Source organism: Haemorhous mexicanus, chromosome 2 (assembly GCF_027477595.1).
Source record: "Haemorhous mexicanus isolate bHaeMex1 chromosome 2, bHaeMex1.pri, whole genome shotgun sequence".
Classification (NCBI taxonomy): domain Eukaryota; kingdom Metazoa; phylum Chordata; class Aves; order Passeriformes; family Fringillidae; genus Haemorhous; species Haemorhous mexicanus.
In genome coordinates, this window is record NC_082342.1 from 32,244,583 (window position 1) to 32,369,714 (window position 125,132).

At 45.2% G+C, this 125,132-nt stretch overlaps 7 protein-coding genes across 12 annotated transcripts; 5 read left to right on the forward strand and 2 right to left on the reverse strand.

Annotated features, from left to right (window-relative positions):
* The first annotated feature begins 1,334 nt into the window (after positions 1–1,334).
* LOC132323252 (epidermal differentiation-specific protein-like) lies at positions 1,335–37,056 on the forward strand. 2 transcript variants are annotated; one of them, XM_059838254.1, is made up of 2 exons: positions 1,335–1,397; positions 36,288–37,056. In XM_059838254.1, exon 2 carries the CDS (start codon positions 36,341–36,343, stop codon positions 36,869–36,871), a length of 531 nt encoding a protein of 176 aa, XP_059694237.1. In that variant the 5' UTR covers positions 1,335–1,397; positions 36,288–36,340; the 3' UTR covers positions 36,872–37,056. The 2 variants fall into 2 exon arrangements, with proteins under 2 accessions (XP_059694237.1, XP_059694236.1); XM_059838253.1 differs by lacking the exon at positions 1,335–1,397 and adding an exon at positions 35,664–35,817.
* LOC132324255 (epidermal differentiation-specific protein-like) lies at positions 2,811–3,573 on the forward strand. The gene has a single exon (XM_059840347.1). It carries the CDS (start codon positions 2,854–2,856, stop codon positions 3,382–3,384), a length of 531 nt encoding a protein of 176 aa, XP_059696330.1. The 5' UTR covers positions 2,811–2,853; the 3' UTR covers positions 3,385–3,573.
* Positions 11,135–12,829, reverse strand: LOC132324256 (epidermal differentiation-specific protein-like). The gene is made up of 2 exons (XM_059840348.1): positions 12,718–12,829; positions 11,135–12,191 (listed from the first exon to the last, which is right to left on the reverse strand). The coding sequence occupies exon 2, from the start codon at positions 12,136–12,138 to the stop codon at positions 11,608–11,610; it is 531 nt and encodes a 176-aa protein (XP_059696331.1). The 5' UTR covers positions 12,139–12,191; positions 12,718–12,829; the 3' UTR covers positions 11,135–11,607.
* LOC132323251 (epidermal differentiation-specific protein-like) lies at positions 26,676–28,323 on the forward strand. Its single transcript, XM_059838252.1, has 2 exons — positions 26,676–26,853; positions 27,301–28,323. The coding sequence occupies exon 2, from the start codon at positions 27,351–27,353 to the stop codon at positions 27,879–27,881; it is 531 nt and encodes a 176-aa protein (XP_059694235.1). The 5' UTR covers positions 26,676–26,853; positions 27,301–27,350; the 3' UTR covers positions 27,882–28,323.
* Positions 37,057–54,150: 17,094 nt separating the features above from the next.
* Positions 54,151–55,195, forward strand: LOC132324195 (olfactory receptor 10AC1-like). The gene is given in 2 exon segments (XM_059840293.1): positions 54,151–55,094; positions 55,096–55,195. Coding segments are annotated over 2 exon segments (1,044 nt in total).
* A 10,238-nt stretch (positions 55,196–65,433) lies between these two features.
* EPHA1 (EPH receptor A1) lies at positions 65,434–100,009 on the forward strand. 2 transcript variants are annotated; one of them, XM_059838255.1, is made up of 18 exons: positions 65,434–65,822; positions 68,925–68,992; positions 80,680–80,955; positions 82,613–83,003; positions 87,671–87,826; positions 88,737–89,069; positions 90,265–90,389; positions 90,492–90,651; positions 93,121–93,217; positions 94,004–94,068; positions 94,345–94,467; positions 94,571–94,756; positions 95,194–95,255; positions 95,682–95,891; positions 96,474–96,623; positions 97,278–97,471; positions 97,789–97,944; positions 98,804–100,009. In XM_059838255.1, the coding sequence occupies exons 1-18, from the start codon at positions 65,756–65,758 to the stop codon at positions 98,880–98,882; spliced, it is 2,898 nt and encodes a 965-aa protein (XP_059694238.1). In that variant the 5' UTR covers positions 65,434–65,755; the 3' UTR covers positions 98,883–100,009. The 2 variants fall into 2 exon arrangements, with proteins under 2 accessions (XP_059694238.1, XP_059694239.1); XM_059838256.1 differs by having other exon boundaries at positions 94,013–94,068.
* Positions 100,010–103,300: 3,291 nt separating this feature from the next.
* ZYX (zyxin) lies at positions 103,301–115,697 on the reverse strand. Of its 4 annotated transcripts, none has more exons than XM_059838260.1 (10): positions 115,542–115,697; positions 112,028–112,288; positions 108,139–108,338; positions 107,119–107,211; positions 106,311–106,817; positions 105,862–106,003; positions 105,608–105,777; positions 105,274–105,452; positions 104,886–105,006; positions 103,301–104,493 (listed from the first exon to the last, which is right to left on the reverse strand). In XM_059838260.1, the coding sequence occupies exons 2-10, from the start codon at positions 112,275–112,277 to the stop codon at positions 104,383–104,385; spliced, it is 1,773 nt and encodes a 590-aa protein (XP_059694243.1). In that variant the 5' UTR covers positions 112,278–112,288; positions 115,542–115,697; the 3' UTR covers positions 103,301–104,382. The 4 variants fall into 4 exon arrangements, with proteins under 4 accessions (XP_059694243.1, XP_059694240.1, XP_059694242.1 ...); XM_059838257.1 differs by lacking the exon at positions 115,542–115,697 and adding an exon at positions 113,076–113,109; XM_059838259.1 differs by lacking the exon at positions 115,542–115,697 and adding an exon at positions 112,749–112,854.
* Between the last annotated feature and the right edge of the window lie 9,435 nt (positions 115,698–125,132).

Sequence of the window (125,132 nt, forward strand, 5' to 3'; positions counted from 1 at the left end):
AGATGGGAATGTTTAGTTCATGGTTAATTATGTCATTACACATTGTTTTTTGTTTCAGAAACACAAATAATAATTTAATGAGCAAAACTTATTAGCAAGCTAAGAAGATTGAATGTTGTTCAATGGCAGTGTAAATCCATCCTATTCTAGGCTGTTTTAGTCCCTCTTTCAAGCATTCCTCACATTGCTGTGCTCGTTCTTCCTCCATTCTCTTTACCAGACAGTGGACACAATGGTTCAGGAGTGGAATGGGGTATCCCTCTTTCCAGCACTGAACTGTAGGCTGAGGTCACTGCAACACAAAAAAACATGTCCTAAAGGTGGGATTTGCCTGTTCAGAAAAGGGACTTCTCATCTAGCTGTTGCTATGAAGTGAGGGCCTGTTTATCTTCAAACCCCCAAAATTTCAATTTACGAATTTCAATTGCTCTGCTTCCAACCTCTGCAGAGCAGCAAAACAATGGACCACATGGAAAAACCCCCAAAGCCTCAAGTATTTTTATGCTGGCTTAGTTTTGTGATCTGGCACACCATGGGCTCAGCCAAGCACCAGTGAAAGAGGTACAGCATGAGGATTTGGCTGGATCTGGTGTACAGGCTGCTTGTTTTGCAGGGATGAACTATCTCTCTTCCCAGCTCCCCATCTTCTCCAGTTACTTCCTACCTGACAGAGCAGGGGTGCCTCAAGTGAACTCATGAGGATCCTACTGCTTTCTCCAGCAGCAGAACAGCTTTCTGACATGCTAGCCAATGAACCTGTCTGAAAATATATTTACAGGGTGACCCTGAAAAGAGAAAAAAAGTTAAAAAATATTGCCACTGCAGCTGTTCCAGAGCCTCCTGGCCCTGCTTTAGCAGCTCTGCCTCACTGCAGCTGCTCAAATGGCTACATGGGCGAGAAAGAAGAAGAGAATTTAATAAAAACTTAATTAAATGCCCCCTCTGTCAAGTGGACATGTCCCAACATAACCCTTTGGAAAATTAACATTGATTATTATATTTGCTTCACAGGTAAAGAAAAATTTGCAATAGGCAGAAAAACTCTACAGCCTGTGTGTCACAAAGTACTTTGATACATTTTTATTACAGTGATTCATCTGCTTCTGGAGGAGGGCAAACAAGAACCAAAGTTCTAAGGTTTTATCAAGGGCTTATGCTTCAAGAGACTTTTGAACCCAAAGCAATAACACGACTGGTTGTAGAAAGATCAAAATTTAAATAAAATCGTTAATGATTTTTGTGCACTTATTGACCATTTCTCAGTACTGTTGACTGAGGTGTTTCACAAGACTTCTGAGCCAGCTATAAATGGAGGCTGGTGAGATGCCCTTCCCAACCACAGCCCTGCCCTGGAGGAATTGCCCTCAGCTCTCCCCAGCCCTGCAGCTGACAGCAAGGTAAGAGGCACCCTTTGCACAGCAGAGCTGGAAGGGTTTCTTGGGCAGCTGCTGTGCAATGCAGAGACTGAGCCCATCTCCCAGGGCATGGGGGGATGGATGGCTGCTGCAGGAGAGACACACCTGACCAAGGGAGAGGGTGGAGGGGCCAGTGATACACCATTGTCAGGGGTGAATGTGAGAGTACTCTACAAATTTGACTTGGTCATGGGATCTTTATGTTGCACCAGCGAAATTAAATGGGTTGTTATTCATGCTTTTTCTACAGGTAGAAAGTAACTACAGTAGTGCCTAATCAGTCTGTGAGTCTGAGCTCACATTCTCTCAGCTTCCATATATGCTTTTATAACAGTGGAAAAATACATGTTTTTATTTGCATGAAGGGTTTTTTTCCAAAAAAAGTGAGGTTTGAGTGATTCAGGTTTTTAAATTACAATGTACATATCTTGCGTGCTACTGCATGTTACCATATTACTATAGCTTTTAATCTTACTGGGGATATCTGTCTTTTCCTGTCCCTTCTCAGAATCAGCTAGAGGAATGGCTTTTTTAGTCCCATTTATTTGCCCTGAAATGTAAATCTTTGCTTCAGTAACTGTTACATGATTTAGAGAGGGAGCTGTTATCAATACTGACTGCTCATTACTATTCCTGCAGCTGTTACTAATAAACACTGTGGCTTTTTAACTAAACTCAGACGACTGTGGGGAATTAGAAATGTGCATTGGTAGTAGTGCTAGGAAAAGACATTTAAAACCTGAAATTTAATCTGATTTAAAGAGCTGATGCTTACAAATTGATTGCTTCTCATTGTATGTCAAGAGAAACAATCTCTTGATTTCAGTTAAATTCCATATAAAAAGAAAAATAAGGTGTTTCAGTGAATTTAAAGTTCATATCCACCCTTAAAATATAGGTTTCCCCCTGTGGTTTTGTGTAAAAAATTCACTTTCTTTCAGAAATTAATTGCATGTCTCACTACTTTTATATTGCATTCTATGTGGCTCATGAAGCCTACTCCAAATAATGAGTGCCAGTTTCTAAAATATTTCTCAACTGCAGCATCAATCATCAACAGAAAGATTTATCATGAGTTGTATGTTTTATTTTGTTATTATTTAGGGTACACCAGTAAGATGTTAAACAAAATGCTCAGGTGTCCCTCACATGTAGACATATTAAATGAAACTGGACTGTTGTGGTGTACAAATCTCATTTTACTTTTTTCCTCCAAATTGAAATTTCTGTGTCATGCCCTCACTCTTTTACAGCTGCTGCTATTTTTATCTTCTGCTAAAATTGTTTTTCATTTCCTTTTTACCTTTTGTCCCCTCTGGTTTCCAGCATTTCATGTCTGGTGTGTAAAGGCCTTACAAGCATTGCTTGTTTTCTGTTTTCATTTTTTGTAGGTTGCCATCCAACAGCAGCAAATCCAAACCTCAGAGGCCCTGCTGAGATGGGAAAAATCATCGTTTATGAGCATATCAACTTCCAGGGTATGTCCAAAGAATTCCACACCAACATTGCCAACCTAAAAGATGCAGATTGGAATGATTGTATCTCCTCAGTGAAAGTAATTGGCCATCCTTGGGTGGCTTATCAGCATGCAGACTATAAGGGACACTTGCTGGTACTTGAGGAGGGAGATCATGACTTTGTTGGCAAAAAGATGAATGACAGGATCAGCTCTCTGCAGGTGATCACTGAAAATCTGCACAACCCCCAGATCACCCTCTATGAGCACGCTGATTATCAAGGGAAGAGCAGAATAATAAGAGAAGCAACCAATCTGGCCAGGGGACACGACAATGACACCACATCTTCCCACAAAGTCCAGAGAGGTGTCTGGCTGCTGTGTGAGCACAGCGATGGAGGTGGAAAACAATACCTTGCCAGAGAGCACGAGCACCTTCCAAATTACAAGGCAATCAAGTTCAATGACAAGCTTTCCTTCCTGCGTCCCCTGCGCCCTGGCTGTGGCTGTTAGAATGCAGATCCTGCAGGGCTGAGGAAAGATGCAGCGCCGGCAAGAAATCTGAGACCTTGTTCTCCGCCTCTGCTTGCGTCACTTTTACCCCAGTGTCACAGAATGTGAGAGCTCTCCTGCTCCACAAATGGCTCTGCCATTGTCTGTAATCCATTTTGTGTTGCTGCCAATAAAGAATCTTTTGCAATCTGCAGTGGGGTTGCTTTTATGCAGTGTTTAGTGTACATAAACATTTCTCTTTCATGGAGAGATGTTTCTGTGTAACCAGAGAATGTTTTGTGTAGTCACTTGCAAATATTTTTTCATGGATCTGTTCTGCAGAATTTTATCTCCTTCCAGTTTCACTGTCCAGAAACATTGCAACCAGACTAAAGAGCTTGGTAAGCATTTTAATTATTGCTGTGATTAAATTATTGCTGGGCCAACTTTCACCTGTACCCTGTATTTAACTACCCCATGTATCTCAAGGCATTGGTCATAGAATCCTAGAATCCTATGAAGTCTGAGGTTGGGAGGTGCCTTAAAGATCATTCCAACCCTCCTGCCATGGGCAATGACACCTTCCACTACCTCAGGTTTCTCAAAGTACCATCCAGCCTTGCCTTGAATACTTCCAGGGACAGGGAATCCACAACCTCTCTAAAGAGCCTGTTTCAGTGCCTCATCATCTTCATAGTAAAGAACTTTTTCATAACATCTAATCTGAGTCTCTGCTCTTTTAATTCAAAACCATTCCATCCTCATCCTATTTCTACTTGCCCACCTAAAAAGCTGCTCCTGCTCTTTCTTATAAAGCCCCCTTCAAGAGCTGGAAGGCTGCAATGAGATCTCCCTGGAGCTTTCTCTTCTCTGGGATGAACAACCCCAGGTTTCTCAACCTGTCTTAGTAGGAGAGGTGCTCCCAGCCCACGACCATCTCCCAGTCTGTGCTCCCATGTCTGGGATTGCCCTGACCCAGGTGCAGCACCTTGCACTTGGGCTTGTTGAACTTCATGAGGTGAGTATGGAATCACCTCTCAAGTTTGTCTAGGTCCCTCTGGATGGGATCCCATCCTTTTGCTGTGTCAGCTGCACCCCTCTGTGCAGATGACAGCTCTGTGTCATCTGCAAACTTGCTGAGGGTGTCATTGATAAAGATCTTAAAAAGCACTGGTCCCAGAACAGAGCCCTGATGAACACCAGGTCTGCTTCTGGACATTGAGCCACCGACCACAACTCTCTGGCTGTGTGACTATTTCCCAAAAAGTCCACCCTTCAAACCCGTGTATCTCAGTTTGGAGATAAGGATGCCACGTGGGAACATGTCAAAGATCTTAAGGAAGTTGAGGTATGTGAGTGATGTTTGCTGGGTTCCCCTTGTTGATGTCTGCAATCCCTCCATCACAGATGGCCATCACGTTGGTCAGGCATAATCTGCCCTTAGTAAAGCCATGCTGGTTGTCTTGGATCACCTTCTTGTCTTGCATGTGCCTTAGAATTGCTTCCATGGGGATCTGCTCCATGATCTTCACAGGTGTAGAGGTGAGGCTCGCTGGTCTGTACTTCCTCAGACCTTCCTTTCTCCCCTCTTTAAATAAAGGAGTGATATTTCCCTTCTTCCATTCACCAAGGATTTCACCTGAAGGCCATGACTTTTCAAATATGATGGAGGGTGGCTTGGCAACAACACCAGCCAGTTCCCTCAGGACCCTGGCATGCATGCCATCCATTCCCATAGACTTGTGTCTATTCAGCCTCATCAAGTGATCTCAAACCTGCTCTTCACTTACAGTGGGAGTGACTTCTCTCCCCCAGTCACTACCTGCAGCTTCAGCAGCTTCAGAGACATGGGAAACCTGACTTCCAGTGAAGACTGAGGCAAGGAACAACTGAGTACCTCAGCCTTCTCCGCATCCATTGCCACCAGCTCTTCCTTCTTGTTTATCGGTGGGGAGTTGGCATCACACTCCACTTGGCCTTGATTTTCTGCCCAGTGTTCCTGCAGAAGCCCTGGTGTGTCAGTCCACACAGGCAGGCAACTGGGACAAGGACAAGCTTGTGGCTGGAACACAAAGAGTAAAGCTATTTCCATTTCCATGGGCTTGTGAGCACCCGAACTCTACAGGCCAGCTACTCTGGTGCTTGAGGAGGGAGAGCACAGCGTTGTTGGTGAAAGATGAAGGACAGGATCAGCTCTGTGCAGCTGAGTGCTGAAAATCTGCACAATCTGCGCATGAAGCCCCGAACATGCTGTGCTATCAGCTGCTGGGCTTTGTCCCACTTTGAAATAAACACTGCAGGCTGTGCTGAGGTGTCAGCCACTGGTGCTCCTCTGCTTGGCTCAGGTGGGCAGATGTAATGGGGATGGCCTAAATCCATGTGTTTTGGGGCACTTCTTACTGCTTTGCATCCAGTTTCAGGTTTCCTTGCTCTGTTCACCAAAGTGGGATTTCCAAATTCAATTCCAAGAGCATCTGGCATTCTTTCTACTCTAGAATATGTGTTTTATAGTGTCAAGTCAACTGGAAAATGTCACCTTCAGCCCAAAAGAGTTTGTGGAAGAAATTATTTTGGAAGTCTTACTGAAGTGGTTTGGTCATGTCTGGGAGAGCCCTTTCAGAATCTCAGCATGCTAATGATGTTACATAGGCACTGTTAATAGGAGAGGGATTATTTTGGATGTGTCTAGTTATATTTCCTAGGAAATACACTTAATGATATTTCCACTTTGAAAACCACCATTTCTTAGAGAGGAAAGAAGGTATTCTCTTATTTTCTTGGCTTATGTAACTGAGAAGTTCCTACCAGCCAGGAGGTCTCTGAGGCAGATATCTCTGATCCCTCTGTTTCTTTTGGGCAAAGAAAATATTACATTGCCTCCCAAAGCCGCTGTTACTCTGATTTTAATCAGTTGACATTCCTGTCTGGCTCTGTCTCTCCCGGCCACCAGAGAGGGGGTTTTCTTCACTTTGGGGGTTGTGAGGAGGTGGGCTAGCTGCCCTTGGGGTGCAGTGCAGTGCAGACCAGCTGGCAAGCTCTGTGCTGCTCAGTTAGCAGTACCCTTGGAATCACATTCTCTGGTCATCCTCACCCCTCACCCTCATGGCAGATTTTAGGAGGCCTCTCAGGAGGAGGCATCAGCAACTGTGGCATTCCCCACTCTACTTCTCACAGGATGTTTATCCCTATAAAAGCACACTGTGCAATACTTTTGCCCAGTAAAGACTAAAGCATGGTCACCTCTGTCTGCCAACCCAGGAATAAACTGTACCTGGAAGTCTCAAACCCTGCTAAATTATACATGGTATTAAAAAGAGTAAAACAACAGCTGCTTGCAAAATCAACAGTCAGCAAAAATCTTTTACAGAGGGGATTATTAATCCGCAATGCAAATGCACATTTGAAGAGAATGCAGCATGAGATGTCTAAACAAAAAAGCTTAGACACTATGGCTGTGACAGAGAGGTGATACATATACAGACTCAACTTTTCTTGGCTTGATCAGAAACAGGTTCAGGCATGTTTGGGTAAACATGGGATATAAAACGTGGGCTTAAAGTCAGGTCTTGTATGGCCAGTAAAAGGTGTTGTTACACATTAACCTCTTCTGTTATTTCTCGATGATGCTGTGCTTGTTTCTGTGTTTCAGGGCTCTGGCACAGCTCCTTTGGGTCAGATTTGTGAATGAGCCGCTGTGACTCTCCACCTGCAGGGCAGCTCCATTGCCCAAGCAGCCTCCATCAGAGCAGGGCAGGGAAGCCAGCAGACAGCATGTCCTGCTGCACATCCCTTAACCTATGGGTTTTGGCTTTGATGATTTAACATTCTCTTGGAGAAACTGAAGCTCTTATCCAAGTACAGAATTCTCAAAATTGCTGTTTGCAAGCTAGCAAGTTTTTCCTGTGGCTTTCTTCCCTACTCATTTCATCTGCTGCTGGAATTTCCACACCATGAATTTAAAGCATCTTTTAATGTATCCAACACTGAAAAGCCATTGTGGGAAGCAGGGCTGAAGCAACTTATTTTTTTCCCCATATGTATCTTCAAACACATCTTCCCTTTACCCAACAACAGAGCTATCCCACTTTAAATCAGTTCCCAATGCTTCCTTTAAATTTTCCTCGGTTTTCTTTGTCAGAGTATTCCTCCCCCTTAGGCTGCTGTGTTTTCCTGGCAGTGCCCTATTGACTCTGTGTTAATCAGAGCAATACTACAGCAAAGCTCAAATGAGATTCTCCATCCCTGTAAATCAAATCTCAAAAAATGCAAAGCGTGCTGCTGACAAAAGCAGTAACGAGAGACTTTCCTTCAGAGATCTGTAGAGGTCATCAGGAAAATAAATGTGACAGAGTGGAATGTGCCCAGCTGGTTGTTCCCATAAGAAATTCCCTTCCCTGGAGCAAACTTGTTTCTGTCATTTACACGGTCCCAAAGCCCAGTCCACCTAGAAAGCCAACTGTATCCTGGGCTGCACAAAGTGCAGTTTGCAGGATAAGGGAGATGATTCTTCCCTTCTAATCTGCTGTGCTGAGATTCTACCTGGAGTATGGCATGCAACCCTGGGGTATCCTGAACAAGAGAGACACAGACCTGTTACAGCAGATCCAGAGGTGGGCCATGAAAATGGGTCAGAGGGCTGAAAAACCTCATCTGTTTGGGAAATACCTCCCTCTTCTCCTCCCTCTTTCTTCTGAACTTCTCAGGAAAAACACACAAATACCTCCCTCCCACAACACACTTACATCCTGCTCGTAATATCTTCTGCATTTCTGACTCATTTACAGTAAGAATCACATCTAGGATACATCCCAGGTAGTACCCACAATTTTATTCCTGGTCCTGCCTTCTTTAAGAATTCCTGAACATTGTCTATCAGGGAAAAAAAAATCTTTCTGCCAAAGAATCTCCAAGTATTGTGAAAGGATCAGAGAAAAGAGCAGCTGCAAATTTCCCTGCTTTCCCCAAACAGAAAAGTTACCATATTTCTGTGTGCACGCAGCAGCTTTATTACTCATTTAACTGCACAGAATAATTGATTGTTTGAAGCACTTGAGATCCAACAGGACTGCCCCATTTCTTGACTTTCCTTGTCCTGCCTCATCAGCGATTGACTCCTGAGCAGACTTTCACTGTAGGTTTGCCAGCTAGGAGAGCAGTTTGCTGCCAAACCAAGAGAAGCACGAGAAGATGGCAAATTGATTCTTTCAGGAGGTGCATTTGCAGGAGTGATCTGGTGTTTCCTTGATGTATCTCACAGGCTTCTCTCAACACTGAGGTTGCTCGGCCATCGTTGCTCTCCTCATGATTTCAGCCAGGTGCCCTCTGGCACTCACAGAGTTGGCTCACTTGGCTCACACATCTGAACTCTTTGGAGCATGGTCAGAGGAAGAGAAAAGCATCCTGGTCACCTAACTCCAACTTTCATGCAGACTCTGAGAAAAGGAGTTTCCTGTTTTGTTCTTTTCAATCCAATAGACTCCTTTTTTAGACTCCTTTTGAAGAGGAGCTGTTCTAGTCAATACTTCTGTACAGGTTTTACCCTACCTCAGGCATGACACTATTGAGCATATGCAACCACTGGGAAGTTCATTCCAGTCCTGTCAGAATGGCTTCTCTCTCTCTCTCTCCTTTCTCTTGCTGGATGCGAAGTTGAAGGGCAGTTGCATCCTGCACAGCATGAGAACTGGAGGAGCAGGCTAAGGGAAGAGTTTATTCCCATTTCCCCTGAACAGAGGGCACAGCTTCAATACTGGATCTGTTTCAGATGCCCTATTAAAAGGTCAATGAGAACAGACTGGTGGAGCCCCGTGCAGGCCCCTGGATGGCACAGGAGCATCCCATGACCCAGGAGAGTCTGAGGGCCCTGCTCCTGTTCAGCCTGGAGAAGGCAAGGCTCACTGGTATCAGAGGGGCTCAGCAAAGGACAGCTGGAAAGAGTCTTAGATGGCAGCAGGGAAACTCAGACTGAAAATAAGGAACAGAAAACTCATGCCAAGGATTGTTCAGCACTGGCAGAAAGGCCAGAGACCCTGGGGAATCTTCATTCTTGCAGGTTTTCAAAAATCTCTCCAAGACAGCCATGAGTAACCTGTTATCCTTTGGTGGTGTCGCTGCTGTGAAGAAGGCCTTGGACTAGGGAAGTCCCTTGCAGAATAAATCTTTCTGTCAGTAATTCTAAGGAAGATTTAAAAACCTTTGTCACTTTCTGCCTGATTTCATCCATTGTTCAATTTCTTTGAAAAAAATGTCATCATCAATTCATGTCTACAATAACTTGGGGATTACTTGTTGGATATTTATAAATTCCATTTCCCCAATGTCAGACTTCCCTCCCAATTCAGCAGCAGCTCTTACCTGCTCTCTTGTCAAATGTAATTCCCTCCACTGAAGGCTCAAAATCCTTCTCCACCTTTACTTCATTCACCTATTACTGAAAAAATTTTAAAAATCCTTTGAAATAAATTAAAAAAAAAAAAAACCAAAACCAAAACAACCACAAAAACCCCTTTGCAAAAGCAGATGTAAAAGTTCCTGAAACCACCCCATCCATATCCCTCCTTGAACATTTCCTTTGCTGTTCTGTAGGATTGCACTCCTCTCTGGGGCAGGGCTAGCTGGGCCTATGACATTCCAAGCAGAGGGTATGGAACAATTTAGGCTGGAAGGAATCTCAGGGATTTTCTTTTTCAAGCTGCTGCTCATGGCAGGATGGAGAATGGGAAGATAGCATCCCATGCTGGTTATGGAGAATGGGAAGATAGCATCCCATGCTGGTTATGGAGAATGGGAAGATATCATCCCATGCTGGTTATGAAGCCGGGGCAGAGACAGCAGTGTGGGACAGGAAGGTTTGTTCCTGTGCTGCTGTGGAAATATTTCCTGCAGGGGGCTGAGGGAGCAGGAAGTGTTGGGAAAGTGGCCAAGGCTGTGTTGGTGAGTGAGCTTAGGAGGAGAGAGGCTGCAGGAGGCACAGGGAGCTGGGAGAGGCAGTGAGTCTCAGCACAGGTAACACAGCTTCAGCTGGGCATGGCAGCCACAGACAGACAGACAGAACTGTCCTCAGGGGCCATGCACAGGGACCATGGCAAGCTTCAGCACTGGCCCCAGTGCACCTCATGAGGTTCAGAGAGGCCAAGTGCAGCTCCTGCCTGTGACCAGTGCAGGGAAATCAGGGCACACAGCAGGATAGCTCAGAGGGAGATGAACCCTGCAGTGCAGAGCTGCCATGGGACAGCTGCCACAGCACACAGCTCAGGGCGTGCTGCTGTCATTAGGCACTGGGGCAGGAGGGCTGAGACTGCACTTCCAGCTGAACTTGCACATGGCAAAACAGAACATGGAACACCTTGTCATTCCTCTTTCCTTTTCAGGATATTACAGGTATAAAGAACAAGGCAGGTTTTACCGTTAGGATTAAAGAATTCAAATTAGTGAAAACATTCTGTTTAGTGTGGGATTAAGGGCAGTAGAAGTCTATATCGCCACTACAATCACTGCCTTGAGATAGAACCAAGCGTGTAATAGCTAGGTACAACCTGCAGGTGAGTGTTTGGCCAGGGTCAGCAATGATCTACATGCTCACCAGGACTTCTTGAATCAAGCCCCATTGTTAATGACCAGTTAAACCAGAAGGAGATAAAATTCTCCCGGAGACATCCAAGAAAAATGTTTGGAAGTGATTGTGGGGACCATTCTCTGGACACACAGAGACATCTCACCATGAAAGAGCAATATTTATCTATTTTAAAGATGCATGAAAGAGACCCACTGCTGATTGCAAAAGATTCTTTAATGGCACCAACACAAAATGGATTACAGACAATGGCAGAGGCCACAGGACCACAAGGGCATTGCAATGCAAATCACAAAGGAAGTGATGCTGGTTCTGCAATAACATTTTTGCATCACCTAGTAACAGAAACAACACTCAATGCTTCTACATTCCATAGCCCAGGAATCTGGAATGCCACCTGAGGGTACAACAGATTTCACACCTCTGGCATGCCTCCTCTAGCTTGGACACTCTTTCATATGCTCAAGCGTGATGATTCTTGCATTTGTGGGGCGGGACAGGCACGCAAGTCAGGATAGAGAAGTACAGATCTGCAGAGCAGCACAGCAGAGAGCTCACATTCGGTGGTCCTGTGACACTGGGGGGAAAGGCAGCACAAGCAGAGGTGGAGATCAAGGTGTCAAATTTCTTGCCGGGGCTGCATCTTTTCTCAGTGCTGCAGGATCTGCATTCTAACAGCCACAGCCAGGGCGCAGGGGACGCAGGAAGGAAAGCTTGTCATTGAAATCGATGGCCTTGTAATTTGGAAGGTGTTCGTGCTCTCGGGCAAGGTATTGAAATCCACCTCCATCGCTGTGCTCACACAGCAGCCAGACACCTCTCTGGACCTTGTGGGAAGACATGATGTCATTGTCGTGTCCTGCAGCCAGGTTGGTTGCTTCTCTTATTATTCTGCTCTTCCCTTGATAATCAATGTGTTCGTAGAGAGTGATCTGGGGGTTGTGCAGATTTTCAGTGATCACCTGCAGAGAGCTGATCCTGTCATTCATCTCTTTACCAACGGAGCTATGTTCTCCCTCCTCAAGTACCAGAAATCGGCCTCTGTAGTTATCATGCTCATAAGCCACCCAAGGCTGGCCAATTACTTTCACTGAGGAGATAACATCATTCCAATCTGCATCTTTTAGATTGGAAATGTTAGTGGTGAATTCTCTGGACATACCCTGGAAGTTGGCATGCTCATAAACGATGATTTTGCCCATCTCAGTAGGACTTCTGGGGTGCAGATTTCTTGCTATAGGAGCTGGATGACAGCCTGCACAAAAGGAAGACAGAAAACAAGCAGAGCTTGTTACAAGACTTTACACTCCAGACACAAAATTATGGGAAGTGTGGTGGGGAAAAAGAAAAGTAGAAAGTTTTTAGCAGAGGATAAACATAGCAGCAGCTGGAAAGGAGTGGGGGCATGACAGAAATTACAGTTTTGAGGGAAAATATAAAACAAGACCTGTGCCACAAACTACTCAGTTCAAATTAGTTGTATGTTTTGGTTTAGGTGCATACCCGAGATTAAGTTGTAAATATCTCACATTCACCCCTGACAATGGTGTATCACTGGCCCCCTCCACCCTCTCCCGTGGTCAGGTTTGTCTCTCCTGCAGCAGCCATCCATCCCCTCATGCCCTGGGAGTTGGCTCAGTCTCTGCACACGCACACAGCAGACCCCCAGGGCTGTGCTGCAGCTCTCAGCCCAGCACTAAAGCCTCCTTCCCTTGCCCTGCACTGCACAGCAGCTGCCCAAGAAACCCTTCCAGCTCTGCTGTGCAAAGGGTGCCTCTTACCTTGCTGTCAGCTGCAGGGCTGGGGAGAGCTGAGGGCAATTCCTCCAGAGCAGGGATGTGGTTTGGGAAGGGTGTCTCACCTGCCTCCATTTATAGCTGGCTCAGAAGTGAAAATGTGAATCACCCAATTCCAAGGAACTGGGAATGGTTGATGTCATGCTCAGGGATCAAAAAATCATTAATATTCCATCTTGGTTTTAATGCCCTACAGCAAGACATCTCATTGCTCTGGTTCAAAAGTTCATTGACCTGATAACCTCAGAACGTGGCTTCATGTTTGTCCCCCTTCAGAAGCCACCTGAACCACAGCAATTGGAACACATCAATTGGAGCAACCCCAGCTCCTTTGGCTGCTCCTCCTCAGACCTGTGCTCCAGGTCCTTCAACAGCTCATTTCCCTTCTCTGGGCTCACTCCAGCCCCTCCATGTCTTTCTTGCAGTGAGGGGCTCAGAACTGGACACAGCACTCAAGGTCTGGCCCCACCAGTGCTGAGTACAGCGGGACAATCACTGCCCTGCTCCTGCTGGCCACACCATTGCTGATCCAGGCCAGAATGCCACTGGCCTTCCTGGCCACCTGGGCACAGCTGGCTCATGTTCAGCTGCTGCCTACCATGTGTGGGGCTTTTGTGACCCCAGGGCAGCACTCAGCCCTCGAACCTGCTGAACTTCATTCACACCCTCGGGCTCAGCCCATTGATCCCTCTGCAGAGCCTCCTTACGCTCCAGCACACAACACTCACACCCAAGCTGGTGTTGCCTACAGACTGACTAAGGGGGGAGATCCAAGGGTGGGGCACCCACATCTTCCCTAGAGAACCTTTTCCAGTGCCTCACCACCCTCAGAGTGAAGGATTCCTTTGTAATGTTCAGCTTAAACCTACGCTCTTTCAGCCTTAAAGGCCAGAGTAAAAAGTCTCTCTCTCTGCCTTTCTTATAAGCCCCTTTATATTTTGAAAAGCTGCAAGAAGCTCTCCCAGAAGCCTTGTCTTCCCTAGGCTGAACAACTCCAAGTATCTCTGACTTTCTTTGTGGGAGGTTCTCCAGCCCTCTGACCATTTTCATGGCCCACCTCTGGATCTGCTGACAAAACCCTTCATGTGTGTGTGCTTAACAATTCCATGCCTCCATCTACTCCCTGCATTTTCCACTTCTGTGTTGGGATTTGCAGGCACATGGAGGACAGGGGGGTGATTGGAGACAGCCAGCACAGCTTCAGCAAATTTTTCCCCTCCTGATCTGTGGGATCTGATCAGTCTGGGGATGAGTGCTCTGGGAGCAGCCCTGCTGAGAAGGAGCTGGGGACAGTGCTGGATGAAAAAGTGGACATGAGCCAGCACTTTGAGCTTGCAGCATGGAAAGCTTCCAGCCTTCCAACCCTATCCTGGGTGGCCAAAGGATGTGCTCAGCAGGTCAGGGGAGGGGGCTCTTCCCCTGTAATCCCCTACGGCGAGATCCCACCTGGAGCACTGCCTGCAGCTCTGCAGATTGTTACTGGGCCTTTGAAACCTAGAGAGAGGAGATTTCAACTGGACACTTGGAAGAGTATTTTTGTGGTGAGGGGTGTGAGGCACTGGCACAGATTGCCCAGAGAAGCCGTGGATGCTCCATCAGAGGCCAGGCTGGATGAGGTTTTGAGCAACCTGGTCTAGTGGAAAATCTCCCTGCTCGTGGCGGGAGGTTGCAACTAGATGGTGTTTAGGAGCTCTCCCGGCCAAAATCATTCTGTGATTTTGTGATTCTAGGATGTGCAAATTCAGCAACACAGTCAACCTTGCCGTGGTTTCAGGTCCCAGTCTCTCAGTTTCATGTTCCTCATTTTGCATCTCTAGTACCTCTTTTTACAGCAACACTTTTAAATTTTGAATATCAGCACAATGAGTCAATATGGCTCCAAGTCCCAGCAGAGTGCTGTGCTTTGCAAGGCTGGCTGAGGGGGAAATCTGCCCTATCCTACTGTGTAGGGCTGTGTAGACTGAATCTCTGCTAAAGCTTTAGCATGTTTTCAGCTAAGGCTGGGTGGTTTATGGCTGTGGCATGAAAGGGTAGAAGAACAATGCCTTTCTGGCTGCTTCTCAGGCATGCAGAGGATAACGTCTGAATGTCGTGAAGCACAATGTCAAAACAACACACATATGGAAAGAATTCGAGATTCTGGAGTGGATTCCTACAATGGAAAAAAATAAGAACATATCTGTTGATTTATTTTTTGTCTCTGACACTATGACATGAAGATTGTAGCAGTCTCTTAGGGTGTAAAATATAAGAGAACTTTTTTCTTTTCTTGATTGTAGAAACTGCCCTGAAATTGGTGCTTTGGGCTTACTTCTCCTTCTCATAAGCAGAAGATAAAGAAGGCCAAAGAAGTGTGTTATGATTAATCTGGCAAAACCCAGGGAAAGGGATTTATTTTTCTTTAGGGATATTGGAGCCTGGCTATCTTTGACTTTAAAGAAATTTACTGTACTTATAAAAGACTATACCTACTCCTGCTGCACTATCTAAGAAAGCGTAGAAAACATTTAGAGAAAGAAGGAGGAAGAGAGGCAGGGACGTGGAGATTTCTGTCACTATTTATTCTCTATAATTATTCCTTTTATTTTTACTTATCACATGAAAACATAATCACTTCCATTCCAATTTTTATAAACTCCTACAAATACCTGTTTGATTGGGTTGTTATGCGTTGCTCCAGCTGTCTACTGTTCACTGCCTTATTTCTTTCACATGATTTGTTTCCTTTCCATGGTAGTTGTAAATGTTACTCCTCTGTCAAGATGAGCAAGATCCTGGTGAAATCTTGGTGAAATCTCCTGGTATGAGCAAAAGATTTACTTGGAAACCTGGGAAAAGTAAAGAAAGCTTTTGGGGAGCCAGCTCATTCCCCATATCTGAAGGCATGAAACACATGGCTTAGGGAACCCTGTTGTTATGAAAGGAAGGAAAGAGAACTCCAGAATGGAAGAGAAATAAGGTAACATCCAGTGCTTAATTCCAAACACCTGTGACTGTCTAACAGTCCATTCTCTGGAGAGGCAGTTCCTCAGCCACCTGCTGTGCCCTTCCTCTGTTGCAGTAACACCCCATCAGCTGAGGACAAAGGTGTCTGTCTGTCTGTCTGTGGCTGCCATGCCCAGCTGAAGCTGTGTTACCTGTGCTGAGACTCACTGCCTCTCCCAGCTCCCTGTGCCTCCTGCAGCCTCTCTCCTCCTAAGCTCACTCACCAACACAGCCTTGGCCACTTTCCCAACACTTCCTGCTCCCTCAGCCCCCTGCAGGAAATATTTCCACAGCAGCACAGGAACAAACCTTCCTGTCCCACACTGTCTCTGCCCTGGCTTCATAACCAGCATGGGATGATATCTTCCCATTCTCCATAACCAGCATGGGATGCTATCTTCCCATTCTCCATAACCAGCATGGGATGCTATCTTCCCATTCTCCATAACCAGCATGGGATGCTATCTTCCCATTCTCCATAACCAGCATGGGATGCTATCTTCCCATTCTCCATCCTGCCATGAGCAGCAGCTTGAAAAAGAAAATCCCTGAGATTCCTTCCAGCCTAAATTGTTCCATACCCTCTGCTTGGAATGTCATAGGCCCAGCTAGCCCTGCCCCAGAGAGGAGTGCAATCCTACAGAACAGCAAAGGAAATGTTCAAGGAGGGATATGGATGGGGTGGTTTCAGGAACTTTTACATCTGCTTTTGCAAAGGGGTTTTTGTGGTTGTTTTTGTTTTGGTTTTTTTTATTTAAAAGGATTTTTTAAATTTTTTCAGTAATAGGTGAATGAAGTAAAGGTGGAGAAGGATTTTGAGCCTTCAGTGGAGGGAATTACATTTGACAAGAGAGCAGGTAAGAGCTGCTGCTGAATTGGGAGGGAAGTCTGACATTGGGGAAATGGAATTTATAAATATCCAACAAGTAATCCCCAAGTTATTGTAGACATGAATTGATGATGACATTTTTTTCAAGGAAATTGAACAATGGATGAAATCAGGCAGAAAGTGACAAAGGTTTTTAAATCTTCCTTAGAATTACTGACAGAAAGATTTATTCTGCAAGGGACTTCCCTAGTCCAAGGCCTTCTTCACAGCAGCGACACCACCAAAGGATAACAGGTTACTCATGGCTGTCTTGTAGAGATTTTTGCAAACCTGCAAGAATGAAGATTCCCCAGGGTCTCTGGCCTTTCTGCCAGTGCTGAACAATCCTTGGCATGAGTTTTCTGTTCCTTATTTTCAGTCTGAGTTTCCCTGCTGCCATCTAAGACTCTTTCCAGCTGTCCTTTGCTGAGCCCCTCTGATACCAGTGAGCCTTGCCTTCTCCAGGCTGAACAGGAGCAGGGCCCTCAGACTCTCCTGGGTCATGGGATGCTCCTGTGCCATCCAGGGGCCTGCATGGGGCTCCACCAGTCTGTTCTCATTGACCTTTTAATAGGGCATCTGAAACAGATCCAGTATTGAAGCTGTGCCCTCTGTTCAGGGGAAATGGGAATAAACTCTTCCCTTAGCCTGCTCCTCCAGTTCTCATGCTGTGCAGGATGCAACTTCCCTTCAACTTCTTATCCACCAAGAGAAAGGAGAGAGAGAGTGCGAGAGGGCACCTGGCTGAAATCATGAGGAGAGCAACGATGGCCGAGCAACCTCAGTGTTGAGAGAAGCCTGTGAGATACATCAAGGAAACACCAGATCACTCCTGCAAATGCACCTCTTGAAAGAACCAATTTGCCATCTTCTCATGCTTCTCTTGGTTTGGCAGCAAACTGCTCTCCTAGCTGGCAAACCTACAGTGAAAGTCTGCTCAGGAGTCAATCGCTGATGAGGCAGGACAAGGAAAGTCAAGAAATGGGGCAGTCCTGTTGGATCTCAAGTGCTTCAAACAATCAATTATTCTGTGCAGTTAAATGAGTAATAAAGCTGCTGAGTGCACACAGAAATATGGAAACTTTTCTGTTTGGGGAAAGCGGGGAAGTTTGCAGCTGCTCTTTTCTCTGATCCTTTCACAATACTTGGAGATTCTTTGGCAGAAAGATTTTCTTTCCCTGACAGAAAAATTTTTGGGAATTCTTAAAGAAGACATGGACCGGGAATGAAATTGTGGGTAGCACCTGTGATATGTCCTAGATGTGATTCTTACTGTAAATGAGTCAGAAATGCAGAAGACATTGTGAGCAGGATGTAAGTGTGTTGTGGGAGGGAGGTGCCTGTGTGTTTTTCCTGAGAATCTGTGGAGAAAGAGGGAGGGAAAGTGGGTGGTATTTCCAGAACAGACTAGCCAATAAATTTGTTATGAGCATGCACATCTGCAGTGTGAGATAACCAGCTGAGACCCTGCTGTGCCTGGTTCGGGTTCAGATACACGAGTGTGAAGAAGATGTTCAGCTTGTGTCATTGCAGGGCTGGCAATGTACATTTGGCATCAAGTATGTGCTTCCAGAGGGGAAGGTTTTCCTGGAGAGTGTGGTATGCAATCAGTTCCTACCCTAGCCTCCTCTTCTCATAAACCCTGGGAACACCTAATATCATGCAACTAAGGAGGTCGTTCAGAGCAAGTGGCACACTCCACATTTGCCTCTGACCAATTGCATGACAATTTTCCATGCAGCCATCTGCCTTTGCTGTTTCTCCATAATCTCTAAATTGAGAAGATTTAAAAAAAAGGTCTGACGATTGTGTTTTAGTTTTTCTAGTTTTAACTGCAGATGGTGCTCCCTCTCCAAGGAAAAATTACTGCAAAGAGCAATCCAGAAAGTTTTCACCCAGGCCAGCAGCGTTCTACAAATTGCCATGCCTTCAGTGCAGCCCTGCACCCTAAGTTCACTTTACTGAAGAAGTCCCCAAATTTAGAAAACCTCCTGAGTGTCCAGCTGTTCATTAACCAAGCCCCCACGGCTGCAGTGTGCTGTCAGATGCAAGTGCTTTACAAAGTGCTGGGCTTCACACTCCGAATTCCATCAAAGTCTTTGCTTTCCACAGCTGTGGTTTGCACTTAGGTTTGTTAGCAGACCACTTCCAAAGGCAAGCTTGCATATTCCAAAGCTGGGATCCTCATGCTGTTATATCAATTCACCCCACAGTGCTTTATAATTTTTTTGGATCAGGAAATGGCAACGATGATCAAATGCGTCTGACACCAGCCTCCTGTTCCTCCAGAGGCTCCAGGGCTCAGATGCTCACACAAGAGGGGACCTACAGACAGTGGTCCTGCAAGACTACACCTCATCCTTAACAAAGAGCCCCTATATCTCCTCAGCCTGGTGAAAATACCTGTAAAAACAGCTTCTATGAACAACTTTTGAAAAATCACCCCTTAATAGCAAAGTTCTCCCAGCTATTTCTCTCAGTAACTTTGTGTACTGTATGTAACTACAGGCATGCGGTCTGACCATACATAAAATACAAAATTTAACTGAATAATCGTATTTTTGATATTAAGAAATTAGGACACACCAAGGATTTATCACACATGGGGTGTAGCATGAAGGTTTGTAAAATGGTATTTCTTTAGGCAGCAGGTAGGTGCCACAAAAATCACATGTGATCCAATTTAAATAGTGTTTCTGTTTCTGTATGCTTAGACTGCCTCTGAGACAAATGTGAGCTCATCTGGAATCTGTTTTGATGGCACTACATGGGTGCCCTGCATGACCCTGAATAGAGGGAAAGTGTTTCAAAGACCAAAAAAGAGATTAGGGTTTATTTTGAAGCTCTGCCTTTTATATTTGTGACATCCACTGAGGGACTATTTGTGGATTCAGTAAATGGTCAGTAGAAGTTCAGTTATGGTTTCTGCATGTTTTCAAAAGGAGATGCAGGGAAAACATTGCTCTGGAGTATCTGAGCTCTGCTAAGATATGATGAAGGGTTTTATTATGGTTCCCTGTGACCTTTATAATTCTCATCTCACTTCACCCATGCAGGCTCAGGATGAAGGAAGATGTACCCAACTGTGGCATCCAGAAATTATCTGTATAGTACAGATAAGATCAATCAAGGTCAAGATGGAACTTCTTTATTGTCTTAATACACGAGCAGTTTGCTTTGGGGAAATTTTGTATTATTAGGCAGACAATATAATACGATAAACTTCAAAGGCAACAAAAATGTTAATCTATGTGATATATAGTTCAGTTTAAATCTTGCCATGGTGAATGGTAAGACCAAAAATGAAAGCAAAGTTGTGAAAATTCTCCCATGTGCCTATCACCTGTTTGTAGATATCTCATGGATAGAATGAGAACTGATTTATTGTGACAAGAAACCGTGAAACAGCAAAGATTGGACGAGGCTGTGAAAGCAGTTGCAAAGAAAACACATCAAGAGGTCATCCTTGAGTTGTTTAGTGATGGATGAAAACTGACTGTGCTATTGAGCCATTCAGCACATTTTTAAGTGTTTCAGAAAAAAAAAAAAAATCCCAAAACAATAAAGTCTGTTTCCACTTGCTTCAGATTACCTGGTTTGTCCCAACTACAGGCTCCCTTCTTACTCAACTATATTACACCAAAGACTTTTCAAGCTATGGTACATAAAGAGAGCTGGGTTTTGGCCATCTACTGGCTCCACTTTAGCTGGAGAAACAGATCTGTGGGGATTAGGCATGTGAAACCATTGCATTTCACATAGGCATGCTAGCAGGACTGAATGTTTTTCAAGCTCTGTCCCCTGCCTTCCATGCTCCCAGAAAAAGCAGACCATTTGCTTTGGAGGGAAGATAGTTTTCTGAGCATTTAATTTAATCTTAATAAGGATGTGCTTTGCATTTCTTCCCTATTGTTGCTGTAGTTTGACCTTGACAGCAACACCTGCCTGTAAATCAAGAGAACAATTGATGTGCTGTTACACGTGGCATCACACGTCAGAGAATGAGATTGGAAATATTAAAAACAAAATAATGTGGGGGAGAGAAGGGTTTTTCAGGGGAAATCAGTGGACAGGTGTGTGTGGAGAAGGATTCAGTTACTAGGAGAGGCTGGGGGAATAAACCAGCCAAAGACTTTGCTCATCCTCCACCCATCCCTAAGTCACTGGATCAGTTCTGCTGGGATGTTCACAGCAGATACCAACATTTCTGAGACCCCACTGCCAAGTTCACAACAGGCAGTGCACCCTGCTGTGGAGGGTGTGAATACTGCCACATATAAGAGATAAAATATATGATATCTGAAATACATAATAGATTATTTATATATGATACATTGTATGTACTCCATAATGCATGGTATGCAATATAAAATATAAAACATACAATATATATATCAGGTCATGTCATATAATATATCATATCATAATAATAACATATAATATATCATATCAACTTGGTCCTCTGCAATCTCTCTTCAGCACTGGGATATCTAGGAAATCTGAGTTCCTTTATGGTAGGCAGAAAAATTTGGTGGGAATTTTGCTCCTCTCAAAACCAGCTCCTCTGTCTCAAGATCCCTCTAGTTAACCAGTGTTTGTCCAAACGTAATATAGAAAGTGGAGTTTAATTCCAAATTCACAAAACTGTCTCTTGTTAATGATAGGATCAACTTGTGTTGTCAAATTTGATCTTGTTGCCAAAATATACTGGGGGTTCAGTAATCACGTGTCAGTTCACCTGCTCAGCTGGGAACAAATATTGTCTGAGTAACCACTTACACAAAAAAAAAAACAAAAAACCAACCTGCTTCAAACAACCGTGTTCAGAAGAGGCTTTCTGAAAATACAATTTGTTCAGCAAGTGAGTCAAAAAAAAGTGGCACAAATACCTCAAAATGAATTTTTCAGCTTAACAAGAAGGAAATAATCTAAGTACTGAAATGCAATTTTAAATTATAGGGAACAATAACAGGTGACCAGGCATTTCAGTGCTGTGTTCTGACCATGCCTTAGTCATTAAATGGTGTGTGAAGTCTTCATTATGCCTGCAGGCAGAAACTTGGCATTAAAACCAGCTGGGTGACAAGGGAGCCCTGCTTTGGATACATCTTGTCTTTTAGCAGCCCACTGTTAGCATCCTACACATGAATTACAGAACACAAGAAGCAGGTTTGCCTGCTTGTCATCTGGTTTCCAAGTAGACAAGATCTGACCTTGAGCCTAATTTGTACATTTGGCAGTGAGCTAAACCAGCCTGGTCTTGTTCTGTGGTTGGTTCTGCCTGTGGAATAGTAATTCCTCTCGTCACCTTTCTGAGGACAGGTTATCTGCAGGGTGCTTTACAGGCTTTACAGGGCAGACACGTTCAAGACTTATCTTGCTAAGGCACCAACGGAGGCACTCTCCTGACTCACCCGAGGCAGCCCTGCAGCCCAGAGAGCCCACACAACTTGGGAATCCGGCATCAGCGGTGCCAATGGGATGGCTTCCACATGGCAGTGCAGCATGGCACAGAAAACTGCTCTGGAGCCTAAATGGGTGTGAGGTGCCAGCGTGAGGCTGCACCTGAGTGAACGGATCCTGCTGTGAATCAGCTGCTCCGAGCACACCGACTGCTCCCGATGGACACACACACACCGCTCCGGGACCCAGGCTCACCCCTCTCCTTGGGGCACGGCTACAGACACTGCAGCTCCTGCTGGCCCTTGTCCGATGTGAAAAACGCCAATCACTTGTTTTTAAAATTCTAAAAGTTTAATAGTAATAAAATGGTTATAAAAATAGCAATATAATTAGAGTAATAATAATTTGGACAATTTGGATTAGGACAATATGAGACAACAGAAACAAAGAGTTATGGATGTACAGGTACCTTTTTCTGGGCAACATAAGCCTGAAAAAGGACACACTTTAACAGAGGATTAACCCTTAAAAACAATGACCTGTTGCATATTCATAGACCTCATACATGATGCATAAATTCTATTTAAATACAGGATTCTGTCTGGTCAGTGTCAGCTTCTTCCTCTTGGTCAGTGTCAGCTTCTTCCTCTTCATCCTGACAGCATCGTTAAGCCTGAGCGAGGCGGAAAGAAGTTAATTTCTTCTGATAAGAGAGCAATAAATTCTTTTTCTCTGAAGGATTTAGGTGTCCTGTGGCTGCTATCTTGCTGTGAGTCCTTTCTTAAAAAAAAAAAGTATCTTACATAGCATAGTTTACATTTCAACATTTTGTTATAACCTAAAACTATATTTAACACCTAGTTAAGAAAATTAATACAGCATAACTTTCTAACACAACACATATGATATTCATGTTAATATTTGCAAAAAGCCAATCATAAAATACATATTTTTCACATCAGATGAACACAGGAATGTGCACAGAGGTTGTGTGGACGCTCTTTGGGTGGGCAGGGGAACAGGGTGACTGATGTGTCAACTCTTGGCTGGACTGAGGCAACAGAGTGCACCTAAAGCTTGTCACAGTCCTCCTAACCCCATTTGGGTGTAGACCCAAGTCACAGAGGGTTTTGTTTGTACAGTGTTGTCACTTTTCAACAATTGGATTTTTCAAATGCTAGTCTTAATAAAGCTTATTTTTCATTAGCATTAGTGTCAAAATTTTGAAAGTTCTGCACTTCTGCTGTGTAAGAAAGGGAACCTTTATCCTTAAAGAAGGTGTAGAGAGAAGACAGCTGGAAAAAAAACCTCTTTCTGAATTTCATGGATGAAGTATCTTTCTCCTGGGGTCTTACTACTGATAATTCTGTCAGTTGAGAAACTCTCTAATGACCCTGATAACTATGGATGAGTGTCAGGTTTGTCAAAATAAAAGGCAATACTCTTCCACCAGGCTACTGCATTCCCACCTGGATCTTCATGTTTGTTACTCCAGTATCTCCCCAGCTGCTAAAATAGTTCAGACACTTTAGTTATTCAGTCTGTAGCATAAAAAGGATAGATCACCCGTGGGCTGAAACAACAGAGCGCTGACACTATTTCTTGCAGATTCTCTCCCTCTCTTGGCATACAGGATCATTACCCTTTTGGGACTGCTCTTTTCCAGCTCCATAGATATCACTTTTTTGGTTGCTTTTTTCACCAGGACACTTCTCCTCATGCCTCTAAGATGGAGACTTGCAGTCCCCATATATTTATCACTGAGACACATATGCTGCAGGAGGTGAGGGGGTGCTTTTTTAATAAATTTGCCTGTGACGCCCCTTGACAACAGAGCTGCCATCCAAAAGGGTCTTGAAGCCAGGTGGAATGGGCTGGCAAGGACTCTTATGAAACTGGAAGTGGACAAAGTCCTGCATCTGGGATAGAAGAACCCCTTGCAATGACACATGCTGGGCACTGACTGTGTGGGGAGCAGCTCTGCTGAAATAGACCTGCTGGCTTTTGTAGGCACAAGCTGAACATGATCAAATCTGCCCTGGCAGCAGAAATGACCAACAGCATCCTGGGCTGCACTTAGAGGAGCCTAAATCGGCAGATTAAGGGTCTCAATCCTTCTTTGGCAGCATTTAGAACACTGCATCCAGTTCTGGGTGATGTAGCACAGGAAGGTGTTGGTAAACTGGGAGAGTTCAATGGGGGGCCATGGAGAAGGTCAAGGGACTGCAGCACTTCCCTGGGAGGAGAAGCAGGGGAATAAGGCTTGTTCAGCTGGGAAAAAAATGTTTTTTAGTGTGACCTGATATCAGCTTTCCAATACTTATGAGCAAGTTACTGAGAAGATGAAGCTAAACTTTTCAGAGTGCATATTGTGGGAGGATGAAAATGTGAGAGACATTAATGAAATCAGGAGAGTATTCAACTGACATAGTGAGAAACATTTTCATGATGATGTCAGAAAATTTTAAATCACACCACCCAGAGAAGCTGGATAGTCTGCATACTCAGAGGTTTTCAAGACCTGACTGGACAAAGTCACCAGCGAACAAAATTCACCTCACAGCTGTCCCTGTGTTAAGCAGATGATTGGACCCAATGACAACCAAAGGTCACTTTGAAATTCAGTTACCCACCAATCCTACAATCCTCCTGGCTCCCTGGATCATTCAAGCTCATCACATAAGGACCAAGACAGGCAAATCCCAGTATTTCCTTAGCCATATTGCTCTTGAGGAATCCTGCTGGAAATAAAGATGTTCCATGTCCCTTGTCCAACCCATTCAGCCTTGTCAGACCAATGCTGTCCTGATGGGGATTTCTGTGCACTGACATTGACCCAGTGGGTCTAGTGAGCTCCTCTGCATTGTCCTTGCACTCAGCAATTAATGTGTCCCTGCAATTGGTCTCTCCTCAGTTTAGTGTTTGGGGCTTTCTTGGTAAATCTGGGTCTTTTTGGAGGGAAATTTTTCCCGATGTGGCTCTTCTGCTTTCAAGGGAGTACAAGTAGAATGAGATCCAAGCACAAGTGCAAGAAAAAAGAGAACTGAGAGAGCATCTGCAGATCTGTAGGATTTCAACACACAAGATGCTCTTCTGAGAAAGCCCATGATAGTTCCTACAAACAGCTGATCAGGATTGAAAGTAAAAGGAAAGAACACTAGAGTCACACCAGGGTGTTTGGGTTTTTTTGTGGAAAAGCCCCAGTTCCAGGGTTTCTGTCTGGCCAAGTCACTTTTGTAGTTCTATGTGTAGGGATAGCTCAGGATGAGCAGAGTTCAGCCCCAGGAGCTCCTCCTGCTCAGCTGCTGGAGCCCAGGCTGCAGAAGTATTATCTGAAGCATTTACTTCAAACTGAATTGGGAAAATGTTTGGGGTCATATTTAGCATAATAATATAGAAAGAAACTCATCTCTAATCTGATTCAAGTGTTTATCTTAAAAATGGACAGTATAAAGCACCATTTAAAATATTCGGTATTTTGTACAAAAATAAGCATCTGCAAAGATCTCTGGTGGTCTTTTGCCATGCCTCTGCTTTAGAATTCTGACTTTGAAGCTGGTTTTACACCATATTAGTGGGGCCCTATTGACCTCCAGTTTCTGGATTCTCCACTGTGATCTTCTGCCTGGTTTTGAGATAACAATATTGGGGCTTTTGTTTATCATCTATAATAGTACCATGCTCATCTATTACTATATTTATGTATAGTAATATATACATATATATTCATATATACATGAATACATATGGCACAGAATCAGAGAATGGTTTGGGTTGGAAGGGACCCTAAAGAAGCCTTTGAGGGATGAGGCATCCACACCTTCGGAGGGCTGAGCCATCAGTGAGCCATCAGTGTTCCCAGGTGGCCAGGAAGGCCAATGGCAGCTGGCCTGTATCAGCAATGGTGTGTCCAGCAGGAGCAGGGCAAGGCTGGTGAAGGGTCTGGAGCACAGGTCTGATGATAAATAGCTGAGGGAACTGGGGGTGTTTATCCTGGGGAAAAGGAGGCTCAGGACAGATATGTTTACTTTTGACAGTACCTGAGAGGAGCTTGTGGCAAGGTGGGGGTTTTTCTCTTCTCCAGGCAGTTAGTGGTGGGACAAGGTGAAATGGTCTTCAGTTATGCATGGGGAGGTTCAGGCTGGATATTAGGAAACATTTCTTCATTGAAAGATTGTTAAGGTTTGGAATGGGCAGCCTCGGGAAGTGGTAGAGTCACCATCCCAGAAAATATTCAAAACACAAGTAGAAATGGTCCTTTGCAATATGGTTTAGTGGGCATGGTGGCATTTGGTTCAAGGCTGGATTTGATGATCTTGGTGGCATTTTTTAGCATCAATGATACTGTGATTGTAAGGGGAAGAGGGAAAAGGAAAAGAAAAATATTATGTGAATGTCACCACTGTCGCTTGGAAATCTTCCATCAAAGCTCTTAGTAAGACTAAGGTTGTGTATTCAATATTCTTCCCAGAAAAGCAAAATGTAACCTCCAACAGGTGGAAACATTCTACAGAATATGTGTCACAAAATACTTTGATACACTTTTATTACTGTGATTCCATTTTCTTCTGGAGGAGAAGGACAAACAGGAAGTTAACTTCCCAAGTTTCATCAAGTCACTCTCACTTCATGCGACTTTTGAGCAAGACAAGAAGATGTCTGATCATAGGAACATCTAATACAGGACAGGATAGTTAATGATTTTTGGTGTCTGGGGGCATGGTACCACTTCCCAGTTCTGTGCAATTGGCTGTTTCACAAGACTTCTGAGCCAGCTATAAATGGAGGCTGGTGAGATGCCCTTCCCAACCACAGCCCTGCCCTGGAGGAATTGCCCTCAGCTCTGCCCTGCAGCTGACAGCAAGGTAAGAGGCACCCTTTGCACAGCAGAGCTGGAGGGGTTTCTTGGGCAGCTGCTGTGCAATGCAGAGACTGAGCCCATCTCCCAGGGCATGGGGGGATGGATGGCTGCTGCAGGAGAGACACACCTGACCAAGGGAGAGGGTGGAGGGGGCCAGTGATACACCGTTGTCAGGGGTGAATGTGACAGTATTTTACAGCTTAATCTTGGACGTATATCTAACCCAGCACATAACTATTTAAAGGGGGAAGTCATGGGCACATATTTCATTTTACTTTTTCCCTCCTAATACAAACTGCACTTTACTATGTAAAGCCTTCACTCTTTTCCAGCTCTTGTTGCATTTATTCATTGTTCAAAATGTTGTATATTTTATTTCCCCATGCTCTCTATCATTTTGTATAAAGTCTTCTTACAAGCATTACTTGTTTTCTCTCTTCCTTTTGTGCAGGCTGTCATCCAAGGCCGCCTGCAAGAACTTTCATCCTCAGAAGTCTTGAGATGGGAAAAATCATAATTTATGAGCATGCCAACTTCAGGGGTGTGTCCAGAGAAATCACTTCTGACATTTCCAATCTGGGACATTTGGACTTTAATGATATTATCTCCTCAGTGAAAGTAATTGGCCAGCCTTGGGTGGCCTATGAGCACATAAATTATACAGGCAGGCTAATGGTACTTGAGGAGGGGGAACATGACTATGTTGGTAGAAGCATGAATGATACGATCAGCTCTCTGCAGATGATCACTGAAGATCTGCATGATCCCCAGATCACTCTCTATGAGCATCCCAACTATCACGGGAGGAGCAGAGTAATAACACAGGCAACAAACCTGGCTGCAGGATTCGACAATGACATCATGTCTTCCCACAAAGTCCAGAGAGGTGCCTGGCTGCTGTGTGAGCACAGTGATGGAAGTGGAATCCAATACATTGCACGAGAAAAAGATAACCTTCCACATTACTCAGCCATCTACCTCAATGACAGGCTTTCCTTCCTGCGTCCCCTTCGCCCTGGCCGCTCTTATTAGAATGCAAATCCTCTAAAGCTGAGGAAGATGCAGCACCAGCAAGAAATTTGAGATCTAGATTTCTCTTTCTGCTTGTGTAGCCTTTTTTCCCTGGGAGCTCTCTGTTGTGCTGCACTGCAGATCTGTACTTCTTTATCCTGCCTTGCATGCTTCTCCAGCCCCATAAATGAAAGTATTACCACGCTTGATCATATGAAATATTGTCCAAGCTAAGAAACATGCCAGGGATGTGTAACCTGATACACCCTCAGCTGGCATTCCAGAGTCCTGGGCTAAGGAATGCTGAAACATTGCATGTTGTCTCTGTTGCTAAGTGAAACTGAAAATGCAAGTGTCGGGCCAGCGTCACTTTTGTTTTTATCTGCTTTACAAATGTACCACGGCTTCTGCCATTGTCTGTAATCCATTTTACATTGGTGCCATTAAAGTATCTTTGCAATTAGTATTGCGTGTTTTTAATGCATCTTTACAATAAATAGGTATTGCTCTTTCATGGTGAGATGTCTCTGTGTGTCCAGAGAATGGTTCATAGCATCACTGCATATTTTTCCTGGACATCCCCTGGAGCACTGTCTCCTTCCAGTTTCACTGGTCAATAACAGTGGATTTGGGCTTGACTCAACCAGTGCTAAAATCTTGGTGAGCATGTTGATTAGTGCTGTGATCCTGGCCAAACTCTCCCATGCACTGTACATAAATAGCACACTTTTGATGATATTGTGTACAATCAATCATACTGATGGATCATGCTGGTGATACAGTCTTCCACTGCCCAAATCACATAATCAAACAGTAAGTTCTCGTAACTTTGAATTGATTGTTTGATCTCAGTGGAAACAACTGACTTGTGCTTTTAAACCTGGAGTAGCTGATAAGGGAGGAGGGATGACAAGGTGTTCCATGTTCTGTTTTGCCATGTGCAAGTTCACCTGGAAGTGCAGAGTCTCAGCCCTCCTGCCCCAGTGCCTAATGACAGCAGCACGCCCTGAGCTGTGTGCTGTGGCAGCTGTCCCATGGCAGCTCTGCACTGCAGGGTTCATCTCCCTCTGTGCCATCCTGCTGTGTGCCCTGATTTCCCTGCACTGGTCACAGACAAGAGCTGCACTTGGCCTCTCTGAACCTCATGAGGTGCACTGGGGCCAGTGCTGAAGCTTGCCAAGGTCCCTGTGCATGGCCCCTTCCCTCAGCTCTATCAAACACCCCCCTCAGCTTGGAGCCATCTGCAAACCTGCCCAGGGTGCACTCCATCCCACTGCCTGTGCCACGGATGAACACAGGGAGCACTCCTGGTGCCAGCAGGGACCCTCGAGGGACCCCATTTGTTACTGGTTTCCATTGATCCTGACAAGGCCCTTCATGTGTGTGTGCCTAACAATTCCATAGCTCCATCTCCCTGCATTTTCCACTTCTGTGTTGGGATTTGCAGGCACATGGAAGACAGGGGGGTGACTGGAGACAGCCAGCACAGCTTCAGCAAATTTTTCCCCTCCTGATCTGTGGGATCTGATCAGTCTGGGGATGAGTGCTCTGAGAGCAGCCCTGCTGAGAAGGAGCTGGGGACAGTGCTGGATGAAAAAGTGGACATGAGCCAGCACTTTGAGCTTGCAGCCTGGAAAGCTTCCAGCCTTCCAATCCTATCCTGGGTGGCCAAAGGATGTGCTCAGCAGGTCAGGGGAGGGGGCTCTTCCCCTGTAATCCCCTACGGCAAGATCCCACCTGGAGCACTGCCTGCAGCTCTGCAGATTGTTACTGGTCCTTTGAACCCTAGAGAGAGGAGATTTCAACTGGACACTTGGAAGAGTATTTTTGTGGTGAGGGGTGTGAGGCACTGGCACAGATTGCCCAGAGAAGCCGTGGATGCTCCATCAGAGGCCAGGCTGGATGAGGTTTTGAGCAACCTGGTCTAGTGGAAAATCTCCCTGCTCGTGGCGGGAGGTTGCAACTAGATGGTGTTTAGGAGCTCTCCCAGCCAAAATCATTCTGTGATTTTGTGATTCTAGGATGTGCAAATTCAGCAACACAGTCAACCTTGCCGTGGTTTCAGGTCCCAGTCTCTCAGTTTCATGTTCCTCATTTTGCATCTCTAGTACCTCTTTTTACAGCAACACTTTTAAATTTTGAATATCAGCACAATGAGTCAATATGGCTCCAAGTCCCAGCAGAGTGCTGTGCTTTGCAAGGCTGGCTGAGGGGGAAATCTGCCCTATCCTACTGTGTAGGGCTGTGTAGACAGAAGTCTCTGCTAAAGCTTTAGCATGTTTTCAGCTAAGGCTGGGTGGTTTATGGCTGTGGCATGAAAGGGTAGAAGAACAATGCCTTTCTGGCTGCTTCTCAGGCATGCAGTGTATAATGGCTGAATGTTGTGAAGGACTGTGGAAAGAATTATAGAAGAAAGAATATATAGAAAGAATTCGAGATTCTGGAGTGGATTCATACAATGGAAAAAAATAAATATGTAAGAACATCCTTGTTGATGTTCTTTCCATGTTGTTGACACTGTGACCTGAGGATTCTTGCAATGTCCCATTTTAAGGTGTAACGTATGTGCACTCAGGTAATCTTTTGTCTTTTCTCTGTAGTAGAAGCATTTGTAATGATTGAGGGCCTGTGAAGAATCGGGAGGGAAGCCTGATGTTGGGAAATGGTATTTATAAAGGTACAAGAAATAATCTAAGTTATTGTACACATGACTTGATGATGACATTTTTTCATTCAAATTGAACAAAGGATATAATGAGGCAGAGAATGACAAAGGCTTTTAAATTTCCTTAGAATTACTGGCAGAAAATTTAATGTAGAAGGGACCTCCCTAATCCAAGGCCTTGTTTACAGCAGAGCTACCTTCAAACATGATCAAGTTGCTACTGGCCATCTTCAAGTGATTTCTGAACAGCTGCAAGGGTGGAGATTTCCCATGGTCTCTGGCTCTTCTGTCAGTCCTGAAAACCCCTTAAGGTCATATTTTTTTCCTTACTTTCCATCAGAGCTTCCTTGTTCACAGAAAGGACTCTTTCCCAGGTGTCCTTTTGCGTGTACCTCCCTTAGCCTTTTCTCTTCCATGGCTGAGAAACATTTTCTCAATGAGACCAGCCAATTTTAAATCACACCACTAGATATCACAGAATCACACAATCACTAGGTTGGAGGAGAACTTTAAGATCATCGAGTCCAACCCATGCCTGATCACCTCAACTAAACCATGGCACCGAGGGCCACATCCAGTCTGTTTTTAAACACACCCAGGGATGGTGACTCCACCACCTCCCTGGCAGACCATTCCAGTACTTTATCACTCTTTCCATAAAAAACTTTTTCCTAACACCCAACCTAAATTTCCCTTGGTGCAGCTTAAGACTGTGTTCTCTTGTTCAGCCAGTTGCTGTCTGGAAGAAAAAAACAACCCCCACCTGGCTACAACCACCTTTCAGGAAGTTGTAGACTGATAAGGTCACCTCTGAGTCTCCTTTTCTCCAAGCTAAACAACCCCAGCTCCCTCAGTCATTCCTCACAGGGCTTGTGTTCCAATGTTGTGTAGTCTGCATACTCAGAGGTTTTCAAGACCTGACTGGATAAAGCCACCAGCAAACATAATTCACCTCACAGATGTCCCTGTGTTAAGCTGTTAAGGTGTCCCCTGACTGGACCCAATGACAACCAAAGGTCACTTTGAAATTCAGTTACCCACCAGTACTATAATCCTCCTGGCTCCCTGGATCATTCAAGAGCATCACATAAGGACCAAGACAGGCAAATCCCAGTATTTCCTCAGCCATATTGCTCTTGAGGAATCCTGCTGGAAATAAAGATGTTCCATGTCCCTCGTCCAACCCATTCAGCCTTGTCAGACCAATGCTGTCCTGATGGGGATTTCTGTGCACTGACATTGACCCAGTGGGTCTAGTGAGCTCCTCTGCATTGTCCTTGCACTCAGCAATTAATGTGTCCCTGCAATTGGTCTCTCCTCAGTTTAGTGTTTGGGGCTTTCTTGGTAAATCTGGGTCTTTTTGGAGGGAAATTTTTCCCGATGTGGCTCTCCTGCTTTCAAGGGAGTACAAGTAGAATGAGATCCAAGCACAAGTGCAAAAAAAAGAGAACTGAGAGAGCATCTGCAGATCTGTAGGATTTCAACACACAAGATGCTCTTCTGAGAAAGCCCATGATAGTTCCTACAAACAGCTGATCAGGATTGAAAGTAAAAGGAAAGAACACTAGAGTCACACCAGGGTGTTTGGGGTTTTTTTGTGGAAAAGCCCCAGTTCCAGGGTTTCTGTCTGGCCAAGTCACTTTTGTAGTTCTATGTGTAGGGATAGCTCAGGATGAGCAGAGTTCAGCCCCAGGAGCTCCTCCTGCCCAGCTGCTGGAGCCCAGGCTGCAGGCTCTCTGTCGAGGGCTGCTTTTCCCAGTGCCACTGCCCAGGCTGCAGGGGCAGCCTGTGCTGGGTTGGCTGTGTGACCCAGGGACAAGCACCTGGGCATGGAAAGGACACAACCACGGCCACGGCACCGGCTGGCACACACCGGGGGCTGCCCTCAGCCACCCCACAGCTGACACCACCAGCACTCCCACTGAATGGAATGGAAGACAGACAGCCCTGTCTCCTTCCTCCTCTGCAGACCACCCACATGGAAGCCCTCTAGTGAAGACCTGCACACCCTCATTCTCCACAGCCACAAGCACCTGCACAGGTGCTCCCAATGGGACTGAGCGCCCTCAGCCCGTCCAGTCTCACACCTGGCTCTGGGCTCTCTGGGCAGAACACACTTTGGTGTCTCCCACTCCCTGGCCAGTGCAGCTTGGTGCTTGCAGCCAGCCCACACATAGCACACACTGTTCTCATTGGTGTTCTGGCAGTCGTGGGTGCCTTGAATCCCAGCACAAGTCTCCTGCCAGTCTGAAATCCCTGTATATATCCATGCCCTGCTTACTCCAGCTCAAACTTTGCTGGCAAATCACACCATTATGACTTCTCTTGAACCAAAAAATGTTTTTATTTGATAAAGTTAATGAAACAGAGGCTGTCATGTTCCACATACCCTTACAAGCTTGTCTTCCCACACTTTAAATATCACAAGTGGTGGAAGCCTGTGGAGTAAGCTGTGTCTCAGCAGGACAGAAGGAGACACCTGTAGAGCTGGTAATTGAAGGAGAAGAGACACCAGGGCTCAACAGAGCAATCTATTGAGGTTCAGGCCAGTGCAGGATGCCTCCTCAATCTGCTCTTGCAGACCCCATGCCCTGCAGCAGCCTCTCTGTCCTATGTCACTGCCTCTGTTGTAGCTGAGGTGCTAAGGCAAGTCCAGCCACAGCTTCCCTGCCAAAGCACCACACGCTGCTCTGTGCCATGCAGCGCTCAATGCTTGGGGAAGACACTCTTAGACCCAACATGACCACCCAGTGACCCAGGTCTCAGAGTACTCTCTAACCTTTCCCTAGCTTCTGTTTGTGATAGTGGTTGGGCTGCTGCAGACAGTTTCCTTTGAGCAGACACCATTGTGTCTTTCAACAAAAATGCACACAGAAATTAAGAAACAATGCAAACAGAAATTAAGAACCAATCAAGGAAACAGAGAATCCATCTTTACATCCCATTACTTTTGCACTAAAATTCATTTTATGCTAATGTAGATTTTCATGAGAATTTAAAGTGACAACATAAAATATTTTGTGAAAACACAAACCAGAAATATTTTAAACAACTGACAAAGGAACAAGGGTTCAGAGCTGACTCTGGGACATGTTCTAGTGATGACTTTTTAATGCTGTCCAGAATGCCTGTGAGTTAATTCCAAAACCAGCAGGGAGGAAGCACAACCTCCAGTAGCATGATCCTGTAAAGTAAGTTCCTACTGATAAGTGACCAAAGGCAGTTATTTGAAAATGCAGAAATAGAGCTGATTCTGCAATTTATTTTTAGTTGAATTCAATTCAGTAACTTATTAGATGGTGATTCTGCTGCTTGGAAGTTGGTCAGGAACCCCAGAGCAGAACAAGTCAGATCAAAGCACCTTGAAAGACCAGTGACCAGAGACAGATGGGCTGAGTCCTGGGGACACACGCTGAAGAATTCCCAGCAGAGGAATTTATGGGATGCTGTTTTCTGCAAAGCAGAGCTCCAGTAGGAGTCACTGAGAGCATAGTGTGGCATCTGGGAGAACCAATAACTTGATGTAGGAAATAATTTGTACCTGTCTGGAGAAGAAAATAAAGGAGGATGGGGAAATGAGGAGAAACAATATTGGTGGTCCATGGACAGCAGTGGAAGAAATTGATAGAGGAAAAACATTAAAAAGAAGTATTATCTGAAGCATTTACTTCAGTCTGAATTGGAAGAATGTTTTGGGTCATATTTAGCATAGTAAGATTGCTGGTTGACATGTTTGTGAAAGAAACACCATGTCTAAGCAGATTCAAGTGTTTAATTTCAAAACTGAAAGTATAAAGCACTATTTAAAATAAAACAGTATTGAGTGCCAAATAAAAGTCTGCAAATATCTATGTTACTTTTGCCATGATTCTGCTTCAAATTTTTGATTTTGAAGCTGGTTTTACACCATGGCAGAAGGTCTCTATTTACATCCTGTTTCTGGGTTCTACAGTGGGACCTTCTTTCAGCTTTTGAGATGACAATATTGATAGTTTTGATTATCATCTACAATAGTACCATGCCCATCTATTACTATGCATAAATATATACAAGAATACATATGTCACAGAATCAGAGAATGGTTTGGGTTGGAAGGGACCCTAAAGAACCCTTTGAGGGATGGGGCATCCATACCTTCAGAGGGCTGAACATGAGCCATCAGTGTTCCCAGGTGGCCAGGAAGGCCCATGGCAGCTGGCCTGTATCAGCAATGGTGTGTCCAGCAGGAGCTGGGCAGGGATTGTTCCTCTGTATTCAGCACTGCTGAGGCCACACCTTGAGTGCTGTCTCATTTTGGGGCCCTCACTGCAAGAAAGACATGGAGGGGCTGGAGTGAGTCCAGAGAAGGGCAGCAAGGCTGGTGAAGGGTCTGGAGCACAGGTCTGATGGGGAGGTGCTGGGGGAACTGAGGATGTTTATCCTGGGGAAAAGGAGGCTCAGGGCAGATATGTTTACTTTTGACAGTACCTGAGAGGATCTTGTGGCAAGGTGGGGGTTTGGCCCTTGTCCCAGGCAAGCGAGGAACAAGGGGAGATGGTCTTCAGTTGTGCATGGAGAGGTTCAGGCTGGATATTAGGAAACATTTCTTCATTGAAAGATTGTTAAAGTTTGGAATGGGCTGCCCAGGGAAGGGGTGGAGTCATCATCGTTGGAAGTGTTCAAAACACAAGCAGAAATGGTCCTTTGCAATATAGTTTAGTAGGCATGGTGGCATTCAGTCAAAGGGTGGATCTGGGAGGCCTTTTCCAACATATAATAATACTGTGATCATAAGGACAAAAGACAACCGAAAGAAGAAAAAAAAATACATAAATGTCCTCTCTGCTACCTGGATATCTCCCAAAAATACCTCTTAGTAAGACTAAGGTTGTGTATTCAATATTCTTCCCAGAAAAGAAAAATCTAACCTCCAACAGGCAGAAACATTCTATAGCACATGTGTCACAAAATACATTCACACACTTTTATTACTGTGATTCCATTTTCATCTGGAGGAGAAGGACAAACAAGAATTGAACTTCCCCCGTTTCATCAAGTCACTCATGCTTCAATGGATTTTTGTACAAGAGGAAGAAGATGTCTGGTTGTAGGACAATAGAAAGCAAAATATAATGGATAATGAGTTTTGATCCCAGGGGGTAATATTGGACGCTTTCAGTTCCGTTGTCTGGGGTGCTTTGTGAGACTTCTGTGCAAGTATAAATCCAGGGAGGTGAGAGACCCTGCACAAACTGCAGCCCTGCCCTGGAGGAATTACCCTCAGCTCTCCCCAGCCCTGCAGCTGACAGCAAGGTAAGAGGCACCCTTTGCACAGCAGAGCTGGAAGGGTTTCTTGGGCAGCTGCTGTGCAGTGCAGGGCAAGGGAAAGAGGCTTTAGGGCTGGGCTGAGAGCTGCAGCACAGCCCTGGGGGTCTGCTGAGTGCGTGTGCAGAGACTGAGCCCATCTCCCAGGGCATGGGGGGATGGATGGCTGCTGCAGGAGAGACAAACCTGACCAAGGGAGAGGGTGGAGGGGGCCAGTGATACACAATTGTCAGGGGTGAATGTGACAGTATTTTACAGCTTAATCTTGGGTATGCACCTAAACCAACACACACATGTCATGACCTTACTCTTTTCCAGTTACTTCTATGTTTATTCGTTGTTCAAAATGTTTTATCTTTCCTTTTCCCCTTTTTCCCTTCTGAGTGTCCATAATTTTGTTTCAAGGTCCAAAAGGCTTCTTACAAGCATTGCTTGTTTTCTGTCCTCCTTTTGTGCAGGCTGTCATCCAGCTCCTAGAGGAAGAAATTAAAACTCTAGAATTCCGACTGAGATGGGAAAAATCATCCTTTATGAGCATGCCAATTTCCAGGGTCTGTCCAAAGAATTCACCTCTGATATTGCCAATTTAAGAGATGCAGATTGGAATGATCTTGCCTCCTCAGCAAAAGTAATTGGCCAGCCTTGGGTGCTTTATGAGCATTCAAACTACGGAGGCCAATTTCTGGTACTTGAGGAGGGAGACCATAGATTTTTTAGTTCAAAGATGAATAATAAGGTCAGTTCTCTGCAGATGATCACTGATGATCTGAGCAACCCAGAGATCACTCTCTATGAGCATACCAACTATCAAGGGAAGAGCAGGGTAGTACGAGAAGCAACCAACCTGGCTGCAGGACACGACAATGACATCATGTCTTCCCACAAAGTCCAGAGAGGTGCCTGGCTGCTGTGTGAGAACAGCGATGGAAGTGGAATTCAATACATTGCTCGAGAACGTGAAAACCTTCCAAATTACAAGGCAATCAATTTCAATGACAAGCTTTCCTTCCTGCGTCCCCTTCGTGCTGGCCGCTCTTATTAGAATGCAAATCTTCTAAAGCTGAGGAAAGACGCAGTCCCAGCAAGAAATTTGAGACCTAGATCTCTGCCTCTGCTTTTGTCACATTCTTTGTGATTTGTTTTAAAATGCCCCTGTGATACCATGGCTTCTGCTATTTTCTCTAATCCATTTTGTGTTGGTGACATTAAAGAAATTCTTGCAAGCAACAGTGCGTCTGTTTTATGTACTGTTTAGTGTAGATAAATATTGCCCTTTCATGATATCTCTGTGTATCCAGGGAACGTTTTGTGCGGTTATTTTGAGTCTTTTTCATGGAGATCTCCTGTAAGATTTTATCTCCTTCCAGTTTCACTGTTCAGTAACAGTGGGTTCAGGCTTAACTCAACCAGTGCTAAAGTCTTGGTGAGCATAGTGATAATTGCTGTGATCCTGGCAAAACCCTCACCTGCAGCCTGTACCTAAATATCACATATTTGATTGTGTCTTAAGACATTGATCACACTGATGATATAGCCTTTTACTGCCCACATTACATAATCAAACAGACTGTTCTCATAAATTTGAATTGACTGAATTCTTGGTCCCAGTGGTAAAACTTGTATGATTTTTTTAAACAGCTGCCTCACTTTCAATGAAGTGATTAAGTATTTAATTTTTTCTTGGTTTTCTTTGTCATAGTATTCCTCCCCCTTATGCTGCTGCGTTTTCTTGGCAGTGCCTTATTTGACCTTTGAATTCAACAGAGCAATACTATGGCAAAACTTAAATGAGAATCTCTACCCTGGTAAATCAAATCTCAAAAACTGCAAAGCATATTGCTGACAAAAGCAGTAATGAGAGAACTTCTTTCAGAGATCTGTAGAGGTCATCAGGAAAATAAATGTGACACAGTGAAATGTGCCCAGCTGCATCAGATTATTCCTATAAGGAATTCCCCTCCTTGAAGCAAACAGTTCACCTAGGTAAACACCATCAGCCCCAGAGCTCAGCACAGATTCATCACGGGTCCCCCAGGCCCCTGGCCTGTTTATGCTCTCTATGCTCCAGAGACAAGTGCACTCAGACTATACCTGGTGCTGTGAGACACCTTCCCAGTGCCGTGTCACCTCTGGGGATGTCATGGTTTGACACTGGCCAAACACCAGGCACACATGAAAGCCACTCCCTCAACCTCCCCTGTTACAGCTGGACAGAGGAGAGGAAAATTTAACAAAGGGCTCATTGGCTGAGATAAGGACCAGGAGGAAACACTCCAGGGGCAAAACAGGCTCAACTTAGAGGTACAAGGTGAGTTTATTACTAAAAGCATCAGAGCAGGATAATGAGAAGTAAAATAAGGCTTCAAAACCACGTTTTTCCCTCCAGTCCCTCCATCCCGCTGACAGTGCAGGGAGACAAGGGGGTGGGGGTTCTGGTCAGTTTGTCACCCAAGGTTTTCTTCCCCTGTGCAGGGAGACAGGTTGTTTCCCTGTGGGACCGTGAGGTCCCTCTCACAGGAGAAAATTCTCTGTGAACTTCTCCAGTATGGTTCCAATCTCACGAGCAGCAGCCCTCCCAAAACTGCTGTGGTGTGGGTCACTCTTCCTTGGGGTGCAGTCCTCCAAGGACAGGCTGCTCCAGCCTGGAAGCAGGGGCCCTTCCCCTCCACCAAGCCACCCACTGGATCACAGCCTCAGCCTCCTCCAGGCATCCACCTGCTCCAGCATGGACACCTCCCCCACGGGCTGCGGGTGGATCACTGCATTCCCCTGGATCCCCATGGACTGCAGGGGCACAGCTGCTTCACCATGGTCTCACTATGGCCTGCAGAGGAATCTCAGCTCCAGCACCTGGAACACCTCCTCCCCTCCTTCTCCACTGATGTTGGTGTATCCATGTTGTTTCCCTCACATGTTCTCACCTGCTCCTCTTCTCCACCTGGAATGAAAACTGTGCCCCGCCTTTGTTTTGGTTTCTTCTTAAATTCATTATCACAAAGGTGTTACCATCATCTCTCATTGGCCCAGCTTTGGCCAGCAGCATGTCCATGTTCAGAGCCATCAGGGATTGGCTCTGCTGGACATGGTGGAAACTTCCAGCAGCTTCTCACAGAAGCCACCTCCATGGCTGTCTCACTACCAAAAACCAGGCCATGCCAAACCAACACAGGGGAATAAAGCAGCTTATTGATCTAGGGCAGTTCCCAGTCAGTGACACCCAGGCTCAAGGAGAACACAGCTTGAGGTGTCCTTAGCAGCAGCACAAGACCGAATGAGCGGTTGTTCATGTGCACTTCCAGACCTCACAAATCTGACAGAGTGACAAACAAGGCAGCAAAACCCAGTGAAATGTCTTTGAAAAGGCTGGGAACAAACTCTCTATCAGTATCAGTCAAACCAGAGCCTGCCAGCCAGGCTTTTCCCCACAGGAAATCACAGCAAATGTATATCAGAGGAAAATCTCTAGCATGTTTAAGAGATGACCAGTGACAGCAAGTCAGGGGTCTACTTGTCACTTTATGCTCCCCCTCTTCCTGTGCTCACTCAGGAACCAAGGCAGGAGATACTAATAGAGTTAGTGACCACCAAGAGTACACAGCAGGCAATGAGAATCCTGCTGGGAATCCTGTACTCAGCACGTCTTCTCTTGGAAATGCCCATGACACGTCAGACAGACTCAGAGCCCTGCAAACATCTCCAACACCATCTTTCAAGAGGTGCGAGTGACAGGAACACACTGGAAAATCTCTGTTGGCTGGGGAGAAGTGCTGATTGTTGAATATGGGAAATAAAACTGCTGCCTTAGGAGATCAAGATGACTAAGGAAGACAAAGGCAAGGGTACCTTGGCTAAATAAGCATGTAACTAATAGAATCATACTCACAGAATAGCTTGGGTTGGATGGCACCTTTAAGGATCCTCTAGTCCATAGGGAGGAATACCTTTCACTAAATCATGTTGCTCAGTGCCCCACCCAACATTGTCTTCAATACTTCCAAGGAAAGGGCATCCACAGCTTCTCTTGGGAACATATTCCAGTGTGTCACCTCCTCACAGTAAAGAATTTCTTACTAATATCTAATCTAAACCTGCCCTCTTTCAGTCTAAAGCCATTACACCTTGTGCCATCATTGCATGTCTTCTTTTTAAAAAGTCCTTCTTCAACTCTTTTGTAGTGCCCTGGAAAGTGCTGTAATGTCTCCCCAAAGCTGCTCCAGGCTGAACAGCCCCAGCTGTCTTGGCTTATTTTCATGGTGGAGGTGCTCCAACCCTCTGACCATCTTCATGGCCTTCTTTGGACCTTCTCCAACAGGTCCATGTGCTTCTTATGCTGGGGGTCCCAGAGCTGGATGCAGCACTCCACTCCATCTGGGGTTTCACCAGAGTGGAATAGAGGGGCAGAATCTCCCTTGCCCTGCTGGCCATGCTGCTTGTCATGCAGCCCAGGACACATTTGGCTTTCTGGGCTGAGTCCTCACTGCCAACTCACATTGAGCTTCTTGTCAGCCAAACCCCCAAGTCCTTCCCTGCATGGCTGCTCTCAGTCCATTTTTTGCCCAGCCTGTAGTTGTGCTTGGGATTGTCCCAGCTCACAGTCTGATGTTGCACTTGGCCTTGTTGAACTTCGTGAGGTTCATATAGGGTCACCACTCCAGCCTGGCAAGACTCCTCTGGATGGCATCCCTTCCCTCCAGCACCTTGACAGCTCTGCAGATCTGGTGTTATCAGCAAACTGACTGAGGGTGCACTCAATTCCACTGTCCAACAAAGATGTTAAACAGTCCAGTCCCAATGCCAGCCCCTGAAGAACGCTGCTCATCACTGGTCTCTGTTTGGACATTGAGTCATTGATCCCAACTCTTTGAGTGTGACCATCTAGCCAGATTCTTATCCATCCACCATGGATGGATAAGGAGGATGGATGGATGGATGGATGGATGGATGGATGGATGGATGGATGGATGGATGGATGGATGGATGGATGGATGGAGCAGCCCATCCACCAAATTCATGTCTCTCCAGTTTAGAGATAAGGATGTCATGCTGTACAGCTTCAAATGCTTTCCATAAGCAAAGTAGATAATGCCAAACACTCTTCCCCTATCCACTAATGCTGCAACCCTGTTGTAGACATATTTTTTGTTGATGCAGACATATTTTTGTTTATATAGACATATTTATTTATAAACATAGCATTTTCATTTTACTCTGGGAATAGCTTACCATAAAAGGGATATCTTTAAGGCAAACAATCTACAGCTAGTACAAGGCATGCTCACCTTTATTTAACACTGAAAGTTCCTTACCTCACAAATTTTCCCAGCCCCTGTTTCATGCTGGTCTAATAATCCATAATACACTTTCCATAGCTTGTTGAAATTAATGCATTGTATTTTCAGCAGGCAGTCTTGTGGTATGGCAGGTGAGCCTTTCCAAACCCTTGAAATCCCATTTTTTTAAATGAGAAAAGTAGGAAAGCAGCTGTCCTTGCAGAGCCTGGGGAGTTGCAGGGTGGGGCACACCAGATGGGATCCAGGTAGGAACCCCCTACCCTCGGTACCCACTGGTACAGCCATTTGGCTGGAGATAGTTCTGCTTCTCTAGTGCTGCTTGCTTTAATGTCTCCTGATGTTACCTGGAACTCCCATCCAGATTTTTTGTACTCATCAGTTCTTCTTCATCCAGTCATGTCTGGATCCCTTTGAAAACTTGCTTAGGTCAAGCCTGAAAATGGCAGGGAGCTCAGCAGAGTCTGAACATTTGGGGGTTGGAGCTGGATGATTTTTAAGATCCCTTTCAACTCAAACCATTCTGTGATTCTATTAGCCACGGCGGGGAAAAAGGTCCTTCGGGGTTGCTTGAGCTCTGCTGCCATCCTCTGGAGAGGGACAGGGTGCAGCTCTAGTGAGCTGACCCTAAATGGGCTTCTTCTTTATGGTTGGGTGCGTTTGCTGCTAGTACAAAACTTGGCCATAATTTGGGCCATGAGGAGGGAAAGGGACACTGCAGTATGGTGGCTCTGACTGGAAAGATGTGGGCAACAAATCTGGGACCAGTGTGCCTGAGGAGCTGGTTGCCAACATGCAACAGCCTTGTGCCTTTGGCCCTGGGGCAGCAGTGCCAGCAGCAAGAGGGTTTTAGAGAAAGAGGAAAGACTTTAAAACTAGAAACTCCTTTTACTCATAATCCTTGCAAGACAAGTTAAAATGCAAACCAAGCGCATCAAGAATATAGTTACATGCATGGCTGATGTAATTAATCTTTAGCTGAATTATTACTTGCAGAATACAGTGGCCATTATGAGATGGTTGTGGTCACTATAGCCTGAATATCTGCTTCCTTGAAAAAGAAATAATAGCAATCACTAACATCATGGTTTTAGTGTTTTTTGGTTTTTTTTATTGTGCTCCTGGATAGCCTAAAAAGAATAGAAAGGAGAGGGAATGGTAAGGTCTTTATCAGTTGGATTTTTTTTATCCATCCTTGCAGTATTTAAAGAAAATTGCTATACTTGCCTGGAATTTAATCAGAACACTTGATTGCACTGTCATTACAATTAACAAGTTGTCAGGGACTGAGACTAAGCAAAGATGACATGGTCTGAACTTCAATCTACCATTGGACAGGGCTCTCACCTGACAGTGAATGAATATGACAGGAATATTAAGGACTGGTGATGGAAATAGCTCCCAGTCAAACTGGGAAGGGAAGCACGTTAAGATACCCTCTGTGTGAGAAGCCAGACCTGTAAGCACAAGTAAGTGTTCCTGTATTATTTATCAGTTGTTCACGGATATCCATGTCATCGAGTGGGTGGTACATTGTTCAGAAATTCTGCTTCAAGTGGGACTATCCTCAACCCCACATCAGGTCACTGTGACTTTATCTGGTCAAGTGCTGAAAATATTGATGAAGTCACCATCTCACACCTGGTCTGATGCTGCATTGACTCCTACTGAAAAAGTTCCTCTCAATGCCATGTCCAAACCTCCCAAATCACAGCTTGTGTCAGGACAGTTATAAAGATGGATGAAGATGTGCAAACACCAAAAGGGTGAGATTGTTGAGAGGCACTGAGTATTTACTGAGATTATGGTGGGCACAGTTGGTAGAAGCCTGTGTGTAAACACTGACTTTGTGTCAGTGGATTGTCCACATCCCAGTAATGCATTATTTTAGTTAAGGACTTCCTACAGTAATAATGACAAAGTAGCATTTTGGCTCCCCCTAAGAGAGGTACAAAGTGTAAAAAAGATATCTACTTCAGCAGCTCAGGGAGACAGGAGTCCCCTGAGTTTTTTCATGTTCCTTAACTGATGTAACCGTGCTCTAAACACAAGGGGATGAGATCAGGAAAGTTAAGGCACAGCTGGAACTTAATTTAAAAAGAATAATAATAAAGTACATTTCATAAGTCCATTGACCAGGAAAGAAAGATAAAACAAAATGTCATATCCCACTCCCCCACCCCAATAAATAAGACAGGAGAAATTGTGACAGCTGATATGGAGAAGGCTGAGGCACTCAGCAATTTTTTTTTTTTGCCTCAGTTCCCTCTTCCCACATCTCCAAAGCCTCTGAAACTCAAAACAGGTACTGGGGGAATGAAGTCTCTCCCATCATCAGAAGAGATCAGGGTAACGACCAGCTGAGGAACCTGAAAGTGGCATGGCTGAGAAGGAGTTGGGAATACTGGTGGATGAAAGACTGGTCATGAGTTGACAATGGGCACTTGTAGCCCAGAAAGACAACTGTGTCCTGGGCTGCATCCAAAGCAGTGTGGCCAGCAGGTCATGGAGGTGACTCTACCCCTCCACTTGGCTCAAGAGACACTCCACATGGAGTTCTATGTCCAGCTCTGGAGTCCAGCACAGGAAAAATACAGACCTGTTGCAATAAGTCCAGAGGAAGGTCACAAAAATGGTTAGAGGTTTGGAACACTTCTGCTATGAAGAAAATCTGAGGGACTTGTGATGGTTCTGCCTGGAGGAGCGAAGATTCTGGAGCAATCTGATTGGGACCTTTCAATATATAAAAAGGGTTTATAAGAAGGAAAGAGACATTTTTACCATGACCTGTAGTGTCAGACAAGGGACAGTGACTTTATACAGAAAGAGAATACATTTAGATGGGATTTATGAAGACATAAGATATCTTTTACAATGCAGGTAGTGAAGCATGGGACCATGTTGCCCAGAAAAGTTGTGGATGCCTCATCCCTGGAAGTGCTCATCCCATGTTGGACGGAGCTTTGAGCAACCTGCTCTAGTGGAAGATGTCTCAGCCTATGGCAGAGGGTTGGAACTAGCCTCCCCCCCAGCCTCAGCCACCCTCAGCCATCCCACAGCTGACACCACCAGCACTCCCATAAAACAAGGAGAGACAGCCAAGTTCTTCATCTGAATGCAATGTAATTACAGCACTGCAGGGACATCAAGGACAGTGTATGTGTATTCAGCTGTGGTGGCTGAGATACTTACCAGCTCTATTGCCATCCTCAGCTTGTCTTTAAGTTTTACTGGGGAGAAAAAGCTGGTGTTCACAGTTTTAAGTAAAATATTCTTTCAAAACCATTCCTAGACTGAAGTGAATCTCAAAAACCTTCAGTATAACAGAGGAGACTGTTACTGGGTAGAGATGTAAATGTTGGCCTAGTGTTGTCAGTACATCAAACATCACAGACACAGTTGACCACAGGGAAATATTTCTGGTTTTGTCTTATTAACTGAATTTTCACACTTTTGTTTTCTTCCTCAGTGTAGCGGAAAGTGCTTTTAGCCCATTTATCTGCCTGGATATCATCACACCGTCCAGACTATTGACCTTCCACTGCAACAGGGTTGTTAAAGTTCATGTTTTTACACAATTTTTCTCCTCTAAAAAAATACTCCATGAGACACGTAGCTGGCTTGGTCTGCTCCCACTTTTGACTAGGGCCTAATGTTATGGGACTATGAAAAATCTTTATTACCAGTGACTTCACTCTTTTCAGGGTGGCCTTGTGCCCTTATTACTTTCCTGACACATGCAACTAATTGAGAAGCAGAGCTATATTTTCCATCTTGCATTCCACCTGCCATACAAGCATTTCCACTGCTCCACAGTCCTCAATTTTTGTGCACAAAGTGGATATTATTAAGTCTAATATGAATGCCTGGAAAGAAAAATCTGTAGGAGGGTTGTTGTCTGGGAAAGCAACTGTGCTTCTGGGAATAGTCATAGAGCTTCCAAAATAAGATTGGTGGTTTCTCCAAGCCATAGTAGTGGTTTGAGAAAATATGGGTATTTTTTCTCCATCTTGGGTAAAAGCTGGGTAAAGCCTTAGTTTGGAGCATCTTGAAAAAATGTTTACTTCTCAGACACAACAATATACATTACTTAATTCCATTTAAGTTGTTCTTCTGATTTCAGTGTCCAGGGGTAGTGCTGAGAAACACATATCAAGATTCCTATCTCAGCAACCTAACTTATGCAACATTAATATTGTTCCAAATTATGGGCAGCAAAAGGCTCCTCTTTGTCATCAAAGCCTAGGACAAATAAAATCAGTTTTTAAGAACATGCAAATATTGAACAGTTTCATTGGATATTTCCAGCTGGCATTTAAAACATTGATGAATTTTTAAATCTGCAGCACATTTGAACTGTCTGCTCTGGTACTCTGAAGATGTAACCTCTGTGAAGCTACTGTAGTATTATGCTGCGCTAAGAGGCTGTTTCCAACATTCTCTTGATGCGCTGGTCTTGTTTTTCCTCCTTCCTGTCCTGTTTCCCTTTGCCCCCCTACTTCCAGTCACAAATACCAGAGGTTTATTACAGCTCCATTAAACCAACAAGTAATGGTCAGTAGCTGTAAATCACATCTCAGGGGATTTTGGTTGGAAATTCAGAAAACTTTTCACCAACAGGCAGCCCAGCAGTGGAAAAGAATGCAGAGGGGTGAAGGAGTCTCCAGCCTTGGAGGCTCCCAAGACTCTGTAAGAAAAATCCATCATGATGGGATGCAGTGTTAGTGATACTCCGGCTCTGAGCAGGAGGCTGGGTGTTCCAGGCTGGTTTATTATGTTTCTGTGACTCAGTGAAGACCTTTTGTAGCACTGGCGAATGTTATGGAATCACATCCACTTGATGCAGTTTCATTACATTTCCCATTCATCAGCCTGAAAGAACCGCTGAGTACTTAGCTTGGTTTGTTCCTTAGGCTGTCACAGGGTCTTCAGCCTGTGTTTCCTAATCAGGGAAAATTAGGTTTTGCTAATAAAAGAAAGTTGCTAAAACTGAATATGGAGGAAGCTCTTCTCAGTGTCTGAATATAAAGGAAAAGGCATAAATATGCAGATCAGCTAGCATGTGCTCTAACAAGCAGCTTATTTCAGAATAAAAGTCTTTGCACCAAATAGATCCATGAGACTGGAAATCATTAGGGGCACCAGAGGTATCAGGCTTTAGAGCAGCCATCCAAGACCTACATCTGTTGCACTGGTCAACCAACATGTAAATATGAGTGTGGTCTCTTGATAACTCTAGCTGTGCCCACAGTTCCCCAGCCCAGGGAAGGGTTCAGGACTCTGACAGCTGAAGGGCATTTGCCAGCAGTAAAACACAAGGTGCCACACAAAAATGGAATGGAACGGAATGGAACGGAACAGAACAGAATAGACTAGACTAGACTAGACTAGACTAGACTAGACTAGACTAGACTAGACTAGACTAGAATAGAATAGAATAGAATAGAATAGAACATTCTGAGTTGGAAGGGACCTCACAAAGATCAAGTGCAATTCCTGGAATTTCCAGAGACCACAGCCAAGCATGACTCCTCTCTTACTGCCACATCTTCACTGAGACACACAGAAGTAGATAAGGGCCTAAGCTTTTTGTCCTTTGTGACCTACTGTCCTCTTCTTTCTCCTGTTCCTTCAAGCAGCTTGTTATTCTGTTGTGCCATGTGATGTCTCCTTGGATGATCACAGCCCTTATCTGAAAGAAGCACAATGAAAAAATTAAATATATGACATATCTATGGACGGGGATCCCTGCAGGCTGATAAGTCTCTCCCCTATCTCAAGCAGGTTCTCATGCAGAAAAGCTGTTTAAAGTCTTTTTCTCTTGCATCCACTTGTCTTGAAACTATTTCCTGTAATTCTGTGTTCCTGGACATCTGGACTAGTAACATTTTACTGCATCTCATGCTGTATTCTGCAGTGGTGATGCAATGCTGGGCTTTGTACCAAGAATAGTTTGCTGAATTCTCACTGAGTTGTTTCAGCGTTTGCTCTTATGTTATGTAAGAATTTAGAGATGCTGTGAACACAAGAAAAGAAATAATAGAAGTGGATAATATGTACATCATTGTGTGAGACAGTAAGTGGAAATGATGCTAAAGAATGCTGAAGGCAACAGCTGGATGGCTCTTTGACTGAGCACCTGCTACCCTGCCATCCAGTCCAGCAAGCCGCTGTATATACGTTTTCTAAAACACAGATTCTTTCCACGATTAGGGACAGATTGCTCTTTTCTTTCACCTCCACTGACTGTCTTGAAACACAGCTTGAAACAAACTTGAGAGTTCAGTGCTAGAATGGGTCCTACATCCCATCTGCAGTCTCTGACCACACATACTGACTGTCTACTACAGTTCTTCTGTCTAAACAAGCTCCAGTTCATCTGGAGTTTGTACATTCAGTCTGGGATGCTGGTTTCCAGAGTTTATTTTCTGAAATAAGCTTCTTCAGAAAAGCATGTTGGCCTAATAGTTATCTACCTCACTACTCTGAAAATGAGCTTTGGGCTTCTAAGTGACACAGATGACAAATGTTATTCTAGATGACCAAACATGAGATGGGAGGAGGAGGATGAAATGAGTAGTAGCTGAGTACACTGGGGATGAAGTGTGTGCAACATCAGCTTGGGATGGTGTCTCCTGTGGAGAACTTCATAAGACAATGAGTTTTTCTGGCTTTTATCCCAATGGCTGTGGTTGCATCAGAACAAATTAAGCAAAAACAAATGATGTCCCCAGGTGGAGTGCCTCAGTCACTGCCACCCCAAGGAAGAGCTCAAGTGAGACAATGCCTCATTTACCACTGCACAGGGAACAATAAATACATGATTTTTGGAAGTCAACACCAGTGATTCTCAGCAAGGCCCCAGAGTGCTGTCATCCCTGCCCCAAGAAGGGCTGAACACTGCTGAGCTCCTTCAGAGACCGTGAGAGTTGCAGCTATTCTGTTTCTTTCCAGATGAGCAGGCTGAAGGTAGTTAAACCCCAAACTTTTAATTAGATCCACAGAGACATCCACAAAGTTGTCCAAATGAATCTGAAAATAACTTCAGATACAAGACAAAAACTTAGACCCATCTTCAGAATATCAGTCTTTCTTACTACCTTTGCCTTCTTTCTTGTCTTAACTACAAGAGTTCTTGTTAATCTTTTCCAGGGCCTGTAGCCCTCATTTTCAGCCTGTCTTTTTCATTTTCACTTGCTCTTCTCAGCTAAAATCTTTTCATCCTTTTATTCATGGATTCCTATTTTAGATTTGTCCTTTCTCTCTCTAGTCCTAAATGAGTTTTCTTCTAATAACTCCATTTTATTCCAAATGGGAAAACCTTGCATGTTTATGATACTACTAACTGATCTGTACAAACTTTTTTTTAGCAGAGACACAGGACAATGCCTTTGGCTGGGTTAGATTGTGAGTAAGTACAACGAGGTGAAAGAAATGCCCCACCCTTAACAAATCATGAGGAGTAGTTAGCTGCCAGGTTGCCTGCCCTTTTTTTTTTTGCAAAACTCTGTTTTGGTTGGTTTATGGTTTAGCATCTTTCCCAGACTTAGTTCCCAGGCACGATTTATCAAGCCAAACAACAGAAACTCGAGGAGAGCAGCGCGATGATTTTTCTCACCAAAGCAAATTGATGCCAACCATCCTGCTGTTACCACCCCAGCCAGTTTCAGTTCCCAGTTTCCAGAAAGCTCTGAACATTGTGGGAATAAGGATACACTGCTCCTCCTGAAGGCTATGCCCTGTTGTTTCAGTGTCTTGCCTCTGTGGGAGACAACATTTCTTGACTCCTGTTTACTACAGAATAGGGATCCCATACCAGTTAAAAAGTCTCTGTCAAGATGCTGTCATTTTCAGCCCTTGGCCCTGCTATGTTATGGTCATAATCAGCCGTACTGGAGTCAAAAATGCACTTTCTCAAAAGATATTGGCATTTATTTTTATATTGCCACTCTTAAGATTTTCATTTGAACGAATCTTACATTTCATCAACCACCAAAGGCAATTCAAGCAATCCACCTTAAAACTGCCTTAAGTTCTCTAATCAGATAAGTCACCGTGACGTTTCTGAATAACACAGTAGCTTCTGCTACTGAACATTCCTGCAGCAGAACATCAGTGCAGCTATGACAGCCAAAATCTTTGCTTTCTACAGGGCTAAGATACCTCCAGAGGATCAATATCGGCGCACTTTTGCATGCAAAGATCTGCAATCTTTCTTATCCTCTTTATTCTCTTTTACCACTGGCTAGGTAGCTAGTGTTGCTTAAACATTGCCTTCAGCCTGCTGCAGAGCTTTGTGTCCTCAGAGCTGAGAGTGCCATTTCCCTGGCCATTGCTGGGACTGGCTGTCCCTCTCCCCCAGATTTCCTGGTACCTCTCTCAGTTGTTTCCATTTTGCCCAGATTGCTCCACATTACACTGAAGTTCCCAGTTTCTCTTGCCTTCTTTGGAGAAGGCTGGCGATTCACGGGTGTGGAGAGGCAAGCCCAGTACTGGCCCTTTTTCTAAAGACCAAGGGGAATATCCTCTGAAGTATGTTGCAATTGCTGATAGAAGCTGATACGATGTGATTCACTAACCGTAGCTGGATTCCAAGAAACTCTTTATACAAATTCGGGCTAAGGCAGGCCAGTCCCAAAGCCTTGCAGGCACGTACTGAAAAAAATCACACAGTCAAGAGTGCGGGGGAGGAGAGCAAGGCTGAACTCTGCAGCAAGGCAGAAAGTACAGCTCTGTAACATGCTGCAGACTCAAGACATGCAAACACTAATGCCAACGTGCAGCTTTTAATAATCTGTTATGAATTTGGCTGTAAGCTGATGCAATGGAAGTGCTGGGAACCTGAAAGGTGTGGGCTAGAGGAGGAAGTACGGAGTCGCTTTGACATGCATATTCTCATCCTCTGCTGCTTGTTGTTTGTCTGGTTGCTGTGTGTTCTGGCACTGGGCTGCACTGCTCACTCCAGCTAGCACTCCCCTCTTGGGGAGCCGTGTTTTGGAGGTAAGGTGTGGGAGTGTGTTGAAACGTTGCAGGGAGGTGTAAGTTGCATGTTAATAAATGACGGCTTATCTGCACACACACAGACTGAAACAGTAATTTGCCTGATTTATTTCAGTGTAAGGCTGGGCACTATGGTAAAAAAAAATTAGTGCATATAACTGCTGACTGTGTGGTATTGGTTACTGGGTATGTGCTGACTCACCTCAGTTCACCTCCAGTCCAGCAGGAGGAAAGGACCATCTGAAGATGAGAAAGCTGGAATAGACTTGTCACAGTAGTTCCTGGTAATTATTTTTGCATTGTTACGGAGGCAGCAGATTTTCTCCTGCAGTTTGGGTCAGACAAGAGGACAAAGTAAGAAATAGCACCAGAGTCCCTGAATTTTATTTTGTACCACAAAGATAAACTCTACATGAGTTAATCAGCTGGTGTCCTGAAATTCTGACAGAGTTTACTAGAGGGAGCAGTCTTACTCTGCAAAGCATTTGACTAAAATAGACTTCACTGTAAAGATTTCTTTCCATATATAATCCGCCCAACTTGCTAGGTGTAATTAGAAAATAACCAGCACTTTGCTGCTGTTACAGCTGCAGAGACAATGTGTCACTGAGAGAGGCTTCAGGGCTACTGTTTTGTTCATCACTATACAACAGAACCTAGAATTCAAGACAGATTCAGAATTCAGTTTTGTAAATGCTCTAAAAACATTCTGTGCCCTGAATTATTTGCAGAACCTTAAACAATAAGAAGTGCAAGGAAAAGAGTTGGGAAAAAAAAATTGAAAGTTAAGGAAGTGACTCAAGAAACAAAAGGGCATAGACTCCACTGTCATAACTGTAATTCCAAGAGGTTAAATGACAGGTTTAAAATAGAGTAAAAATACTTAAATACAACTTTGCCAGTGTTCCAGATATGTCTACATATGTGACAGATAAAGGCGCATGATCCCACATTCTTACTATTGAAGCCCAATAAGTGGTTGGTTTTTGTTGCCTCTTCCTGGCTCCTGTTTCTTGCTGTCCACTGGAAGCCCAGGTTCTTTTCCCAACACAATTAGTCCCAGACTGGATCAATGCATGAGGCAGTTTTGTTCCAAAACAACTATGCCACATAGATAAAATATGAGAGAAGATAATTTTGGAAGGATTCTTTCTAAACCAGGTCCTGTGAAAAATCTTGAGGTACCATATTTACATGTTTCTGCCAAGCAGATCCATTTTAGCAGTCAAAAATCTTGACTTTGCTTCTCTTTTCTACTCACATAAGGCTACAGATCTCTTTCATTATCTCAGTGTAAGTGGTCAGGAATGAATGTAACAATGGCAATGAAAATAAATTGGGCTCAAATAATCTCAGTCCTACTAACTGCTGAATGGTGATTTCATCTGAGCCAGTGAGAAATAATGGGTCACCTGAACTGGTGAAAACTCCACACACAGATGCATTTAAAGTCTTTATATCTGTTTTGTTTTGCCTCTAAGTGTTAGTTTGGTTTAAATTTACTTAAAGACCCACAGCTTTATTTTTACTTAAGAACAGCAGCAATGCATTTTGTTACTTAAAATGTTGCCCTGCCAGGTACAAAGCAACCCCATCAATAATCAGCTACTTTCAATGGCTTCAGTGAAGAGAACAAGAGAGGAAGGTGCTGCAACTCTGCCATCCTCTGAAGATGCAATTTCATCCTATTGCTCAATTTACAGAAAACCTGCAACCCCCCCTTTCTTGGGAGGAATGGAACTGCCTGCCCTTGGTGCAGGGAGGAGGCAGCAGGGAACAGGACAGAATTCTGTGTCATATGGCATATAAGGAGCTGGGTCCTGCAGAGGGGAAGAGAGGATGGCCATGAGACGCTGAGAGAAAACATTGGCTCTAGGGGCTCCCATAGCCAGAGGAAGCCCAGACTGGGCAAGAAACAGAATCTCAGCCCAGACTGAACTGCAGACATCATCAAGAGAAAGAAGTCTCTATTTTCTTACCTTTTAACCCAGAGAAGGTATGTTGCCTCTGAAGCAAACAGCTCCAAATGAAAGGAAGGAAAAAAACCCTGTTTCTTCCCCACTTCTCAGCCCTGTTGTGTTTAGTAGAATCCTCTTAAAGTCTCAGCACCTGGAGTGAGGGGAGCGCCAGCTGAGTCACTGAGGACCAGCTGGGGCTCCCCAGCCATGTACCAACCCATTATTCCTGTTTTCAGTGAAGACCTTCTGCTTGCACAGAGTGTCAAGAAAGATTTACAGCCACGCTGCTTAGAACTGCTATTGGGGAGGTCTTGCAGCAGCAAAACATAGATGTAGGAGTTAACTATGGCTTTATAACTTCTGGAAACTGTGTCCAGCAGTAGTATTTTTACTTGCTTTTGCAGGATTGCTGCTCTCTCAGTGTTCTCTAAAGAGCTCCTTCTTGGTCTTCACTGACTGTCCCTTATTTTTTGGTCTTGGAGTTTATGGTAGTTTCTTCCTAGCTTGTTAATTTTGCTGACTTGTGCTCTGAGGCAGACTGATTAAATTCCTAGTTTTGCACCTGAGGTAATATAATCGTGGGTATTTTCATATTTACCCGAGTCCCCTGATGTTTTGAATGCTGCTGAGATACTGAATCACAAGGAAACCTTGGGGCAAAAAAAAATAAAAAGGCAAAGGTCTGTAGGCTTTAAGTAGATTCACCTCCTCAATTGTACTGATTATTTTTTCTGGAGTTTTTTTGAAACATCTTTTTCCAGGAAAATCTCATCTCCACTAATAGCTTTTCCACCAATTTCACATCCCTTCTATTAGTCTTTGATGACATTTCATGTAATTTTCCAGTTTGTTTCACACTTAAATATTGCTGGGATTTTTATATAAACAGAAGTCTTCAAGGAATCTCTGATTTTATTTCTGTTTTATGGCAAAATGTAGAAAGAGTTGCAATTATTCCTTGTAGTTAATACTGCATTGATGAACATGTGAGCAATGACCCCTGTTCAACCATGACCAGTATATATGATTTATTTTTGTATGTCTCTCTCCATTCTTATCTTTCCTAGATTTTTCAGCTTAAATAGTTTTGTATTACACCACTTTCCTAGGAAATTTCTGTTCCTCCTGAGAAAAGCAAGATCTCAGTCTCCAAGTCCAGGATATTAGCATTGTGTTTTCCTTAAAAACCTGTTACAGAGTATGTATGTTGCCATGGACATCTTTGGTTTGGAGAGTGGAAGTTTGTTTACTTTAACTCTGATGCCACAGGGCTGAGCCAGACATGAAGATGTGAGCTGCCAAAATGTCAGCCCTAACTTTGGCATCCTCACGTCTAATCACTGAAACCCTCTTTCTGTATGAACCTTATGGCTAATCCACTGTGGAGAAGGGAAAAGCCAGTCAGAGAACACCTCAAATTCCCACTAATTGGAGGCAGGCTGTAGCACAGAAGCTCCAGCTCACTGTCTGGTTGTCCTTGCACACCTCTGACACAGACGTAGGGGACTGCAGAAGGGCTGTGAATACAGAATTAACAGGTCTGCCTGGGAGTAGAAGCACAAGGAACAGCAGCAGCTTCTATAAGACCTAGGAGCTGATGGTTGTCAAGACCCAAACACCTCTGTCTGCAGCTTCTTAGGACGTGCAGATCAGGAGGGAGAGTCCAATGAAGACTCTCAAAAGCAGGACAGCTCAGTCAGACTAATCAGCGTCAGCTCCTAAAGGATGCATGTTCAAAACCTGCACGTGGTCACAAACCTCAGAACAGCTCAGAGGAAGTGATGAAGACCCAGCGACTGACAGTCTTTGTTACCAATGTTGTGACAAAGAATCCTAGGCAGATTGTTTGGGCACAAGAACCTTGGTGGTTGTGAGAGTATGGGTCTGAGATTGTGCTGAATGTGGCTGAATGAAATCAGGTTTGAACTTTGGGGTTTTTTTCCAATGAAATCGCCTTCCTCCCTACCCAATAAGCTTTACTACACTGGTTCTACAGTGATGCAGCATTATTTCCTATCTGGAATTGATTGCCAGGCATCGAATTCAGCTGTTTCCCTTCTGTTTCTCTCCTGCAGATGCCGTGTGACGGCTGCATGGAGAGGGACAATGTGAGCAGTAGCGCAACCATGGAGTTCCTCCTGCTCGGCTTCTCCGAGCTGCTCCATCTGCGGGTCCTGCTCTTCCTCACCTTTCTCATTGTTCATTTGGTCACACTGGCAGCGAACGCGATGATCTTCATGGCCGTGGTGATGGAGCCCTCACGTCCCCCCATGCTTTTCTTCCTCGGCCAACTCTCTGCCGTGGAGCTCTGCTACACTTTAGTCATCGTGCCCAAGGCGCTGCTCGGCCTGGCAGCGGGCGGCAGCCCCATCTCCGTGCCGGGCTGTGCCGCCCAGATGCACCTCTTCGTGGCCCTCGGCGGGGCCGAGTGCTTCCTGCTGGCAGCCATGGCCTACGACCGCTACGTGGCCGTCTGCCAGCCCCTGCGCTACGCCGCCCTCATGGAGGGGCTGTGCCTCCGCCTGGCTCTGGCCTGCGCCCTCGGAGCCTTCGCCATCGCCCTGGGCCTGACGGTGGCGGTGTTCCGCCTGCCCTTCTGCCAGGCCCGCCGCATCGACCACTTCTGCGATGTGCCCGCCGTGCTGCGCCTGGCCTGCGCGCGGGGCTACGCCGCCCAGCTGGCCCTGCTGGCGGCCTGCGTGCTCCTCCTGCTGCTCCCCTTCCTCCTAATCCTGGCCTCCTACCTCTGCATTGCTGTGGCTTTGTTAGGCGTCGCCTCCCCCGTGGGAAGGGGCAAGGCCTTTTCCACCTGCGTTTCGCACCTGGCCATCACCTTACTGCACTACGGCTGTGCCACCTTCGTCTACATTAGTCCCAAGTCCAGTTACTCGCCGGCTCGGGACAAGGTGGTGTCTCTGGTCTACACCAACATTACTCCTTTAATGTATCCCCTCATTTATAGCCTGAGGAACAAGGAAATCAGAGGGATCCTCAGGAAAATGCTGAGGAGGAAGAAAATAGGTGAACTGGGATGCTATCAGAGTTGTGATGTGTGTGTGGGGTAAATTTTTGCTTGTTGGAAAACAGCCCCATAACCAGATCACCTATAGGCTTCACTAATGCAAACATTCAGGCAGAATTCTACATGCATCACTACATTAATGAGAAAAAGATATCTCTGCTCAAAAAAATCCAGAACAAAATGCTTGATCTAAAGGAAAATGCTTCAGTGAATTGTGATGACGAAGAGCTTTGATCAATCACTGGTCTCGCTTCTCTGATCACATACATATTCAGGCTTACATTCATAGTCATCCCAGCACAATCAGAAGATCAACACAAAAATTTTTAAAGCTAATAAACCAATATTAAAATATTGGTTTTGTTATTCCTCTATCAAGATGACAGTAGAAACTGGGTAGTCAGTACAAATTTTAGACTAGTAAGTTTAGCAGTACAATAAATCTATAGCAGCCTAAAGGAAGGTTAGAAGAAAATAATCCATGGTGAGAAAGAAAGGTAAAATAGCTGTGGTTTTCTCCAAATTTAGTAGAAGGCTGCACTCTGGCATCCCATGACAAATGGAAAGATTGTTAGTGTAAACTCATCTAACCTTGAATTATTCTACATATTGAAAGTTCAAATGCCAACAGTCTAACAAGAGTATGACTTTGCTATGCCTGATTTGCAGGAAGCAAAACATATTTCTTTTTACAGGGAGATGCTTTAGCTTTGGATTGTTCCTATGGTAACACAAAGGCTAAGATACTTGTTTTATCGTGTGACTTTCACCAGCAAAGACTGCATCATATAAATATGAATGCCTGGGGAGTGTTGAGATCTGTAATTGTAAAAGTAATAATACTGCTGCCACAGTTACTGAAATTTCTTCAGCAAAACCAGTGAGAGTTACAGCACAGGCTGGACTGCAGCAGGCATAAGAGTCTGAAAGGTGCAAAGCAGTGCTATTTTATGAGTTTCCTATGTGTAGGAGGAATGGGATGATTCAGACAAATTAGAGATGATCAACTTTGGCAGGAAGACGGGGGGAAAGAACCAACTTAATAATTTTATTTAATACTTCCCTCCCCCGTGTCTCTTTAAAGGCCATAGAGACCCCATGATGCAAAACCCACCTCTTACACAGAAAATTGTTGAGAAAAAATTACAATGTTTGCTTCTGTTCCTCTGCCTAATCCAAAGGAATTTCAACACCCCAGCTGCCCTCAACTCTGTCACTGGGCAGATTGAGAGAGCAGAGTGCTATTTGATTTCTCTGGGCTATAATCATTAAAAATTATGGTAAGTGGATATGACAAATGTAAGAAATTGGCACTGTAACTAAGGAAGTTAACTTGGAGCCTTCTGACAAAAGAGAAATATGGAATTTAAAACTGACATGAAAAGCTGTCTTCAAGTTCAGAGTCTAGCCTGCCTCAAACATTAACACAGAATATTGGCTCTCAGGTCAATGAATACCTAATTACTCTGTGGGCAAACACTTAGTTGCATTATTTAAAATTATCAAAGTTGCAGTGAACATTTTAATCACCTGCCAGCTCTTCCAAAAGTGAGAAGGGGAGGGTCACAATGAGAGAACACTATGTACTAATAGAGAAGTACTTCAGAATTACATTAGAGAAGTACTTTGAATCAAATACTATTAAGTAACTGCAATGAGCACAGAAAAAATAGGAAGCATCAATTCTAAATCCTGTCAAGTTAAATCAGGCTTTGAAGTTAATCCTGCTGCAAGCAGTTGACTAGACTTGAGATGGCCAGAGGTCCTTCCTGAGATTAGCAGGACTTTGCATCAGAGGTTTCTAACCTGCCTTCTAGGAGGTATTGATATGTCCAAAAGCCAGCAATAGAACTGAAGGACAGAAAGACACTGAGGTTTATAACACTGTTCAAAGCCTTGGTAGAGGCCCTCACATATTTCTGGCAGCTGTGGGTGTGGGTTAGCAGAGAGATAACTGTGACCTGCTGTGGGAAGATAGCAGGGCTGTCCCCTGAACCAGGATGCTCCTCATCAACCACTGCAGAACAGAGACACCTGGGCAGGCATCTCCTCACTCCAAGGATACAGATGATGCCTCTGGAAGGGATGACATGGCCTAAACAGCAGCCAGGTTAGACTCCCAGCCTGAGATACATGTGGGAAATACAACAAGCAGTGAAGGCTTTCTGAGAAGACACTTTCTCTACCTAATGTTCTTGCAGATGAACAGAGTGAGGAGATATCCCAGAGCCCAAGACCATCCTCACCAGTATTCCCATACCCACTAGTCCAAGACTAGTCCCATCAGTATTCCCACACCCATTCACAGCATCCTTCCCCCCCACCCCACGCCAGCTGTGTTGAGCACTGTATAGATGCGTAGAGAGTATGAGATAAGAGCAGCAGCAATGTATCAGAGATATCACACCCATTTCCTTTCTAAAATATTATCTTTTAATTGACTGGATCTGCTTGAGGTCCCTTTTCCACTCAACAAGTGGCTGTTTCAGTCCTGTTGACCCAGCACAGTGTGCTGAGAGCTGGAGAGTGCTCAAGCGAAGTAAAGCAGCAGCATCCCTGATGTAGGCATGAGCGCAGAATATAATTTTAAAGAGATAATTTCTAAGTTATTTTCAGACCTTCACAGGGAACAGTAGGATCCAGTCAGGCAGTGCAGGTTTTTACAAATGCACATTCCATCTCCAACTGAAGAAGGGTATGGAAAAGATCTTTCTGTGGGTGTAGTAGTTTTTTTGGGTTGGGTAGGGATTCAAGACTCCCCAGTGAATGAGTACAGCTGGGTACCTGCATTTCACAAATGGTCTTGTCCTTTCTTGGAAGAGGAATGCTTGCATTCCCAAATTTGCAGAGACCTGAGATTTGGCAAACATAGATGTCATGAAGTTTTCCAGTGAAACCAATTAGGACATCACTAAGAATCACTTCATGGTTTACACAGCCATAAAAACAGAGTATTCACCCTTGCAATTAATTTCGTAAAGGCGGCCCTGAGCAAGCACCGTGTGAGAACACTGATCTTATCAGTGGTGGAGCACCAGAGCCCAGCCTGTAAAAGTTCAACCTGTAAGATCACATCAGCGATCAGCTGTCCACGTTCTCAAAAATGAAGAGAGTTTGGAGGATGATGGCCCAGACTTTGGGTAGCATTCAGGATACTCAAGGTCCAGCACCTTGAATGGTACATGCCACTGAAAGGTTCCTCCACTCAAGGGGATACTTCAAGGTGGTTCCTTGAAAGCTAATGCCAGTACCAGTGATACCGGCAGGATACAAATGAAACCTCCCTTTCAGTATAGAGAGAAACCAGAGAAAAATGCTTCGGTGTTTTTCTTTGTTTGTTTTTGTTTGGTTGGGGTTTCATTTTGGTTTTTTTTTTTTTTTTTTTTGCACACTATTATGCTTTGCTGGCAATCCAGGTAAGACATTTCCTAAAAATTGTTCCTATAAATAATCAAGTTCCTAAAAGAAATAAATGCACTTGCATTAAGAGAAAATCCTTATTTTCCTAGGAGTATAAATACAAAAGTTTATTTAGAAGATTTGGTTTTATTATGGGTAAGGAAAGTTGAAAAATTAGCAAAAGTCCAGTATTAAGAGCTAGGAAGAAATTTCAGTGTATTTATTTTCCCTTGACAAAGTCATGTTATCACATTCTGTCTGTTTTGGCTTACATGGAAAGTGTGTCCACCAGCCTTTCTTTCTTTCTTTCACATTCCTTAAAAGCTTAGAAAACCGGCAAATAATCCTATATTTACCCAAATAGATGGTTTTTATCCTTTGATCTGAAGCAGAAAGGTGAAATTAATACAGCTATTTACAATAATGGAGTTGTGAAATGAAATGGATGTGGGCTTAGAAGCAAACCTAGAAAATAGATGTTAATATCATGAGGGTGAAAAGTTGTCAAAAATTTTCTTTATTAAGAAAAGGCCTCTGTTTTTGATGTTTATTATGAACATGCCAAAGGAGCAATATTTACTGTTATTACTTTACTATTTACATATTTTTCTTTTATAAAGGCTAGGATGCTATAGGAGTTTCTCTTGCAGATATTTATAGACAGAAGATTTACAAAAGAAGAGAGATGAGTCCTTCCTGAGATTACTTTTTACTATTATATGAAATTATGTATTCAGCATATAAAATCTGATGGGTTCCTACATGATATAAAACAAATATAGTCCACACCCCCATAAACAAGCTAATGGGAATGAAATTACTTAAATAATCTGCCATTTCTACACAGAATTAAACATTTCTACAAGCTTTTTATTTATCATCTCGGCTGTTGCACAGGCCTTAAATTTCCTTTAATGGATTGTTTCAGGAAGCAACCAGGAACATAGAACAAAAACTAATCAGGAGACCAAAGTGGAGCTGAAGAATGAGGTGAAGCTCCTGCCAGAAACCTGGTTGGTTTCAGAATTAGTTTCACCTTGCCCTACAAGTACCTCCACATCAAAAAGCTGACTGAAGGTGTTATTAATAATTCCAGCACTGTATCCCTGACCTAAAGCTCTTGGCTCTAAAGATCCTATTGTGCTCAGTTGTCTTCCAAGCAAGTCCAGGAAAAAGTGAGAATGGGAAGGTCGATACCCACCCAGTATTGGCTTTACCTGCATAAGTGCAAGAACATGAGACAGTCTGGTTTTACAAATTGGTATGTAAAGATGTAAGACCGTCTGGTTCTACAAATTGGCATGTAAAGTTGAGGGAAGACCTGATGGCTCAGCAGCATATGGCCTCTAGCCTAGTCACTGCTGAAAATCAGGTCTCCTAAAATCTGTGTAGGGTTTCATTGTGGTTTTGCTGTACAGTTGCTCTCAGCATTCATTTCAGTTTTCATGTTTTGATTTAATTAATGAGTTCAAGTTTCAAAAAATCAAGTGGGAGGCTGAACTGAGAATAGAGTTGGCAGTGAGTCGGGAAGATGTTAACACGTTCAATGCCCTCTTTCCACCTGCAAGGTGTCTGCTTCAAATACCTTCTCGTGATGTCCACCTTGAAACCTCTCAGGGAGAATGCTGCTTGCTAACACAGTGAACAGTGGAAACTATTTCATTTCTGCACTGGACAGCAACTCTTCAACATCAGGATCAAGCTACAACAGCAACAAATATGGGCAAGGTTCTTGTGTTTAGATTGTGGAGGCAACTGTAATTTGTTAAGAGGAGGACCATAAAAATATCTTGAAAAAACATATTAGAAACAGACATAAAAGCTTTAAAATATTTGTTGTAAACTCCCAGAAAATAAAAGATTTATTAACTCACACATTCACCTGTAAGAGCAGAAAATATACATTTTAAATCACACTACTTAAGTGACTAGTGGTATGGCTTTTTATTGCATTTTAGTAAAGCCTTTTCAGCATCAGTGAGATATTTCCATGCTTGAACATAATTAACCCAGGACTGGGGAAGAACAGCTAGAAAATATGAAGAAATTGCAAATTACAGAGAGGTATGTGTTTGCCATGCAGAGGTTACTATTGCTATATTTTGAGCTTTGATTCAGCTACTAAAAATATTATAATCTTACTTTTCTATAATCTAGTGCAATAAGTTGTCAGCATTTCTCTACTAGAAATAAGTCATCAGTCATTTCTCTACTAGAAATCAATTTTTTCTGGGTCAGATTTTATGTTTATCACACATATTCTGTTGTGTTAGTAATGCTAAAGGAGAAACTGAATGCTTTAGTGAAATCTTAATGCCAACAAGATGAATAAATATCTTTAAAGGTGCCCAGGAAGTATGTGCTGTCAAAGAGAAATGCTAAGTGTAGAACTGCACTTTTTGGATTTCTAAGTATATAATGTGCTGCAAAGGTATAATAGAAAATAACTCTTGTGACCCAGATTGTTACCACGTAGGGAAGTTTTATGATTAGGAGAATGAATCAGATTCTATTATGACTTGGTTTTCATTGGTTTCCTCTTGTCTGTACAAAATGTCATACCTCAGCATAAGCGAAGCCCTGTTTGGCTGCTCTCCCAGAGGCAGCCGGGACATCTGGGGCTCCACAGCCGCTGGACCACGGGGGGGAGCAGAGCTGGGCTAGCAAGAGAATTATCTCAGGTAATTTCTAAGGAAAAGCAAGGTCCTCCCCCTCATTTGCAGCATGGTGTAATAATTTAACTGAGCCCTGTTTTGCAAGACAAATAAGAGCATGGCAGACCATGGCAAGATAAGCTTATCCAGAGACAAAAGCCAGCAAGCCTACAGTTCAGGCAGCAGTGCAAACACGCTTCCCTGCCTGATCAGGTGTCCAGCCAGGGCATCAGCAGGTAGAGAAACACCTGTTAGTGTGTTGCTGATGATCAAGTAAGTGGAGTTTTATTCAGAAATACTGGGCTTCTTCTAGTCCATGTAGTGTATGACATCTCTGTCAGGTGGAAGATATATTTGGGAAGCTACCCTCCTGCCTGTTTTGACTGCAGCCCAAGTAAGGAACTGTCTACATTCCTGGTGGAAGATGTGATTGCTCATCTACCAATGATGAACTGAACAAGCAAAAGATTGATGTGGGGAGGGATGACTGGAGAACTTTAATCCAAATACCTGCTCACTGCAGGGTTAACACCAAAACTGTGTCAGGTTGCTCAGGGCCTTTCAGGCAAAGCTTGTACATCTCCAGGGGTGTTTATCTCTCATATGTGAGGAAGAATAAGGGAGCGTCCCCTGCTTCTTCTGTGGATGAAAACTCAGATCTACGCCTTGTCTCTATCAGCTTCATTCATTCCCTTGCCCTTGTGCTTCTTCTCAAGGGAGAAAGATAACCAGCTTGGCTACTTGTGCAGGCAGGTCCTCAGGTCTCTAACACGGGGGTGGCTGCTTTGTAATCCAGAGGAGCTACTTGTGCTTCTTCATAGGAGTTTAAAGTATCTATTTAAAACAAAATCTGAGTTTCTGAATGCAAAATGTCCATATACAAAACTAATTTAACAGCTTAAACCACTAAATGGTAGGAGTCTGTTTTCTGCAGAAAAACAATCTGAAGTCAGCTGTTTGAAATATTCTAAGATAATTGCTGGTAGAGTAGAGCCAGAAAACCTTCTAAGATAAACATGAAAACACTAGAATATTTAACTGTGGTCATGCAGGTGAGAATAAGGGACAGAAACCACAAATTTTCTACAGGGAATAAGATATTCATACAGAGCATATCTTAGGCTCTACAGAGCTGTCATATATTATTCCTAGAGTTGTAGAAATAGTGGATAAAAGGAGTGAATCAGAGACCACAGAAGAAGAGCAAGTTCCTCCTTCAGACTGAAGTTGGCTTGTTGCAGAATGGATTTGAGGCCTCTGGAAGACCTATACATCGATGTTACTATGATACCTTACTGAAAGCCAGTTCAGGATGCATAGATTCAAGTTATCAGTACCAAAGGGATGCTTTGATAATTAGGTAAGTGATATCAAGTGAGAAACTCCAGAGATTATTTCTAGGTTCTGTTTCATTCATCATCTGTAAGGACATTTAACAGCACAATGGTGAAACTCGTTCTAAAATATGAAGAGCAGCAAACACAGTAAACAATTTGTAAGAATCATATGAGACAGTTCTGTCTGAACTGCAGTTCAAAAGCAGCACGTCCCAACTCAGCCTTGGGAGTGCCCTTTGACTTTCCCAACAGCACATCAAAACAAGAGCTGGTGCATAGCCTTCCTCCTCACTTCCCTCACCGCAAGCCCACATAGCTGTAGGAGGAAAGCCCAGGTGTGTTGTGTGGTGATATTTTCCAGCTGGATACCTAATCACAGTGATACTCAAAACAATATTCTGAGAAATGGAAGGAAAAAATGTGCCCTGCAATTCAGAAATACTCGGAGGGCCAAGAAAGAGAGGATGAGAATCAGCCCAAAGACATTCTGAGAGTGAGCTGAAAAGACACAGTTACCTTCTTAACACCGAAATGCGTGCCAGAGATGAGATGCTCACTGGGAAGCCATGAGAGTGAGAGGCTGTGGAGATGTAAATCACAGAATCATAGAATATGATTGTAAACAAGACATAAAAAGATTTTTTTAATTAAGTTCTTTCAGTTTTGCTTATTTGTTGTTTGTTTGGAATTTGTTTGTTTTAGTTGTTTGTTGTTGGTGTTTTTGTTTGTGTTTTTTTACAGTCAGAGAATTAATTTTGCCCAACAATTTCCAAAGACAAAATCCAAGCCTGTGGTGCACTAACAGAATAACAATGTCAATGAAATACTCAGTATGAAAAGGCACATGTGATACTCACTCTTCTGGCTTACAGCCTCTGTGTACATTCCCTCTTTTTCCCTTTGGATCTGCATTTTGGTGCAGAGGACACACGGGAAAGCAATCTAGCAGAGCTTTTACAGGTATCAGCAAAGTTCTATGCATTTTGTGTTTTTACTTCTGTGTGCTCCCACTTGTTTATAGATTTTCTTCAGATCCTGATACTGCTGAAACATTAGACTGTATTTTGTTTCACTATCACTGTACACATTCTGACTGTGAGCTACACCAGGCGATCTCCAATCTGAAAAAACACAAAGCAATAAATACAATTTCTGACCACCATTATCTGGAAAAACCCAATTGCTGATCCCCATCTGCCCACACTACAAGAGGAAGGAAAAGAAGGTAATTTTTTTTTTTTGGCCATATTCTCCAGTAAGCCATAGTAAATTGCTTCCTGCCTATTCCTTAGATCAAATGTTCTGAGTATCTGCACACCAGTGAAATGGAGACAGAGTACCCCAAGGCTCTTCACCCCAGAAGTTGTCACTTCTGGGATTTTACAGATGCAAACTCTGTTAGCCCTGAGGAGACAAATGTCAGGCCTTGACACTGATTTTTTTCTCCTGAGGAAGAACATGAGCTCCTGGCCTGCCCTAGAGCCTTATCCTCCAGCTGCAAATGGTTCTTCCCCATTTCACATCTATTTAGGCCTTGCCTGTGTCATCCTATCAGAGAGAAGTTAGCTGTGGGTCTGTCTGCCCCACTGCTGCCTCACAGACTGAAGGCACAAAACTGTACAAATGAAGCCCTAAGTGGACACATTCCCCCAGCACAAACTCAAGGTATGGGTTGTCGACCAAAAAATCTTATATGGCTACTGCAATGGGAGTCATTCAATTGGGGGGGAAACATAGGCATAAAAGTTTTGAGACAGTACTGTGGACTGATAAAGAGAATTTTAGACAGCATTAAACTGTAACAAATTTAAGGTACAACTACTCTAAATGCTATTTACATTTGAATTGTTTGCACCTATATTTTATTTCATGTACTATGTAAAATTTAAAGCTTAGTACTGTAACCATTTGTTCTGAAATTTCTCTTGCCTATGTTCAGACATCTCAGGATAGATCTTGCTTTCTCAAGATGTATGGTTTGAGAACCACAGGATTCACTGAAAGATTAGACCCAAGAGCCCTCAGAGATTCCACAGTCCCAAATGCTGCTCAGAGCAGGGCTGACTCCAGAGGTGGTTGTGTTGTTCATGGCTGTGTCCTGGCAAATCTGGAACATCTCCAAGGGTGGAGATCCCCCAGCCTCTCTAGGCAACCTGACAAGGTCCTTTCTTTAGCCTTCCCTGGGGAGGAGGAGGAAGAGAGCAGGAGGAATGCAGCTGTACAGCAAATGTAAGTGCAACAATACCATCTGTACTTAGAGGGAGGGGTGTAATAGCTGTGTATGGGTGGGAGTAACATCCTTGATGAATGCCAGAAGAGACAGAACAAAGGCAAGTTCTTTCATATTTATGTCCCTCAGGAAGAAAACAAAAAGTCCCATGAGGTCTTCGTACACAGAGAAAGAATCCTTCTAGTTTGCTTCCTCTCCCATGATTTCTTTTTTGCTGAAAAGCAGGCACTGCCCATCAATGCAGGGGATCATACTAAGCAAACAACAGTAATTCTGGCAGACAAAGTGGTATCCCTGTTGCTCGTGACATACTTGGGAATGAAATGGACTGCTGTCCCCGTGTACAGATGGATTTCCTAAACATATTCAGTGAGGATGGCTCAGTGGTTTTAGCCCCATTATCATATATCACAGAATCACAGAAAGGCTTGTCTTGGAAGAGACCTGGAAGATCATCTGTTTCCAACTGCCCTGCTATGGGGGTTGGAGCTAGACCTTCCACTAGACCAGATTGCTCCAGGGTCCCATCCAACCTGGCCTTGAACACTTCCTGGGATGGAATAGCAACAACCTCCCTGGGCAACCTGTTCCAGTACTGCACCACCCTGAAGAATTTCTTCCTAAAATTTCGGTTTAAAGCCGGGGCCGGGGCCGGCGGGATCGGGAAGGATGGCGAGGGCTGCCCAGGAGGTGGCAATCGGGAGCTTCTTACGGGAGTGGAGCAAAGGTGGAGGGAGGCTCCCAGGAAAGAGGTGGCTGCCTTTAAGGTGGGTTTATTTGCCTGCCAGATGGGAAGTCTGTGACCAGCCCCTTAGAACAGGTAAAGGCAGTAAGGCTTCTCCACCCACTCGCCTTGATCTTTCATCACCACCGTGGGCCAGGCGGGCGCTTGTGCAACGTGCGCGCCGCGCTCGGGAGGCTGCGGGAGAGGCCCATGCGCTGCCCGCAGCTGCCCGGGCACGGAGGCCGGAGCCGGCGGGGGCTGAAAGCCGGGCCCCCTCTCCGGCCAGCCTGGGGCTGAGTACCTGCAGCGGCGGGATGGAGCTCTCCCTCGGGCTCCTTCTCCTCTGGGCTCTCCTTCCTCCCGAGGGGCACGGCAAAGAAGGTAAGCGTGGGACCCGCCGCCGGTCCCTCTGCCTGGAGGGCTGGGCTGGGGCGCGCAGCGAGAGCGACCTCGCTAAGGGGAAGGGAACGGGAGCGGGCCCACGCGTCTGGGGCTCCAGGGACACCTCCGAGGGACTGGGGGTCAGGGAAGGGCAGCCGGCAGTGGGGGGACCACGGCCTGGCAAATCCCATCCGAATCTCGGTGGTTCAGTGAACGAACCCAGGTAGGTTCTCGCCCTCATTCACCTCCTCCTAGTTGAAGCACAAACGCCTCGGCATATCCAGTGATCCAAGAGAATTCTGACCCTGTTCCCCTCAAACACGGGCCTTGCAGATAACAAGTTTAAACACAAACTCAGAAAGTTTCTCCCCTCCTCTGGCAACACCCCCGCAGTTTCCTCAGGAAGCCCTCCTAGGAGTTAACCCTTATGAGCAAGCGGACAGTCATTTTATCGGAGTTTTTATCTACCCTACTCCTGAAGATGGAGCTGGGCTTTAAAATTTCCTCTTCCACCTCTTTAGGCTTCCGTGTTTCCCTTCCCTGTACCACTTACTCCCTTTTATTAAATGTAGTGATTTTTTTTTTTCCTTCCATCTTGGTAGTTGCACAGTGGTTATGAAACGTGGGAGAATGCTAACTTTTACTCGAGAGGTGAGGGAAGTGTAAATCTCGGCTCTGTTTCCTACCTCCTCCTGCAGTCAATTCCTGCTAGGGACTTCTGTTTTGTACAGCAAGAGGTGTTGGGTCTTTTCCATCCCAAGGACAGTCCTCCACTTCTCAAGGCTCTGGACTGAGGGGACTTTGTCACAACTGGCAGTTCAGCCATGGGCTCAGCTCTGGTTCTGCGAGTGCTCAGTGATCTTTTAAAGGCTCTTTGACAAGCACGTTTCCACTAAGGATCCAGCTACGTGATGGATGCAGCTGGCAGACCCAGTGGAGAAGGCCAGCCTGGGTGAGAAGGAACACCGGGTGGCACCGCGCAGGCTTCGGTTTCCAGAAGCGTGTGACCAGTAGTTGGCAGTAACAGTCAGGGACCTGTCTGCCCGCTTCTCCCCTATCTCAGCCATCTCATTTGGGCTGTGTCTGTGATCCACTCTTCCTTAACTTGTCTGTCAGGGAAACAGCTCATTTTCCAGGCGTCCTCTCTTATCTGAAGCCTTTCTTCTTTTTGGGGACACCTCCTCCCCTGTGGCTGGACAGCCACGTGAGACTCCTAGCAGCAAAGCTGTGGACCAGAGAGTTAGTAGTCCCTGAAGACTTTATTCCTCTGCCTCTGTAGTCTTACTGACTCAATCATCCTTTCTGTGGAGAATCCCTGCTGTGGGATTCACTTTGAGAAGTACTGCTTGGCAATGGGCTTTTTCCCTCTAGTGGGCACCCAGCAGCTGAAGGAGCTGCCATTGCTGGCAGTGCAGAGCATGGCACAATGGCTCTGCCAGATTCCTGTCCTGGCCACTTCCAAGTTCCTTTCCCCTTGCTCTGCTAGAGCTTGCCATGCTGTTCACTCCACATTGCTGCTTCACTCCTGAAGAGGAGGGGATGGCATAGATGTTATCTGAGCGACGGTTCTGGCAGGACAGGCTACCTCACCCTCTGAGCTTTTGGAGCTAACCACAAAGGAATATTATCTCAAATAAAGAGATTGAGAGTAGAGGGGAAGTGAATGAGGAGCCTTGTCTGGACAGGGAGTCTGTGGCTAGGAAGGTTTTGCCATATGACCATACTGTGAGCACTTCGAACTTGCAAAACCTGGATTCCTGCTTTTCCCTTCTCCCATCCTGAAAGGGTGTTTCAGAGGTGAGAACAGCAGCGCAATCCCTCTTATCTCTCATTCTGGGCCCACAGCCTGCTTCCTCATTCCTCAGGACTCTTGCTGATCTGCACTTTACACTATTACTTATAGTTGGCAGGGAATATTTGTAAAACAGTCAGATGAGGGGGAGGAAACCTGGTTATTTAAATGCCATTTAAAAATCTCCCCACTCCTACCTTTCACCCCCAGATTCTTTTCTGAGATGTTCAGAAACGACCCCTCTGAATACACCCACAGGAATCTAAAAGGGAATCCAAAGAATTTTTCCTGTTTCCTATGTTCCCAAGCTGGGACTTCGATAGGTGCACAGAAACCAGTAGTCTGTTCTGGCAGCACCGGCAGACCCAAAGGCAGGCACGAAGCTGCACATCCCACAGTGTGTCTTATTCCAACTCCTCTGCTTTCTCAATGTTTGCCTACAAAGTGACACATTTTTAAACGTGTCTTCAGATCAAGACTTTAGGCCAAACTGCGATCGCGTTTTCAAATTCCTTTGAAGGCTAAAAATGAACATACCAATGATTTTCTCCTTTGTCACACGACTCCAGGAGCGAGGCTTAAAGCAGCTGTGCAATTCCGCAGGAGGTGGCCGTGCTGTGGCCGGAGCCATCACTCTCTCTCGATGTCCCGGCCAAAAAAGTCGGAAGGTTGGGAGAGGGTTAAACGATTTCTAGCCCATCGTCTGCTGGTGGACAGTTTGAGTTAGAAGTAGGGGGCTCATCAATTTGCACAAGTGATGCATCTCCGGGCTTTTGGGTACCGCGACAATAGAAAGTCCCTTCTACAACTTCACACTGCCTCTGAACTTTCCCACTGTGTTTCAAGTACTGAATAGTCCCTCCAGGCGACACTGATTGATCTTTTGTGTTGGTAATTTATTTGATTGCCTTCCTCTTCAGCCATTTAGTTTGCTGCCTTCCTATTTCAAGGAAAGATGTGTTCAGCTGCTCCTGCCCGGTACCCATTTGAATAGGCTTCAGCCTCCTTCTTCCTTTTTGGGACAGTTTTAGGAAGTGATAAAATTTGTCAGGGTTGAGTTTTTTGGATGTGTATAGGAGGGGGGTCTCATATATTAGTAAAAACTTTTAACTCCTGACTAACTGCCCTGTCTCGTATCTTTCCGTCCCTCCTCTAGTCATGCTTTTTGAACGTGAAAGGTTTCAAAGGATGGGGGGGTTGAGAGAGGAAATGCAGGCTTTACCTTCTTTGACAAAACACGGATGAAACCATTCTGTGGGCTATATGAGTTAGGTCACCGATTTATTTTTTCCCTCTCTTCTGGTTTTCAGTGGATCTACTTGACACAAGCACTGCACAGGGTGAACTGGGCTGGCTTCCCGACCCTCCAGAAGTAGGGGTGAGTACCCACACTCAAGGAAGGGGAGCCACTGGCAGTACTAAATTACGGAAAAATATAATCCGTGTTGAAATTTCACCCTACCTCTGGAAACTGAGCTTCTGAGGCTCCACCCTCTCCTGGACATTTTAGGCTTTATAAGTCTCCCTCCCTTCACCTGTGCAGGCTCACCCCTAGCTAGCTTTTTAAGGACTGATGCCTATTGACTTCCAGTATGATTTAACATATCCTTGAAATATATTGTTTCCATGAAGTAATAAAGCAATGAAGAAAAATGAAAAAATAAATCATCCCCCAGTTTTTCATTCTGTTATGCTGCACATAAATCTCATGTCTTTTTTCCATAGGAAAATAGGTAGAACAAAAGTATTTCTGTCTCAGTCTCTCAAGAAATTAGAAACACATTATAGGTTTTTTAATTCAGCAGCTGACTGAAGAAATAACTGTTAACTCATGGGGCAGCAATCTGCCTGTGTGGGTGGGCTGCAAGATTCTCAGACTTTATACCAAGCTGCGGTGTTTGGTCACACAGCTGACAATGAGAGGAATTTTTCTTTGTTTTGTGACTTTTTGTAAAGTCACAAAATTTGTAAAATTGAGTTGATGGAAGTGCTTCAAAATGGACTCCTGAAACTGCTGCAACAATGGACCCCAACAGACAGCTGAACTCTCAGCTATTTTTGTGCAAGTACAGCTATTTTGTATGAAGCATAGTTGGGCAGCCCCACTGGTGTCACAACCTGCATCAGTGAAGGTGGTTTCCTCTGTAGCACCAGTGCTGTGGGAGTGGTGGAAGGAAGGCACAAAGAAAAGGGAATTTAGGTGCTGTGGGAGTAGTGGAAGGAAGGCACAAAGAAAAGGGAATTTAGGGACTATGCTGTGGTAGTTAGCACGTATGTTAATGTGCAGTTTCAGTTCCTCATCCGTGCTCTTGTGTTTGTAGCAAGTCCCAAACTTTCCAGTGGAGACTCCTCACCCTTCCTGCTCTAAAGTAGACCTGGAGAGAGCCTGTTCCTAACTAATTTCCGTAACTTTCCTCTGTAATGTGCTGTGGCTGGTTTAAATCCACCCCAGCCTCCTCCTCCTTCCCACCAGCACTGCTGGGTGAAGTAGAGCCAGACAGTGAGGTTCTCCTGTACTGGCATAACTGCATTTGTTTCATTAGTAAAGCTGTTTTGGTTATTATTAGTAGTATTATTATACCCTGCTCAAAACAGGTGCCCTTGTGAGACATACATGTAGATCATGTTTTGCCCATTGTTCCCTTTGTTGTCTCATCAACTCTCTGTGTGGTAATTTTACCCCAATTCTAGGCTCCAGGCATGTTCAGGATGAAGTTTGCCTCTTGAACAGATTGAACAAAACAACTGAAAAGTGTGTTCTGAAACCAAAATCTGATAGAAAATAAAACCTTTTTACAGAACATCTGAGTGTTGCACAGTAAGTTCCGAGCAGCGTGAGGAGTTAGCAAATCCTTCTGCTTGTGCTATTTGCTTTTTAAAATATGTATATTCACAATGTAATTGTAACAGAGAATTGTTGAAAATTGTGGGGAACATGGCCTGAGAGAAATCAAAACTAACAGATCAGGATATGGATGACTGATAAAACAACAGAGGATGAAGAATAGATCCCTTGACTTCTCATGAGCAAGTCTTTTGAGGAGATTTGTTTAGTTACATAATTTCCCAATAACTGTTAGGTGGAAGTCCGACAAATTGCCACAAGCAAAAAGGGAACAATGGCTGATTCTCTTGTAGTGAGAACTTTGAACAGGTGCTTTTGAAACCATTCCTTCAAAATGAAGAATTATGTTCAAAAAAGAACGGAAATTAATTCAGAACATTTTTTGACAAAAAAGGGCCAAGATTAGTACTGAATAATCTGACTAGGTTGATTAGTAACAGGCTGGAAACGTCTGAGCTGTGTTGCACACAGAGCTGAAGGGTGTACTTCATGTAACACTGCTACTTGTACCTAACCTCAGATGCCGGAGATCTCCCATCAGTGAGCTGGATTTGTGTCAATATACTTATCGCACAGAGGAGGAATTTGCTGTGGGGAATTTTCATGCTTTATATGGACGAGGCCCCTGAGGCATAGCCCAGAAGAGGCTGGCTAAGTCTGTGGAGGCAGAACTACACCTTTGTTTTCTCCTCACTTGTAGCCAATGACAGAGGATGAAGTGGCTTGCCAGGTGTGGTTGTTTCATGGTCAGACCGTGGCTGTATCCAGGGCAGACAATGCTCCCATTAACACACGGGTTCAGCCTAAGAACACCACTCAGTTTTGGGCTGCGCTTCTGTAGTTCAGAACTTCTGCACCACATTCACCAGCATCTTGCCTAAGCTTAAGGGTAGTCTTTGAGTGAAAGTCTCTACTTTAGGTAAAGTCTGTAGAGTTTTGTTTGTTAAAAGGTTTGTGCTAGCTTGCTTTGTAGTAGCTACTTAGAAAGGGTTTCATTCACTTTAGGCTACTATTGGAAACCAGGCTTTTAAAGAGGCAGACTGTAGTTCCTACAATCCCCTTTTATCTACCTTACCACCCACCACCTCCCTCCTCTAACATATTCCTTGATAATTCTTTTTTGGCTTTGAAGTTCTGCCACAGCAACACCAGGTGGGCATAGAGAGGTGTGTTACAGTACTAGTGGTAGATTTCCACCTTTAACGTACATTAGGGAGCCAATGATGGCCACTTTGAAGGTGTCAGGAATACAGAATTTGCTTGCTCTCATGTTTCTTTAAGACTCCTCATGCTGCACAAACAGCCTAGCTACCTGAACTGGTTTCAGATACCACTGAAACTTCAAAAAGGACCTCTCAAATCCAATCAGTAACAAATTCACTTATCAGGCATAGTGGCACTGCTTCTTGGCAGTTTGTAAAATGACATTATTAAAAGTTATTAATCACTAATTTGCTTTCAAATATAATTGCATCAGCTGTGAGCAGATTGTGATGAGGAATTATGCTTTCCTCTTGCATTTTGCTTTTAATAGACAAGGTCCTAAGCCACCCCAGCCTGGCTTTGAAGTCGGCCTTGTTCTGAGCAGGGGATTGGAGTAGAGAACCAAAGGTCCCCGCCTAAAGCTTTGCTTTTGTGGGATAATTTAGAATTGTTTGTTCATTAGAATTCTGAGCTTGAATTTTTAGCTGAGGCACAAAAGGGCCTCATGATTTTATGTTTTGATTTTTTTTTCATGATTTTATGTAATATCTATTCCTATAGATTTTCTGTATCAGTTTATGTACGACTACAATACAACCTACTAGCAATCCAATATTTATCTTTAATGCTGTGATTATCTCATTCCCAGCTTGTGGGCCTATCTTGAAATTTTCCTTTTATCCACAATTTCCAATTTTTGTCTATGTGACTAGTATTTGCATAATCCAGTCATACTCCCATGAGTACTTGTGAGTACTTAAGTTCCAAGCCATTTGTGCTGGAGAATGCTGCACACTGGGCTTCTCAATATGACTTTCTCTCTATATATTGTTGAATGAATTGTAAATTAAACACACTTCATTTTTTTTAGCTACTACATTTTCTTGGGAGATGTGCTTTCACCAGTCTTTGCTTGTAAAAGGGTTCTTTTTCATGGTGACTTCATTTTTAACTTGGATGTATGTTATTTCAGGAATCACATGAACTCTACTGCTGCCAAATTGTGCCATATTTATTACATATTAAAAGTTTGGCAAGGCTCAGTTCTCAGCTGGTAGCTGCTTTGTGGAGGTTAGTTTTCCCAACTTATATTCCTGCTTGGATCACAGCATTATTAAAACTTCCCAATGACTTTCTTAGTCTCCCTTCCCGGCTGCTATTGTTGTCGGTCTTTTATTCACAGTGAGGAGGAGGACATAATTATTTTCCTGCCTATTCCATACTCTTGCTTGCTTCCACACATAATTCAAAGCATTGCTATCGGTTTCAAGCTTTCTTTGAGTTTCCCAGTGTGCACAGCACTTGCTCTGCTCAGCTTTCCCAAAGTCTACTTTCAAACAAGACTAAGGATGGGCATGTAATGACTGTGGCCTAAGGGGCATTAGTCTCCCAAAGGCTATTAGTTAATAGCTACTAACTACAACTACTGTGGCTCCAAAACCGCTTGAAACTTTGGAGATTATGTGATGATTTGTGTTCAGGAACAAGAGTTCTGAGTTCTGTACCTCATGTTCCATGGAAAGTTTAATTATGACCACAGCAACTTCCAAAGCTATGTGAATACAATTTGATTAAGCCAAAAAAATCAGATTTTTTTTTTTTAATGCTGTTGCTGTCCTAATAAAGTCCAGGCATAGTTCAAACTCTACACTGATAAATTTTTAGGTAATAGACTAGATCAAGTACCTGTGACCTGTCAGCAACTTCTATATCACTGACCACACCATAACATTTGCATGCCTTCAGGTTCTAGCAAGGTGAGGTTGTGTTCCACCAGACTCAGAGGCCCCAGATTTCAGTAACAGCTGATGGCTGGTTTCTGTTCCACCACTTCTTGGTCAGACAGATAGTCCTGGTCACAAAGGAAATAGTGCTATGGGGCACACAGCCTTCAACCTGCAAGCAAGTCCAGCACAGCACTCCTATCTCATTAAAACTGGGCAGCTCACTGAGTCAGACTGAATGATCACTTAGTCAGACTTGATGATCTCTTACTCAGATAGTCTTACTTGGAAGAGTCTCAGCCAGTCAGCTTTTTGTAGCATCCAAAGGTCGTGTGAAAAACAGCCATCAGAAAAGCTCTTCTGTGCACGTCTTCCCACAACTGTTATTCATGCATGTCCTTTAGGTGCTAACTCAGAGGAGTGCCATCACCTCTGAAGCTGGAGTAGAGTAGCAGTGTACACCTCACTGCTCTCAATTAAGTATCAGGCATAGGGGATTAGCTCCCCTGAGTGAACAGGATCTGTATAGAAATAAGGGAAATATGCTTAGTAAAGTCAACAACTACCTGGAAATGAAGCTCTGGCTTCAGGGTTGTATCCTGACATGACCTGCTGCTGTTGATCTGTAGACTGGTGGAGAGATATTTGTTGATGAAATCCTGTGAATTGAAAATTAGTTATTTTGTGTCAATTTGGGAGACAAGGAAAAAATTGTTATGCATATCCAGATATGCTTTACTCAGAAGTGTGAGAAGAGGGAATACAAACCAGTGAGATGAGAATAAGTGAAATGTAAATTAATAGCTGTAGGGAAGGCCAGATTACATGAGCCACGGCAGTCTAGGAAGGAGTCACTGCCAGAGACCCAAGTAACAGCCTTGGCCAATGCACTCAGTGTTGTGACCTGAAGGGCAGAAAAGAGCACATTGTGAGCTGAAGATGCTCTACAGCCATGACATTCATCACCATGGCTGCTTGGGCACTGGGGTGGTGACAGCCCTGTTGCCTGGCAGCTCCAGAAAGCTGCTTCACTCTTTTATAGCTGTTGAATGAGTGGACAAGGTTCACTGAACTTCCTCATGTCAACACAAAAGCAGCACAAGTTAGCTGGAGCTTGGAGATTATCCTGCCTATTGCATGGTCCTCCAAGAAGACTAACAGGCTATTTAAAATAATACTATTAAGACCCAACCAACAAAACAAACAGAAAACCCAAACAAAACAACTTCTATTATAATACCAACTAAAATACTGGTGAGTTTGCAGGCAAGCAATTAGAAAGAAAAGGCTTTACATCTTTTGTTGCCTGTTGTGTCCTTGAAGGATGAACCTATGCTTTGAGCTGCGATTCTCACTATCTCAGAGGCAGATCTGCAGAAAAATATTCCCATGATTTATTTCTCAAAAGGGTATTTCCATTGTTTCCAAGGCCTAGTTTCTGGCTTCTCTTTGCTTGACCTGAATATTGCCAGCTCCTCACATGACTTTCAGGCTGCCATCTGCTGCAGCTTCTTTTCTCCAGGCAGGTTTGATCATCACCATCAAGTCATAATTACCCCATCCCTGTGTGGGATTCCACCTGATCCATCTTTAAAGGAACTTATACAAACAGAGCAACTATTGCCCATCACCATCAGGCTAATTTCCAGCTTCTCTGTAAACACTAGAAGTACACTTGACACACCATACAAAACCACAGCTCACAATATAAAGCCCTTTACCTTGAAAAAATGAAAAAAAAAAATCACTTCCATTTACAATGGATCCTATGCAATGTAACGCAAAAATAACATGAGAGCTAACATTTGCTTTATTGGTTATGTGGCTTTAGCCATGAATTCTGAACTCTTAAGATGCACAATCTGATTTTTCACTCCTGTCCTTTTTGTAGTTATTGGTACTGTTAGTGAGTGGTAGTAGAAAGAAGTGTTCCAAACCAGCTAGGTGAAATGTTGGATTAGAGTATCATTATCAGTCATCTAGCACCATCTGTTATGACCAGAACTGTTTTCATGCAAGACCTTAATGTGGTCAGGCAGTTCAGAGAATGAGCAGACAGCAGAACCTGGGTTTGATAAACAGGTTCTGTAATCAATGCACTGGCGCTTGGTGTCCCACATGAACACCTTATCTTCCCTTAAGAGCATGAGTACCAGTTAAATTGAAAGGACATGGGTGGGATGGAGACCTATGTGCTAGTGCCCTAAAGAACGAGTAATTACATAATGGAGTTGCTCCTCCCTGAAAATAACCAATGGATCATTGTGGGGAAAAAATATATCATCCCACCCATAAAGATACTGTAGATAAGTAAACATCTCTTCTGTGTTCAGTTGTGTCAAAGGCCCCATGATGATGTGATGAAATTAAAATTGCCTGACCATAGCCAAATGATCAAAGGCATAAGAGCAGCCTCAGCTGTTCTCAGATTTAAAGTTACAGGACTCATGAAGTGTCTAGATGTCACCACGCTTCTTTCATCATCGTCATCTAAATTGTCTTCCACACCAGCAAAAGAACTTCAAAGAGTATTGAGAAACTTTCAGTAAAGGGTCATAGAAGCTTCAATTTTAGAATACATCACTGTGGTGATGCTATTTTTGGATGGCTGGTCCAGCTTGCCTCCTGACAAATTTTTGTCAGATGTATTTCAACTGAAGAGAAGCTCTTTACTGTATTAAAACAGGTGCCAGCAAGGTGCCTCTCTTGTCACCGGCTTTCCTCTGAGGAAACTACACTATGATTGTAGTACAGCTGTAATTACCTTCAATGCTGAATCTGTTCCAGGAAGGCTTTTTGGTCATGGTAGCATGCAAATGCTATACAAAAATCAAGACACTCCACAGGCAAGATTGCAGCCAGGGAAAGGGGATAAAAACTGTTCACATGTGGCACATGTTTTCCTAGGTGGTTTCAGGCTTGCCACACCAGTGATGTATTGTTGCTGAAAAAGGTTGCTGTTTTGGGGCCTTGCAATTTTTCTTCAGGAAGAGATTTAATGGCCTCTCAATTCTGTTGAAAATTAAAGGAGATTGAGACACACTTACAATGCACAGGTACACTGTAGCTGGCTTTATTAACTTAGCTGGTCTTTTAGCCTTAGTGAAATTTTCTATCCCAAAGTTAAACAAGTCATTAGATTTCAGCATACGAACTCCTTGACTTTTCCAGTAGGAATTCTTATTAACTTTTCCAGTGGAGACATGCATCTTAGTTTAGTAACTTTAAGCCTACTGGCTAGGCTTGCCTAGCTTTTGCTTCTGTAAGTCTCTTAAAAGTATCACTGTGCCTTTCCTTGGGGGGCTGCAGATCACAGATTGGAAGTCACTGTGCTGAGGTAATGTGAAAGCAAATGAGATAGGGGTCACAGCAGGAAGGCAGGCTCCTTTCTGAAAGGAGACAGGGCAAGACCCTGGCAAGCTGGAGTCGGAGACAGTATTCTTACTGCGAGCCACAAGTCTTATGGCTCCAGTCTCAGCCTACAATTTGCAATACTGTCACAGTCTGCTGCCTCTGTCACTGGTAGCCTACCTCTCCGTTAGCAGGGATGAAATTTGTATTTGTCAACATTAAAAGCTTGTTTCCTTCCTTTTTTTCCCTACTAAAAAAGGCTAAAACCAAAAGAGACCACTTCATTGATGCCTGCAAAGCCTGAGACAATGGCTCCAAGGTGTGCAAACTGTCTCTTATACCTGATGGTAGATCCTAGGAAGAGTAGCCCACAGATGGATGAAGGAATCACAGCTTGTCCTAGATAGGATCCTTGACACAAACCTAAACTAGAGAAGGCTTATTATACAGAAAAAGCAGAGTAAGTATTCCGTAGGCTCCAGAGCTTCAAACTGTATAATCATTTCAGACTCAATAAAGGCAGGCACTAAAAGGAACATACCTTATCTTATCTTTGGATTTTTACTCACATGGCAGACCAAACCAATACTGTTTACTACAAATATCTATCAGTGCCCTTCCAGGTTGTCATTGAAGTCATTCTGAACCGCCTTTATAAAGACAAATTTCTTTATATGGATTCAAACCAATACAAGGAAAGTTGCTTCCCTTTTATCCTTTTTTCTGAACTCACAGTGTTTTGAGGTTATTGACACAGTACCTTTCCTTAGAGGTTGTTTTTCACTTGACTCTAATTGATGTGCTGGAATAATTTTGCTCTGTATTACACTGCCACGCCAAGATTTTCAAGAACAAACCTCTGGAAGTAGGTGCCTGTGTTAGTATATGGGTTTCTGAGAAGCACAGGAAACCTGCTTGTTCTCAAATTCAATGGCTACGTACTTAGACTATTTAGGAAGCCAAGCTACTAACCTATGGCACTCTCCTGAATGCATTGGCATTTGTTTTCTTAGAAACTTTTAAAGAATTCTAAAAGATTTTAAGGGTTTGAGGACTAGTTTAAGGACAGTTTAGACTCCACTTAAAAAATAAGAGAGTTTAAAAGACATTTTAAAGAATAACATGCAAAGACTTTAGGAACTCTTCAGCTTGCTTGGAGCAGGGAATTGGACTAGATGATCTTCAAGGGTCCTTTCCAGCCTAAATCTTTCTATGATTCTGAATCTCATGAGAAAGTTTTCTCTCACATCAAAAAAACCACAAATTCACTCACTGCTAAAATAAGGAAGTCTGACTAACACTGTTCTCCATTTCTAGAAGAATGTTACCTATTCTATGGCCAACTGGAATAAGGCAACAGTGTCTGAAATGCAGTGGGTAAAAAGTTATATTATCAAAGGAGGTTGATTCAATGTCATTGGCAGACAAACTGCAGAGGCAAGTAATTAATATTGATTGAGCCAGACTTTACCACACACGTTTATTAAGAACATTACATTAAAAGTCAGAGGCATACATTTTGATTTTGCAGCAGATTCTTTGAGGATGGGAGACAGTTGCCTGGCAACTTCTGGTCTCATCACCCTTTCATTAAATGTTGTATGTAACAGTTTTCCTCTACTACTTTGAATTTAAAAGCTTCACTGAATAATGAAAAGAAGTCAGAAGCATATTTAACAATAGTTCTGTATTGTTAGCATAAATAATATCCTCATTTTACTTCCTTTACCCATCAGCAGTAGAGTCTAGAAAAAACATGTCTGACTCCCTCGTTATTTCTTTGCACCACACTGCATATGAAGCTGTGCAATTGTCAGTGCCAAGCATCTTTGCCCTGAAGAACTGAGTCTGGCAGAAGCTGGGCTGAGATGAGCTAAGAAATACAGGAGTTAGTAGTTGGATTATTTTCCAGCAGTATAGTTCAAAGGAATTTTTTTTCGTTGTTGTTGCTAGAGTTGTCACCACTGAAAATGAAACTTTGGTCCTGTATCATGTAAGTTTTGAAAATGTATTTTCTTGACGGGCACCAGAACAACTCACGTCTTTCAGTGAGACATGCAAAAACCACTTTCTGGTGACACTTGTCTGTGGTACTGCCTTGGGATAAACTGCTAATGGAAAGTTGTCTAACTCTCAGCCTCCAAATGCAATTATGCTTTTCCCAGGCAGACGTGCATTGAAAAATGCTTCTAAAAGCCAGTCCTAACATTGGCAGTGTATGAAAGCCAGTTTGCTCTTATTCTCCTTCCTAACTTCTTTTCTTCTACTTCAGTCTATTTCAGTAAATTCAGTTCTGTAACATTTTCCGGAAGGTTTTCAGTTAAAGACTGCAAGAGGTCATTAAGTGATTGTCCCTTCTGCTTGATCAATTGGGATTGATCCATCAGTCTCTTTCTTTATTTTGCTATCATAAATCCTATGACCTTCAGCGAGTGAAATAAGTGTAAATCCTGTGTGCTGCAGGTCTGTGCCAGCTGGATCAGATTAAGAGGGTGGGGTAACACTGAGGATTAATTATGTGGAGAAAAAAGGGAACAAGAAGGGACACATAGATACCATCCCCAGAACTTCTTGGGAGGAGATTGCTAGTATGCACTTAGGTAAAAGGCTGAAATCATGCAGAGAGGAGCTTGCGCTATCAGCAGCACTTGCTAGTTTGGAGAAGGCTCTCCAATACTTTTCAGAGTGGGGCTGTGTAGGAGGTATGCTCTAAGTCATGGCATTAAAGGAGAGCCTCTTTGGCACTCTGTGGGTCCATCTCTTGTATTCCACTAGCTGAGCAACATGGTCTGTGGGGAGAAAAGCTGCTGTGGTGTGAGTACAAGAGGTGGTGGTGCTGAAGAAATGTGTGAATCTCATGCTCAGCCCATGAGATTTGACGAGTCTGGAGTAACACAGAGGCTGAGGCCTTGTTTAAATTGCATCTTAACCTGGGGTGTGATTTAAAACCAAGATGCTTAAACTTGTGCCAGTACTTATGTGGGCACTTGTTTCAATTTAATTTGATTAAACATTTAAAGCATAATGAGAAAGGCAGTCTTAGCATAGGAGGAAAAAGGATGTAAGTTATTTTCCCTGTGGACAAGACCTTGCTTTCCAAATTTTCAGTTCTCATATGTGAATTTCTCAAAAGAGAATGTTCTTTGCATTTTGTACCTCACCTGTGGTAAGGAAAGAAAAACTAGAGCCACCTAAAATTTGGCAAAAGCATATGTTAAAATCAGTATCAAACTTTATTAGATTCATGCAAATGGTATTAGTAAGGTCATATAACCAGCTGGGCCCGTGTCCTCCTCTCGGCCATTATTTGCCTGGGGAAGATGCAGAACCTTAATGCAATATGAAGTCAGGAAAATCAACTGAGTTTTAATAGTTAAATTAGGTTTTGCAAAATATCCCACTTAAAGAAGCGTGAACTCCAAGTTAATGAGCGCTTGCTCTAGAACAGTCCTTCTGCAATTTACCTTTCCATTATGCCAGGCCATCTTTTCTCCTACCCCCAAATGCTGTGCATTATTTCCAGGGACAGATAATAGTCCTGGTCTGGTAGGTCCTGCTGTTCACCCTGGATGTAAACTGTGGCAGAGAGAAGTGGCCAATACATGGAAGTAGTGGGTCTTTTTCTCAATCTCCAAGATAAGGCAGTGCATGGAAGAAGTAAACTGGAACCAAGGTAGGATGAAGGGGTTGTACAAAGGTCTGTGTAAGTCAAATCCTAATTGCAGGATCCTCTTTGCTCCCTATGTACAAAGTTTAGGCAGCCAAGGGGCTCTAGACCAGATGCACCTTTTGCTGAGTATAAGAGACTTTTTAGCTGGTGAGGCTTTGAGCCCCAAACCCTGTGTAAGAACTGATTTTTAGGCAAGATTTTGTCATATTTGAAGTGAAACTTATTTCCTACACCTGTCTAACAGTATGTGTTTTCTTCTCCCCTGGGAGCAGTGGAGTGAAGTGCAGCAGATGATAAATGGTACCCCGATCTACATGTACCAGGACTGCAGTGTGCTTTCCGAGGGTGACACTGATCACTGGCTTCGCACCAACTGGATTTATCGGGGTGAGGCAGCCTCGCGCGTTTACGTGGAGCTAAAGTTTACTGTGAGGGACTGCAAGAGCTTCAAAGGTGAAGTGGTGACCTGCAAAGAGACCTTCAATCTCTATTACATGGAGTCTGAACAAGATGTTGGGATCCAGTTTCGCCGCCCACTGTTCACCAAGGTCTGTATTGCTGGGGGTGAAGACTGAGTCATATCTTTCAGCTTAAACTTGTCATATCTTTCAGCTTAAGCTAGGTGTGTCTTGCTGGCTGGGACAGGCCAGGAGAACCAGCATGTGGGGAAGGGCATGGATAGTAAGTGTTGTCCTTAGAGTAAACTTTACCCCCGGTGCCCTCTGTGATGCTCAGAGCAGTCTTTGCCACAGGAGGCATAGGAGGTTTCAAATGAGATCAGACCTGTGTTCTGTGTAACCTCTTATTTAACCAGACGCCACGTAGGTAAGGATTCTAAAGGGTTGTGACAGGGCTGGATGGTTACACCAATTTTTAGAAATAGTAAAGCAGAGACCAAAGAAATTTTACTCGCTTTAGGGAATAAAACAAGATTAGACCAAGCAGAGAACAGAATCCAGTTCAGGTCTCAGTGGTCCTGATTATTTACTCTGATTGCCATGAGGTACAGGGTCTTGTTTCATACACCTGGAGGTGATGGCTTGCTACAGTGAAGTTCTCCCTGGTGTGAAGGTATTTAGCACTGCTGTATTTTACTTGCTGTTTTCTTCGATATTGTGCTCTCTTGCCATGGAAACACTGGAATTGCAGAATAGAGAAATTCTGATTTTTTTTCAGAGGAAATTCTCTAAGCCAATTCTGTTCTAATAGAAGACACAGACCTGAATTATTTGACTGCCCTTTCCTTTGCAGCTTAAATGGGATGCGATGGAAAGAAAGAGTAGTAAAGGCCACCACAGGCAGAGAAGAACTCTGATAACTGATTCCCCTCCCTCCCCAGTGCTCCTCCACCTCCCCTGCAGCCTACAACATGAATTTGTGCGATACCTCCACAACTCCTAAACATGCCTTATGATCCCTGCCAAACGCAGCTGCTCTACAGAGCCTTTCATCTCCAATCCAACTACAAGGAGTGGGTGGTGTCGTACAATGGGAAGGGGCCTGCGGAGGAGAGGATCAGTTATCAGGCTCTCCCACCAAGAAGAAAGGCCATCCCACCTGCAGTCCAGCTTTTCCATGTCACAGGGTGTCACAGAGGCCTTTCCCATTTGCTTAAGCATGGAAAATACCCTCACTCACTCATTCACTCTTACCCTTTGTTTGCAGAGGCAGTGGGAATGCAAAAGCATGGGAGCATTTTTCACCCAAGTACCTACAGTGCTGAAATATGCTGAGTGCTGCACAAGGAGCACCTTACAGTAGATTATCTGAACTGCAGCAACTACAGCCTAAAAACAAGTGGCTGTAATTCACTGGTTGGTTTCAAAGCATAGCTCTTGAGTGGTGTTGTGGATTTACTGCATGCAATTTGCAAACAAAGAATATTATGACAGAAAAGGGGGGGCAGTTCTTGAAGACCTCTGAAATCAGAGACTCGCAACACTGGGTACTGTAGAAGACCAGTGAATGACTACAAAGCAGTTGAAGGAGATGATGGATGGAAAGTACAGAGGCAGGAAAATATGCCCACCCCATTTTTAACACCTCTTACATGCAAAGGAAGCATGCAGTGCAGTGGCATTAGAAGCAGTTGACTAGACAGCCCCTAAAAGGCCTTAGTATAAAAAAGGTCTGAGAGGAATGGGTATCTCAGCTGCTGTGGCCTGTTCAGATGATAAAGCTGTTGTCCTTCTCTTTTTCACGTAGCTCAACACCGTGGCAGCAGATCGGAGTTTCACAAGCAGAGACATCGAGTCGGGGGCCATGCAGCTGAACACGGAAGTGTGCCCCATTGGGAAGCTCTCTCGCCGGGGCTTCTACCTGGCTTTCCAGAACTCTGGGGCTTGTGTAGCGATGGTGTCTGTCCGAGTGTATTACAAGATTTGCCCGGAGGCGGTGCGGGGCCTGGCCCGCTTTCCAGAGACGCTGGCAGGGTCAGAGGGGCTGACAGAAGTGCCTGGGGTCTGCGTGGAGGATGCAGCTGAAGAAGTGGGCTCTCCCCCCAGGATGCACTGCAGCACTGATGGGGAGTGGCTGGTACCAGTGGGCCGATGCCTTTGTGCTGTGGGGTTTGAGGAAGTCGATGGGAGCTGCGTAGGTGAGTATGCAGACACTAGCTGTAGGCCATGGGAGAGGTTCCAGAGAGGCAGAGATCAGAGTATCTGTAAGCAGAAAGTGGGATCAGGAGAGTTAGTGTGGTCTACCTCTCTCTTGCCAACCTCTGTATCTTATATCTTTCCTTCTCCTTTCCTTCTCCTTAGCTTCTCTTTTTCAGTTGTGATTTTTCTCCTCATGTGTCAGGTGTAAGACCTGCACACACCTTTCCACTCCCTTTTGGGCTTCATCCAGGACCTTTCAGCTCTGGAGCTAGTTTCTGCGAGCTGCAACTGTGTGATTGACACTGACTCACTCAACAACTGGTTCTCAACCCTTGAACAGCAGCCTTGTTCTCTCAGGGCAGACGGGTCAGACACACAGAGCAGGGTATTTGTCCCGTGACTAGAAAGGCAGAGGGGACAGGTTTCTCCTCTGTCCCTCGTTCTTCTTGGACTGGGATGGCTCTTCTGCCATGGGAAACCATGTAAAGCATATTGCGCAATAGCATGGTGCCTGCTCTTCTGAAGAACAGCAATTAGCAAGCAAAAGAGTCACCAGGGTGCTGGAGTCACAGCAAGCAAGGGTTGTTGGAGTAAGAAGAGCAGGGAGGGCTCTCCCTTGGCTGCAGAGGGGACAAGATTCAGCTTCTTAAGGCAACTTAGTTTGACATGTGTGGTGTTTTGGGGGATATGTATTACTGCAGGGAGAGAGGTAAAAGACAGCAGACCTCTGCTCTTGTTGCCAGAACTGTGTGGCACAGGGCTAAGGCCATAGGGATCCACGCAGTGCTCTCAGATTCAGCAGGTGCCCTGTGTCTCTGCTTTGCTCTGCTACAGGGAGCTGGTGTCTCTATGAATCCCTGCTGCTTGCTGCTCGTTTTGCTTGGGGAGCTGGAGAAGGTTGAAGCACAAGATCCTTGGCCTCCTCCAGCAATCCCCTCTCCTCGCACAGCCCAGCCAGTTTTTCCACTTAGGTGCTACAGAGCTCTCCCCGCCCTCCTGAGAGCACTCCTCTGGGAAGGGGCAGGGAAGCTGTCATGTCTGGACAAGCCTCGACTGCTATCGCAGCACAGGTTCATTCTACATCTGTGCTTTTCATCCCACTCCGCCCAAGTACAGCTGCAGCCAGAAGTATGTTTTGCAGGATTAGTAGGGACCAGGGAGGTCTCCCAGGAGAGGAAGGGAAGAGGGGAGAACCTAGCAGGAGTAGGGAGAGGTACTTCATGACCAGAATAGCATCTTATTGGAGCATCAGGAGAAGGTGAATGCAGGGGGGATATCTTAGGATCTGCCCCCTCAGCAGAAAAGACCAGATTGTGCAATGGACTGGGAGTAATCCAGCTCAGGATAAAGACTGAAATCACAGCTTTTCCTTTGTCCTCAGAACAGAGGAGGACTTCTTCAGACATGTAAAGTGTGACAGGATGGAAGACCTGGCAGTGTCATTTTGATTCTGAGTTTTCCCTGGAGCAGAGAGCAAAAAAAAAAAGGGCAAAGCTGCACATTTGCCTTTCAACAGGAAAAGGAACCTGACCTCTGTTACAGGAGACAACAGAAAGCCAGAGGATCTGGTCCATACCTAGCTCCCTCAATCTCTCAGTGAATTCCCAGCTGTATAAAGCTCTGCTGGGTGCAGAATGGCTCAGCCACCTCATAGAAAAGCTGTGCCTGCCCCAGAGCATTCAGACTTTGCTGCCCATAAACCCAGAGCTCGTGATTAACTTCCTCAACTGTCTAATTTGCTGTGCCCGGCCTGTGCTCTGGCTCCTTGCTGGGCTCTGCAGGGCGGCAGGTGAGCCGAGCTCCCCGCCAGCCCCGCTCCGGTGCCTGCAGCCTTCCCGGCCTGGATGGCAGACTCACGAGGGGCACCTGCAGGAATAAGGAATGAGGGAAGCGCCCCAGCCATCCTCTCTGCCCTCTGGTGCTTAGTGAGCAGGCCCTTTCCCAGACTCGTTTTTCCCATCGTGCCGCCCGGAGCGGGTGCCCAAGGCCCGGGGAACGCGGGGGCCAGCGGGGCTGGGCGGGGGCCGAGGCTGCTGGCTGTGCGCCCGTCTCCCCCGCCCCCGGGCCGGCCGCGGGCAGCCGCCCCTCCACCTCCGCACCCACGGGGCAGGGCGCAGGGAGCCGGGAGCACCGGCAGGCCCCTCCGCACCGCCGGCCCCAGCACTGGGCCGGGCCGGGCCGGGCCGGGGCCGCTCCGCGCCGCCCCGGGGCGGGGCTGGGCCGGGCTCCGCGGGCCGCTCCCGCCCCCTGCCGGCCGCCGCCGCCAGAGCGTGTCGCCGGTGTCCCCGCTGCTTCCCTCGCCTCCTGAATCTGTCCCTTCGGGCCGAGCACCCCCTGCAGCTCCCGCCCTGCGGCCTCTCTGCCAGGCTGTGGGCTTCCTGCAAGGCCTCCTGCTTGGAGGGGCTCGGCACCGCCGGTGGCCCAGCGGGTGTGGGCGGTGGGCTGGAGTGGCGCTCAGAGCTGGAGGTACAGAGGCGCTCCTGGGGTCGGAGTTACCTGTTCTGGAACACGAGTCTTACGAGGAGCGGCTGGAGGAGCTGGGGGTGTTGAGCACGGAGGCTCAGGGGACACATTATCCCTCTCTACAAACACCTGAAAGGAGGGTGTAGCCAGGCAGGGATCAGTCTCTTCTGCCAGGCAAGTAGCGACAGGACAAGAGGATATAGTCTTTATCTGGTTTGGGTTGGATATCAGGAAGAATTTCTTCACAGAAGGGGTGATTAGACATTGGAACGGGCTGCCCATGGAGGTGGTGGAGTCACCACCCCTGTAGTTAAGAAAAGTCTGAGTGTGGCACTTATTGCTATGGTCTAGTTGCAATGGTTGTGTTCAGTCACAGCTTGGATTTGATGGTCTCAGAGATCTTTTCCAGCCTAACTGATTTTGTGATTCTTGCAAAGGTTCCCAACCCCAAATTTCTATAATTTCCGTGCAGAAAGTCTCAGCCTGATAAGAGTGTATGTACATTGTGTCATATCTGTGGCAGGTAGTGTTATACAGGCAACATCAGGACCTCTGTGTTGTACAAGAATGTGGCCGTGTGCTTCCTTTGTTTTTCACGTCAAAGCTCTCCTGACCCAAACTGATCCAATGTCAGGAACTCTCAAATCTTATGCTGGAGCAAAGTGGCAGGAGGCCTCAAAACTTTCATCTTCAGTCCAGCATGTAGAAGTGTTCTCAGTTGTGAGCAGCCTGAAGATCAAAGTAACTTTTACTGCCTGTTTCTCAAAGGCATGATTTGATCTGGAGTGTAAATGGAATCTCTTTGGGCTGTGACAATCAATACTTGAGCCTTGTAATTATTTTCAATGGCCTTTGCTATCATTAATCACATAGTTGCATGATTGTATCTCAGAATGATAGATTTTCCTGAGTGGTTCTGTCATTTCCCAGAACCAGAAGGTGCTGGTTGCTCCTACTTGTGATTATTTCTCTTTTCTGTGCTCTTTAAGCATCCCTTCTGCAGACTAATGATGAGTAGTCTTGTTTGGCCTGTGTTAGTGGAAAGTTTTCAAGGTCCCTCAGATGTTCCTCTTTGTCACATAGTAGGAATGGCTGGGTTGTTTTTTTTGTCTTCTGGATAAAGAATCCTTTCCTATACTATGCTCCACCACAGTAAGCCATTTGTGTGAAGCTGCTGAACAGATGGTTTTCTCCATTGGGATCTCCTGTGGATTACACAGGATATTGTTGCTTTTATAGTGCAGTATAAAAAGGGTCATTCCCTCAATGTGCAAGTTAAATGCAAGGTGGTAGCTCTGGCAGAAAATTAATGTATGCATTTCTCAACCATCTGATTAGCAATAGGATGGTTGTTTCTTTAGCTAAAGAACTTTTGATTCATTTAGCAGAGGCTGGCAAACATTAAATTCACAGGTTGTCTTAAGCTCCGTCACTGATTTTCTCCTTCCTGCTACACAACTGTAGAAGTGAAGCATTGACCTTGAGACAACTGGTGAACTGACCAGTGCTTCTGTGCATTGAATCAGTAGTAACACAACAAAAACAGGTGGTCAGGTGTTCTACTGAGAGAGTGTGGCTGCTCATTTTTGTTGGACTGGAAGTGGAAAACACGTGGCACCTATTCTCTTGCAGTCTGTGCTGGCTCCATAGCCAGTTCCACTCGATACTCTGAGGTGAAGTGATAGCTTCCTAGATATTCCCCAGGGCCCTGCCAGGTGATGCTCTGGTACAACACTTGAAATCAGCAAAGATGCTTCTGCCAAAAAGCCTACTGGCTACTTCATATGGAGTCAGCAAGCAGAAGGCTCTGAGGAGTGCAAGGATTTGTAGCTGTTATTTATGGTTCTTATTTGTGGTATGGAAAACTTGAAGGACAAGGTGAGGACCAGTCTGGCTTTACATTGGAGGAAGATTCTGAGGTTGACTGGATTCCATATTCATACAGCCTCTTTGAGGAATTAGATCCCCCTTCTTCAGTTGGCAAGTCCTGTCATAATGCTGATGTTACCTTGAATTGCATCTTCTCTCTGTCTGCTCTGACATAATTGATCTAGGTGACTGCTAGATGTCCAGGTGCTCCTTCCAACCTAAGTATTTCTGTGAACTACAAAAATTGAGGCAGATAAAGGAGTGTTCAAGAAGCTTTCTTGTTGATCTGGGTTTATTGATTATGTTATGTTGGCTTATGTTTGTCCTTCCACAGCCTGCCAGCGAGGGTTCTACCGCCACTCCCTGGATGCTAAACACTGCCTGAAGTGTCCCCCCAACAGCTTGTCCAACGAGTCAGGGGCTACATCTTGTCCCTGCAATGCAGGCTTCTACCGAGCACCTTCGGAGGGCCAGAACGTTGCTTGCACCCGTGAGTTGCACACAGAAAGAAAGAAAAGTATCCAAACAGGCTGGGGGATGAACTTACTGAGAGCACCACCACAGAGAGGAACTTGGGGGTACTGCTGGGTGAAAAATTGGGCGTGAGCTGGCAGTGTGAGCTTGCAGCCCAGAAAGCCAAGTGTATCCTGGACTGCATCAAAAGCATGTGGCCAGAAGGGCGAGGGAGGGGATTCTCTTCCTCCACTCCGCTCTCGTGAGACCTCATCTGGAGGGCTACATCCAGGTTTGGGACATCCAGTACAAGAGAGACTGGGACCTATTGGATCAGGTCCAGAGGAGGGCCCTAAAATGATTGTAGGGATGGAACACCTCTCTTATGAGGAAAGGTTGAGAGAGTTGGGGTTGTTCAGCCTGAGAAGGGAGAGCTTTGGGGAGATCATCTTGTGGCCTTTCAATACTCAGTGGGGCCTGCAAGAAAGGTGAAGAAAGGGTTTTTATATCAAGGCCTGTAGTGACAGCACAAGGGACAAAGGTTTTAAACTGAAAGAGGGTAGATTAGATGAGACATATGGAAGAAAGTTTTTATGATGAGGGTGATGAGACTGGAACAGGTTGTGGGTAGCCTATCCCTGGAAGTGTTCATGGCAGGCTGGATGGGGCTTGGAGGAGCCTGGTCTAGTGAAAGGTGTCCCTGCCCATGGTGGGATGGTTGGAACTAGAAGATCTTTAAAGTCTCATCCGACCTAAACCATTCTGTGATTCATGAGCAGTGATATGGGGGAGAAAGCAAAAGGTTGGAAAATGGGGATGAGAGATCAGAGAGGGAGAGGCTGGGTGGAGAGAGGGCTCCATTTGAAATGCATCAGCAGATGGGAAGTTGTCGCAGAACTTTGGCCATTAACAGCTGGATGTAACACTTCCTTCTGTGCTCCCTGTAGGCCCACCCTCGGCTCCCCGCAATGTCAGCTTCTCCCTCCTTGGCACCCAGCTGAGTCTGTGGTGGCAGCCACCCAGTGACCACGGCGGGAGGAAGGACCTGACTTACACAGTCTTCTGCCAGCGCTGCCATTTCATGTCCTGTGAGCCCTGTGAGGCTGCCGTGGTGTTCTCCCCCAGTGCCTCTGGTCTCACGAAACCTGCAGTGGACGTGGATGGCCTAGAAGCTTACACCAATTACACATTCACTGTGGAAGCCCATAATGGTGTCTCAGGAATGGGACCTGCTCCACAGAGAACTGCTCCAGCTGTCTGGGTCTCAGTTGGACATGCAGGTTAGCAGAAGCAGAGAGAATTTCTTCCTGCTCATCACGAAAAGGAAGAGGAATCTCTGTGAATATTTAAGCTTTCTCCATCTTCTCCTTCTGCCTGACATGAGTTGGTATGGTATGATAAGGGTTCTAAAGCACCTCTGCCTCTGGCATGTAAAGCCCATTAGTAATATTCCTTGCAAATCAATGTAGCAGTAATCATTATGCACCAAGAGCTATGAATCCACCAAGAACTTAACAGAGGTGAGGAGGATGAAGCCCTCCCTGTCACACAGCCTCAGTATTATTACCTGTGTGACAGGAAGAATGAGGGCTGTGTCATGAAATATTTTCCGTGACTCAGGTATTGCAAAACACCAAACACAACAGAAACCCTGGTGTAACTGGAAAATAAAAGGTTTTGAAAGTATGGAGGGATGAGGATGTTAAATCTTGACACATTTCTGTAGGTTAGCTTCAATCTGGCTAGTTTGGCTGTCCTGTAAATACTTTCCAGAGCACCATGAAATGTGATTAGAGAAGGGTGACATCACAGTGCTCAACAGCCCTTGGTGCATTCCCAAGGTTCTAATTTAGTAACAAAATATGACTTTTCTTCCTGATGCTATGCGGGGGCAGCACAACTCTGAGCTAGAAAAGCAGAGCTACTTTTGGCTTGCCTCATCACGTCCTGATGATGACGAAGGACAAGGAGAGAACCAGGCTTAACTCCTCAGTCCTTGCAGACTCTTGAGAATTATCCTTTTATTCATGAACAGCATGCATTTGCAGTCAGCTGAGAGATTTTTGAGCATTGAGTTTCACTGTAGCCTTATGCAATGCAGCTGCATTCATAAATCATCACATAGGAGAGCTGTGCTACTGCTGCTGTAGGAGCATAAAATTTAACATTTTGATTTCAAATTGGACACTTTCAGTGCAGTCCTGGAATAAATGTAATTTCTTGGAAGATGGATTTTGTTTTGTGGGCCAAACACAGTTATGTTTGCACTGTTTGGGCAGAAGAACACTATTCCCAGAAAGCAATTAATTATAGCCAGAGACCTCCTTCCCCTTCCACCACACAAGAGAAAAATGACAGTGGCAATGAGACTCAGTTCCAGTTGCATGGTATGACCAGAGCTTCTGGTGGAGAGATGACATAGTCTGCATTTTGTTTGTATTTCTCCCTCATGTTCTCTATTCTCTCCCCCTGCAGCTCCAGTGACAGTATCCCAGTTTATTCTGACACAGAGAGATGACAGCAGTCTATCTGTTTCTTGGCTTGCCCCACGGCAACGCAGCCGGACCTCAGTGGAGTATGAGGTCATGTTCTTTGAGAAGGTAAGGCCTGCCTGATTTGCTCTTCCCCCTTTCACCCAAAGGGGTGGAAATGTCCTCTTGTTCAGCATGCATTTGTTACTTGATCCTGTTTGGTTCCTGCAGGGGGAGGAGGCACGTTATACAGTGAAGCACCTTCTTGAGCCAAATGTCACTCTGCGAGACCTGCAGCCAGACACAGCCTACCTGCTCCGTGTGAGATCCATCACACCCCTGGGGCCTGGGCCCTACTCCCCAGAGCAGGAATTTCGCACCCTTCCACCAGGTAAAGGACAAGCACTGGGATCTCATCTGGGAGAGAGTCACTTCCCTATCAGATTGTATATTCTCATGGTACATGGATCTCTTTTTGTGTTCTGCTGCCTGTAAGGCAAGACACCACTCTCCTGAGTTCCTTGTCACCAGAGCTAAGCCTGTTGCTTTGTAAAGACAAAAGACATTTTTCTTGTTTCCTTGTGGTCTTATAAAATTTGCTTGCACTTTCCCCTTCAGACCTGATCGGCCTCAGTTTATTGTGTTGTACTGGCACAATACTTAACCAGACCTTCATTTAGTTCTTGAAAGACATTTTAATTTTGGCTAATGTTTCTAAGTTTGAATGCTGGTCAAATGATTACCATGTGTCTCCTTTTGTGTGCCAGTTACTAGTGAAAAGGAGAACTCAGAGGACCTCAGCACTATTTTTTCCAGCTTTATCAGTTCCTATGTATGTAGTCCAGCTCCTGAACGTAGCTCTGCCCAAAGAGATGATATGTGCCACTGAAAAAAGTTCTCCACCAAAGTACAATGTGTAGAAGGCCAAGCTGTCAGGGCCACAAGAAGAACTTTCTCCTGTGTCAAAGAACATCTTACATAGGCCTGACATCCAACCTCCTCTTTCCCTGGGTCATCCAGAAGCTTCCCCTTAATCTAAAGTTTTCTGTAGTGGAATTTGCTCTCTCTTCATTCCACAGACTCCTATTGACCCTGTGGATAACTTTGGAAATACATGTATTGAAGTGCTGCATTTGAAAGACTAATTTTATTGTAATGAAATAAGGACACGAGGAAGAAAGCTAAGGCATACCTTAATGTAACTAAATAGTTAAATTAACAGTATAAAAGCTGATAGGGAGTTGGGGTACCATAACTGGAATATAAAGGTTGGGCCCTTTTGGCACCAGGAGCTTCTGGTAAAATCTTCATGAAGTCACAGTGATAAATGATGATAAAAATTATGTTTAGCCAATTATATAATTTACTACACAGGCCCTGTGAAAATGATGTAAATTATCATGCAAAATTGTTTTGATTAAGAAAGAATAAGTTAGAAAATACTTTCATCAATATTATGCTTTATTTCAAATGAAAGTGAAATGCCAAGACAAAGGTCTTTTGAATATGAAAGGGATTAAAAAGAAGTGCCAGCAAGGTTTCATTTGATGAGAATTTTTGTTTGATAATACTAGGAGCATTTTTTAGCTGTTATAATCTAGAAATATTAGTGTAGCAGGATTTGCAAGAAGTGGCAATTTCGTATTTAAATCTGAATTTGATAATTTAGATCTCTTAAATTCCTGTAGAAGTCCTGTGTATCTAAATGCTTCTCCATTTTATTAATAAAGATACTATTTCAACTTCCAAATCTTAGCTTTTTGATTTTAACAAAACAAGGATATTAGCTCTGTCTCTTGATTTCTGCTTAAGCAGATTTTTAATAATTTTAGTGGGATGAGTCAGAGAAAGAATAGCTAGTGGTAATTAAGCTGGATGCTGGCCATTCAACTAGATGTTAGGAAACACTTCCCCACACATGTCTGTGTATCATTTGTTCCTTGCTTTAAAATCTTCTAATTTATTTTAAAAAATTATTTGGGGATTATCTTTCTTCCAGACATTTTCCTGAATCTCTTTTGAGAAAATATTAAAAATATGTAGATTATCATTACTTCTCCATTAATGCATTCTAAGTTCTTAATTTTGTTTTTTTTTAATTATGGGAAATAAGTTTTAAAAAGACCAGCAGAGGTAATATAGCATTTTCTCTGATGAATTCAAATGTACTTGTGGAAATGCTCAAGCTTTAGCTTGAGAACCTAAATGGAAAGAGACAGCCTGTGTTATGTGAACACTTTCTCAAAGGTATCCAATCACAGAATGCAACCACCAGATGCTCAGTTTTGAAAAAATAGGAATATGATAGACTGCAAGTTTGTAAGTCAGTACTTGTTTCAGGAGTCCTAAGCAGTGGAGGCTTTTGTTAGGGTAATTAGGCAAGGGACCAGCCCCAGATATTGATGGGAGGGGAGCATATAATTAATTTTATAAACAAGAAGACAGTCATTTCACACTGTTGGGGAAAATCTTGTCTTTGCTTTGCCATAGTTTAAATCAGCTACTGAGCAGGAAAAAGGGCCTGATCTGAAAGGATTGTTGGAGAGGAGTGGGGGGGAAGAAATGTCTGTTCTTCACTTTTGAAAGTGTCATGGAATTTAAGTAGGAAGTCATTCATAGGGATAAATTACTCAACTGGAAGACCAAGACTGTAGATAAGACTCAACCAGATAACCACCAGAAGCTGCTCCATGCACATGAATAACAGTGTGATGGGCCTTCCATCTGGTGGCTCTGCTGCCTGGAAGACAAGGGGCTGTAACTTGCCTAATGCCATTGGCTGGTGGAAGCTGGGTGGTATGTTCCAGACAAATACATGTTGGTCTTTTAAGTGATATGGCCTCTCTCTTTGTTTCTGCAGACACCGGAGCTCTGTCTGGTGGAGTCATAGTCTCTATTATCTTTGGAGTTCTCCTCTTTATTGGTCTAATTGTGGGATTTCTCATGTTTCGGCAAAAGTAAGTATTGAATTTTGGTGTTGAAAAAGGTATAGATGTAGGAATAGCTGAGCTATGGGAGCTTGAAAAAGGGAGACCTGGATTCCTCACAGGACATTGGATAGGTAGAGGTTAGTTAGAAGAAAAACACCAGCATGCTGCAGCATGATGGAAAGGGTCTCAGCAAATAATTTAAATTAGCAGGATTGGAGGGATTGATATTTTAAGACAATGTTTGCTGTTGGAAACAGAGGAATATGTTGTGATTTCTGAGTTTTGTTGTAATCCAGCAGTATCATATTGTTGTCATGACAGAGGAATAAAAGCATTGTTATGGTACAGTCATTTCTATAGCTGCTGACCTGTTGAGTGGTAATACATGTATTCTGTGATGTCAAACCATTTTCCATATACCATTACTGTTGGGGTCCTCTACCCATATACAGAATTCTACTTTCCTTCTCAATGTCTAAAAGGCTGCTGTTGCTTAGTTTTAAAAAGATCAGATATTCTACTGAAAGTGTACAGAAAACATGAAATAAATTCATGTTTTACAGAAAACATGAAATAAATTCATCTGTAACTCAGCACAAACCTCCCTCTATGAAAACAAAGCTCTATTTCTAAATCTTAATGAAGCATCATGTTTTATTGCCAGCTGTACTGTTCCAAGTAGGTGCAGTGTCTGGTCCCACTTTGCTCTGTGCTATCCTGAACTCTGTTCCTAACCAACTAGGGCAGACACCTTGGAAGTCTTGCTTTTCCCTTTGCTACCTGCTGACCATTTTATTTTCATGACTCTTTTTGATGTTCCAGGAGGGCTCGTCGGAGACATGCACGGCCAGATTATAGTACTTCGGGCTTTGAGCGAGGTGAGGTTCAAAGGGGTAATAAAACTGGGGGGAAGCCTAGAATGTGTTGGAAGGAATGGAAAGAGACATTAGTTTGAAACCAGACACTGGCATGGCTTTTCTGATGTAATTTGCCACTTCCTACAATAGTTCTAATCTTTAACCTGGGTTTGGTAGATGTTTTTACTGCCATTGTCAGAAGCCCATGGATTCACTTCTGCTTTAGTAGTTATGCTTTAAAAAGGTTGCCCAAAGAATTGACAAGTTAATTTGCTCTTTTGTTTTCCTTTACCACAGAGAAGGTCTGGTTGAAACCCTATGTAGACCTGCAACCATATGATGACCCCAGCAGAGGGGTGCTGGAATTCACGAAGGAGCTAGATGTCTCTTGCGTCACTATGGAGAATGTGATTGGAGAGGGTGAGTTACTTATCGCCCTCCCTGTCTTTCAGTTTCCCCACACTGTTGTTTTGCTGCCTATCCTCAAGTTCATCTGTGACATTTTGCCTCTGGTTGTCTTCAGGGGAGTTTGGGGAGGTCTATCGTGGGTCCCTGCGACTCCCGGGGAAAGAACGTATTGTGGTTGCCATCAAGACTCTGAAGTCAACATATTCAGACTCACAGTGGTGGAACTTCCTGCGTGAGGCAACAATTATGGGGCAGTTCAATCACCCAAACATTGTGCGCCTGGAGGGAGTCGTCACCAAAAGTAAGTAAGAGTGTGTGGGAGAAAGTCCTGGGATGGGAGCAGAAACTGGCACATTTCTCAGGCCTTTCTTAGAGAGTTTGCAGTCAGAGAGGTTGTTCTGGGAGAAGACAGGCATTGTCATGTCAGAGAATGAGGAAAGGAGGAGAGGTATGGATTTCCAACAGAGTCCTGAGGCAGTGGTAGGAGAGGTCTTTTAGGGCTGGTGAGTAGATGAGAAGTCTGGATAGTGTGAGGGACACTGCAGGCTCATATGTGCAATACAAGGAGGAGTACAAGATCATTGGGAGATGTGTAAGGAGAAGGGGCAGCCAGCTGTGCCAGTGGAGTGGGGGTGTTAGCTGGGGTGGGACCTGGTTCTCTGTGTTGGGGAATATGGAGAGCATTGAAAGGCATGAGTAGAACTTGAAAAAGGCTGAAACCCTCTTGTTTTTCTCAAGGGAGGCCAATGATGATCATCACTGAATATATGGAAAATGGAGCACTGGATACCTTCCTCCGGGTGAGAAAGTCCAATCTGTAATAGGCTTATGTATTGCCAGAACTTGCATTTGACCTGGATTTAGGGCCCTAATATAAGACTAGAAGTAAGATCCAGACATCCACTTACTTTCTGCTTACTGGCATTTCCAGTGTCAGCAGCAGAAGCTTAATGCCATCCAGTTTGTTCAGTGACGAGAGTGACGTCTTTGGTGGTTGAAATACAACTGCTTAATGATGACTGGAGACCACCATCAGTCCCTTAGTGGGAACCTGTTGGGGTCTTTGGGCTGCATTTTGGGGCCTTTGGGCAATGCTGAACAAGCATTGCCTTTTTGCTTGTTCACCACTGCCCACTTTTGTATGTTGATAAGGTCACGGACTAGAAACTAAGCGGATCGATGTCACTTCTCTCACTTCTTCTTCTTCTTCTTCTTCTTCCATGCAGGAGAATGAGGAAAAATTTAGCCCTGTGCAGCTTGTGAGCATGCTGCAGGGAATAGCCTCTGGCATGACCTACCTTTCAGAACACAATTACGTGCACCGGGATCTGGCTGCTCGCAACATCCTGGTAACACGCAGTCTCCAATGCAAAGTGTCTGACTTCGGTCTCTCCCGAATTTTGGAGAATGATGCAGAGGGAACCTATGAAACCAAGGTAATGCAAACCCAGTCTTTCAGCCTTGTAAATTTACTGTAGGCTCTGAGGAAAATCTGTAGTAAAATTGCAAGTCATGGTGTGTCTGGTTCAGAAGGTGGTGCTTTTGTCTCTGTAGTCCAGGTTGATTTTGTTTGCTAAGAAATTCGGAGGGACTGTGGTGTTAAAATGAGAAGCAAAATAAGATCTCTTTGACTCAGTTACTAAATTATTCAGTTACTAGCTTTGAAGATAGCCTCTCTGTGATCAGAGTTTTGGACTAGAGTCATCTCCATGTCTCTTTCAATGAAAGTTCCAGTAATTCTAATGTGTGGTGTCCTTCAAAACAGGGCTGTGACTGGTGTCAGGCTCTTACTCCCACAGCAGAGATTTTGTGTACTGTTCAACTGAACAGAGGGCTTAAACTCATTTGCTTTCCAAGAATATTTCTCTCCTTTTGAGAAATTTCTCTGGGGTGGTTACATGTCACTTCAAATGAAGTGGGCTCAATCTCTGAACCACTTTGTAAGGTCCTTGCATGAAAACACTGGAGAAATACAACTTGATATATGCTGGATACACCATGTTTCTGCTGTTTTACAGGGTGGTAAGATTCCTATCCGATGGACAGCCCCAGAGGCCATTGCTCATCGCATTTTCACCTCAGCCAGTGATGTCTGGAGCTTTGGAATTGTCATGTGGGAGGTGCTGTCATTTGGTGACAAGCCATATGGGCATATGACCAATCAAGAGGTAACAGCCATTGAGTTCAAGAGTTGATTTAAAAATAAAAAAGGCATGTGGGAAAAACTTTTGTAGGTCTATCTCAGCCTGCAGTCTTGACTTTCTTTTGAACGCATAACTATTGTGTTTCCCTCCCTGCTTAAAATCAGTGCAACCAAGTTAAGGGCAATAAGTATTGAGGTGTCAACAGCAAGAAGCCAAATTAAAGAGTGTTTAAGTCAGCCATGGCATTTGGATCTGGGGATACTTTCTATTGGTTTTGTTTTCTTCTTCCTCTTTCTCTGGTGCATTATGTCTGGTCTTATTCTAGGCTCAGCACATGCTGTTAAAATTATTCCTGAGCCTGGTTTCTCTTCTCTCACTGTGCCAGGACCATTTGGTCCTCACTTTTCCTCACTTCTCATGAGCATGTCCTGAATGGCAAATGGGAGCTAAACTAGTAAAGGACTGAAAACACATGCATATGCCACTTAAGTTTTTGGCATCCCTTAGGTGTTTTGATCCTGTGCCATGCTGCCCAAACCCTGTGTCATACATGTGTAATCTACACCAACCCCTCCCTGGCTGCACATTGTAAAGCGGGGAATAGCTGCTCCCAGAGGTCTCTGGCTTCTCTTCTGCACTTTCTGCTCTTGGCCAGATTTCTCTGTGTCCTCTGTGCAGGTGATGAAAAGCTTAGAGGATGGGTACCGGCTCCCCCCTCCTGTGGATTGCCCATCTATCCTCTACGAACTCATGAAGAGTTGCTGGTCACACGATCGGATGAGGCGGCCTCATTTTCAGGAAATCCGGGCACAGCTGCAACATTTCATCTCAAGTCCCCAGCTCCTCCGGCCTGTTGCAGACTTTGATCCCAGGTAAGCTGGCAGTCACCAGAGGAGGAGGGGTTAACTCGGGCACTTCATCTCCCTATCCCCAGCAGGAGGAGAGGCAGTGAGAGCCATGCATACTGGAAAGATGCACCTTGAGTGCTCCGTGTGCAGAAGATAGTGGCCGTCTCTATCTCCTGGTGACAGAGGGCAGAGCCATTGGCCTGCTCTGACCACACTGTGCAGAGAGCAGATTAGCTGGCTCAGCCCTGGCAGAGAGTGCTTGCTTCCCCTTTGGTTGCTGTCTCCTAGTGCTGTCCATTTCAGGTGGCAGCCTGGCTAACGAAGGATTTCTGTGTCCCTAGGGTAACACTCCGTCTGCCCAGCTGCAGTGGATCTGATGGGATCCCCTACCGGTCCATCCCCGAGTGGCTGGAATCCATTCGCATGAAGCGCTACATCTCCAACTTCCGCACTGCCGGCCTGGACACCATGGAGTCCATTCTGGAGCTCACTGCTGAGTAAGTGCAGGCCAGGCTCCCACAGGGCACCTCAGGCTGGTTACAAGTTGCTGTGCTCATCCCTGTGCGATCTCAACAGGCACACATATTTACTTGGAAGGCTTCTCTCCTTCCTTCCCCATGCAGTTAAATGGAAGTCAACTGGCTTCTTGACCTAAAAGGGAAGAATCAGCCAAGAAGTGGGAGCAGCAAACTGTGAGACTAATTCCCCAGCTATCATGTCCATGCTTGAAGCTCTTCAGGGATCTTCAGCTGCTCTGAACTCACATGAGACACAAACAGCAAAGGGAAAGAATAGATGGCAAACAGATCTCTAACCCGACCATCTCCCCACTCTCGCAGGACTTTGTAGGATAACTTCCTTGCCACAAACTCCATATAGACTAGTGATATACCCCCCACTCCATCAGCCAGGCACTCTTGTGTCATAAAGCAAATCTTTCTGGGCTCCTCAGAAGGACTCAGAACACAGCTCTGTTATTTTGTCAGGGATGTTCAGCCAACTCCAACCAGGGCAGTTACGTGAAACGAATGAACAGGCACAGACCTGCTGAAGGGTTGAGACATGGCCCCTATCACAAAGCTGGTTTAATCACAGGTCCTGATTTACTGGGAGCACAGGCCTAGCCACGAGGTAGAAGAGGTCAGTTGACTGGGTAGGCAGAGGTAGCCAGGGAAGGGCAGGAATATCTAGAAGTTTCTTCCATCTAGAGAAAAGGTAGGTGCACTAGGAGGCACTGAGGAAAAGGAGGCTTTCTGAACTAATGCTGAGTAACTGTTCTTGCCCTTACCCACACCCTTGTCCCTAAGGAACAAGAGTAGCAATTCATTTTTTCCTTTCTTTTCCCATTTCCTTCAGGGACTTGAAACAGATGGGAGTGTCACTTCCAGGCCACCAGAAGAGGATCTTGTGCAGCATCCAAGGCTTTAAGGAGTGATCAGTCGTTGCATTCTTAAGCTTGAAAAATGCCCATCCTTACCAGATATCACTTGGAATCATTCCTATGGCAATTGCTTCCAAATGAGTGACTGGACAAGCAAAGCAAAACAACCAGAACTGAAAAAGCTCATGAGGCAACACCACCTGCTCTCATTTCTGTTCCCCCTTGCTTTAGCTCTACAGCAGCCATCAGTACGTTTCAGAGCGCTGGTCTTGGAAAATATTCTGTTTCCTGCAGTCCGCTTTGTGCAGCACGAAGTAGGCCCTGTAGTCCTCATACTGGACTTTCAGACCCTCAGTATATCACATGGAATACAAAGTGGGGGGAGGGTGGTGGATAACGTTTTAAGATTGGAGATGAGGTTTCAAGATAGACTGGGACATTCAGGGAGCAGGCACAAGAAAACAGATAGGTGGAGACAGGGCTCATTCACTCCTTGGCATACATTCCTTCTCACTTCAGCACCCTTCTGTCTTTCTTATTTTGCATCAGGAACAAACTATTCGGTCTTCACAAGGCTGCTGGTAAGGCATATATTTTGTAATGCAGCTGTTCTTGCCTGAAAACCACCCTGTGGTGTACTTTTTTCTTTGGAAGAGAAACTGGGAGTAGAAGCACACCCCGCTGTAACTTGTGTGATCACATCACCTCAGCGTGTTGCTGTTTTGCACATGCACACTTCAGTGGGGAGATTTACATCTCTCCAAACTGCTTAATACCTTCTCTTATGCCGTGGACAGAAAAGCCTATACATATCCATTTTTCTCTGCCCCTTTTTAAAAGAGACACTAGTCTGGTTTGGCTGGAATAGAGTATTTGTAACAGAAAAATATGTAGGTGGTCTGTCTTACTCCTTCTCTGTGGAGGAAATGTTATTATTTATCAGATCTCAAGACAGTTATAGTCTGTAAATAATATTTTGTAAATAAACCTGTGGCAGAGCAGGCTGTGTTGGAATTCTTTGGCTTATTTCAAATGTGATTGAGACATTTAGCATACATATCATGAGTCCCAGCAGGGTCCTTACATCCATCTTGTTTCAGTCAATGGTCTTTGTCCATTTAACTGCAGATGTAACATGGAAGTGCAATTGCATTAGGATTAAAGGATACCTTTGCAGCTGATCACTTCAGATTTTTTTTTCAACCCATTTACGGGCATATCTATCTAACATCCGAGTCCATTCTTTTAAAGATCCTGTGATCATTCCTAAATCATAAATATTAGCAACTATTGCTGTGTTAGATGAAATACATGTGAGTAGTATTTCTTTCTCCTGCAGACTAGACTGTCCAGGAGAAAGTCTCAGGAACATCAGTGAGAATTTTTCTTTCTCCCACTCGGGAAGAGTAGCTACCTCAAGATTTATTTTTCAAGTCTAGGTTGGTGAAGGTAAGTGCTACACATTCAGCAATGTGACTTGCTAGAGATAACAGTGTTTCCATAACTGTATAATGCTCTAAATTCTTAAGGCTATAAATTAACACTGCTGCTTCTGGGAAGGCCTTGCTTAACCATAGATGACAGGAGGGCTGAGAAGCAGAGATCTAAAGAACTGCAACCTGATGCAAGAAAGCTGGTTTCTATTCAACAGAGACCAAGGCTACTCAAGTCACTGTAACTATAGCAAGAGAGAGAGCTGGAAAGCAAAGCTCTGAGTTTTTAGTGTATCGGTCTTAGCAATAGTTGTCTTTAACATGAAGTACAGGTAACCAGGAAAGGTGCTACCTGGCAGATACCCAAGCTAGCAGATAAGCCCTGTTGAGGCTGACACAAGATTATGAGCTTGTGTCACGCACATGTAAACTCTGGCTTGTCACTGCAGGTGATAGGGAAGTGGGAGAGGTTGATCCATCAGATGCTTGTGCTGCCACACGGAGGCACTTTAATAGAGGGGAGAAATGAGAAGAGAGGAGATTCAAGAAGTTGACCCAAGGGAAAGGCAGAGCCTCATGACTGGGGAGAAATAGTCTCAGGAGCCAGTACAAGCTGGGGACTGGAAGGCAAGTTTGGAAGAAAGGACTTGCTGGTTATTGTGAAGAGAAAGTTGCACCCGAGCCCTTTAGCAAAAGAAGACAACAGTACCTGGGCTGCATTTCAGCAAATGCATCACCAGTAACTGGAAGGAGGCAATTATTCCTCTTTACTTAAGCATTGGTGAGACACCTGAAGTGTTGTGTCCAATTCTGGGGTTCCCAGTACGAAAAAGGATATAAACTTAATGGAGCTAGTCCAGTGAAAGGCCACTGTGGTTTTGAAGGGATTATAGCATCAGACATACAAGGAGAGGCTGAGAGAGCTGGAAGCTGTTCAGCCTCAAGAGAAGAATGTTTGGGTGGCTTTTATCATTGTCTATAAATACCTGATGGGAGTAAAAAAGGAGCCAGACATTCCTCAGTGGGATCCAGTGAAAGAAGCAGCAGTGAGAACACACCAAAATGCAGTACATTCTATTTGAAGGTGAGAAAAACTTACAGTGAGAGTTGTTAACACTGGAACGGATTATCCAGGTCTCATCCTTTAAGGTATTAAAAAGCAACCGGCTGTGGTTGACCCTGCTCTGAGCTGGGAGGTCCCCTCCAACTTCAAGTGTTAGGAGCTGCTGAATCAGCTGGCCTGGTAGAGAAAAGGCTGTTCAGTTCCATGTCCTCAGGGTACAGCCAGCAGCAAGCCTGAGCATGTATTCCCAATAGGCACTCATGCACAGAAAATCCCCAAGTCTATAATGTGTGCACGTCTATAAACGCGCACACCGTACATGACTGGCCGGAGGCAGAGAGCAGAGCAGACATGCAAGCACAGCAGAAACAGCCTAATCCTCTTCCCAGCTCCGGCTGATCAGGATGAACCTGTTAGAGGGAAACACATACATGCACACAATGGATCCCTCTAGTGCCCAAGACCAGCCATCCTGCAGCTGGCTCCAAGCCCTGGAGCCTGAGCTGCTCTCCTCAGTTGCTGGCACCAGGTTACACAAATCCTCAAGGCCTGCAGCCCTGCTGCAGTGGTGGGCATGCAGAGGTGCACACACACACACCCTGGAGCTCTTCAGGAGTTAGCCTCAGACATTGGCTCTACCCTGCAGCTGGCTCCAGGATTCCCTGGTCTCCCAGTGTCCTCACACTCAGATGCAAACTCTTTCAGGTGGTCTCCAGACCCACGAGCGGCTCCTGAGAGCATGAGCAGCTCACTCCCATGTCTTCACAGCATTTAGCCAGCTATGCCATGTCCTGGCTCTCAAATCTCTTATCTTACTCACCAGCTACTCTGACTTGATTTTGCTGGCAATAACACAAGGACATACACACTCACACAATACGAATGCACTCAGGTCTGTCCAGTTGCTGGCATTCAGATCCACTTGCACTGAACAGATCCCACGCAAAGAACAGCAACAAAAAAGAAGCTACTACAAAGGCAGGACAGATCGCACTGATGACACACAGGGCATGGCCAGACAAGTGTACTGTGTACGTGCAGCCACCTCCTTCTGTGCCTTCTTCCTGTCAGTTTTTCCCCATGGCACTTCCCATCCTTGATCACTCCTCTTTCCTGCCTTTGATCTCCCCCCTACACATCCCATGCCCCTCAGAGGGGAAACTTCCCTTTAACCCACAAGGTAATCCTTCCCATTGACTCCACTGGATAGGTCTCCTACCCAGACACCAAGGCTATGGTCCTCTGATAGCTCTGTGAGGAGCAGAATTACTGCTTCTCTATCCCAGCATTGTTATTCCCTGCACTCCTTGGTGTTTGTGGGCACAAACTTTTAATAACATGGTCTAGAAACAGCCTCTCACAACAATGCCTACAAACTAGCAACAACTACAGTAAGAAAAATAAATGGATGATTTATTCTCTACTCATTCTATAGAAAACCTCAAGACATTTACTGGATCAATTTGCAAGGAGTCATTAAAGATTTTCCCCAAACTGGCAAGAGATCAAGAGTAGGTTTCAGGTCTCTGAAGTGTACAAACATTGGTGCTTACCACAAAGAGAAGTTTCACCTGCAGTGACCGTCACAGTACCATGCTTAGGACCATAAACATCAAGCACAAACACTTTCTGAGAAGCAAGAGTTAGGGGCAAAGCAAACAAAGTGTGCACTTTTATTGCTTTTACTTTTACCCACCTCTGAGTGATACGTAAAGAAGACTACAATACTGCTGTATGGAACTGCAGTCTTGCACTGTTTTAAATGAGAGCTATGTTTCCGGCACACAAAAATATAAGCCTGGAAAGGAGGCCAAGAGGTGGAGAGAGAAAGGCCATGTTCAGACTCCTGCTCTCTGGAGGCTGGGTGGAATAGCCTTACATACATTTGGCAATGTATAAAAAAGCTGTGCAATGGCAGTTCTACTGCCCAAGACAGCAACTCTCATGGGTGGCTGAACAAACACAGCAGACACAGGTTAATGGAAAAAACCCACACATTTTATTGAATGCAAACAGTGGTTGGACAGTGCTGTTATTCAGAATTTTTGTTCAGTTTGAGACAGTTTCTAGTCCAGGAAATGGGGCTCGGTGCAGTAACGCTCAGAGCCAGACAGTACATTGCAATTACACCGCGGCTTTCACCGGCAGCAGTGAAAGAAACCCTACTGGAACAGGAGACATTCCTCAGTCTGCTGAATCCTCATCCACGCACTGAGACGCCTCCTCACCATGTGCTGCCCGTCCTTCTGACGGCCTTTATTTGTAAACATGCATTCTTTGGACTGCTTTGCTACTCTGATTCCCAGCCTGGCTGTCCAGAAACCACACTGGGAAACAATTAATTTTGGGAAGGGGAAGAAGACTATTTTTTTTAAAAAAGTTTCCAAACTCAGAAACAGAGTAGTATTTCAAACACTGCCAGTTTAATCTGGCTAAGGGGAAAAAATAGACAAGACAGTTAATCAGTAAAATCCATTAGAGACAGAAAAGCTATAGCAGGTTAGCTTTTTCCAGCAACAGTAACAGATTCCTACTACTTTATGCCTCCACACTCTAACCCAGGTGAGGGAGCAGGCAGAGGAAGACATCCTGATAATGAGGTGTCACAAGATATAAAATAAAAGAAGTGGTGCCGAGATGCAGGCTTCCACCTTCTCAAGTCAAATCATCGTTCTTGGCTCCATGGAACTGAAGAATGCTCTCAGCCCTTCCCAGCACCTGCCACCAGGCTCTTCTTGCTTCTTCCACCAGGCGGTGGTGGAGGTCTGATCTTTCTCCTCCAGACTCTTGAGGGAACAGCGACCGTGCACTCACCTTGATCACAGCTCCCAGCCTGGAATACGCTGTGGCCAGGAAGCGGTGGCAGGAGAAGAGGACCTTTCTTGGTGGGTGTGCAGAGTGAAGTCTAGGAGCAGTGAATCCTACATGAGTGAAAAACTGCGCTGGCATAGTCTCCATTGGAAGGGGTCTGCCTTGTCAGGCAGAGGGGTAGGACAATTGCAGGGAGGGGAGGAGTACTGAGTGCAGGGCTCTTGAGGGAATGCCCCCTGCGAGCTCCTCAGCGCGCTGTTTTTGCACGGACGGTGTGACACTTGATACACAGCACGTGCCCATCCAGAGGAAAGCACCCATTCTCATCTGCTTCAATGGACAAGGGCTTCCCACAGTCCTAAACAGGAAAACAGGGAGCTCAGTGATGGCCAAGAAGAGGGTGAAGGCATTCAAGGACATAAGAAATGCCCCCTCAAGGTCAGGACAATCGCTCTCAGCCCACTGCTCTGTCCCTGGTGGTGCTAATGGGAGATGCTGTTTTGAGGGGAGAGCAATCCCAGCAAGCTCCCCTCCTACAAACAGCTGATGTATTGGGGTGTTAGAGAATGCAACAACCCTGCACAGTCCCTGTGTTCAGGCCTGTGAACATCTAATCTTTTTCTGAGCATGCTTCAAAAACACTCTGGATTCATTCAAAACAACTTCAATGTTTGGTCAGCACAGACAAAGGTGCCCAGTTGCTGGTGATAGGCACAGGAGACATGGGAGGAGTGGGGCCACCAGGCTTACCTCACACTTGTAACATTTCATGTGGAAATTTTTCTCCAGTGCAACAACACGCACTGTCTCATCCTTTCCAGGCTCTGGCATGATAGGTTCACTACAGACTGAGCAGCGTGGAGCATACTTCCTGCAACACACAACCATGGAGGAGACCATGACCACCGTGGTGACATTCAAGGGAGGCTTCTCAGTGCTATTCAGTGGCATTAGCAGCAGAGGAATAATAAACGTTTAGGTGGAAACACATCTTCATACTTTGCCGACACATTTTTAACCTCATGTCTGTGTCATGACAGACCACATGGGCAACCCAACCCCACACTGCAGCAAAGAGAAGCAGGTGTGAGGGAATCTGCCCTCTCTCATACAGTACATGCAGGTGCTCTCTCCATACCTGTGGTAATCATCCACACAGTGAGGCTGGTTGGACTGGTCCACAATGAAAGAGGTCCCCTCCAGGGGGGTATGGCACATCACACAGGTGAAGCACTGGGGATGGTATGAGTTACCAGTGGCCTTCAGCATCCGGTCTGTGATGGTCTGCTTGCAGACACTGCACTTTTCCAAGGTGCTCTGAGCCCAAAGAAAACAAGTAAGACACATAAATCCAATCTCCCACCCCTGAGGCTACACCACAGAAAGCAAAAATGGAAGGAGGAAGGGAAAGCAAGAGAGAACAACCACAGAGAGCTCAGTTCTCTTCAGCAGCTTTCACCCCAGTGACTCACAGCATAGCAGTCCTCGCAGAAGGGCTTCTCATCCACATTGTAGAACTGCTGCCCCTGCAGCTGCTTCTCACATTTGAAGCAGGTGAAGCATTCCACGTGGAAGAGGCGGTCCAGGGCCCTCACAGCTGGCTGGGTTCGTGACAGGGGCTTCCGGCAGAAGCCACAGAGCTCTGTCAATGGAAAAGGAAAGGGATCAGGAGAGATGAAAACCCAACACAGTCTTGATCCTCCTGCTGTCCATTGAAGGCACGCACCAGAAGTTGCAGCCTCTGCTGGGGGTGGATGCTCCATATCCTTCATTAGTCTCTGGGTCAACTTCTCCAGCTCCTCTACCTCCTTCATTGTCAGACAGGAATTCCCCCTAGGTGGATCTGCACTGGAACCTGTGGGTTTATGCTGCAGGAAGAAGAAACATTAAATCCCAAAAGACAGACTCCCTCCCACCTTGTCCCTAATTAAGCTATTTCCCTAGCTTTGCAGGTCCTCTCTGTTCATCTCTAGGAACAATTTGCCATCCACTGCGTTTGATTCTTCCCACCTTCACATGAAGTCCTACCCCTCTGCACTACAGTCTCTATAGTTACATCTCTCCTTCAGATGGGTAACAGCCTCCCATAGCCTGGGACAGATCCACCCTCATCCTCCCAATTTCACTCCCAGTGTGCCCATCCAAAGACATCAGTCCCAGGGCTCTTTCCCTCACCGTGTCTCTTGCAGCAGCAGGTTGTTCCACTGGGCGTGGCTTCTCCTGCACTTGGGGTCTTTCCTTCTGCTGGGCATAGGTGAAATTGGGGGGCTGCGGTCGAGAGGAGGGGCCTGAAGATGAAGGGGCTGTGAACTGAGTCTGAAGGGAGGTAGGGTATCTTGTAGAATTTGAGGGAGCCATTGGAACACTGTCACCTGATTTGGACACAGACTTAGGAGAGCCAGCAACAGGAGACGGAGTAAATTTAGGGGTAGGCTGAGCAGAAGGGAGAGAAGGGGGTGGAGGGACTGGTGCTTGGGGCTCCTTGCGTTGCTGTGGGGCTGCCCATGGGGTTGGGGTGGGGTTCAAATCCACCCCAGGGGGCTTGAAAGATGAGCTTCCACTTGGCTTTGGCATGAACTTAGAAGGAAAGGAAGGAGGAGCATCTTTGGGTGCAGATGGTATTTCCACAGGGGCTTTTGGGGCCAATGGTTTCTGCAGAGAGCCTGTGGATCCCGGAGTTATCTGTAAAGAGAAGCAGCAGAGAGAGAACAGGCAGGTATCAGCAAGGTGGAAGAGAAAATATGCCATCTATAGCAGTGAATCAGCCAGCAGCCATCCCAGACCCAGAACACGAGGGGTTTCCACACTGTGACATGTTTAGCAGTACTGACAAGCTGCAAGATCCACGTTTTCCAGTCCTTCATCAACACTTCCGTGCTATGGTTTATCCACCTACTTTAATCTTCAGTAGCACCCTTCTCTCTACCTCTGTTGAGCAAACCAGTCACCTCCTCTTCCATCTGCAACACTCTGGACAGCTCACCCGGGATTTGAAGGGGTCATTCTTCTCCATGTCATCCAACATTACAGACAGTGATTCAATCTCAAGATCAACGCTGCTCATCTTGCCACGTACCTACACGGCCATCCATGAGGAAAAAGGTAGCAGAGCATGTTACAGGACCAGCCACAGAAATGGGTGCATCATTCCCTTACAATAGCTTATTTTGATACTTTCAACTGTGGTACAGATCTGCTCCTTGCTTTGAATGGATAAAAAGCTGGCGAGGATGAACAGGACACAGTCTCAAAGGTCTACAAACAGTGGGAAAATGCACAGCCCAAGGAAGCTCTCAGACAGATTTAGGTGGGAAAAGACATCTGGATGTCTGTAGTCCAACACTCTGCTCACAGCAGGGCTAATTCCCAAGCAACACCAGGCTGCTCAAGGCCCCATGCAGACGATTTCACAACATTCCCAATGATGCAGGTTCCCCAGTCTTTCTAGGCACATGTGCCAGCAATGAGCCACCCTTGGAGTGGAACAAGGTTTTCTTCTGTCCAAGGGGAACTTCCCTTGCCACAACTTCTGTCCATTGTCCCTTGTTGTGCCCGAGTAAGAAGAATCTGTCTTCTCTCCAGCCCTCCTTTAGGTATTGCAGACTCCAGTCAGATCCCTGCCTTGGCAGCCTCTTCTGCTCCGACCCCCAAAGGCTGCTGTGACCTTGCACTGGATTGCATCTCATTCAGTATTCCAGAGGGGTTATTATACCGAAGAGCCCAGCTGGATGCAGTCCTCCAAGATGCAGCCTCACTAGCACAGAAGGGAGGAGTATCCACTGTCCTTGTCCATCTCTCCCAGGTGCAGCCCAGCCTGTGGCTGGCCTTTACTGCTGGCTCGCATTCAACTCTCTGTCCACCGGGAACCCCCGGTCCTTCCCCACAGAGCTGCAGCCCAGCCAGCTGACCCTAACCTGTGCTGGTCCAGTGGCTGGTAGCATTTCCTGCTTTCCCAACTCACAGAGCATCACACACAAACCACACTTCCTTGGACCTCACTCACCTGTGGGGCAGGAACCTTGCTCATAGGTCCTTCATCGAACATTGGTGGAGGAGGAGGAGGAGGTGGAGAAGGAGGAGAAGGAAAAGCTTCATCTGGGGCTGGTGGAAAAGGTTCTTCAAAGGGTGGTGGGGGTGGTGGAAATGCACAGTTTGAGAAGCTTGTATCCTCCCCAGGTGGAGGAGGAGGTGGCAGAGGCAGGTCTGTGGGGAAGAATAAAAATAAGAGCAACTTCAGATCATTTCTTACTCGTAGCCAGGAGGGTTCTTGAAGGTATTGCAGCAAGCAGGATCACAGAATCACAGAGTAGTTTGGGATGGAAGAGACCTTAAAGAATATCTGTTTTGAACTTCACTGCTATGGGCAAGAACGCCATTCAGTAGATCAGGATGCTCAGGGCCCCATCCAGTGTGAGCTTGAACACTTACAGAAATGGGGCATCCACCTCTCTGGGCAACCTGCTCCAGTGCCTCATCACCCTCTGAGTAAAGAATTTCTTCCTGACATCTAATCTAAACCAGCCCTCTTTCAGTTTAAAACCCTTGTCCTTTTACTATCTGAACACATAAAATCTCCATCTCCCTCTTTTTTATATCCACCTTAAGATAGCTCTGGGGAGAACTTATGGCGTCCTTCTACTTTCTCTTCTCTAGGCTTACAAACCTCAGCTCTCTCAGCCTATCTTCCTAAAAGAGGTGCTTCCATCCTTGGATCAGCTTGTTGGAGTGAATCTAGAGGAGACCACAAAGTCCACGTCTTTCTTGTGCTGAGGACCCCAGAGCCAGATGCAGCATTCCATGTGGGGTCTCTCAAGAATGGAGCAGAGAGGCAGAATCTCTCCCCCATCTGCTGGTCACACCCTTTTCGATGCAGCTCAGGATTCCATCAGCCTTCTGGGCAGTGAGTGCACACTGGTTTCCCCGTACTCATGGGATCTCAGCACCCATCAAGGACAACTGAACTCCACAGGCTGTTTTTCACCTTGTCCAAAGCTTTTCATAATCATTTAATCTGTCCTCAGCAGCTGCTGTTACTAGTCACTGGGCAGAGTTGTTGTATATTTGGGAAACATATCTCCCTATGCTCTTTGTCTCATTCCTTCCTCATTTGTCTCATTTGCTCCTTGTCTCATTCCTTGGTCCCCAGCACACCCTTCTCTTGCCAGTAACTGGGCTCAGATTATTGAGCCCAGGGTAGCATACATGGAATGCCAGTGGACAACCCAGGACCCTGGAGAGCCTGTGTTTTCACACAAAAATAAGCTGGCATCTCATAGCAGCATAGTAAGCACTGCAAGAAACAAGTGGGGGGGAAAAAAACAAGCTGAACAAATTACCTCTTATGTGTATAAAGAATCTTTGAAATGTCTTTGTTTTTCTGGGGGGTAAAACCAGCTTTGATTTTTGAGGCTAGTATGTCTTTACACCCAATATACATTATGACATGAGAAATTTTCCAAAACCCTTTTAAGCAGGCTGAAAGGCATCAGAGCACCTCAGTTTTCTAGAAAACCACACTGCTTCTACCCATTCATATTTGCCAAAGATGCACAACAGGCAAAACCAACCATCTTCTACTACAACATGGACAAATAAATGTGAATCCTCTTCCCTTCACCACGCAGGGAAGAAAGCATCCTCCTATCAACCACACAGCAAAGAACATTGAAGATGAGGAGGTGTAACTTCCACAGGCTTTCTTCCAGACACCCACCTCTCTTCCCAGCTAGCCCCAATGAGCAGTAGTGTGAAAGACCAAACTTTTCATTGCAGCTACTCCAAGTGCAACTTTAAACAGCAGTAATCAAATTGTCTCATCTCTATATCCAGCTGCTGTCAACAGGCTTTATAAGGACTTCTCGTCTGTAACCTAAAGGAGACAATACTGCCCTTTTAGAAAATGAAAGCCAAAATCTTATTAAAATCTTATTAGCCTGTGGAATGCATAAACTGCCCTGGTATGCAACACCTCTTCCAAGCAAGCCTTCTTGTGCTGCAGAAATTCTGCTGGGGGAGGAAGTAATACTATTTATTTTTTTCTTTGAAATTACAGTTTGGGACCTAGCATGTACATGCTTGCCTTTTGGTTTATCGAAACCATAAGAAACAAAACCCTGATCTGCTGTTGCATTGTTTCAGATGCACTAAAAGCCTGTTTTATGAATTATTCACAGGACAAGAAAGTTCCCCACAAAGCTGTTACAACAGATTTACAACAGAGTAATCAATACTAAACATAACATTCCAACAGCAATACTAACTTCGCCATCCTGTCATTTAAGACCAACAGTCCAACTGCTACGGCTCTGTATCATACTACATTTTGTTTGGGGAGTGCAAAGAAAGGCACAGAAGGACTGAAGATATGCACCAGCAGAGGATCAAATCAGATGCATTTCTCTCATGACTGAGTTTTGGTGGCTCATCTGTACTTCAGCTGTCTTGCTGGCAGCCCTTACCCAACGATGACACAGCAGCTTACAACAAATGGTTCTTCTGCTAGTTTTTCTGTCTAGTTACTCCATAAGGCCCACTTTAACAACAACAGGAGAAGCAGAGCAAGCAGCACCTAACTGTCCACTCATACTGTATATTGAAAAATAATTTTTAACATCCATCTGTCCACTTCAGGTTGTATTTGCCTCAGTTTGAGACCTTCTGACAGACACAGCCCTAATCCAGACAACTACAGCACAAAATGACAAGTCCTAAGACAGGACCTTGGTTTCCACAGACACAAGATTCCAGCCAACAACGTACAAGAAATAGGTCATTACACTTAGCTGGTACAATTTTAGGAGGCAGAAGCACCAGCATGTCCTTGTGACTTCACAGAAATGGGAAAAATGGCTTAATCGTTTTTCTCCTCTAAGCACAGGACCAGCCTTCCTACCATCAGGTCAGCTGCCCACCAACTTAGCACACTAACCTGGAAAATATCAGTGTTGAAAGTCTCTGCTAAACAGTGAAAGAAAATAAATTTAAACCAGCAGCTAGCATTCTCTGAACACTGTGTGTCCTGACTGAGGCACACCCTTTACTTGACAGAGCCTTGGGGAAATAGGCAGTATCAAGCATTAGCAAAGGGTCCCTACAGAAATTTCTGTGGTCCCATGCTGATCAAGTGTTCAAACTACAGAGTCACACAACCAGTAACCTGCATCTTAAAGGCCACAAAATCAACCAAGCAACAAAACACTGAACAAAAAAAACCACTCCACCACTGCAGGAAACAAAAAAAGGTCACACAAAAAAAGAAAGAAAGAAGTAATAAAACCACAGTGAAACAAGAAGTCCCTCTACACAGGAAAACCCAACCCAAACCACTAGGAAAAAGTACCAACTGTACAAGCCATACAAACTAAACTCCAAGTCTCACTTCCTGTTTATCATCACTGCCACTACTTTTTCACGCAATTTTTTCTCCCTTCTCTTTTCCAGCATCAAAGGTGGCAATTGCAGAGTCCACATGAAGGACAGTCAGAGATAACCAACTTGACCTAGGACCAACCAACAAGGAGAAAAGAGTGATTCATCACTATCAGGGTCAATGTCTCTGCAACATACTTGCTCTCAGACATGCTGGCCAAAAACTGACTGCCATTACACAACTGTGCACCCAGGGAATACCGTGAAAAATCCACTGCATTCCTCCAACATCATCAGTGCAGTGCAGGACAGCCTCCCCCTCCTTTCCTAATGGAGACACTGTGTACTTGGAGATCTCTTTCCAATCCATTTATCTCGTTATGGAACCTGCTAGCCTCTACAGCAAGAATATCCACCACTTATAGCAGTTATGCCCCTGTTCTCATATTCAAACCAGCTACAAACCTCCCACCCTGAGAAGTCAGAAATACATATTCACATCTGCCATGCCAGCCTCGACCTACCTTCTGCCAGCAGGGACACGGGGGGTAGTGGAATCTCCCCCACCTTCCCTATCTGAGCACGCTGGGCACCAGGACCAGGAGGTGGAGGCAGCGGCGACTCTGACGCACCCCCAGCCTTGAAGGGGTTCACCTTGGGCTTAGGAGCAACCACAGGTGCAAACTTCTTCTGTGGGTTGTAGAAGGAAGGGGTAGAAATGTTGATGCTGACTGTGGACGTCATGCGGGTCCCTGGGGCACCTGGGGAGGCCATCTTCTCAGCACCTAGCAGGAGAGAAGAGGGAGGAAACCTACATGAAGTCATCCTTGGGAAAGAGTGGAAATTAATGGAGAAGAGTATGTGAAACAAAGGGATAGAGGAATTTACCTCGGGCCAGAGGCCGAGGTGCCTGAGCAGTGCACTTACAAGACCAGCACAGGAAAAAAGAAGAACAGAAACTGCAGACAGCTCGAATGAGCCATCACACTTCACCATTTCAACTCAGAATGGCATTAACAACAAATGGGTTCTTGCAACAGAGAAAACCCAGATTTCCACTGCACTGCAGCCCTGCACCTGTGGTGACCCGAAGGAGGGTGATCCCCCGCACCCCAAAGGATGCCCCAGAAGGGGAATCAGCATTTCCTCTCCCCCTTCACCCGATAATGCCAGCCGGTTCCTCCCGAGCCCAGCCTGAGACAGCGCCAGCAATGCCCCCTCTCCCCGGCACCCCGCACCCTTTACCTCCAGGCCCCTCCATGCCGCCGCAGCCCGCACGGCCGGGCGGGAGAGGCTCTCCCGGAGCTGGCCGATGCCAGCCCGTGTCTCCCGCCTGCCCCGGCCGGGCTCCGCCGCCCGCTCCGCTCCGCCCCCGCCAGGAAGCGCTCCCCGGATGCCGCCGCCCCCCGCCCGCCCGGGGCTGTGAGGGCAGCCCCGGCCGCCGGGCCGAGCCCCGGGCCCCGCGAACGCAGGATGCCCGGCCGGGCCGGCTGTGCGGGGAGCGGGGCTGTCCCGAGCAGAGGCGCATCCCTAGGACTGCCCCGGTCCGGCGATCCAGGCCAGCAAGCTCACCCGTGCTAGAAGCCTCCATGGATCCAGACGCTTTGTTGTAAAGCCTGGCATGCCCACAGCCCTCCTAACACCCCGGCACAATAGGGCTGCCGTCAGCACGGGGGCTCCGTGCCAGCTTTTCGCGTTGGCACGTCCGAATCGGCCTCTGCCACGGACAAAAACAGCTGCTGCCACAGACAGCCCTGGTGCCACAAACATCCGCCCACCCCCGATAACCCCTGGCTGCTGCTAAGGACTGCCTGCCCCATTCCAAGCGCTCCCACGGCTCGGTGCAGTGTGGCACCATACAGCAGCAACCTGTCCCAGCCTCTCGGGTCATAAGCGTGTGGCAACACGGACAAACAAAGTCCATGCTGCTGAACTTTTCCTTCCCTTTGTGCCGTGCTGATAAGATGTATACACTTGGACAATTCTTCTGGGAATTTCAAAAGGAGAATGAGGCTGCAACAATAAGCAGGAGCCAAAAAGCTGTGCTGAGCATTCCCCCTGGATTCAGAATTGGAAAGGGCCAAGGCAGAAGAGTAATTAGCAAGGTCTGTCCTCATTCCTCCAAAGTTTTAGGGGTCAACAGACTTGCCAGTCAGAAGGGATTGACCAACTCCCTCCATTCTGCAGTTCCACCAAGCTTCAGAAGCTGTTAAAAACACCTCCAGCCTTTCTTTCTTTCTTTTGCCTCCTCCTCCATTATTTCACTAGGGTGTAATGAACCACTTGGCAGTAGTTCTACCAGATTTGACAGGATTATGAGCAGAACACTCCAGTGACAATGTCACTTCTAATCACAGGGTTAGTCAACACAGTCTGGGGACATTGGCTGCTTCACAAAAAACCCCACTGGCTTTGCAACCAGCAGCTGCCATCTCCCTGAACCCAAAGCAGCCCATTTCCCGGTAGGCTGTGTCACACTTAGGGCACTTGCCACTCAGGGCTGTCTCCACCCAGCAGCTGCCCCTGCTCATCCTCACTGCTGGTTATCAGTCCACCCACACACAGACCAAACTGGCTGAGAAAGCTTGGCCTTGCAGAGAGTCCCCCCTCCAGCCCCGGGGTGCTGCCGATGCCATCTAAGCCTTACCAGAAACACACAGCTCACACGGGTCCTGTGGCGCAGTTTGTGAGAGCTGTGGGAGAGGGAGTGTCACGCCAACAGAACTAATCTCAAATCTTTCTCATCCTCACATTTACCCCGAGGGAAGAGATTTTTCTACCTGCTCTAACAGCATTTAGGATGACTCAAGTGGAGCTACGAAGAAAGATGCCCCCAAAGGCCACAGTCAGGATACCTAAGTTGACTCATACACCGTTTCTTTCTGAGAGCAGGAAGAAGTAGGAGGACAGAACCAAGGGACACTTCCTCTAGCAAGAGGGTCAATTCCCAGGTCTCATGGTGGGTCTGCCACCTGTTAGACATCTAGACAGCTTTCACTTCTTTGATGCCATGACACAACTCCCAACAGCTCTGCTCCTTTCCTGGGGTAGCAAAACCAGGAGGAACCTGAAGAAGCAGACAGTCAAGTGACATTTTTCACTTCTGTTGGTAAAAGCAAGTTTGGCAGCAGCCACGCTGGGAGCCCATATAGCTCCACACATAACATCTGTACTTCCCCATCGGCCAACTTCCTCCTAACTGAGGAGAGCCAGAAGAGAACAAAAAAACCAAAACAACCAAAAAAACTCCACCAAAACAAAAAAATCCCCACAAACAAACAAAATTATTAAGATTAAACGGATTCAGGAGTTATGCTGCTTTTCATCCAGAAAGTTCTCCCAGCCTGCCCCAAAGTTACAAAGCTTCAAAGAGAGCAAAGTCTATCAGCTATACAAGCTGCAAGGTAAAGCCTCAGAGCAACCGCGCTGGGGGAGGGGGTTATTCGGAGCTACTAACTTCTCTCACAGATGCTGGGCTTGCCTCCTCCCTATGCAAGGGAGGGAAGAAAAACCGGGAAGAAAAACTCCAAAAAGCTATGCAAACATATTTAAAACGTTAGAAAGTTCTACAACTCTGCAAACACTTTCTCAGGGCACTCCCAGGGAGCCAGAAACTCATAAATTAGGCAAATTTCATGCACAAAGGGCCCCAGATTCCTCTCTCTCGCACATCTGGAAAAAGGCTCGCGAGGTGTCTCGGTCATCCAGGCTCACACAAAAGAGAGCTTGTCCCGAGCAGAGCCCGGCAGCACCCCCTCCCTATCCCCCGCTGCTGCTGGGGCTGTGCGGGAGCGCTGAGTCGCCTCCATTCCACCGGTACGGAAGAAAACTCACCACAGACACACACACAGACACACGAAACTGCTTTTTTTGTGGAGGGCCAAGCAGCGCGTCCCCCCCAAGCCAGCACCGAGAGCGAAGGGCTGTGTCCGAGGCGCGGAGCCGTGCGGGAGGGAGCGGCAGGAAACCCGCACCCCTCCCCGCCACCCCCGGGGAGAAGTCAAGGGCTTTGTCGCCAAGCCGAGCGAAGAGACTCACCTCAGGGGGAGCGGGAGGTGCCGCCCCGGCAGTAGCTGCGGCTGTCGGGGCCGGGCTGCTCGGCTGCCCCGGCCCGCCCGCCGGGAGCAGGAGCAGCAGCGAGAGGCGGAGGAGTTGTCGAGCCCCGGCGCTTCCTCCCAACTCGCGAAAAAAGCCTCGCCCAGGCAAAGTTGTTTGACCATAAAAGGCGCGAGGCCGCGGCACAGCTGAGCTCACTCGCTGGGGAATGTGGCAATGAGGTAACGGGGGCCGGGGCTTGCCGGGGCAGCGGCCCCGGGCCCTGCCGGCGGGGAGGGGGCGAGCGCTGTGCCCGCCGGCGGCCGCCGACCAGACGCGTCCGTCGGGGTTTTCCCCGGCGCCCCCCCGGGGCCGGGCTCGCTGCCTGCCCCCCGCACGGGGAGCCCCGCTCCTCCCTCCTCGCCTAGCCTTGGAGCTGCCCCCAGCCCGCGATTTCACTTCCAGTCGCAGAGCTGGATTTTCGGAAGGAATGCGGCGGCTCTGGTGAGTCAGGGTCCCTGCTGGCCTCCTCCCCGCCCGGGCCAGCTGTGAGAGCATCTGACTCACGCTGCCCCGATCTGCCAGAAATTAAAGCAAACATCAGATGACTCCACCGTGCAGAAAAGCGACTTGTTCTCCTCGTACTGGCTGCAAGGCAAACACTATTAGCTGGTTTATATCAAACACTATCCACATGAATTGCTTTGTTGGATTGCCAGTGCTGCACATCGGTTTTATTTTTATCCCAGTGCTCGCTTGGGGCTCAGCCCGCTGTAGAACAGGGGCAGCCTGACCCAGCCCAACACAACGTAATTTTCAATCCCAGCCTTTGCTGGGGTTCTTCTTGCTTCAGAGCCTCTCACGAAGGAGGAACACCAATAAAGATATTTCCCGAGTTTTGTGCAATCATGGCATTTGACTTTGGAATCTGGCCTTAATTTCGGGGTTAATACCCCTACTGTTTCAAGTTCCCTGGAGAATTACTGTATTTGGTAATGCTCAGGGGACTTGGGGCTTGTCTGCTCCAAAGACTTACCTATCAACACAGGTACCTTTCAGTACTGATAATTTACTTGCAGGTTGAGTTGAGTAAGCCACAAACCACACCGGTGACACTCCCAGTCTGCACTGCTGCAGAACTCTCACATTAGAGAGCTATGCAGAGAGATTCGTCCAAGGTCTATATCCAGTGTAAACAAATCTTTAATTTTACACTTAAAGTTTGTACAGAGAGGTTGTATCTTTTATTTAAGCAGGTGATAAAATTGGAAAAAGTCTCTCTGAGGTTTTTCAGTGTTACATACCATTTGAAAATGCCACCCATTGCAGTGCCCAGCACTGAGCATTTCACTCCTTAACACGGCTGCAACCATTGAACCATTGATCTCTGGCTCCGAATTTCTTAGAGATATATAGGTCTTCTGTGGCTGCTAAGTAATCCTGTTTACTCCTGCTTTTGTAGGCATGGCACCAGTTCTGTTATCTCCCATGATTAATGCACAAAGCAATTATGTAGGATAAAGAATATATCTCTGTGATGGGTCTTCTAGCACTGTCACTTTTCTACTGCAGACAACCTTCCCTCTTGTTCAGGTAAAGATGTCAGTGCAGAGCTAAAAAGAATTCACTGCATAATTGTGAACCAAGTTCTGGAACATCACAACACACCCTACACAATGAGCTTGACGTCAGAGAACTCTGCCACTGTTCCCTGGGCTAGCTCTGACTTCAGAGAAAACAAAGAATGTCTCAGACTGAGATTAAAAAAGTGCTGAGTGGATATGAAAAAAAAATAAAAACTCTATGCTTTCATACTTTCTGGTCACATCCTCATAAATCCAGAAACTTGCATTTTCTTACCAGTGTGTTGATGTTAAAAGCTCATGAAGGCAGATCAAGAAAAGTGGGAATAAGAAAAAGAAAAGCAGCCCTCTTAAACATTTTGTATGTACTCCTCACTATGAGGAAACAAATGCAAAACATGTGTTTTCCAGGTTGCATGTGTGAAAGCTAGAATTCTCAAATCAGAATACATCAGAATACACAGGGGGAAACTAATCTGATTTTGTGCTTGCCACATAGTGAATTTAAAGTTTGTGCTTTTTTTAATTGGAAATGAAGATTAACTAACTTCCCTGTTAGTTCTCATTCCTCCAGAAAGAAAATAACAATCTCCTTATGCTAGCAGTCTTCCCTCATGCAATTATTGGCTTGAAAGAGTAGGCATTTTTCTTCTGCAAATGAAAATTAGAGCCCTGAGAGGCACACAGTTGTATTCACATTCATTAGCTGAAGCAAAATCCTAGTCCTGAAGAGGCATTTAGCTACCTGGGTACAGAGATGGACCAGCAGGTATACTTGGCTTGTGCCAGACCTTGTTATTTCTGGAATTAGCAGCCATCCTCTGCATCAGTCGCTTTGGCTCTTCCATGCCCTGAATAAAAGTGATCTGGTACTTTGGAGTGTATTATGGAGTGAATGCTACTGTCACCATGGGTGGAGTGACAGCCCACTACAAAGCAGGTGTTGGAGGGATTTAGAACACCCAGTTCTGGCTGAGTGCTTCTTTTGAGGCAAGTGACAGGAAGCAAGCACTGCTACTGGCCATCAAATCAAAGCTTAGAAATGCAGAGAGTTCAAGGCAGCCATCTCAGGAAGACTAAGCTTTAATGGAGACAGTTACAGAGAATCTTTGCTGGCAATTCAGTCATGTAACATAATGAGTAAATAAAGAATAAGACCACACAGGAGTGGTGTGGCAAATTCATGTACTGCACTGGGATGAAGTATGTGCTAGCACTGGTTAGGTGCCCAAAAAATGAAAATAAAAATAAATGTAAGAGGAAAAAATAAGTCCTTGAATACAAAAAGAAGAATTATTTGCAAGAACACTATTGGGGAATTAAACTTATTGGGCAGAAAAACCTTTTTGGATAGCCAGGTATGGCTTAGGTAGCTGCAGATGGGAATCTTGTGTTGAATACGTGTTCCAGGTCAGAGGAAAGCAATCTGGAGTCTGGACAGGGTGCTTTACTTCTGTTAAAAATGCAAAATGTCTGCATCTGTATAATTTCCATCCATATCAACAGATCAATTAGTGCCATTTTATCTCAGCGTGAGTTAGTTAGCAGTTAGTGACGCCACGCAGGAGCCCATGCTCTTCCTAAGCAACGAAAAGTTCTGACTCACATCTGTGTTGAATCTCTGATGCTTCTTTAATCACATAACTTCTGTTTAGTCTAACCACGTTTTATTGATTAATGTTAAATTGCTACTTAATCAGCTTTCCCCGTGCTGCATTAAATGCTACGTCTGGGCCAACTGGAAGGGTTGGGAATATATAATGGATCTGCTTTGGTCTCCAGGCCAAATAATTGGGCCTTCACTGTCCAGGGCAGGGCCACCTGCAGCAGATTGCCTGCATCCACATGGGCCAACAGATGTTACAGCTGGATGACCTTAAGAGTTCTTTTCTGAGCTGAACAATTAGGAGGTCTCCTGGGATCTGCTGTGCTCTCATGGCGCAGCCTCTCCTGGTGTGCTCCCCGCTCCCTGCCTTGAGCAGGGTGTTCTCTGTGTGAAAGACAACGTGTGGCCCAGATTGTCCCCTGCCAGGCTGCTTCTCACACCCCTCGAGGAGGCCATGACGTGTGCAGAGCTGTCTTTTTTCTGACCAAACAGCAGTTTCAAGTTGGAGCGCCTCAGTGCCATTGCGGGCTGCGTGTCGACAGCTGGGTGCCGCGCACAGAGAGCTGTGCTGGGGACACCAGAGCCTCATGAGACAGTAGTCCTCATAAGCCTCGTCATCGCCCTGCCTCTGTGCAAGTGGCACACAGTCAGGAACACTGTTTGCAAAGGTCATGAGTTCTGGAGATGTCCCTGGATGACCAGGGACCCAGGACATACAGCTAGAGCGTCTCTCTGCTGGTTCTCTTCAGAGCTGGGTCTGCTGTGCAAAGCACACATCAGGAGTGTCTGTCCCCAGGAAGGGGAGCTGCTCAGCAGCTACAGAGAGCCTCTGTAATCTCTCAGAAGGGCCACTGTAGGTGCTCAAATCCCACTGTGAAGTTGCAGCATGGTACACACACATATGTACACACTTCAAAAGGCATCCCGCCCACACGTACTGTTAGATTGCCCTCACTGAAACACCTGAATAGGCCAAAAGCTGTAAACAGAAAAAACCCCTCAAACCCTTGCTGTGTCATGAAACACTTTTTTAGCGGGGTAAATCAGCCATATACCCATAAGAGGGAGCAAAATATCCCTGTGGTATGACCTTGGTCATGCCAGGATATGTCTGGCCATTGGAGCAGCCAGGCAGCCAGGAGAACAGGGGAATGGGGTGAGGTCTGTCCAGGGAAGAAGCTCCATTTCCAGCAAAGCTGGCAGGTCTTTCCTAGACAGAGCCATGACAGGGGCTCTGGGGCAGGAGGGGCAGCTCCCAGATGAGTTACCAGTGCTGTTTCCTTATCTCCTTCCACCAAAATTTCCTGCTGCTTCTCAGCAGGCAGTGGCCTGCAATTCTGTGGCTCCTGGGGCTGGCTCACTGGCAGGCTTCCTTCCCCTCACACAGCCCTCCCACACCTCCTGCTCTCCGCTGCTGGGCTCTGTGCCCAAAGAAAAAGAGATGCAAGCCAGTTGTCCCAGTAGATATCTCTTCCCTCAGGTGCTGCATGACCTGTTCTGCAACTCTGGGAAGCTGTGAGATGGCTCCTGGGGCATGCCCATGTGTGTGGCTGGGTGTGGATGGCCGCCAGAGCCCATCCTCCTCGGAAAGCTGCCATTTCCACATTCCAAGGCATCCTTGCCACTTCCTCAGCTGTATGCCCCACCCTTGCCACCAGCAAGACAAGCAGTGACGTATTTGGCTGTTCTGTGGCAAATATTGCTGCTCGACAGAGCTGTCAAAGAAACACATCTGTCAGCCTGCTGATTGAAGAGTTCCTGTGTGTGCTGCAAGCCTCTTTCCACCCAAGTACCACGCTCCCATGGCAGAATCTCCTTTCTTCACTTATGTAGAGCTGTAAGCATGGCACAAACAACCCATGCTCCTTCCTACAGATGAGTTTCATCAGATGTAGGTACTCCTGGGTGTTACATCCTGGTGGATTTAGACAAAAAAATCCCAGGAGTAATTCCAGAGTGTGTCTGTGTCAGGGGGAGGGTGCTGTTTCCTGGGAAAAGGGTTCTTCCCCCCCATCCTCACTGTGACAAAGCTGAGACACAAAAGCAGGTTCTCAACTCTCTTGATCTCATCCTGAGCCTCCTCCCATATGGTGCAGTAGAAACTCCTGATGTGGCTTCCCAGGGCAGCGCCTGGTGCAGCTGCTTGGTACTGGAGGGAGAGAGATGCCAAGCTACAGTCCCAGTAACATTAACCTGGGACAGGATCCTGGTCCCTCCAGTCTGTCCTAGTGCTACAGTTCTCTTGCATAAGAACTGAGCTAGCCAAATAAGCAAGGACAGGCTCTGGAGACTGCTAACTCAGTGTTTTGAAGTGTGCCCACAAAGATGTGCCATGCATTTGCCAGGGCATGCTGGACTTGGGAGCACATTAGGAATACACAAGCAGATTGCTCTGGTGAGGAAAAATGAAGCTTGATATAGTCCCTGCGTGCATTATGTACAGGGTGTGGATCCTGCAGCAAACCAGCCTCTCGTAAAACCAAGTAATTATTTAACTCCAGACTGGAGTCCTGGCAAAATCTAGTATGTACACAGTGTAGCTGATCACAGAACCAAGGCCCTGGAGCAAAGCAACAGACCAACCAAACAGACAATACAGGCATATGGTCCAACAGTCTGCTTGCAAAAAATAATAATTAAAAAAAAAAGCCAAATGTTATCCACGAGCTGCACAGTAAAACACCACTGGAGTACAGCTTTAAGAGGTGCAGGCCCTCAAGCCCATGCCTTCCAGTTATCCAAAAGCAAATGGTGTGAGGCTATATGAAGTTTCCTGCAGCTCCCAGGTTTAGTGCATGTGGCTACTAGTGCCTTTGCTAGTGAATTTACTGATGGTATGAATAGAAGGATGACCAGACAAAAATATTTGACTATTTCACGGGCTTTTCAGGAAAATTAGCAGATCCTTGCAGTGGATTTACTGTCCTTCCAGAGGCAGCTAGGAGTCTGTGACAAATGACCACATATGGGAGAGAGCTTTTTTTTTTTCAAGCAGAGTATGATTTTCAGTAGGTTGGAAATATAAAGTGCAAGAGGCCTTTCTAAAGATCCCTGCTAAGTTCTTGTAAAGTGATGAGCATGGTATAAAAGCCATGGACTGGAGGATAGGGTAGCAGCAGTGCCAGTGGCCAGTAGCTAATCCAAGTGATATTGAGAGGTCAGCAGCCACAGCTATTGCTCAAAAGGCAGGAGAGGTCCTCAAAAAGTGTTCCATCTTTTATTCCTGAGTCATTGACCATCTGCACGTACTCTGGGGGAGGTGCATTTCCCTCAACGAAGGCACTCTTCAGTTGCTTTGCTGAAGGTCAATATGATGACCATGGTACTTGGCAAACCCGACCCTTTGCTTTCATGGCTCATGAAAAAAAGCCATTTGGAACCTTTAACCTTACCCAAAACACTTCAGTATCCCTACAGACCTCTTTAGATGAGCATTTGGCCAGAGGCAATCTACATGAAGGTCATCTGCATTTAGGCTTCATCTGCAAATGTACTTCTTCCCTGGGATTCTTGAGTCCCAGGTAATGTCTGTGACAGTGCTGGCTAAAGGTTGGGAGCAGCAAGTAGTGGAAGATGCCTGGAAACTCAGCCAGCAGAATCTCACCAAGGTGCTAATGAAAACAGGCTCAGGTTATGAGGAGAGCCCTATCAAACATTTTCTGCAGTGACTGATGGTTTCAGAGACAGTGTTAGACTTGCTGCTGCCAGAGGAAATGAACGGGATGTTTACAAAGCTATTTCAGTGTTGCTTTTCCTGGGCTTCCCACCAACAGCTTTCTTTCCAACACCTTGGTACATAGTGTTCAATGCCATGAGAAAAATTACTGAGTCCTACCAGCACTAATCCTTTTGCTTCCTGTTTATTTAGCCTTTGTGGCCATGCTTTCCAAAAACTCTGTCCTCCCTAGGTGGTCATCAAGCCTCTATCTTTAAGAATATAAAAAAAAAAAAAAGAGAAAGATCTGGTGAAAAGGAGGGCTATATTTCGTGTAGAAGTAAACAAGAAAATACTGTGTATTTGTGTAAGAGTGTGTCAAATTTGAAGCAGTGCAAGAGCCACATATTACATCCAGTCAATGTACAGACAAGCATTGCAGCCTCAGATATAACACCCTGAAAGGGAAGGAGCTGCCTCAGCTCCACTTGTCACTCGCTTTGGACACATTGGACAGCCTGCATTTCTCCAGTGCAGAAAAACAGCTCCTATTTTCTCCTGATCCAAGAAAGAGGAAATCTGCAGAGGTCCAAATTTAAACGCACATATGGGATACTGTCTCCCTCTGAAGTTTCAGAAGGAGGCATTCCACAGGGGCTAGACTACACACTGCCAGAGAGCCTTCTTGAGGAAGGAGACTGGGAAAGGTAGAGGGTACAGTTCATCTGTGAAGAACATGATGAAGATCTGGTTGATACTGTTCATTGCCTCTAACTTCTGAGATGATATCACTGCAGACAGGTATCAGCCCTTTGGTGCCAAAAGCCTAAATTCAACTTAATGACCTTAGCTTGCGGTCAAGATTAGAGGGACACTAAATTGTAGACTTTTTTACTCTTTAATGTTGCATATTCTCAGGCCCCTGGCTTGGTTTTGAGGCTGGAATGACTCCCTCATTAGACTCAGAATTCATTTTGTCTTTCAGTCTACACTGATGAGAAGCCTCCAGTATGCTGCATCCTGCTTTGCTGTCTGAGCAGATTATAACAGAGTCCAAGAGTCTCCACTTGTGTTTGCTTTTGACTCAGAAATTGTTGTTCTCCAAATCCCTGCACCTCCAAGCAAGGAATGGAATTTCAAGTTACATAGTTGGTGCCTGAAGAATTCCACTCTCCTAAACATAGCAATTATTTATGTGACTCTGGGGACCATGAGAACAGAACTCTCCTCATCTACAATAATTTCAACTCTTTCTCCCAGCTGACAGTAAACTGAGGAAGAAGTGGTAAATATAAAAACATGATAAATGTTATCTTACCTATTGCAGATTAAGGCAAATTTTGGGGAGATAGAAAGGAGAAGCAGCCTTCTGTGAGAGCAGATAAAAGCTAAGAGGCTTTGCCTTAGCCCTGTATTGACACATAGCACCTGCACAGACCGTGTGGTGCAACAATAAACATTATTATTCCAAGATTTTCTAGTAGCCATCTCTTGAATTGCATTGGTGGATTTCTTTCAAGAATCATCTGTGATCCCAGCAAGTCTGAGGATGGGGTGCTCTTTCCTGAGCTGCCTCTGATAGGTGATGCCTCCTTGCCAGAAGTGCCATCCAGGATGCCAAGTGTTACAAGACAGTAAGAAGAAAAAGCAGTGAGGCAGCCTCTTCTGAGACCCTGTTCCTCAAATTTCAGTGGAGAACACAGAAAGCAGCAAGGTCCAAATGTGCTTATCAAGGTGGTTGCCAGCAGGTAAAAACATCAGACCTCAGAAGACTTGTAAACAGATGGGAATGGAAAGGTGACCTCCAAAAAAGCACAGAGGGAAGCATCCTGGATCCCACCATATTCCTTATGGACTGCAGCAGAGCAGAGCAGGTAGATGTAGTCACATCTTCCAGAAACAGCAGCAGGCCTGACTTGATTCCAAAAATAGTCTGAGTCAATGTTGATTTGCCAGAGCCTACTCACAACAGCTGTGTGCTCTATGCTAGAGAGTAATTTCTGGAGATTTTTTTAAAATAGGAGGGCCATTCTGCCAGTGCATGAGTGAACAGTTAAAGTCGATATTTTGCTTCAGGATACACAATACTGTCATTATTCCAGACATTAAAATTCGGCAGCGAGGACAGAATCAGTAGCTTTTAAAATAAGAAGTACTTTTCTTTGTTCAGACTTGCTTTTACGTTTTGGGGTATTTTTGTATGTTTTTGTTAAGATCTGTAAAATTACAAAACCACATTGCAGAAAGAAACTCCCCACCTTATTTTTAAAGCAGTTAGTATCCACAGTTTTTCTGAGCTTCTAGGCCCCCATCTCCAATATATCAAAGGGAGAGAGTGAGGAGATGACAACTGATATTTTGTAAGGCTAAAAATATTGTGCCTTTTTACATAACACTGGGAATTTAAAAAGCACATTAACTGCTTGCAGATTATTTTTAAAAATGCAGTTTGAGCAACACCACTAGTATAGATTCAACTGACATTTAGGAGAAGGAGCTTCACTGCTGGGAAATGAGACATTCAGTAGAGGATGAAGTAAATGTTTAAAAAAGGCAAAATAAGACTCAGACTGCACCAAAGATATTTTCACCCTAATATGCATCTCATGCCATTGGGGGTGTCTCTTTTCTGAATGCATATCAAGTAGACTTTTTGACCTTCCAAAGCAACTTCCTCAGACATCCCCTCTTGTCACTACCTACCTGATGATGAGGAGCCTTCACAGTCCCAGTGTCACTGCCAGAAGTTC

Bases quoted from the DNA above. Each gene is read 5' to 3' on its own strand.
- EPHA1 (XM_059838255.1), top strand. From the start codon at position 65,756: ATGGAGCTCTCCCTCGGGCTCCTTCTCCTCTGGGCTCTCCTTCCTCCC. The intron at 87,827-88,736 runs GTGAGTTGCACA...TGCTCCCTGTAG, and splicing joins CCAGAACGTTGCTTGCACCC to GCCCACCCTCGGCTCCCCGC. The intron at 90,652-93,120 runs GTAAAGGACAAG...TTGTTTCTGCAG, and splicing joins ATTTCGCACCCTTCCACCAG to ACACCGGAGCTCTGTCTGGT.
- ZYX (XM_059838257.1), bottom strand. The intron at 107,212-108,138 runs GTGAGTGAGGTC...ATGGCCGTGTAG, and splicing joins GCAAGGTTCCTGCCCCACAG to GTACGTGGCAAGATGAGCAG. The intron at 106,004-106,310 runs GTGAGGGAAAGA...TTCTTCCTGCAG, and splicing joins CTGCTGCTGCAAGAGACACG to CATAAACCCACAGGTTCCAG.
- LOC132324256 (XM_059840348.1), bottom strand. From the start codon at position 12,138: ATGGGCAAAATCATCGTTTATGAGCATGCCAACTTCCAGGGTATGTCC.
- LOC132324255 (XM_059840347.1), top strand. From the start codon at position 2,854: ATGGGAAAAATCATCGTTTATGAGCATATCAACTTCCAGGGTATGTCC.
- LOC132323251 (XM_059838252.1), top strand. From the start codon at position 27,351: ATGGGAAAAATCATAATTTATGAGCATGCCAACTTCAGGGGTGTGTCC.
- LOC132323252 (XM_059838254.1), top strand. From the start codon at position 36,341: ATGGGAAAAATCATCCTTTATGAGCATGCCAATTTCCAGGGTCTGTCC.